The sequence below is a fragment of the Sceloporus occidentalis genome, unplaced genomic scaffold, assembly GCF_023333645.1.
Source record: "Sceloporus occidentalis isolate IW3139 unplaced genomic scaffold, rSceOcc1.0.p SCAF_7, whole genome shotgun sequence".
NCBI lineage: Eukaryota > Metazoa > Chordata > Lepidosauria > Squamata > Phrynosomatidae > Sceloporus > Sceloporus occidentalis.
Window position 1 is genome coordinate 67,544,432 of NW_028316987.1, and position 109,582 is coordinate 67,654,013.

At 39.4% G+C, this 109,582-nt stretch overlaps 2 protein-coding genes across 4 annotated transcripts; one reads left to right on the forward strand and one right to left on the reverse strand.

Annotated features, from left to right (window-relative positions):
- The first annotated feature begins 11,687 nt into the window (after positions 1-11,687).
- Positions 11,688-49,997, forward strand: SGCE (sarcoglycan epsilon). Of its 3 annotated transcripts, none has more exons than XM_089533210.1 (12): positions 11,688-11,779; positions 23,665-23,787; positions 25,352-25,509; positions 29,718-29,790; positions 34,517-34,715; positions 35,065-35,227; positions 38,730-38,941; positions 39,817-39,843; positions 41,552-41,740; positions 48,228-48,271; positions 48,881-48,915; positions 49,184-49,997. In XM_089533210.1, the coding sequence occupies exons 1-12, from the start codon at positions 11,707-11,709 to the stop codon at positions 49,232-49,234; spliced, it is 1,347 nt and encodes a 448-aa protein (XP_089389336.1). In that variant the 5' UTR covers positions 11,688-11,706; the 3' UTR covers positions 49,235-49,997. The 3 variants fall into 3 exon arrangements, with proteins under 3 accessions (XP_089389336.1, XP_089389334.1, XP_089389333.1); XM_089533208.1 differs by lacking the exon at positions 11,688-11,779 and adding an exon at positions 21,135-21,653; XM_089533207.1 differs by lacking the exons at positions 11,688-11,779; positions 39,817-39,843.
- An 877-nt stretch (positions 49,998-50,874) lies between these two features.
- On the reverse strand, positions 50,875-95,512 carry CASD1 (CAS1 domain sialic acid O acetyltransferase 1). The gene is made up of 18 exons (XM_089533206.1): positions 94,960-95,512; positions 83,961-84,057; positions 82,163-82,283; positions 80,465-80,515; positions 78,508-78,570; positions 76,402-76,446; positions 75,290-75,413; positions 74,479-74,693; positions 72,144-72,569; positions 71,250-71,339; positions 69,597-69,716; positions 67,368-67,524; positions 65,780-65,859; positions 60,122-60,223; positions 59,521-59,661; positions 58,303-58,380; positions 54,680-54,772; positions 50,875-54,174 (listed from the first exon to the last, which is right to left on the reverse strand). Exons 1-18 carry the CDS (start codon positions 95,093-95,095, stop codon positions 53,911-53,913), a joined length of 2,403 nt encoding a protein of 800 aa, XP_089389332.1. The 5' UTR covers positions 95,096-95,512; the 3' UTR covers positions 50,875-53,910.
- Positions 95,513-109,582: the final 14,070 nt, after the last annotated feature.

A 109,582-nucleotide genomic window follows, 5' to 3' on the forward strand; every position in this document is an offset into this window, starting at 1 on the left:
CTTATAGGGAGGGGATATCGGTTTCACTTTCTCCTGCATTTGAGTGTTTAAAACATTAAATTCTTTGTGTTGGGCTGATGAAGAAATGCACACATTTTGATAAATCCCTCAAAACTGAACTTAAATAGAAACCCTCCTCTTTAGCATGAGCCAAATTCTTAAGTACAGCCAGTCCCAGCATCTGGGGAGTGAGATTTTACAGCTGCCTGTCTATAAAAGACGAAGAGCCTTTTGGAAAAGTAGATGTGGCAATTCTAGTTCGGCAGTGCAATTATGATTAAATGCCAACTAAAAAGCACAAAATGCATCTTGCAAGCTTTTGAAGCTCCACTGGATTCATCATTAGGCAAAGGAGAGTGGACTCTGTCTACACCGATATTCATCCAAACCATATTAATATTCATCCAGACCATAATAATGGCAAAATCTTAAGACAAAATGGAGGGCCTGTGACTCTAACACCATTTTTGTTGCTGTTCTTTTCTTACTTGATTTTTAACACCTTTGCCTGATGAAAAAGCCAGTGTTTGATCTTCCACCATCAACTTGTTTACTCAGACATCTTCCTTATTATTCTCCTGAATGTTTCACATTATCAGTTGTGTGTGTGTTGTGTTCTTTCACATCATTTCTGACTTATGGCAACCCTAAGGCGAACCAATCATGGAGTTTTCTTGGCAAGATTTGTTCAGAAGAGGTTTGCCATTTCCTTCCCTTGAGGCTGAGAGAGTGTGACTCACAGTTTCATGGCCAAGCTGTGAATTGAACCCTGGCCTTCATAGTTGTAGTCCAATGCTCAAACTATTATGCCACACTGGTTCACTACCAAGTACTTCTTGTTTTTAATAAATTATTTTAATGGAATTTATTGTTTTCATTGTTTGTTTTTAGTTTTTAGCTTCTGGTTTTATTGTGTCTGTTTTCACCATAAAATTATTTGAAGTTTTTTTAAAATGAAAAACAGCATAAAAATGAAATGAAATAAAAATAAAATGCCACTCATTCCTTAAATAACATTTCCCTGTTACAAAGAGAGTAATTAGTGCCCAAGCATGTTCAATAGGGGTGCAAACTGGTGTTGATTCTGTTTGGGCTTTTCTCTGAAGTAAATATATTCAGGAATTAGCAGTATAGACTTGCAGGATCAATAAGGAAGATGATATCAAAGAGAACATAAGGGAGGATGCTCTGGCACACCAAGTCAGACGCTAGCGAGATGTTGCTTAAAGCAAACTGTAGCACTCTCTTCACATCCATCATGTAGAAGAAATTCCTTATGATAGCTCATGAATGTAAATGAAGGGCAATCACAGGCTGGATTGCAAATATGGCACCATGTCCTTTCTCACTCAGAACTGCAGAAATATGTGAGCTACATGAAATATACAAGGTTTTTCAATGCATAGTTTTAGCTGAAATGAAGAGTTGAAGACTGATATGTTTTTTCTTGTCAAGTGTGAAGCAGGCAGCTCCCGTATTTAGGTCTTTCCTGAGGTCAAACAAAAGGAATAATCAATCATTTGGATTTTTAGCACAACCTTCAACTCGGTCTTGGAGTAAAATCACCACAAATCCTTTTCCAGTAAGGTTCTAAGGGCGGGAATAGTGGTGTAAAAATATTTCATTTGTTATAACCATAATGTACACACACAGCCTTGGCTCCTTTCCCATCAACAGGGCCATCAGTTTTGCTAGCAAAAAAGTCCATTTTTACAACAGGAAAGATAAGATTTTTCTCTGCAGACCTCTGCATAAAACCCCCCACTAAAGCTCCAGATACCTAAACCTGGGGTAGGAGTAATGCAGCCCTCCAGATGTCATTGAACTAAAATTTCCTTGGCTATATATGGGGTGCCTGTTATATGGGGTGGGTATTGTAGTTTTAATACATGTAATTTTATATTGTTTTTATCTGATATATATACACACATACACACATACATACATATATATAGGCAGGCTAGGGTTTCTGGAAGTTGTAGTCAAACCACATCTAGAGGTTTTATGAAGGATACTGATTTAATTACTACAGGCTAATATGATCAATTTATTATTTTTCTGAGGAATATAAAGCTCGTTTCAAAACACAGTAAAAGGGCTTATCCCCCCCCCATCATATCTCTCTATATATATGAACAAAGCATCCAGCAGAAGCTTGGTGATGCTTGGCATTCACTGCAGAACATTTTATTGCTAATGCTTTGGTGTATAAGGCTGAGATGTTCTTTTTCCTCCTTTGCTTTTTCTGCATTTCCCATCCATCCTGTTCTAAATCAAAATGTAAGCTCCTCTGGTTGGAGGACTCTCTCGGATTACAGTGCATTGCTGTTTTAGGGATTCTAAAATCCCTAAAATACTTTTACATACTCTTGTACAGTAAACACAACAGCCGGCTTTCTGTAGCATAATGCACATCGCCGTTAATGATTCAGTTCCTATCTATTGCCTAGAGAGGGCTCCAGAACAGCAGCTTTTGAGGCTAATCACATCACACTGTAATTTTGGGCTGTAAAGAACGCATAAGCAAAATCCTGGAAAGGAGCCTTTGTGACAAATCAGTTATGCTACCTGTTTGAGAGATTGGGATAAATGATTTGCAAGTTTGGAAGGAAGGTGTGAGGATCCCAAAATGTCATCTGAGACAGAAGCAAAGCTTGACGCTATTGTTGTTGTGTGCTTTCAAGGTGTTTCTGACCCTAAGGCAACCCTATAATGAGATTTTCTTGGTCAGATTTGTTCATAAAGTGTTTGCCTTGCCCTTCTTCTGAGGCTGAGAAAGTGTGACTTGTCCAAGGTAATGCAACGGCCAAGGGAGGATTCGAATGCTGGTCTCCAGTCATAGTCCAATGCTCAAACCACTACTTTTGTTGCTGTTGTGTGCCTTCAGACTGTTGGTTTGAAGACAACCCTACACAGGGTTTTCTTGGCAAGTTTCTTCAGAGGGGGTTTGCCACTGCCATCTTCTGAAGCTGAGAGAGTGTGACTTTTCCAAGGTCGTCCAGTGAGTTTCCATGGTCAAGAGAGGATTCAAACACTCATCTGCAGAGTCATAGTTCAACATTCAAACCACTACACCACTACTTTGGCCACTAGTTTGTAATACCGGCTGGAATCCTGTTGGCCAACCCCAGCTAGAGTAGACGTATTTAATCAATTTTTGAATGTTAAATCAAAAGATAAGTAAATACCATTGATCCAACGGGTCTACTCTAATTAGGACTAGCAACAGGTAACTGATTCTTATTTTGTTTCATCTATAACACTGTCAGTCCCAATGTCATCCAAGCAATCTGATATCATCTGGCCAGTTTAATTATATGGTGAAATGCATTTTAATGTGCTTTGATTTGTAACCTGCTTTATAGGCTTTTTCTTTTTTAAATCTGCTTTGTGGACTATGATAAATTCTTGTCTGACTAAATAACAAAATTAAGTTACAGAATCATCATAACTTAGCAAGAGATCATTTAATTGTTTAGTGTAGCTGTAACTCATTTGCTTTTATAGTTAGTTGGGAGGTGCACTTATGATCGAGCCATTTTGTATAATTCCCCTTCTACATATGAAGAGCTAGAACAGGAAAATGTGTGTCTGTAAATAAATTGTGTGTGTGTGTATCATCACTACCACCACCACTACAAAGAGGTGGACTTTGGATGCTGTCAGAAATTGCTGCATACTGTATGCTTTGTTGTTAACTGCTGTTGACTTCAACTTATTGAGATTCTATGAATGGAAGACCTTCAAGTCACTCTGTCATCAACAGCCCTGCTCAGGTCTTGCAGACTCTGGGCCATTGCTTCTTTGATTGAGTCTATTCATCTGGAATGTGGACTTCCTCCTTTCCTATTGCCAGTGATGTTACTGTGGTTGGTGTGGAGGGCGGGACGGGTAGTGGGGGGGGCAGCCTGCCCCCTGTCCCACTACTTTGGCCCCAGATTCCTGCCCACCGACTAGCTAGACCACTGCTGAGTGGTGGTGCTGAGGCCTCAAGACAGCTTGTTCAGGGTATTGTGTGGCTCCTGGGTGAGTTAGAATGGTAGATAACATCCTTTCTCACTTACCTAGCAGCTTTGATAGTCCAATTGGATGTACACCTCTTTCTGGGTAACACCCCTGCCAGTCTATCTACCAAGCATTATTGCCTTTGCTAGTGAATCATGACTTCTCATGATATGGTCAAAGTAGAACAGTCTCATTTTGGGTATCTTGGGAGAAGTCAGGCTTGTTTTTCTATAGGACCCATTTCAGAGAATCATAGAGTTGGAAGAGGTCACCAGGGCCATCCAGTCCAACCCCCTGCCATGCAGGAAATCACAATCAAAGCAGATGGCCATCCAGTCTCTGTTTAAAGACCTCCAAACAAGGAGACTCCACCAGTCTCTGAGGGAGTGTGTTCCACTGTTGAACAACTCTGTCAAGAAGTTCCTCCTTGTGTTGAGGTGGGATCGTTTTTCCTGTAACTTGCATCTATTGTTCCATGTTCTACTCTGGAACAGCAGAAAACAAGCTTGCTCCATCCTCAGTGTGACAACCTTTCAAATACTTAAAACAGGGCTATCATATCACCTCTTAACCATCTCTTTTCCAAGCTAAACATACCTAGCTTCCTAAGTCTTTCCTCATAAGGCATGGTTCCAGATCCATCACCATTTTGGTAGCTCTCCTCTGGACACGCTTCAACTTGTTAAAATCTTTTTTGAATTGTGATGCCCAGAACTGGACACAGTATTCCAGGTGATTTATTGGTCTTTTCAGCAGTCCACAATAAGAATGCTTCTCCAGCACCCTATTTCAAATGAATTGATTATCTTCCTATCAGTTTTCTTCACTGTCCTGCTTCTATGACCATGCATAAAAATTGGAAATGCAATGGCATGGAAGATCTTTAGTATTTAATGAGGTGCACTGCAGGAGATGGTCTAGTTCTTTCACAGCTGCCCTTCAAAGTCCTAGTCTTCTTCTGCTTGTTCTATTTCTGTGACTACATATGCATAGAACAGGATTATTGTACGGCATTGCTTTCTTCTGTTACTTCTAGAGTAGACATAAGAGAGGTAGTACTGGGAACACTTTGTTGGTATGCCCTTTCTGTTCAATTACTTACTTTTGTGTAAAATGCAAAGTTTTGTGGGGTGGGAAAACCCTTTTAGGATTATTTGCAGTCTTTTGATTTTTTTTTTATAAATATTTTATTGTTTACAAAAGGTAAAACACAATTAAATCACCATTCTACTTTAAAAACATGAGCTAAAATACAGATTTACAGAACAGAGGTCTCATTCAAAACTCCAAACCAAAATCTCCTGTGGTGCTGTGGTGGAACATGAGCATGAGAACTGGAATTAACATATTCTATAAGAGGTAACCACTTTTCCTTGAAATGGTTGCAGTTCCTTGTCTCAGAAGTTTTCCTGGCATCGTCTGCAAGCTTCTCCATTAACCATCCTTCCCAGAACTTCGTCCACCATTGATCCATGGGCAGATTACCTGTTTTCCAGTTTCTGGCAATGATTAATCTAGCTATAGCAACTGAAAAAGATATAATTTCTTTATGATGGAGAAATTTATTGTCAAATTGAAATATTGACAAGAGAAGCAATTCCGGGGTGGGTCAAACCTTTTGCTTAATGATGTCTGACATCAGTTGAACAATATGTGTCCAGAATTGTTGGACAATTGAGTACTCCAACCACATGTGTAGGTATGTACCTCTTGCCGCACAACCCCTCCAGCACAAAAAAGATGTCTTCCTTGTCATTCGTGCTAGCTGGACAGGGGTCAGGTACCATCTGTATACCACTTTCAATGTGTTTTCCCGTAGGGCAGATGACTTAGACTTATAAGGACATGACCATATATGATGCTATTCTGCATCTGAAATATCTGACTGTATATCCAACTCCCACCCTGTTTTATAAAAAGTACCCCTCCCATAGGAGTTTTCAACCATCCAGTTATACCATGCAGTCTTCTGATTTTGACTCAGTGACCAGTTCTTTCAGCAGCTTGTTCTTTTGAGATAGAACAGGATTGTATTTTAAAAGCTGCCTTGTGTCATTTTTCAAGTTTTAAAAATATTTCTGTGCATAGCTCTTTAAGCAGGTCAAGGCATGTTGTTATGTCATTTTATTATTAATGTCATAGACTTTAGGTTTTTGTTTTTTTTAAAAAACACACACTTCTCTGTTTATATTTATTTTAAAAGTTATCTCCAGGCTACTTGCATATGTTTCAGATCACAAGCCAATGGTTTGTAGCCAGTGGAAGCTGGTTCTGTCAGTAAAGCTGTGAATCTGTGCCAGTTTTTAGCCACTGTGGACTAGCATTTCCAAGTTAGGACCATGCCAGGTCTAACGCCAGATGGGCTGAAACCTAAATAACTCCCATGTCCAAAATGGGTGCAACACCTTGGCTAGCTTAGAAGCTATCCATGGTATATGTAGAACTCTCCTCCATCACCACATTTCAAATGAGTTGATTTTCTACCTACCAATTTCCTTCACTGTCCAGCTTTCTCAGTCATACATAGACTTATCCTCCATAATAACAACTGCAATCTCTTTAAAAAGTCCTCTTCCTGTTTTACAAATGCCATATATTTTTACCAAGATTATTTTATTCCATTGCCAGTATAATCTATATATCAACATTTTTGTTTATGAAACACTATAGAAATTGGTCATAAATACTTGAGCTAGTTCATGCTATGACCACTGTGTCAGTATCACGAAGACATATGCAGTTTGGCTGCCAAAGTGCTGTTTCAGCAACTAAAATTGCCCGTGAAGTAGATTTTCAAGAATGTTTAGAACAGTTTTTCATCACTTCCATTTTTGGATATGTACTGCACTCTTGTTCTGATCATGTGACATATTTTCCAAAAGAGATGCCAAGCTCAGGCTGGTTATACTTCCCATAATTCAAATATTTGTGCTGCACAAAAGCAGGAGCTACTGAGAAACAAAAATATATACTGCAAAGCACAACAAAACCCAATCCTGTTTTTAATAAAAATCAAACTTTGAAGATGTTACTTACCTGTTGTTTTCAGTGATAGAAATCTGTCAAGCATAGGGCTGAGAGAGAGAGAGATCTAAAGAAAAGCTCAGTTTTATTTTATCCAGACCAGGCCAAAACTGCCACACAAATTACACATCACCCCCATCATCAAAAAGAATCACTGTTATTTATGAAGCACTGCATAAGGCGCAGCACTAAAAGAACCGCCCTATGATTCATTCCTTAAATTGGGTGGTTTTGAAGGTCAGTATTTGGCAACAGACAGCACACACACACAAAGAGTTCTTAAGTATGTTATGAAAGCTGTATTGTTTACTCAGAAGAGTGAAATGTAATATAAGAATACCAGTTGTTCCCTCTTATATTTTCTGGAAAGCACAGGATTTTCAGTGGCCGGCACGCGTATGCATAGTGTTTGAGCACTACCACATTGCCAAATGATGAGGAAAGTTGTATTGCATTTTCAGTTCTCTGAATATGGCCTGGTACAGATTGGCGCCATGTGCTGGCCTAGGGCTAATATTAGCACTCAGGAGAGTGGAGCAACTGCACACTCCCAAGCCCTACCACGCTGTCCAGGCACCATCATGACTCATCCCCTTCCACACGGAGGCATACGCATGGTGCAGCATCCAAATGGTGCCACACCACATGTATGTCATCGGTGCGCATGAGGGCTCCCATGGCGCCCCACGCGCACCCTAAAAAGAACCCGCCGGGAGTAGGTGCTTTTTAAGGCTCCCGGAGGGCATTCTGTTTGATTGTTGCGGCCTCCGTCAGGGGGAAGAAAGGGGTGGCATTTGGCCACCCCTTTCTCCCCGTCTGTCAAGCCCCTATGTTATGTGAATAACATAACATATTCTTGTAATATCTCTGGATATGTTATGTGCCTTCTAGTCATTTCCACTTATGGCGACCCTAAGGCAACTCTATCACAGGGTCACAGGGTTTTCTGGGGTTGAGAGTGTGTAACTCACCCAAGGTACATTTCCAAGACTGAATGAGGAATTGAACGCTGATTTCCAAAGTCTTAGTCCAATGCTGAAACCACTATCCCATGCTGGCTTCCACCTGATTGCAAAAAGAGGTAAAAATGCTCTTATTGTTTTGAAGGAGATATTGAATTAACATGGTAGGTTAGCTAATGGCTTTCTACATTCACCCCCTACCACCACACTGATGCCACTGTTTTTGTGGAGCAACTTTCAGAAGCAGCTTTTATATTATAAAGTGATATTAAAAGTTTTGTAATATGCAGGGGATTGTGTTTGCACCCATAAACTTGAACAATTGCTTTCAGTGATGGAGTTATTTCCAGCGGAAGTATTTTATCAAAGAGATGGCATGAAATGGTTTACATGATGACTACTTTTCTAATTAACCACTGTTTTTTCCTAGTTCAAAGGCTAGGTTGCACATTTTACTTCAAAAGGACAGAATTTGGGTGTAAATATCCATGCATATTTTCTTTTCCTTTAAAACTGTGTTAATCACGAAAATAAACATTAGAAGATATTAGTAGAAAACAAACAAGGTTACAAAGGGAAAACTGCAGCACGTTCTTTACTATTGGTGCAAATTAGAAACCTTTGCATACATTTTTCTTTTTCTAACACACCTCAGCAAAAAGATACTCTAGTCATTCCCCCCCCCCCCCCGCTTTTTTTTTTCCTTGATGGAATCAAAACAGCATAAATCAAACCATCACTCAACCTCACGTACTGTATCAGTATCATTCACTTTCCTATTGCCAGTTGGATTTTCAGGGTCCATAAGGAAGACTTCTTCTCTGAGTCACCCCAACCTGTAAATTAAACTTTGAATTTTCTTGCTTCCAGCTTCTACAGAAATTGGCAACACTTCACTTTTCTAAAAATGATAATCCTGAAGTTTTCTAATATTTCCTAGTTTCCTTTTTACATATATAATTGTATGTACAAGGTACGTACACATAAGATGTAATATCATTGTTGTCTGTGTGCATGCATGCATACATATATTTTGCCTGCTACGTGATTAAAAAAATAATGTATTTCAAGATATTGCAAAAGTTTAACTTAACATCTCTGAATAAAAATCCAGTAGGTAAGCAATTAGTTTTGCATGTGTAATTTCCATTTAAGAATCCAGATTTTGTCATGCTGGCAGCTTTTGGAGGCGGGTGGGCAGGCAGGGACTGCATCTTTTTTGTCTCTTGTTTTAATGATTCATTACCCAATTTAATGTAGAGAGACCTTGTAGCACCTTTGAGATTAAGTTTATCACACGGGGGGAATCCCATGCAAAAATGAGATTTAAAAGCTGGAAAAAATCCTCAAAAGCAGGCTGATTTTCACACACGTTGTTGTTAAAGTGGTGTTAACCTGAACGGAAAGTAGACAAAAGCCACTCCTTTTTACTTTCGGGTTTTTCTGAAAGTAAAAAGGAGTGGCTTTTGTCTACATTCTGTTTGGGTTAACACCACTTTAACAACAACATCGTGTGAAAATCAACCTGCTTTTGCATTTGTTTGTTTTTTTCAAATCTAAACTCCAGTTTCTTGCACAGGATTTCTCGTGTGATAAACTCCAAACTGAAAGAAAGAAATGGGCGGCATGAGCTTTCATAGATTTCAGTCTACTTCCTCAGATGTATTTGGTGGAGTGGAAGCCAGGAACAGACATGCTGTATATATGCCATTGGTATGTGGGGATGTATTTGAATTGACATTCTCATATTCAAATGGCATATATAGGTCTGTGCTTTGCTTCCATTCCACCAAATGCACCTGAAGAAATAGACTGATTTCTACATGCTACCAACTTCTTTCTTTCAGTGAAAGGTGCTACAAGATCTCTCTACATACTGATTCTACAGACTAACATGGCTATATCTTTGAATTCTACCCAACTTAATGTCTTATTTACCTACTATCCATAAAACATGCAGGGGTAGTTGTGTTGGCCATTTATAAAGTCAAACAAAAATCCACCAAACAGTGATACCTTTATTGGCCAACCTAAATGAACTGGCTTCTTCATCAGGCAAGATGCTGTTACATACCAAACAAGAAAAAAATTGGAGATGTTAGTAAGATGCCTGCATTTTGTTGTTTCTATCCTTAGTTAGGATGGTATGGGGAGGGTATTTTTAACAGACTGGCCCTTCCTCTTATGGCCATGGGCAATTGGACAAAGTCCAGGAAATTTAAAGTCCATTTGCCTATTAATCTTTGCTTAAATTAAATGCAAATGGACTTGAAATTTCCTGGACTTTGCCCAGTTGCCCCATGGCAGAAGGAGAAGCCATCCTGCTAAAGATACCCTCCCCATACCATCCTAAGGACAGAAACAACAAAATGCAGGCATCTTACTAACATCTCCAGTTTGCTCCGTTTGTTATGTAACATCTTGCCTGATGAAGAAGCCAGTGGAGCTTTGAAAGACTTGCAACAAGTATGTTGTGAATTTTGGTTGGCCTATAAAGGGATCACTGTTTGGTGGATTTTTGTTTTTATTTACCTACTGTAAACCTCATGGAGAGCCAGGTAGATGTTGTAGTGGTTTGAGGGCTGGACCGTGGTCCAAAACATACTGCAGAAATCATAAAGAGTTGGAAGGTCCATCCAATAAAAAAACAACAACCCTTTCCCCACATTTCTTTTGAACGCCCTCCATTTTGTGGTGCCTTGCCCTCCTCCTTTGAGGTTTATTTATTTTTAAATATTTAACATTTATATATATATATATATATATATATATATATATATATATATATAACAAATAAACATGATAAATGTTTATTTATAAATACTGATGTTTATTTATTTATAAATATTTATAATTAATACAAATTAATAAATGATTAATAACAAATGATCAATAAATAAACAAGCCAACAGATAACGGATAAATTACAAATATTTATTTATAAATATTTATAAATCTATTTATAAATTTTGAGGTTTGTTTATTTATAAATATTTATAAGCAATATAAATCGATAAACAATATACAATAAATAGATAAATAAATGTAAATATTTATATTTATAAATGCATTTATAAATTTTGAGGTTTATTTATTTATAAATATTTATAAGCAATATACAATAATAAATAAATATTTATAAATTTATTTATTTTAAAATTCTGAGGTTTATTTATAAATATTTATAATTAATATAAATTAATTAAAAATTAACACACACACATATATATTTAATAAGTTTATTTATTCATGTATTTCGAAGTTTATTTATTTATTTCCTCCCCCAGTGTCTCAGACCCTGTAATTGGGTATAAATACTATAAATAAATACTATAAATAAACAAATAAATACAGTAAAATGGTAAACATGTAAACTCCCTCCCAATTAGGCCATAACAAACCTAAAAGGGGGGGGGAGAACAACGGAGCCTTGTGCTCCTTTCCATTATAAACCCCCCTCAGGAAAGGCGAGGCCTAGTCGCCCAAAGAGAGTCGGCCTTCCTTCCTTCCCTCCTTCTTCCATGGCCTCCTCCCTCAGCGCTGCCTTGGAGACAGCCACCGCCTTGGTCTCCATCACGAGGAGGAGGAGGAGGAGGAGGGAAGGCGGGAAAGAGGGCGAGGAGGAGGATGGCTGTGGGGAATTGGGGATGGTTATTATTATGTCAGCGGAGGAGGAGCGAGGGCCAGAGCAGCAGCAGCAGCAGCAGCCATAGCCATGCCGGCCTGTGTCCAGGGCAGCCTGAGTGGCCGCAGCAGCGGAGCCGCCCTGGCCTCCCTCCTCCTCACAGGTGGGTCCCTGTCCTTCTCTGTCCCTCAGGGACCGGCCCCAGTCAGAGGGAGACCCCTCGCCGCCCAGATCATGGGGGCCTCCATCTCCAGTGATGAAGAATGGGAGGGAACTAGGGACAGCAGGGAGAGGCTGGTCTGGGAGGGAAGGAAGCAAGGATGATGATGATGATGATGATGATGATGATGGTAGTGAAAAATGGGATGGTGGTGGTCTGTGAGGGAAGGAAGAATGATAACAATAATAATAATAATAATGATATTCATATTGAAAAATGGGATGGTGGTAGAAGGGAGGGAGTCACTGGTCTGTCTGTGAGGGAAGCAAGAATGGTGATGATAATGGTGATAATAATAATAATAATGCTGAAAAGTGGGAGGGAGGGAAGGGAGCAGCTGGTCTGTGGGTGAATCAAGAATGATAATAATAATAATAAGGATTGTAATAATAATAATAATAATAACAATGAAAAATGGGAGGGAGGGAGCCTCTGCTCTGAATGATAATAATAATAATAATGATAATAACTGTAAAAGCAACAGTATCAACAATGAAAATTGTTTTGGTTGTGGTGGGAGGGAGGAGAAGGGAGCAGCTGGTCTGTGAGGGAATAATAATGATATAATAATAATAATAACAACAGCAATGAAAACGGGATGGTGGTGGCTGGTCTGTGAGGGAAGCAAGAATGGTGATACAGTAATGGTGATGATGATGATGTTAATGATAATAGTAATTATATTAACAACAACAGTAGCAATGAAAAATGGGATGCTGGTGGTGGGAGGGAGGGAGGGAAGCGGCTGGTTTGTGAGGGAAGCAATAATAATAACAATAATGATAGTAATCATAATAGTAACCTTAATGACAACAATAAACAACGAGAAATGGGATGGTGGTAGTAGGAGGGAAGGGAGCAGGTGGTCTGTGAGGGAAGCAAGAATGATAATAATGATAGTAATAATAGCAATAATAATCATAACAACAGTAACAATGAAAATTAGGATAGAGGGGAGGGAGCAGCTGGTCTTTAAGGGAAGCAATAATAATAATTATACAGTTTCTATATGCTATGTATATAGATTTGGTATAGAGGAATGCATCTTTGACTCAGTATAGTGGAAGAAAGGAAAGTAACATTACTGGCATCCATCTGCTGTATTTCAGGTATGATCTAAAGATGCTGAAGCTGAGAATTAAGGAGAATGCATTTGCATGTTGCAAAAGAAACTATTTTCCCCTCCAATAACAGTATTAAGTTGTGTGTCTTCAGTCACTCTTAAAAGACTGTAGATGATTGACTGATTGATTGATTTGCTTCGGTTATATGTCTCCTTTCTGCAAAGATGGGACCCAAGACAGCTTCCAAAAATAGTGAATTTAAAATGTTAACAATAAAAATTTTAAAACAATTACAAGTCCCACATTATACAACACAACATAAACCATAATCCTCTGTTGAAATTCAGCATTGCTCATATGTCAGTCTACAGCCCAGCATTTCCCCCTCCCCATCCATGATTATTTTGGTACAAGTTGGGGAATATGGCCAGATTGAAGAGTGGTTCTCCTTACCAAAAAAAGGAGAACACATCTAAACTCATCTCTTTGATAACTGGAGCATAGGAAATAGTCTTCAGAACAATGAAGTTAAATAATGCACAGAACAATTCCAGAGTGTAGTATACAGTAGAAGGAAATGAATTTTCCCAGTGGATGCAGAAACTGGAAACCCACTGAATTATCCCAGGTACAGGAGGATAGAAATCTGTTCTTTGCCTTATCCCAAAGACGAAGAAGATTTGCAGCTTCCTGTATTGCTTTGAGTATATTTATTGTCAAGTAGACAGCTTGCCTTCAAAATGGTGGGGAGAATGTTAAAAATATGCAGGGCCAAGGACTCAAATCAAAAAAAAAGGGGGGGGGAGTACGAAATGAGGTTATATATCTTAGGCCCCATACAGACAGGTCAAAATAAAGCTGCTTCGGGTCACTTTGGAGGTATGCTGTTTAAATGATGCTTGTGTCCTAAGAGTCCGCAGACCATGCTAAAGCCATGGTCCAATCCTAAAGACTGGAGTGCAGCTTTGGTGCAGCTTCTGGCCTCTTAGGAAGCATGCATCATTTAAACAGCATACCTCCAAAGTGACTCGAAGCAGCTTTATTTTGGCCTGTCTGTATGGGGCCTTAGTTACTGAATGTTCCTTCAGGTTGTAGCACGATGGGTTGGAAACCACATGGTGATGTTTACCGGGATCACTGGTGGTAGAGGGGACAAGTCTTTCAATTTGCTTATCTCTTTTAGTGATCTGGGTCCAGCCAAGACTGATATTTCTAGAGCAGGGATGGGAATTATGTTACCCTCCAGATGTTGTCAGGTTGCAGCTCCCAATGTTCCTCACTATTGGCTCTGCTGATGAGGGCTGCTGGGAACTGTTTAAATATTTGAAAGGATGTCATATTGAAGATGGAGCACGCTTGTTTAGGGCAATTCAAGTTTCCTAAGGCTTCAGCCTTTATTAAGGAAAGAAAAATATGTGAATATCATAAATATTAAAGCCTAGCCTGTTAGGGTCTAGGTTTAAATCAGCAGAGTACCAGAAAACGTGTCCCTGTCTAACTTGCTTCTCTGAGACTGACTCAAAAACTACATAAGTAGCTTGAAGTTCAAACAAAAGTTTACTAAAGGCTTTAATCTATATATACATAAAGGCTATATCCTAATCTAGCTAGTGAATAGTTTGGGTAAAAAAAAAATCTATCCAAATAAAGTTGAGAGAGGACAAAGATGGAAAACCAGCAGTTCAGTTGAAAATCTTTGAGATTGTTAGTCCCAAAGGGGGAGTGACCGAAATCACAAGGTTAGTTTGAATGAGAGAGAGAGAGAGAGAGAGAGAGAGAGGGAGGAGAGTTTGCATTCAGGAAATCCCTGTCTATCTAAGGAGGGGGAAAAGAGATGCAAAAATCTTCCAACAGTTTTCTGCTTCTCCAGAGACTAGGACTTGAAGCAATGGGTTCAAACTACAGGAAAAGAGATTTCCACCTTAATAGTTCCAATTTCCTTCCAGAGTTTCCTCTGATCAGAAAAGGTGTTTGGAGAGAGGTTGAGATAGCAAACTTAGGGCCAGAACAGATGGACTAGAAACGTCTCCCAGCCTGATGACCGCTGTGAACATGCGGTGCAGCCTCGAGGCACCTCCTCGCTTGACCCCAAATACAAGTGGAAAAGGTTCGCTCTTTCTGGGGCCTGTTTTGGGCCACCTTAGGTGGCTTCAGGGTGCTCCAGGGGCATGCATCATGTAAACTCCATGCCTCTGGAGTGGCTGGAAGCTGCCCCCATCTTCCCCTTGGTTTTGGGCCTTAATAGTAGAATAATGTCCGGAGGGGGAGGTTCAACAATATGTTTTTAATAGTTAAAGGTCTTCTAGCCATGAATTAGAAATTAAATCAAAAATGGGACTGCTTCTTATCAGTGTGAACATAACATATACTGAACATCAAAAGCATTTGCATTAAAATAAAAATACCCACAATTTATAGGCATAAAAATCCAAAGTGACTGAGGATATTGTTTAATTTTGTGGGCTTCTTGCTGAACATCAAATCATATTGCAACACTACACTCCAAATGGAAAACCTGCCTTCCTAAAGATGAGAGTAAATGCTCTTTGGAACAGAATGATTAGGAATTTTTGAAATACAAATATAATTTGGTAGTCTTAAGAATTTAAATATGACTAATTTTAATATATGTAGAAAACACGTTTTGAAAAGCACTCTTGTTAATGTCATGTATAAACTTTGTGAGGCATGTTATGTAGAAAGTACATTCTATAGGCACTTTAGTAAGTGAAATCTGAACTCAAAGCAGTTGGAAAGAACAAATCACCAGAACATCTAACATAGCAATAGAACTGCTACAATCCACAGAGACAGAGTCAAGATTAGTTTTAAGTAAAATCTGGCCACAAATTCAGAGAAGAAAGCAGTGGTCCACAGACTGGTAGCGATCAATGTATATTCCTATCCTTAAAAAAGGAGATGCAAAAGACTGCAGCAAGTAGAGAACAATCACACTAATTTCCCACGCAAGCAAAATCATGCTCAAAATTCTGCAGCAAAGACTCCTACTGTATATGAAGTGTGAAATCACTGAGGTGCAATCTGGATTCAGTAAAAGAAGAGGCACTAGGATCATATTGCAAACATATGTTGGATAGGGGCACACACAAGGGAGTTCCAGAAGAAAATCTGCATCTGCTTTGTTGACTACAGCAAAGTCTTTGACTGCATAGTTCATGAAAAACTATGGTTTGCACTTAGAAGAATGGGAGTGCCACAACATCTGATTGCCCTGATGCGTAGCTTGTACTTAGTACAAGAGGCTACCGTCAGAATAGAATATGAAGAAACAGAATGGTTCCTAATCAAAAAAGGGATCAGGCAAGGCTGCATATTATCACTCTATTCAGTTTATATGCAGAAAACATCTTATGCAGTGCAGACTTGGACTCAGAGGCAGGAGTAGTGAAGAGAGAGGGAAGGAACATTAACATCTAAGATATGCATATAACACAATGCTACCAGCAGAAACAAAGACCTGGAGTAATTACTGAAGAAGGTCAAGGAGGAAAGTGCCAATGTTGGATTAATGCTGAACATTAAAATAATAATAATAATAATAATAATAATAATAATAATAATAATAATAATACTGTTGAAAGCCTGTGCCGGAAGAAGCCTTGGCGTGCCAGGAAGAAATAATGGGGCATGCGCCTCACCCCACGCCGGGTGCACTAGCCCCATTACATCTAATGGGGCTCGAGCAGGCGTGTTTTTCCCTTACGTGGGGGAGTCCGGAACGGATCCCCCACGTAAGGGAAGGGCACATTAATAATAATAATAACAACAACCATGGAAGATGTAGAAGAATTCATCATAGACAATGAGAAAATTGAAATAGTCAAAGAGTTCCCACATCTTGGTTCAAATATTGGTCAGAACAGAGACTGCAGCCAAGAAACCAGAAGACTAGGACTGGGAAGGATTGCTATGAAAGATCCGGACAAGATCACAAAATATAAAAACATAACTCTGAACACTAAAGTAAGGTTCATCCAAGCCATTGTATTCCCCATCACCTTGTACGGATGTGAGAGCAAGACTGTAAAAAAAGCCAATAGGAAGAAAATCAAGTAATTGGAGATGCGGTGCTGAAGAAGAGTACTGAGAATACCATGGATAGCCAAGAAGACAAATAAATGGGTTCTAATACAGATCAAGCTTGAACTCTCCCTGAAACCATGATGACTAAACTGAAGCTGTTGTACTTTAGCCAGATCATGAAGAAAAAATTAATACAGCAATTAGAAAAGGCAATGATGCTAGGAAAGATGGAAGGCAGCAGACTGCATGCTAAGTGGATAGACTCAATCAGGGAGGACATGGGCCTGAGCAAAGAGGCTGAGGACAGGGAGTCTTGGAGATATGTAATCCACAGGGTCACCATGAGTCAATTTGAAGGCAGTTAACAACAACAACAATAATAAGATTATCAGATATATTTGTTTCTCTTCTCTTTCATTAAGCTACAATGTTTGCTGTCCTGCTTCAGCACAGTTTGTATTTTTTAAAGAATCTGTGGTTAATATAGATGCATACAAATGCACAATTGTCCATATACAAAACCACCCCCAGTCCATTTCTTTCTGATCAGTAAACATGACAAAATTTAAAGCAAGTTTCCAACAATCATCCTCTTTCAACAAAATGGTTAAGCTTGAAACTACTTGTTATAGTTCATTTAACTGTGCTTGAAACACTCAAAATATTTTCAGACATTTTCAGACACACTTCTTGTGTTCATTCCCTTCTCTATTGCCTTTTGCATCTTATTTAAATAATTAGTTCACATCCAAATGGGGAAACTAGATTAAGTAATGAGAAAATATTTGATTTAATACTTGAAAGAAGTATAGATGGAGCATGTGAGCAATCCAGAAAATCCGAGTTAATTGAACATGTACCCTGCAACTGTCCCAATTTGTCAGGGAAGCTCCCGATTAATCCTCTGTCATCCCACTTTTTCAGCTGCTTTTAAAATGACCCAGTTATTCTCTCCCCTTCACACTTCCCTCATTTGTCTTCAGCTTCTTTCAGTTGCTGCAGACTGAGTTCAGAACCTTGTTGTTCCCTGTAAACTCGGCAAGGCAACCTGCTGCAGCTTCTCCTAGCTTTTGTGTTCTTCCTCAGTAATACCTTTTTCCACCTTGACCACAGTCCGAGGTTACTTTCTCACAGATGTCTTGGTTTTCACCTGTAAGATGTTGGAAGGTATGGTTAAGTGCCCTGCATTTTGTCTGTTCACTCCTTTTGCCACTGGGTTTTGCATCTTTTCAATACTTAGTTCACATCTGAACTGGAAAACTGGATTGAGTAGTCAGAAAATATTAGACTTAGTGCTGGAGAGATAGACCATGTGGCGGTAATTCCCAGTCCAGAAAATCATAGTTATTTGGACCAAGGTGGTTATATCTGAACCAAGCCAACAGATCACTGCCCCCCCCCCCCCCGCTTGACAAAACCTTGCAGAAATATTAAAAGAAAAACTGTAAATTACAAGTATATCGAACTAAAATACTGGCGACTGAATCCTTCTTGTTCTACAACATGTTCTTATCTCCATACCAAGTTTTTAATTAAACTCCTGCCTCAGTGGACTGCTCTTGTTTAGAAATTCTGTCCTTGTTCTTCCTATAACATTTTCAACCAGGGGGAAAATGACAAAAATTGATGATAACACTCCTGACATATAGATATCTGTGAGTTTGATGATTAAATATCTTAATTTTGGAGTATTAGTAAATGTGTACTGTAGTCAATGCCATTCTTTCTTTTGCTTGTTCTTCTGATTGGTGGCCTTTTTTCCCCATGAGGGATTGTTGGCATAGTATTAATTCATTCATACTGCATCTGTTTTATCTTGGAAAGCTTTTTTGTTGTGCTCTGCTGATGGCATAAATGGAACAGTTAAATGGAAGACTAAGCAAGTCATCAGTTATAGCAGCAGCATAAAGGCTGCTGAGAAGACTGGTGAGTTTAGGATATACAGGTAAATGTTTGGGAATAATCAGCCTCCCTTTGCAGCACTATACCCAATGTATTGGATTTGTTCTTGTTATTTTAACAGTAACATCACAAGGAAAAAAAGTGACAGTTATATAATATTCTTATTAAGATTATCCTCGTCCTAATTTTTTGTTTGGTACTAAATTTTGTGTTATCCTTTGTGGATTACTTTGCTCACAATATGTGTAAACCATTGTGATTCCTTGTTACTGGTGTCTATTTAAACTCATTAGCAATCTGTCGAGTGCAATGATAACTTGTATATAATGATAAACATTGTTTTTGTTGCTCAGCTGTAGAAAGTGGCATAATTTATTTTTTAAATGTTATAATCATTTTGGGGAAAGAAGTAGCAAAATGTTTTGATGCAAAATAATGTTGGGTTGCTTTGTTTTTCCTTCTTTTTACTTATTTACATTTCATCTGTCTTGCTCATATTCAATAAGGCTGCAAACCAAGATAAAATAGTAAAGGCGGAAGGGGGGGGGATAGAGGAAGACAATTAAAATAAAAGAATCACTCAGGACAGTTATAGACTGCAGGAAGAGAGTACAATCGTTCTAAATATTGAGTATAGTTTCTTACAAGGCTCATAACAGAAGAAAGTATTTACTGAGGAAGGTAGATATTACTTTATGGTTGCCCTGTGGGGAATACTCCAAGGGGAGTTCAAGAATGGATATGTTGGTTGTATTTATTATAGGATATGCTGTTCTTTGGATCAATCTTTGACTACTCTTTTTTGGATGAATGAGCACTTAATTTTTTACATACCCCACTACCATATGATATGATGAGAGGAGTATGTATATTTTAACATGGTCTGATAAACCTGCATATTGACCATGTCAGTTTGGCTGGGACCATATGACCAAACATTTGAGGTTTCACCATCTCTGAATGAGAGAAGAGAAGGGTTACCATAGTAGGAAACAAGAAATAGCTGGCTTCATTCCACTTGTGGCATTCCAGAGTTCTTTACCTGTAGGAGTAGGGTGGCCACTTACATATCACCAAAGAAGATATCAAAGAAGAATGAGAGATCTCAAGGGAAACCTTTCCTCTGGTTCTGCATCCTGATGGTTGTGATTTCCTTGGTCAAGCCTATCCACATACATATTCCTCTTTTCCTACTGCCTATCACTTTACCAAATACTGTCATTTTTTCTGATGAATCACATCTCAAGATATGGCCAAAGTGTGACTTCCTCAGTTTGGTCATTTTGGCTTCTAAAGAGAGTTCAGCCAACGTTTACTCTAGGACCCATTTATTTATAACTGTATTTGCAGAACTCTCTTTCATCATCATATTTCAAATGAACTGTCCTCAGACTGCTTTTCAGATATGGCCTCCCTAAACTTGACAACTGATAAAGATCACAAGCCTAAGAACTGTAGTGGAGCAGCATTTATGTGTGCTTATGTGGTAGCAGTACTGTCGTTATATACAAGGAAACACTGGAGCTGGAGTGAGACCTGGACTAATCAATGAAATTCTGTGGAATAATTCCTGCTACCTGCTATCTGTGCACAAATGCATGCGAGATACGCACATTCAATTGACCAGCATGTTTGAAGGCTGAAATGTCTCCTAATGTGCTCAAATCTTGATCATACATATGAAGTAGTTTTTAATGTAATCACTTGGCATGATCACAAGAAAGCTCTACTGGCTTTTAGATGACAACTTTTGCATTTTGAAATTAAATTAGCTTTGATGAGGATGGCAGGGTAGCCTGCGGTGTCCTAAATTTTCAGCATGGCCCAGATAATAAGAAATATGCTTTCCTATCAGTGCCACACTGTGGAAATGGCAAGTAAATCTGTGTTGTTTTGACTAATATGGAAAATTGCATAAGGCCCCACAATTCCACTTAAAAGTGTGACTATTGTGTGCAATGAATAATGTATTTTTCTAAATTTAGACATCACATATTTCTATCTTGAGCCCAATCAGTATATGCATTGACACAGTGAAGGGATAATTGAAGAAATTCAGTTGCATATTTCTTAAGACACAAGAAACAGAAAATGCACATTATTTCCCAGCTATGAAAGATTCATTGAAATCGATAACCTAATTGTACTAGTACTTCTTAATGATAATTATCACTTGACAGCAGCTTTTGTTAGTGAACTTTTAGAAGTTAACAGATACTTTGCTTGTCCTTATCTTCCTTTAAGACAAGGATGGTATTACTTAAAAATATATGAAGACCCTCTAATATCTCAGCATTTTAAAAAAGTTTTCAGACTATTGCTCCTGGACTACAGGTCACAGACTAACACTTCTTACAATCAGTTCTGGCCATACAGTGTTTTTGGAATTGTGATCCAAAAAAGAATGTTAAAGATTAAAGCACACTCAGTCTTGATGCAGACTCAGGTTGTACTATGTACATTAAAGATTGCTGTGACATGGATAAAGTGCCTGCTTTCAAAACCAGTATCTCATATCACATTAGTAAAGGGATTTATACAGAATAATATATAGATAGCTGGTTTGACGCCCCACTGAGCTGTGAAACCCACTGGATGACCAAATCACATACTCTCAGCCTCAGAGGATGGCAATAGCAAAACCCCTCTGAAGATACATGACAAGGAAACTTCGTGATAAGGTCTCGTTAGGGTCACCATAAGTCAGAAATGACTTAAAGGCACACAACAACAACAACAACAACATTATTTCTTTACCTGAATGGAGGCGTTCTGAAAATGGATCCTATGTCTTGCTCTCTGATCAGGTATAGAAAAATATTATTTTTTAATTTTTATTTATTTAGAGTATTTATACCCCGCTCTTCAGCCACAAAGGCTCTCAAAGCAGCTTAGAATTATTATTTTTAATTAGATGGTTCCCTGTCCTCAGGCTTACAATCTAAAAAGACACAATGCAAAAGGAGAAGGGAATGTTGGGGAAGGGGATCAGGTCCAGCAGTTCTTCTCTCCCTCTGAGGCCTGGATGAAGGCAGATGGACTGGAGGGAGGGCTCTGCTTCTTAATCTAAAAATTAATTTAAAGATTAAAATTAATCTGTTCCAACCAGGGGTAGGGGAATGTGTTACCCCTCCCCAGTGTCACTGGATTGGAAGCACTGGCTATGTTGGCTACTTCTGATTAAAATTGTATTCCAGCAATATCTGGAGCATCATACAGTTCCCCACTCTCTTTTCTAAACCATGCTAAACCATAGCAGAAGAATAGATATGCCTTGTACAGCCAGCCCTCCATATCCATGGATTTTTTATCCATAGATTCAAGCGTCCATGGCTTGAAAATATTTTTAAAATGTATGAATTCCAAAAATCAAACCATAATATTGTCACTTTATGTAAGGGACACAATTTGACACAATTGTATTTAATGGGACTTAAGTATCCATTGATTTTGGTATGATGGGTGGTCCTGGAACTAAACTCCAATGGATACCAAGGGTCCACTGTACAAGAGATTATCCCACTCAACTATTAAGGTGCACTCTTGTGTATTAATAATGTTAGCATCCAGAGGCAAGCAGGGAAGACAGTGAGCTGCACATCTCCACTTGATATGCCCATCTTTTAAGTCATTTCTTGGGAGGGGACATGTGCTCCAGTATCCCACTGTTTCAAAACAGATAAATGCTGCTGTCAGATTTGACATCCACAGGGATTAATGCCCACAGCACTCCACTGTGTGCTGGTTTGCCAATCCAGCCAAGAGAAGCCCTTGCTTTGATAGTCACAAAAATTTCACCCTTACTTGCAATTACATCTTGCTTCTGTAACACTGAGAGAAAATATTCCCTTATAGATGGAAGAATTGCAAAATCAGGGAATTTCAGAAACCAAGAAATGTATTTATTGCCACAGATTATAGTAATTTAAATGTTCTTTCATCCAGAAAAAAGTCTCCCTTTGTCATGCTTTTCTGTGTTATTAAATTTTAACAAATTAAGGCTGCATTCCTAAGCATATGTGACTTGGAAGTAAATCCTACTGAAATTATTAGGATTTGCTCCTGAGTAAGCATTGTTACGACAGTCTGTAAGGTGATACGAACCATATCTTCTTTTTATCAAAATATGTAAACTCCCCATTCAGCCGCTCATAGAGTGGCATATTTAATTAATGCAATCCAAACTGATAAAGCAGTATCATTGCTCCTTCTATCATTGTTAATAAGATAGTACATTATTCTATTTTATAGTACTTGCCATATATACACAGAGAAGCTTTTAGCATATATAAAAAGAAGAAATCACTTGTGTGTGTCTGTGTGTGTATATACATACACTATTTATACTCATGTATAAGTCTAGAAATTTTAGTCAAAAAATTAACCCAAAAACCCTGAGTCAACTTATCCACAAGTTAATGTAAGCACTGTACTTTAACTCTTATAAAAAGGGAACCATCCCTTGGTGAGAGGCAAAAGTGTAATCTGTCCTGAAAGCACTGGACACCCCCCCCCCCTTTCTCATCTATCCAGCTTTGTTCTTTGGCATCACTTTCCTTTCCTTTCCTTCATCCTATAGAGTCTTTGTCACAAGCTCCTAAATTTCACCCTCGGCTTATACATGGGTCATATAAAAACCCATCATTTTAGCCCTCAATTTATACAAAAGGCCGCTTATAGTTCAGTATATATGGTATGTGCTTAAAGTCACCTTTTGGACTTGATATGCGAAATATTGTTTTCTGGTTTCCTTTTCACATTGCTTTAAATGAATCTGACTTGTTTCATTTTATGCCTCTTCTCTCTACTGCCTTTCAGTTTACACAATCCTTTCAAAGGTGCAGTCTGATAGGAATGTGTACCCTTCTGCTGGCGTTCTGTTCGTTCATGTTTTGGAGAGGGAATATTTTAAAGGGGAATTTCCTCCTTATCCAAAGCCTGGTAAGAAATACTTAAAGTTGGAAAAATATGTGAACAACATATATAATCCAGATTCATTTTGCAGTGTAAATAGGCATGGAAGAATTCTTGTGCTCGTGTAGCAGAGTGATATGCATGGTAATCCTGTATATATTTACCCCAGAGTAAATCCCACTGAATTCCTTTGCATGCTTACTTCTATTAAATCCATTGGACATACCCTACCCGGGATATAATTCTAACTGAAGAATAAATCCTAATTTATTCTTTAATACAGCAACAGTGTTTTTTTAGTTCAAATGTCCTTTCTCTTTCTCCACTTTATGTGCATTATGTCTAAATGCAGAAGTGACTCTGCAATGGTAAAACTTTGATGTTGTGTGCTATCAAATAATTTCCATATTATGGTAACCTTTAGGTGAATCTATCATGAAATTTTCTTGGCAAGATTTTTCAGAGGCTGAGAAAGTAGTACTTGCCTAAGGTCACACAATAGGTGACTTTAGGTACCCGGTAGGTACTTAGGCATGAGCTTTGGTAGATATAAATATACTTCTTCAAATGCAGTACTGAGGTGATACAGGTCTTTCAGATCTTTGCCCACCCTTTGAAAATTTAGGCCATGGGACATGATTTGCATCTTTTTGTATTCTGTTACACTCTATCCCACAACTGTATAAATATGCTTTATAACTGAGACCTGAACTACTCTGCATCTGAAAAAGTGGGTGTATATTCATGAAAGTTCATGCTAAAATAAAAACCAGCTAGTCTTAAAGGTGTTGCTACATTTCTTTCCCTCCCTCACTTCCTCCTTTTTATGCTGATAGACACTAATACGGTTACTTCTTTGAAAACTAGGAATAAATGATACCAAATCCAGTAAGTTTTACTTCTGAATAAATGGCACAGACTTGTGCATTACTCCTCACTGGAATTTGTGGAGAAGTTTGCAGTATTAAGTTTCAGGACTCTTTTACTGATGGCTGTTGTTCATTAAGGAGACTTGATAATCACATCATGCTGTTGACTGAAATTATCCAGAAAGCATGCTTTTACTTACTGTGCATAAATTCAGAATTATGGTCATAATACATTACTGATGAATTGATACATTGCAGTTTGATTTTTTTCATTGGCACTGCATCAAGATTAGGGATGGAAGGAATATTCAAAAATATTTTAAAATGGTTGAAAAGCATGTTTCTCATGAAACTGTGATTAGAAAAAACCTGGATTGTCAAAAATCTTCAGATTTATTCTGTGCAAAATTCCCTCTTTGGGTGGAGGGGGGGATGCAGCATTTTTAATACAGCAAGCAGCATTTTCAGAACAGGTGCTTTCTACATAGAAAATGCTGCTTTCTATACAAAAATACTACATGCAAATTTTGTGCAGAATAAATCATAAACTGTAGATAATCTGAAAACGGCACAGGCTTTTTTTCCTGTTGGGAAGAACATTGCAAAAATTACTTGCTGCTTTCTTAAAGAACAAAATTAGTGAATAAGTATATCTCTAATCAAGATAATGTTCTTTTGATGTGGTAAAACTGTATTTTATATTGGATGTCCTGTTTATGTAGGTGAGGTAAACAATGATCCTATAACATTTAACACAAACCTAATGGGTTACCCTGATAGACCTGGTTGGCTACGATACATTCAAAGAACACCATATAGTGACGGAGTTCTGTATGGATCACCGACTGTAGAAAATGTGGGCAAACCAACCATCATTGAGGTAGGATCTCTTCAAAATATTTATTTGGAAACTGCAGCAGACTTCTTGATACAAACATGACATTGTTGGTCACTTTGTGCTGTGTACCACCTACTGTATGATATTCTTGAGAATAAGAAAAACACAACTGGTTGTTGAAAGAAATAAGTCAAACAACCATACACAACACTTTCATGTCTTCTTCCTGTCAGGTTTGTATATTTATGAATTAAACAGATACAGTCGGCCCTCCACATTTGCAGCTTTGACTTTGTAGATTTGATTATTCACAGATTTGATTAATATGTTCTCTCTAGGATTATCTAGATTTTTCAGCTCAAGTCTGTGGTTAACATCTACGAGAAGTCGCATTGGAGGACTTAGAGAGGAACTAGAGAGAACATTTCTCTACACATTTGTAGGTCCTACAGCCAAACTATGTGGTCAACATCTGTCAGAGGACCTACAGATTCTTAGGCGGGATACAAACCGCCATATAGTATGTATAAGATACGTACTAGGGTTAGGAAGGGGCGGTGCTTCTGCACCCCCCTAACCCTAGTACGTATCCTATACGTACAAGATGGCGGCGCCCCTTCTACATGGGCGCCGCCATCTTTACGTACTGGACGCATAGCGTCCAGACGTGTCGCGGCGCCTATGACGTCGCGAGTCCGCGCCAGGCGCCTCGCGACATCATAGAGGCGCCGCAAGAAGAAGCTCCGAAATGGAGCTTCTTTTTTGCTCCGCGCGGGAGCCACGCGGTTTGACTGCTGCAGCTCCCGCACGGAGCAAACGGCGGCGGCGGGGAAGCGCCGCAAAGCGGTGGTTTGTATCCCGCCTCTGAGAGGTATTCTCTCAGGTAAAAAAATTGTGGGCTTTTTTTTGCAGTTTTCCCACTTTTCACAAAGGTCCTGCACCCCTAACCCAAGCAAATGTGGAGGGCCGACTCTACATATGAAATCTAATGCCACAATAAATCAGTTTATTTAAAAGGGCCTCACCAAGGGAGATGCCAGGACTTTAGGACCTTAAAGGTAAAGGTTTCCCCTTGACATGACTGTCTAGTCATGACTGACTGTGGGGGGAGGGGGGGTGGTGCTCATCTCTATTACTAAACCAAGGAAGCCAGTGTTGTCAAAGACAACTCTGTGATCATGTGGCCAGCATGACTGCACAGAATGCTGTTACCTTTCCACTGAAGTGATACCCATTTATCTACTTAAATTTGCATGCTTTCAAACTGCTAGGTTGGCAGAAGTTGGGACTAGTGATGGGAGTTCACTCTGTCACGCAGTGCTTGGGCCTCAAACTGCCAACCTTCCGACCTTATGATTGTCAGAATTGGCTTCTTATCCACTAAACCACTGCATCCCATCATTTAGGACCTTACAGTGACATAATCTCATTCCTTAATCTTATTCCTATTTGTCCAGATAAATTTGATTACAATTCCCATTATCCTCAGGGAACATAGCCACAGCTCTTTCCACCATATTTTAGACAGTTTACTCTGAGTTTGATTATTTAGTCCCATATAAATTAGTCTTGACAAATCTGTCACAATGATTTCTATAAAGCTAAAACATGATTAAATTTGAGTTGCATCAAGTTTTAGTCATTCTTACTGAAATGTATGAGACTTTAGTGGTTATACTCCAAGTAAGACTAGCTCTAGAACAAATCAGTTACATTTAATAAACACACATTTTAAAAGAAGTTGTAACAAAGAAAACAACGACATTATGAAGCCTAAGCTTTCATAAGGAATAACCTACTTCTCAGATGTTTGAGGTGGGCAGTGAAGCAGTCATAGGCCTGGAACAGAAGGGCCTTTGTGGCGCCCTCATCATGTGTGAGGTCTGCCTGGTGTTTGTGCGTGCATCCTATTAAAAGTAATGACTAGCAGGTACATTCTTATGTGTGTCAGACTGAAAACAAAGGTGGTGTACATTTAGAAGTCCCTTTCATTTACACCTTGTAGTGTGTCTTCAAGTTATTTTGGAGCTATGGCAACCCAAAAATGAACATATTGAAGGGTGTTCTTGGCAAGATTTGTTCTGAAGGGGTTTGTCTTTGCTTTTCTCTGGGAGTGAAAGAGTTTGCCCAATGTTAACCAAAGGGTTTCCATAGATGAGTGAGGATTCAGACCCTGGTCTTCAGAGTCATAGTCCAACATTCAAGCCACTGCACCATGCTGGATCACTAATTTATGCTTGCAGTTCTTACAAGCAAGTATCTGAGACACTTGAAGTGGAATTTTGTGCATGTCTCCTCAGACGTTGGTCCCATAGATTACAGTGGGGCTTTCTCCCAGTTAAGTGGATCTAGGATTTCAGGTTCATGCAGTTTCTATATATTGGAGACTGGGGGGGGGGGGATCAAAAGTTTCACGGAAATAAAAAATGGATTCCTAAAGACAAGCATAAACTTTCATTGAGGAACATGAGAGACACTGCAGACTGAGTCAGCCAGAAAAATCATCATCAGCAGAACATGTTATAAACCATCCTGGGCATAAAATGCTCTTTGAAAACACTGAAATTCTGGACCATGCCAACAACTATCAGGTCAGAATGCACAGGGAAGCCATTGAAATCCACAAACACCTGGACAACTTCAACAGGAAAGAAGAAACCCTTAAAGTGAACAAAATTTGGCTATCAATCCTGAAAAATGGCAAAAGCAGGAGTCAGCTAATGCAAATGGAAAACCACCCAGGTTCAGGGGTTTTCCCAGCAGACAATGATCACTAATTAAGCATACACTAATCCTCTTTGCATATCCTCCCACCCTGAGGCCTTGCCATCAAAAATAGAACAATACATAGATTAACATGGAAATTACTCCTCCCTATCCAGGATCACACGGTATACATATCTATATACCCCACTCTCTTCCATGCCAGTCATATCTTTTAGACTGTAAACCTGAGGACAGGAACTGTCTTTATACATAGATGTGAGAGCCTTTTCAGCTAAAAAGATTAGTGCAAATGGTGCTGCCAACTTTTCAGCTAAAAAGATTAGTGCAAATGGTGCTGCCACAGATAGATGTTGCATGTTTGTCTGTCAGAGCTGTAGCTGTAAGACTATGAAACCTAAACACCTGAAATTTGCTATGGGTACTAAGCCATGTTTGGTGTTTGTTTGTGTCTGGGTAACAAGTTTTTTCCAAATGTATTAATTAAGTTAATTTGATTTAAATGTGTCCGTGTGTTGAAGCTTGCAGTACTATCTTCATTCCACAGGTGGCTGGTGATCCTAACCAGTGCACAGGTTTGCATTCAGTTTAGTTTGAAAACAGTGGAGAATTGTCTAAGGCACACAGTCATAGGTCTGAATGTTCCCCTTTTCTGTGGGGAAGCCTCCTTTGTAGTCTCAGAGTTGGCAGACTCATCCTTCAGGCTTTACAGGGCTGTACCATAGCACAAAAACAGAGACTATAGCCAGGATATCAAAAGAAGATTAAGAATGGGGAGTGTGGCTATAAAAGAACTAGAAGAGATCCTAAAATGCAAAGATGTACAACGGAGCACAAAAGTTAGAATCATACAAGCATTTGTATTCTCTATTACCATGTATGGATGTGAGAGCTGGACAGTTAAGAAAGAAGAGAGCAGGAAAATCAATTCATTCAAGATGTGGTGCTGGAGAAGAGTACCATGGACAGCCAAAAAGGCAAACAAATGGGTCCTACAGCAAAGCAAGCCAGAAATCTCCCTGGAAGCCAAAATGACAAAACTTACACTGTCATATTTAGGACACATCATGAGAAGAGAAGACTCATTAGAAAAAAATGCTTGGAAAGGTGGCAGGAAGTAGATAGAGAGGAAGACCACATGCTAGGTAGATGGACTCTATTAAGGAGGACACGAGTATTAATTTACAGGAACTAAGCAGATCAGTGGAGGGCAGGGAGTCTGGAGATGTCTCATCCACAGGGTCACCATGGGTTGAGATTGATTGGAAGGCAGTTAACAACAAAATAACAACAAACCATAGCAGATAGTATATCTTGTATTGTTAATAGCTATGCCTTCACTCAGGCAGGGTGGACAGAACATGAAAGATGCTCAACCACCACTCTTGCTTTTCATCCTCTAAAGCTACTTCTTTTTAACAATTTCAAATAACTGGATGTAAGATTGTTATTAAGTGTATTTTTTCATGCTCACCTGATGATCTTTGTCAGAAACTCGGTAACAAGTTCTTGTTTTACTTTATTAGATCACTGCATACAACAGGCGTACCTTTGAGACTGCACGACATAATTTGGTTATTAATATAGTACCAGCAGAAGGTATGTTTACAGAACTTGCTCAGCGTTGTAGATTATACAAATGATAAATAATATCATAGATTTAGATTACTACAGCATAATTAAATTCAAAAAGCATGTTGTGATGGAAAAAGAGCATGTAGAGCTGTCTTGTTAATTTCCTTTCATTTGGCTGTTTGTAAGTCACTACTGTTTAAAAGGACTTGGTCTTCATAAAAATTATTTGGAAATGTTAGGATTTGTAACAGCAGCTTACATATAGAAAATGTATCCTGCCTGTTAATATAAACTGTAGGAGTGCCAAACACTGGGTTATGAGCTCCAGGGTAAATGATTTATGTGTGTGTGTGTGTGTGTGTGTGTGTGTATTTTATAATATATATAATTTTATATATATATATTATGATGATGATGATTTACCCACCTCTTCCCATGGATTGAGGTGAGGAACAACAAGAACAACAACAGATTAACAAATATACAACATTAATTAAAAACAATATTAGTTAAAAACACACATCAGTTTAAAAGGACAGATAAGACACATACATATTAAGTAATCCACAATTAATCATTTAAAACTCTAATTTTCAGAGTCATTTGGATATGCCTCCTGGAAGAGAGTGGTTTTAATGCTGTTTTAAATTAGGAGAGCATCTTCAGCTGCTAAATTTCTTTAGGTAGTCCATTCCACAGTCTTTCTTAGGTATTATGGACAGTAGTAATTTTTCATAGGTCTGGCAACTCCTTATTATTTACATTTGTCCAGCGCCATTTCCGCAACCTTCAGTCTGTTAACTCTGACCATCCCAGTAAGACTTTGAATTCATCTCTCTCTTCTCTTGATCTTGGAGACTCTGCTGATTCAGCAATGTCTTTATTTAATTCAACTCTTTCTTCAACTCTCAACAGCTTTGCTCCTGTATCTGTATGCATGTCTTCCCCTAAGACTAGGCCTCAGCCCTGGCTCACTCCCACTATCAGGTTCCTCCGGTCCTGCTCTTGAGCAGCCGAACGTCTTTGGAAAAAGTCTAGAGAACCGGCCGATTTCATTCGTTATAAATTCATCCTTTTTTCTTTTTCACGCACTCTGTCTATGGCAAAACAGAACTATTTTAAATCACTGATCTGCGCTAATGAGAGGCGTCCTCAGCGTTTGTTCTCCTGCTTCAATACACTACTAAAACCTTCCTCTCCCCCTGTCTTCTCATCATTTTCCCCCACTGACTTCACTAACTTCTTCATCACAAAAGTCACTACTATTCGATCTGAAATAATTCCTCCCGACTTGCCCCCTACCACTAACCTCCTGGTACCTTCTACTAATAAACTCTCTGGGTTTCCCCCTGTTTCTCTGGATGAACTCTCTACGCTGCTAAATTCTTCCAAACCTACTACCTGCTCTCTTGATCCTATTCCCTCCCGTCTCCTAATCTCTATAGCTCCTTCTCTTCTGCCCTCGCTCCTCTATATCTTTAATCTCTCTCTCTCTATGGGTTCCTTCTCTTCTGACTTCAAACATGCTCTCGTTTCCCCAATTCTGAAGAAAGCCTCTCTCGACCCCTCTTCTTTGTCTAGCTATCGTCCAATTTCTCTTCTTCCTTTTCATTCTAAGGTCCTAGAACGGGTCGTTTATTCTCGCTGTATTAAGTTTCTTGAAGCCAACTCCATCCTGGATCCTTTCCAGTCTGGCTTCCGCCCACAGCACTCTACAGAGACAGCCCTCACCAAGATCTCAAACGATCTCTTGCGGGCCAAGACAGACGGCTTCTACTCTATTCTCATTCTTCTTGATTTGTCTGCGGCCTTTGACACTGTTGATCACTGTCTCCTGATTGATTTACTCTCTGACCTTGGTTTCTCCGACTCTGCTCTCGACTGGTTTAAATCTTACTTGTCAGACAGATCTTTTCCAGTGGTCACGGGTGGTCAGACTTCATCCTCTGTTCCCCTATCTGTTGGAGTTCCCTAGGGCTCTGTCTTGGGTCCCCTTCTGTTCTCTCTATATACACTGTCCCTAGGTAAACTCATCAGTTCTCTTGGTTTCTCCTATCATCTGTACGCTGACAACACTCAGCTGTATCTCTCCACCCGTGACATTTCGACGGGGCTTGAACAGCAAGTTTCTTCTTGTCTGACTGCCATCTCTCAGTGGATGTGGCTTCGGCGCTTGAAGCTCAACATGTCTAAGACTGAGCTTCTTGTCTTTCCACCTAAACCCACCCTTCACTATTCCTTTTCTGTTTCTGTCGACGACACTTCTATTCAACCAGTTCATCAAGCCCACAGTCTTGGCTTTATTTTTGACTCTTCTCTGTCATTTATTCCCCAGATCCAGGCCACTACCAAGGCCTGTAGATTCTTTCTCCACAACATTGCCAAGATCCGTCCATTCCTCTCAGCCTCTACTGCCAAGACTCTAGTCCATGCCCTAGTGGTTTCGCAACTAGATTATTGTAACCTCCTTCTGACAGGGCTTCCTCTTTCACACCTCCAACCTTTAATCTCTGTCCAGTATTCAGCTGCCCGTATTGTCACATCCACTCGCCGCTTTGACCATGTTTCACCTCTTTTATCCTCCCTTCATTGGCTCCCCTTCCGCATCCGGTACAAGCTTTTATTATTGACTTTCAAAGCCCTCCATGGATTGGCCCCTCCTTACTTATCTGACCTTCTTTCTCCTTACATTCCTACTCACACCCTCCGCTCTTGTAGTCAAGGTCTCCTGTCACAGTGTAGGACTACCACTGCCCCCTCCCGAATTCGTCCCTTCCCGCTTGCTGCCCCTTACTCCTGGAACCTTCTTCCCCCACATGCACACCTCATCACTTCTCTACCCAGTTTCAAAACTGAATTAAAGACTATATTGTTTAGAGAAGCATTCCCAGAGGTGAGCCCCTCTCTGACCCAGGAAGCCTCCTTTTAACCATCCATCAAGAAGCCAAGCCCTTCCTCCAGTCCATCTGCCTTGGTCCAGGCCTCGGAGGTGGAGAAGATCTGCTGGACCTGATCCTATTCCCCACCACCACTCCCTTCTCCTTTTGTGTGGTGTCTTTTAGATTGTAAGCCTGAGGGCAGGGAACCGTCTGACTAAAAAATTTATGTACAGCGCTGTGTAAATTTACAGCGCTTTATAAATAAAGGTTGATAATAATAATAATAATTTGCTTTAAAAGAGTATTTAATCTTGGAATCATCTAGTATCTCTGTTCACATATTACTTGCTAACCATGGTTTGGGCATTCATTCCTGCTATTGGATTTATACACTGCAGTTCCCTCTTCCATTTCTTGGATTGATGCTGAAAATTGAGCAAATGGTGGCATGCCTCCAATTCAGAATGTTGGAAATGGAATTTCTAATAGTAGTTTGGAAACAAACTGTAGTCTGTGGGCCCGAACAGACAGGCCAAAATAAAGCTGCTTCGGGTCACTTTGGAGGTATGCTGTTTAAATGACACTCACATCTTAAGATGCCAGAAGCTGCGCCAAAACTTTGTTCCAGTCCTTAGGACTGGAGCATGGTTTTGGTGCGGCTCCCAGCCTCTTAGAATGCATGCATCATTTAAACAGCATAACTCCAAAGTGACCTGAAGCAGCTTTATTTTGGCCTGTCTGTTCAGCCCTGTGTAAACCAGGAAGCAAGAACAGAAACTGGAGTTCACAAGGTAGGGAAAAGCCTTGTGAGTCTGAAACTGAGGCACAAAAACTCAAACCTTAAGTGTAAACCCAAGTCTGTGGCTTAATGCAGATGTAGTGTTCTCCATCTTGTAACCATGGTTAAGAGACTGAATGTCTATCCCAAACATGGGTGGGAGTTAGATTTTAAGCTATATATTAATTATAATTGTCTGCTGTCAGTAATGGACTGGATGAGGGCAAACTAGTTGAAACTTAATCCAGACAAGACAGAGGTGCTCCTGGTCAGTTGTAAGGCAGATCAGGGAATAGGGACTTTGCTTGTGCTGGATGGGGTCATATTCACCCTGTAATCTCAGCCTCACAGCTTGGGTGTGCTCCTGTACTCAACTCTGAGCTTGGATGCCCAGTTTTCAGCAGTGGCCAGGAGTGCATTCGCTTAGTTGAAACTTGTGTGTCAGTTGTGTCCATTTCTTGAGATGTCAGATCTGGCTATGGTGACACATGCCTTGATTACAGCCTCTTTGGGCTACTGTAACACACTCTACATGGGGCTGCCTTTGGAAGCTGTTCAGAAACTCCAGCAGGTGCAAAATGACGCAGCTAGAATGCTGACTGGGTCCAGTTACAGGGAGCATATAATTCCCTTGTTGAAACAGCTTCACTGGCAACTGGTTAATTTCCCAGCACCATTCAAAGTGCTGGTTATGATTCATGACCTATAAAGCCCTATATGGCTTAGTTCCAGACCCTTTGAGAGGCCATATCTCCCCATATGAACCTTTTAGAGTCCTAAGATTTTCAGGAGAAGGCTTTCTCTTGGACCCACCAAAATCACAGGCACGAGAGAGAGCCTTCTCAGTGGCTGCTCCCACCCTCTGAAATGTCCTTCCACAGGAGGCGAGGCTGGCCCCCTTCCTGTTAGCTTTTTATCAGCAAGCCAAGACATTTTTAGTTAAGCAGACATTTGATATATAATTCATATCAGGGTGATTTTTATGAAGTAGGTGAATTTTCATTATAAATAAATAATTTCCAATTTCTTATTCTGGCTATTTTGGAAATTTAACAAGAATCTAAGACACAATTAATTTTTCTCTGTAATCCAGATTTTCCTATGCGATATCAAGCAGAATTCTTCATTAAAAACATGAATGTTGAAGAAATGCTGGCAAGTGAGGTTCTTGGAGATTTCCTTGGGGCTGTGAAAAATGTTTGGCAACCAGAGCACCTGAGTGCCATAAACATCACCTCAGCTTTGGATAGGGGAGGCAGAGTCCCACTTCCTATTAATGATATGAAAGAAGGGTAAGTAAGTAATGGTGTTAGCAGAATATTTACACCTTTTAAAAATTAGCTCTGATTGAGATTTTTTTTAAAAAAATTAAGCTTTGCTGTCCTAAAATATGTTTTTGTGAAATTTTCAGACGGCAACATGAAACTTGTTTTGTATTTTGCTTCCAGCTTTCATGTGCTTATATTTAACAAGGTGTCATTATAGACAATAATTTTTCTCACGTATTTAAGAATGAATTTTGTATTAGAAAGCAGAGTTTGAAACAATGAAGAAGTGAACACAGGATATAATCTTCAGCTCCAGGCCATTGATCAAAGATTTGTGAACAACCATCCTAAAACTGTCAATGTTTCTTTGCAGAGTCTATGTTATGGTTGGTGCGGATGTTACTTTTTCTTCTTGCTTACGGGAAGTTGAAAACCCACAAAATCAGCTAAGATGTAGTCAAGAAATGGAACCTGCCATAACCTGTGATAAAAAGTTTCGTACTCAGTTTCACATAGACTGGTGTAAAATCTCTTTGGTGAGTTACTTGTTAACTTCACTGTGGAACACTCATAACTATACTGTGTTTAAAATAATATTATAGAGGGTAGATGCTACTGACACATTAATAATATACAGTGCGTCCTCGCCTTACGCGGGGATCCGTTCCGGATCCCGCCGCGTAAGGCGAATTCCGCCTATGCTCGAGCCCCATTGTTTCCAATGGGGCTTGTGCACGGCGGCCGCAGCGGCGCGCGGGGCGCAACGGCCGCGCGCGCCCATTCAATTGAATGGGACGCACTGCCCCTTCCGCCCCACGTATGCTCAAGCCGCGTATGGCGCGCCTGCGTATGGCGCGGGCGCGCTGTATTAGGAACACAGGAAATCTCATACTGAGTAAGACCCTCAGACCACATAGCTCGTTGGTGTCAATTGCTTTCCTCAATTTCAGGCAGAATTCCCCCCCCCCCCCCGGCCGCCATTTGAAAATCTTAGGTGTTCTCTGGTGGTTCCCATGCAAGTTACTGGGCCTGATTCTGCTTAGCTCCTGAAATCAGATGAAATCAAGACAGTAAAACCTGGATTGCCTTGGAAGGTGGTGGAATCTCCTTCAATTCAGATCTTTAAATAGAGGTTGGATAGTCAAGTGCTTTAGCTGCATATTCCTTCATGGCAGAAAGATGGACTTAATGGCTCTGAGGGTCCCTTCCAACTCTTTGACTGTGATTCTAAGAGAGTTCAGGATGGTGTGTGAACCTGTTATATGAGCACCAATGGTTAGGTACAATGGACTAAGCTTTTTTCATTTGTAGTGCTGATTCTCTGAAATAGCCTCCATATGGGAACCTAGTTGTTCCTGATACTGTATGCTTTTTCAGTGTCTGGTACAAACCTGTTTCTTGGAAGAGTTCACTGGGCAGGGCTCAGTTGAACTGGATTTTTTTGATGTTTTGGTTATTAGTTACTGTTCTTTTGATGTTTTGGTTATTAGTTACTCTGTGTTTCTAGCCACTCTGAGTTCCTCTGCTGCAAGTCCTATTTAGGAGAAAAGCAGAAAATAAATCAAATGAATAAATAAATTTCTAAAACAAATGAATATTTTGCCCTCGGTACACAGAACTTAGAAACATTAGAGGAAAGCATTTGAAGACAAAGATGGATGATGGATAGATGGACAGATAGACAAAGATAATGTGCATTTCAATGTAAGTGGAAAGAGTTTTGCACTGTTAACAGAATGTCCCAACTTCACATATACACTGACAGGATCTGAGCTGATAGTGACTGACAAGGAAAGACTGACTAGGAAAGAGATCTTGGAATTTTGATGGGTAGCTTAATGAAAATGCCAACACAGCATGCTGTAGCTTGAAGAAGGCAAATTCCATGGTGAGACTAGAAATTAAAATAAAATTGCTAATATCATTACCCATGTATGATCTATGGGCCAGTTTCACTCGGAATACTGTGTACCACATCTCAAGAAAAATATTGTGAAGCTTGAAAAGTTGTAGAAAGGGGTAAATAAAATGAGTAAGGGTACAGAGTAACCCCTCTTGCCATTTCAAAATGGCAAGTAAAGAAGATATAATACAGATGTATGAAATGATGCATGTCATGGAGAAAATACACACAGAGAGAAGTTGTATCCCTTTCTCATAATACTTCATGTTCTGTATAGGGTTTCCTATGGACATTTGATTAGCCACTATGAGAACCATGTAATAGAGCATGTGCTTAGAATACAAAAGATCCCAGGTTGAATTCCTGACATCTAATAGAATTGGAAAATACTTCTGATAAAGATCTCATGCAATCTCTAAGTTACTTAAGAATTAGCATTAAGAAATAAGACTTGGTAGTTCTTTGAAGCCCTGGAATTTGCTCTGTAAGCCTTGTTCAAGCTTCTGTTTTCCTTAAGGCAACACAATCCTTAATCTTAGATAATAACCAGTAAAGCATTGCTAAACAAATCCTTAGTTGTGATTATGTTTCATCTGTCTAACTTTCCATGCAGGGAATTCTGAATAGTGTTTATCATTTTATGCAATTCCCGTTGCCTGGGAACTAGAATGCTCATGGATTTTAAAGAGCTAATATGGAGATTGAAACCCAAGGTTAATAATTATAAAGTAAGTTATAGAATTCTTGGGGATTTCCTCTCTTCTAGTTCTGCCCCCGGCCAGCTATAGTCCATATACAGCGGGCTTTTGGTTTCCACTGGAGTTTGGTTCCAGGACCCCTATGGATACCAAAATCCATGGATGCCCAGGTCCCATTATGGTGTCCCTTATATAAAATGGCAAAATCAATTGCTTTTTGGATGTTTTTTTGGAGGGAATATTTTTAAGTCATGGATGGTTGAATCCGTGGATGAAGAATTGGTGGATATGAAGGGCCAATTGTATATGTAGCTGAAGCTTAAAGGGAAAAAATCATGTGTGATAACGGATGCTCTATATTCAGATCCTCATCCCAATTCAGCAGCCAGGATTTTCAGCCTCTAGCCTTCCTCAGATTGTCAGAAATAATGCTGATCAGCTCTCCTTGCTGAATAGGTGATTTGGCATTACTGCCTGCTTTTTTAAGAGATATGGATCCCTTTCTCTAGTATTCTGAAAAAGTATCGGGGGCATCCTCAGTCAAGATCTCAAGCATCCATACAGTATCTTCACTACTATCAAACACAGCAGAGCCCTGTAGCAGATGTTGTGATGAGCTGAGGAAAACCCTTGACAGATGTCAGTCTTCAAAATCTGCATTTTATACTCTTAAGTATTTTTTGGCCCATCCCAATGGTTCATCATATGGAGTTAAAAGCAGATTATGGTGCAGGAGCTTAACGTTAAAACCATGTCCAGTTTTCTCATGTGGTTTGTGACTCTTTGGTGATTACAATGAAGTAGATTGGATACATTAGACTGTTCCAAAATGAAAACAAAAGTAATGAACCAAGTGAGTTTCCATTGTATTTCTATGTTACACTAAACTGTAGTTTCAGGCTACGTGCATGAACAGAAAGGTATGAACTGTGGGGATTGTGCAATACCCATCTTCTTTTCTCATTCCTTTGTGGCCAGGATGAGGAATCAGCCAGAATTCAGTTTTCTTTCAGCAGATTAATGGCTTGTTTTTCCACGTTCAAATCAAGACCTGTGGCTTAAAGTAAGCTCTAGTTTGTTAAACAGGGAAGGCAGGAAGAGTTTTTTTTATAAATGATTTGCTTAGCAGTTGACTGGAGCTTATTTTAAACAACAGTTCCCTTTTCTTTTTGCTCGTGGTTTAGCATTATGAACAGGCACTGTACTTTAAATAAAAAGACCAAAAGTATTGTTTTTCTTTAATTTTGGTCTTTTTCCCCCCTGCAGATGAATTTTATGGTGCAAAGCATACTTAAAAATAAATTGTGATTTTGGTTGCCTAGTGTTTAAGCTTTGTTGGAATGAATGGAGGTTGTCAGTTGCACTGTTTTCTGGGCTTTGATTCCCCCCTCCTTTTTTTAAAAAAAAGTTAAATTACTTCTTGTCTTTTGGTATCAGGTTGATATAACACAGCACGTTTTTACCTATCAAGAAGTGATTCGTGGTGAAGGCATATTACCAGATGCTGGCGAATACAAGCCCCCTTTGGAAAGTCTGAAAAGTCGGGATTATTATTCTGATTTCCTCATTACATTGGCAGTACCCTCTGCAATAGCACTGGTGCTTTTTCTAATACTTGCTTATATTATGTGCTGCCGAAGGGAAGGAGTGTGAGTACTGTACTTTGAATGCTTTGCAAATGATTGTATAATTTTGCAAGTTCACAGGCACTTGAGAAATTCAGTAGTTGAGCTTAATTCAGTTCATAAAACAGGTTTAATAATTTCTAAAACATGCAATAAAATTACTCCAATTAGTCAACTTTGGTACTAGAAATATTTCTTGATTTATTATGAAACTGCAAAACTGAGGAACCTGGCCACAAAACTACTTAAATGCCATTAATTTGAAGCTAATTCCAGGGAACAACATCTCTTAACAATTAAAATAAAACTGATCAATATTGTGAACTGAATTTAGGGTTATAAAAGCTAAAAGCATAAAATGAAAGCAGCAAGCAACACAATTTCTTCCATTTTACATACACATATTCTAGGAACCTTTCAGCCCAACATCTGTCCTTTTAACCTGCATATTCACTTCTCTGTGTATGCGTCTTCCATCTCTGTCATCTCTTTATGTGCTTTCACCCATGCTTTCTCATAAACGTTATGGTAAATGCTCCTAAGTTGCATAAATGGTCATGATCCAAATAAGCTGTATACATGGAGAAAACAGAATCCCTTACAAGCAGCTGAAGTCTTGTGTGATATACCAGAGTTGCTCACGATGCTAAAGAGGCAATCCTCTGTTAAAATATAGTCTGCCTCTTTGGTTATTAGAGCTGCTGTGGCAAATCTTCAAAGGCAGCTTCAGGGTGCACAGAGTTGTTGGCTGCATGTCTTCACACACAGCTTCTTGGAATCGTGACCATTTGTAGCAGGGTCAGCATTTCCACATCATGTACTATTTCCATCAGCAGTTAGATTTAATGTTCCAAATATCAATGCTATTATTTAATTCATAACTTTTGTTTTATTTTTAGGGAAAAGAGAAACATGCAAACACCAGAGTAAGTGTCTTCTTTCCTGTTATTTTCTTCCATCAGTTAATTTTCATTTCCCAGTAGCTTGTCATGCTTCATACATGTATACCATCTTCATTCTCCTTAACTTGTTCTTCATCTTTGTGATGGCTGCTTTGAAAAAAAATGTAGCAAGTAGGATAAAATAAAAAGGGTTTAAAAGTTCATAATAAAACAGGTCAGAAACCAAATATTAATAGTCATTTCAGGCTTGTGATTTACTGCCGATAATTATATAAGGTAAAGGGAAAAAATAGTGAAAAGTTTTAAGTGTAACCTAAGCCAAAGATAAAGCAGGGGTGGGGGACCTTTGGCCCTCCAATTATTTTGGTCTTCAACTTCCAGAAGCCCTAGCCACCATAGGCAATAACAGGCATTGTGGGAGTTCTAGTCCAAAGCATCTAATAGGCCAGAAATGGTTTACCCCTGCTATAAAGCTTACCAAATTAAAAATAATATTTCCATTTGATTTCATGGAGTTTCATCTACATACCAAGAATACTGCAGGCTCATACAGTCATTTAAATTTAACCCTCCAAATGCTTTGGACTTCATTTCCCCAGAAGTCCAGCGAACATATCCAAAGATCAGGGATTCTGAGAGCTGAAATCCAAAACATCTGGTGAATCAAGAGAGTCTTCTCTAGAGCACATGTAACTTATGCAAGGCCAATGTGTTACATGGTCATTATCAAGCCGTTGCCTAGGACTGCAGCCAGGGAAACAGATGATGCTATATGAATGATTGTATATAATTTGTCTGTTTTTTCCCTCTTCTAAATAAGTACTATGGTCTGGTCCATGGACCAGTGTTGGTCCATGAGCCTTTGCTGGCGGTCCTTGGTGAGTTTCCAGGAAAGAAAAAAATTGTAGCCATTGGAGAAAAATAGTGATAATAATTGTGGATCCCCCACGTCAGGGTAGCTTGAAATGCATTGTTCTAAATAACAGTTGTAAGGGTGGGCATGCTGTTGCTTTGGGTCTTTGTGAAAATTGCCCTCTTTCTCCAAAGTCGCTTGTTGGCCAAGAGAGAAACTCCTGTTGGTGTCAATGCGGGATTCCTTACTGGAGCTAGTTGCTGTAGAGGTAGGGGTACATCTACATTGTAGAAATAATGCAGATTGAACCACTTTAACTCCCATAGCCCCATCATACAGAATCCTGGGATTTGTAGTTTTGTGGGGCACCAGCACTCTTTGGCAGAGAAGGCTAAAGAACTTGTAAAATTACAAATCCCAGGATACCATAGGATGGAGTTACAGCACTCAAAGTGGTATCAAACCTTATTTCTACCATGTAGGTGTACCATAGGAGAGGTTTTTTTTTATTGAGGGAAAGGGTTTACTGCTCTCCCCTTTATATTCTGTTTCCATACAGATGCCCCCACCTGAAGGGGGAAAAAGTAGACATGCGTAATGCAAACACACATTGAACGTTTGGACTTCAGTGAAGAGTGGATGCTGCCAATGGGCTTTATAAGACCTGGCACTTCTCTAAAAAGAATTATGGTTTTTTTTTTCCCTTTCCAGATAAAGTTGAATCTGGAATTTGTTTATAAATGAATCTTCTGCTTTGAAACTGGTTTGTCATAATCTGCCAAATTACTTGAAATTCTGTGCAATTTGTGTGCTGTTTGTTTTTACAAGACAAGCAACTCCAGTAAATATGGGGGGAAATGTTGTTTCCTTTTTATATAGTATCCAGCTCGTCCACCACAGTGCAATTCAGAAATCCACAAAAGAACTTCGGGAAATGTCTAAAAACAGAGAGATAGCATGGCCTCTCTCAACGCTTCCAGTATTTCACCCAGTCACTGGTGAGATTGTACCACCGGTTCACCCAGACAGCTATGACCACACTAGTATGCCACTGATGCAGACACAGCAGTAAGTATAATTAAAGATGTCTGTAACTCAAATATTTTAATTATATTTTGTTGTGGACCTGCTGACTTCTTTCATTGTGCAGATAGCACTGTGGACTTCATGCTGTAAGACAATTTTTGATGCTGTGTTTAAAACAGCAAGTTTCATGTTACACAATCCAGTAATGCACTTTTGTAAGATGTCAGTTATAAATTAAGCTCATTAAGAAATTTTAAAAGAAAACTAAAGCTGTGAAGAGCTCTAGGTCACATTTTATATTAAAAACACAATTAATTGAAAACTATAACTCCACATAGGATCAGCTACAAAATGGTGTGGAGTAACTTTTAAGACAAATGCTTCTGTTCCTGGTTTAGACAGCCTTATTTAGGCTTGACATTTGCTATAAATAGTTATTATGAGACAACAAAAATGTATTGAATACTGATGATGTAGTGTAAAATACAGTTCAGTTTCCTGAAAGTCAGAGCAGCTTCCAAGAAAGAGATCCCTCTATCTAGGGTTGAACCCAAAAATTCTCTTCCCTTCAGAGGCTTCAGAGGTTTTGTAAATAATCCATATCATCAAACCGTGACTACCAGTGCTGTGTTTCAAGCCTTGGAACATCAAGGCAGAAGCCTCATAATTTCCTCATAATGGATTATATTATTGATTGTGCCACACAACCATTGTGTTTGAATGGCAAAATTGTACAACTGAATGCACATTCACATGTAACTTTGTACAGAATGTGATGTTCTACATTAGACAAGAATGCCTAGCTGCTTCTATAGGGGAACTTAATGTGGGAGATTAACAGGATTCTGAGCAGTATCTCCAACTCACTGGCTTCTCTTGAACTGTTGCTTGCCATCTAGGATCTCAGAAAGTTTCTTCTTCCTCCTGCTGCTCCTTTGGGTACTGAGAAACAGAAGAAACAGGTTTTGTCTGGGCTTTGGCTCTGCAGGAGTGTTAGGCAATGGAGATTATCAGACAGGGGATGGGAGTGAAACCCGTCCTTATCCCATCTGTGACAGAGATCACACGAAAGACATTCATACATTCACGCTGATCCTGTCATTAGACTGTCAGTGAAGTGGAACTGCATTAACACATTCTTCCATTAATACAAAATGAAGGCCAAGGACAGGACAATTCCACTTCACTGATGGGACAATGGCAGGATCAGCGCGATGCCATGTGGAAGTCTTCCGCGTGATTGCAGTTAATCACAGTTTAATGATGAGACATTGACAAGATAAGCGCGACATCATATGAAAATCTTCTCACAATCGCACTATAAGAACAGGAAGAGGATGGGACAAGGATGTTCCATACCGTCTGATAATCTCCAATGTTATGGCTGTGTGTACTTGGATCTCGATTGAAGCCATATAGAAGGACCTTTTGGCAGGAACAACCCTTTGTATGAAAGAAAAAGAGTCATGAACCAACAGTTGGTTGAAATATAGATAATATTTGCTAATAATGATCTTCAAAAAATTCATATGCAGAGGGATCTTGTATAACCTCTGAGACTAACTGAAAGAGAGACGTTGTAGACGTAGGGGGAAGAGTCTACTTCCCCCATGCATCTGAGGAAATAGGCTCAAGTCTATGAAAGCTCATGCTACCAACTTCTCTCTTTCAGTTAGTCTGAAAGGGGCTACAAGATCCTTTTGCATATTGATTTTGCAGACTAACACAGCTATGTCTTTGAATTCAAAATGTTCATTAGCCATAATGGATAAAATCTTTTATGTTAAATAATTCAATGGATCAAATGTTTGAATGAATGAATCTTCATTAAAAAGAGGACATGTCCCTTGGCACTAGCTAGGGTGTCATGGCTACATATTGCTGCATGGGATATTGAAACAGATAAGCTGGATCCACCATTTGGCGCAATTCAAGATGTCTGCTAGCAGAATAAGATGGTTTAAAATTGCCTCCTGCAACTGAAGCTTTTAGAAACTTGCTGCTCTTTAAAGCTATAAAATACCTCACACACTCTAGAACTGTTTAGAAATGTTCACAGCAGTTATGGCCGGTTAATACTGAATTTAACACCAACTATTTGGGGATTTTTAAAATAATAATAATAATTTATTTTGACTTGGCACAACCATCACTACTCCCAGAATCTCACCTTCCTCAACCTCTAAATCTTCATTAAGTTCTTCCTTTGCTTCAGCAATCACTTTAGTCTCAGGCCCTGTGGAGGTGCTAAGTGGAATTAGCACATCAAGCCCTCAGATCAGACAGCTCCTCCACCTAATTTAGATTCTCCAATTTGAGGGTCAGAAAAGAAAACAAGGCTGGCAATGAAAAGGTAGCTGAGTCTTCCAATGGGGAGGTGAGAGGAACAGCAGATGTTTACCATTCCTAATGACTCCTGGGACATGGGAGACAAGGGAGTGCTAGCATATTTGATAGTCCTGATGAAAAATCTGTACTTAGGGCAAGAAGCCAATGTTAGAACAGAATATGGAGAAACAGAATGGTTGTTTGGCAAGAAGGTCAGGCAAGGTTGCATTTATCAACCTACTTGTTCAACTTGTATGCAGAAAACATCTTATGAAGAGCAGGTTTAGAAGGTGGAGGAGGAGTGAAAATAGGAGGGAACAACAACCATCTAAGATATGTGCCTGACACCATATTACTAGTGGAAAACATCATAGACTTGGAAAAATTGCTAAGGAAGCTAAAAGAAGAAACTGAAAAAAAAAGGCTTACTGTTGAACATAAAGAAAACAAAAATAATGGCCATGGAGGATCTGCATAAATTCAACCTAGATGATGAGGTAATCAACATACAGTAGTTAAAGAGTTCCCATACCTTAGATCAAATATTGTTCAGAATGGAGACTGCAGTCAAGAAATCAGAAGACTAGGAATGGGAGGAGCAGATATGAAAGAACTAGACAAGATCCTAATGTGTGAAAATATACAACTGAACACTAAAGTGAGGATTGTCCAATCCATTGTATTCCCCTTCACCATGTACGGATGCGAAAGCTGGACAGTGAAGAAAGCCAATAAGAAAAAAATTAACACATTTCTGATGTAGTGTTGGATTAGAGTGCTTAGGATCCCTTGGATGGCCAAAAAGACAAAAATGGATCCTGTAACAGATCAAATCTGAAATCCTCCTAGAAGCCAAAATGGCCAAATTGAGGCTGTAGTACTTTAGCCACATCATGAGAAGGCATGGCTCATTAGAAAAAACAGTAATGTTAAAAAATGTAGCAGGTAGTAAAAAGAAAGGAAGATTGCATGCCAGATGGCTAGACTAAATTAGGGAAGTCATGGGCCTGAATCTACAAGACCTGAGCAGAGCAATAGAGGATAGGGAGTCTTCGAGATGTCTAATCCACAGGATCGACATGAGTCGCAGTCAACTCGGGGGCAGTTAACAACAAATGGCTCCTGGAGGGACAGTAAGGAAAACACTGGTGTCTATTAGAATCTTTATGTGCTGCATAGGCTATTTATGAGAATTATGAGATTAATGTGGGGTAGGGGAACTGGAAAACATAGATGGGAGTGGGTGAGAATGTGAAGACAAAAATGGTTTCAAAACTAGCAGGAGCAAAGAGCTGCCCTTGGATCAGGGTACAGAAAATGGGCGAAGGAACCAAGGGTCTACTCAAGTTTAATTTTTGGTCCTATAATTTTTGCCTTGCTTGGGCAATGATGGGCATTAGCACATGCTTGAATGTTTCCTTTGCCACAAAGAGAGAACTTGGGGTTACCCACACTGTTTAACAGTGAAATGTGCTGCTTTGGAATCTTTGGAGCTTTTAAAGCAGAAGATGGATGGTAATCTGTCAGGATGTCTTTGATTCCGTATTTCTGCATGGCAGAATAAAGTTAGATGGGATGGCCCTTGGGATCTCTTCCAACTCTGTGAGTCTATGACGATGCACACAAGAGAGATGAGGTATCAACTGGCAGTAAGCAAAGGAGTACACTTGTCTCTCCATATTCGCTAGGGTTAGGGGCATAAGACCCCCGTGAATATGGAAAAAAGGCAAATAACAAAAAACACTTTACCTGAGAGGACACCTCTCTAGGAATCTCTAGGTCCTCCAGTCCAACAGACACTGACCACAGAACTGCACTGGAGGAGCTACAAATGCCTAGTAGAGTGTTCTCTCTAGGAATATCTAGGTCTTTCAGTGCAATTTTTAGTTTGACCACAGAGTTGCACTGGAGGACTTAGATATTCCTAGAGAGAACATATTAATCAAATCCATGAATAATCAAACCCACAAATATCAAAGCCGCAAATATGGAGGGATGAATGTATTTGTTAAAGACCATGTAAATACCCTAAATGCACCAGATCCTGCCTAATCTTAATCTTAATAATAATAATAATAATTATTATTATTATTTCTATACCGCCTGGTGGCAAAGCCAATCTGGGCGGTGAACAACATAAAAATTTACAGAATAAAATATACATAAATATTTATACTCCCTTCCCCCCCCTTAAAAAAAATATTAAACACTTAAATGTATTAAAATGGGACTATAACAATGTATAATTATACTATCCTAAACTAAACCCCAAAACCCTCAGTAATCCTCACCATCAGGGGATGGGGCCACGAGAGGAATAAGGGAAATCGGGGAGCCCGGGAGCCTGGGCCGGGGAAAAATTTAATCTGGAAAGGCCTGCCGGAAGATCTTGGATGCTCTGCAGAACCAGCCCTGGTCAGTAATTGGATAGGAGACCGGCAACTAATACAGGTGCTGTAGGGTATATTTCAGAGGAAAGAACTGGCAAAATCACCTCTGAATATTGCTTGCCAAAAAAAACAAACCCTATAAAATTCATGGGGTCACCATAAGTTGAAAGCACATACAGAGAGTATTCATGTATTGGCTATGGGCAGCTGCATTCTTGATAGAAATTTATGAAAAATGTGATCCAGTGGTGGGAGAGAACTATAATGTTGCTTGCCAAATATTTTATAAACTGTTCCTAATAGTGACAAAAATGTTCCTAAGAATTAATCTAGTTTCATTCTTGCATGTTGAGTCATATGCCCATGGTGATCATGGTAGATTAAGAACAGCTTGGGCCAAACTGAATTTGATATACAATTTGCTGAAGAAATATTGTATTAACAGTTGCTTTGTAGGCAAATGAAAGAACACAATACTTCTATAATTCTAAGTGCCCCCTGGTGGAAACATTTAGTTGCCAGCATACCAGACTTAGAAATAATTTGTTAATTATAACTTGAGTGGCCATTTGTTGATATTAATTATATATCTTTGTAGAGCATTGGAAGGGGAAATGTGTGTATATATGTGTGTGTATGGATATATACATAAATCCATTTATTTTTATTTCTTCTGAACTGTTGCCCTGGCCAAGACCTTACCAGCATACAGCAGATCCTTCTTATCCACAATGTTTCCATTCTGGACTACCCTGCAGATGGCAAAAACTGTGAGACCTCAAGTCCCATTCTCCCAGGGACATGTGCATGTGCGGCCATTGAAATCAATGGAGCTTGCCGTACACAGATGCTCAGTACGAAGTGGCAGGCATATTAGTGTTATTTGTATTGGATTGATTCCAGAGGAAGCGAAAATGCTTCTGGAACATTCTAAAAGGTTCTGAATGATGCACTGCATGGGCACAGGATAATCAATTTGTGTGAATTGGAGAGACCACAAAGAACTGGATGTATCCTTTTCTCTGCAACTGGAAAAAAGAAAAAACAATCTCCATTAGGGCAATACCAGCCCTAATGCCAGGTACCTTTTAGAACACTAATACAGTTTGCCTTCCATACTTATAATACACTGCAAACTATTGAGTTTTTCAAAACATTTAATCAGGCAAGATGGTAAAAAAAGGAATAGAATCATAGAATCATAGAGTTGGAAGAGACCGCAAGGGCCATCCAGTCCAACCCCCGGCCATGCAGGAAATCCAGATCAAAGCATCCCCAACGGATGGCCATCCAGCCTCCATTTGAAGACCTCCAAGGAGGAAGACTCCACTACACTTCTAGGAAGTGTGAAGGATGGATAGCCAAGGAATCTGTGTGTGTGTGTGTGTCACAAAGACCACAAAAATAAATTTATAATTCCCAAATGGGTTATAAATCAGTTTTGTGTGTTTCTTGCCAATAGTGTGCCTACTCAGTACATAATAAATTCTGATTTTAAAATCCATAGCCACCTCCCTGTTCTACAAACCTTTGGGACTTATCAGTTATCCATCATCTCTGGAATTTTATCATATTCCAGGAGTAAAATTAGGAAAACACAAGAGACATCTTTTTAAAAGGCTGTGTGGATTTCTAGATTTCTATATGGCAACAAGTTGTCATAAAGAAGAAACACAGTAGTTTAATGTTGCCATTCAACCTTTTTAGAATACTGAATTATTTCAGAAAAGAAGTGTTGGTTCTTATTGTTTAGATTTTGTAATAGCATTCATTAATTCATGTAAGGAGATTTTACTTCTTATTTTTTATAGGAACCTGCCACATCAGACTCAGATTCCACAGCAGCAAACAGAAGGTGACTTTTATTATTTTTAAAAAATCAGAATCATATTGTCTGTATGTGCACTTCTTCAAAGAGCCAATCTACAAATATTTTCATTTGCAGCTATCTCAAAGACAGCCATTAAAATAAAAATGGCAAGCACAAGGTGTTGAAATACAATAAAACCAACAAAGTCTTATAACATCTTAAAGACTAATGCATTACACAGCATAGGCTTTTAGGAATTAGAATCCACTTCATGCATTGAATGGAGTTGTGTAAAACTGTCAACTTTGAATAACCAGTTCATGCTTCTTGTGAAATCTTCTCCCCCCAAATTTTATGCTACAATAAAGCTGCTTCCCTCCTCCCCATCTTTTTTCAACTATTGGTTTTGATGCAATAGACTAAGAGAGCCTATCAATCTGTTATTCAAATTCTCTTTTCTATTCTGCTATTTTGGAGTAATTCTATTCCAAATTATTATTCAAATAGAACAAACTTTTACAATTGAGGGAGAAGTTATATGCACTTTGATGGACTTAAAATTCTTAAGCAGTTTGGAGATTTGCACCTGAATCCATTTTAAAGGGCACTGTATTCAAAACTATTGTTTTTTATTACTGCTTTCGGGGACTGAAGGAGAATTTCGAATGACAACATTCCAGAGATTGGAGGCAAGTATTACGTTAATGCTGCTTGGTTAAGAACATTTACTAATGGTAAATTATTAAATTAATCTAATCTACATATAAATAAATTTGGGCTCTATTCATCCAGAAAATTAGGCAGTCTAAGGTTTGCACATCAGTTGTCAACGATGTCTGAGTTCTAATGTAAGGATTTAAGGATGGAAAAATCCTGTCCTAGATTCTCCATCTATAATATAATAGTATATTTAGTTGGCTTCTGATCTTTTTAACATGTCTGAATTGTCATTTACAGGTAAATGGTATCCCTGAGGAAAGAAAACTTACGGAAGCAATCAATTTGTAAATAAAGCTGCCAAGATCATATTTTATTTCCTTATCTGTTCCAATGAGGCATGAGTTTCACTGATAAACGTGTGCATGCATGCAGTATTAAATATTCCAGTGTGCTATGATGCAATTCCATATTATTAAATGTACTGTATCATTTTGTACTCCTGACATTTTCAACAAATTTGTAAAAACTTAACTTTTATATTTGTTATATTAAAATATTTAAAATAAACAAATATTAAACTATTACTTCTTTCTTACAGATTTTTAAATAGTATCCCATTATGTATAGAGAAATGGTACAAAAGTGATAAATGGTAAATCCAAAATAATAGTTGAGTAACTCTTAGAACAAAAAATCCTGCTGTAGATGCATTCCTCTTTATACATATGAACCACCTAGAGCCCTAAGATCTTCAGGAGAAGGCTTTCTCTCGGTCCCACCACCATCCCAGGCTCGCCTGGTGAGAACACAAGAGAGAGCCTTCTCAGGGGCTGCTCCTTCCCTCTGGAACTCCCTTCCACAGGAGACTAGGCTGGACCCCACACTGCTGGCCTTTCGCAGGCAGGCAAAGACATTTTTGTTTAAACAGGCCTTTTGAGATCTGGCAGGCTTGGTTTTATTGGGAGATGAGAGGGTTGGACTTGGGCTGTTTAATTTTAACTCTGTATGTTTTAAAATTTTATATTTGTAATTTTTATATTTTTATGATTTTAACTGTACAATTTTAACTGTTATGTTTATATATGTTCACCGCCTTGGGTCCCATTTTGGGAAAAAGGCAGGATAAAAATAAAATATAAATAAATAAATAAATACTTTCAGGGCTCATCTAACACCTTTTACTGCTGCCCTTCACACCACTAAATGCACAGGACCTTCAGCCCATTAAGTTCTACTAGTTTAGATGGAATATCCTACAAATGCCCATTCTCCTCTAGCATCAGCTGTGCAATAGGTTAACAAAGCTGTTGAAACTTACTGGGTTTTCTGGTTTTAATGTCGATTCATTTAAAAACACTTGGCTTTTTTTTAAAATTCCGCTTCAAACATTACATTAAAAAAAAATCCCTCAGTCTGTCAACATTTATATTTTATTGTGCAAAACCACAAATGAGAATAAGCATTACTTTTGACCACTAAGATGCCCATATAAATTCCTGTTCATTTATAAAAGGTAAGAAAGAATGACACTTTTTTTTAAAAAAAGATGGCAACTGAAATTAACAATTTTTGTGAGTTTTTATAAGCTGCTTATTCTTCAGGTGAAATTGTTAAAACGGTTAAAAATATTCCCTCATACTTTACAACAGGCTAAGATACTACTTATTTCAGTAGATGGTAGTAAATGGAACAAATAAGCACCCAAGTGTCATCAAAATTTGTTCAGCTGAAGTAAGCAATTCTAGGATCTGCAGATACTTTCTAAATTCGACAGGGCAAAAGTGAACTAGTTATGGAGATCTTTTTTTACAATCATGTAGGCAGATATCAGAATACATGTGCTATCTTCTGCATAACCCTTCTGCTTAAACTTTTTCAGTATTCTCACAGGATGTAGAGTACATGTCCTTACACAAAACATAAATTATAGGATATTTTTTAAAAATGTAAACTCTTTTGCTCAAATGATACACCTTTCAGTACAAAAATAAAGCACCCACAGCACATTTATTTAAATTACTTCATATTTTCCACATAATTTTAAAAGAAAATATACTTTATCCCACATACAGTAATAGCAAACAAGTGCAATATTTCAAACATAAAAAATAATCCTTAACCAAATCTGTACAACAGATAAATAAAATATCTACAATTCTTGTTTTATAAACACAACAAAACCCACACCCTTCTCAAAAGTACTCACACTGTAATGTTATGGATGTCATTTGAACGTGTGGCCTATGACTTTCCAACCATTACTATAGTGCTCAGCTAAACAGAAATGAAATATAGAAATCAAATGCTTCTATTAGTGGCAAAGGGCAACTTTTGATACCAGTGAAAACAAACAGGCAAATGAAAAAACAGGATTTACACATTGTTGTTTGTTAACAGAGTAAGAAGGTTCAACTTAAGCTTTAAATGAAAGCAAATGTGGTCTATCATTCTTCAGTGAAATCTCCCCTGCCCAATTATACTTGGCTATGACCCTGCATGACAAGATTCTCTGCATGACAAGAAACAGGCTTCCTATAAATTGAAAACCATATTGTCCATCATTACATGTATACACATATGCATAGAAAACAATACTGTCTATTCATTATTCAAGTGCTCAAATCATTGGAAACATAATCATTACAGGAACATGTTTCTTAAAGCCAAGACCCACAGGAGCAAGTACACAGGTATTCACCAAAGATATATATTAATAAGAGGTTCCTTTGCAAGAGGAACGGAAATCTTTTGACCATCCAGATATTTACGACCATAGGCACCCATGCGAGCTGGGACTTCTGAGAGTTGGAAATAGAAACAAATAATGCTCTTTAAAAATTTGCAATGGGCACCAGGAGAAGAAAAGCATCCCTTGTACACAAACTATTTTCCCACTAATAAACTTTGCACCTGTTCTCAAATGACATTATGAAATTGGTACTGTTGAAAAAGTAGTCTGACAGTTGTTGGGTGCCAGCTTCTTAAACTTCTAAAAAGAAAACTGCATGAAATTTGATCATGCATACACTATTTGGGATTAAGACCCATACATTTCAAATAGATTACAGAATGCTCCATAGTTTGAACACTTATTACAATGTGCCCTGATCCTACTCCAAAAAGTTAGCATAGTGAATTCACTGGGATAAAGAATCAGTGAAATACGTTCAATCTGAAGAATTTAAATTACGTTCTCTTCTTTAATCTAAATTGCAACATTTTTTCACATCTGCAGCTTAGTTATAAAAGAATAGTCTGAGAATGTAAGTAATCCTAAATACTTACATAGAAGCATAATGTATCATTTTAGAATTTAAAGCAAATTTAAAAAGAAAAAGACCAATCGAAAAAGAAACAAACCTCCTACCAAATGAAAAGAAGGTAATGATTATACACTCCATATAAGTTTTAGGTACCTGACCTCTTCAGTGTAGTATGTGTGATATAAGATTCTTATAAGAGCCAGTGTGGCATAGTGATCTGTATGTTGTACTATGACTTTGGAGACCAGGATTCAAATCCCTGCTTGGCCATGAAAACCCACTGGGTGACCTTTGGCAAGTCACACTCTCTCACCATCAGAAATCCGTCACAGGTTCGCCTTAGGGCTGCCATAAGTGAAAAACAACTTGAAGGCACACAACAACAACAGGGGCAAAGCCTATATAGAGTTATTGCCAATGGGAAACAGTTTAGTTGTATTCTAGCTACTTCACTCCTCATGTGTGACTACAATGATACATAGGAAATAGAAGGGAGAAATTATAGGAGAATGGCTGAAGACCCTTAGTTTTCAATGAACATATGACACTAATATTGTAAGCTATAACCGACAAGATCCAGGATGTACTTCCTTGTTAAACACCAGCAGAATCAGAACCTTCTTTCCCTCACCCTCATGGGGCAACCCACCATGGTACCCAAAGCCTGCTCCGTAGGTCTTTCCAGCTCTCCAGAGCAGACTTTTAGGGAACATGGGAGCTAAGGGTGGATCACTGATTCTAGCAGAAACAGCAGCACCCAACAGAAGTACACAGTTGGGATCTGGCCAAAGAGATATTTGGATATGCTGAAAATAGTAATGAAATAAACCACATGATTTTAGAAAAATCAAAATAAGGCTATGCAAACATGTCAGTTATGAAACACAGAAAAATTACTGAAAATGATCTTCACTGAAATGCTATGCTATTCATTGTAAACATGGATGTTAAGAGCTGAAATCCAATTGAGTTCCAACTAGAGTAGATCCACTGATTCAATGGGGATTGGGTAAATCAGTACTCATGGAAGTTCCATTTATTTAATGTGTCTACTGTAGTTGGGACTAACAACTGGAATTAGGCCTATGCTTCTGATAAAGTGATTCTTTCCCCTCAGTACTTGAAGGGTTTCCTAGACATGTATTAGTTACAGTAACTAATACAGAGTTATCAGTAAAACATGCTACTAACTTTCAGAAATTCTCCAGTTATAGGAAAAATCTGATCGCACATCAATGCTGAACTATTTAAAAACAAGGTTGTAGACATTAAGCCAATTTGTATGGGTAGAGTGCTGGCAGTAAATGAACTTCTGTAAGCATGCTATATGAGGACAGGAATTAAATTCCTTCAAGGGGGTGAATTATTTTTTGCAACAAAAAATTGCTTTAAATATACAAACAGTATGCTAGTAATTTTTAACAATGGATAATGCCTCCAGATAAAATGTCTCTCTTCAGCTAAACTTGCTTGATTTTTATCTTTATTTTTAGAAAGATATGTAAACAGAAATAACACTCCAGTAGAAAAGACGTATTTTCTTCACATGCGGTTTCTGTTTTCTTTAGTGGGTGGATATCCCCATGCTAAGTAGTGAAATTTCTACAATGATAGTCTTCATATGACATCTTTCCTGTATAGTCCACAGTCATAAAAGTTGTGAGGGTTTTGTGTAGTTCCAGTTGATTTTACTTAAGTTATTTTTTGGCGCAGTCGAACACAAAGGAAGCCCAAAGTGATGCTTTGGGGATTTGTGAGAAATTACCTTGATTGTTCTTGAACTGATGATAAAAAGAGAAGTCCAGAAAAAAATAAACCTACACACAGCAACCTTTTCAGTAGAACTGCATTATCTTTTGGGATAACAATCTGTGCAAGATCATTTGTGATCTGAGAAATTTCATGTGCCACACATACAAATATAAAAGTGCTGACAATAATGTTGAGCATGGGATTTCCTGGGATAAGGACCAAGATCCCCTTGGTATCTGCTGCCAGCCAGATGTGGTACTGGCAGATGAAAAGCTGGAAAAGAAAATAAAGAAGAATTAGGGTGGGGAAATAGGTCTATTGTGACCAATTTTAATCTATGAGCCCTCTCTTAAAATTATGTTATCCGTAAAACATGGCATAGCAGTGTGAAAGGGCATTGCTTATCATGAACCACAAAGGACTTCACTTCATTAACTCAATGGGTGCAACATACATACATGCTTCTTATAACCTATGGGTTATCATCATATTTAGCTGGATGGATGGATGGATGTAGAGGATTCCTTATTTTATCACCAAAAAAGCCCTGGAGTGATATTACATTGCACACTTTGGGGGGTTAAGGAAAACTAGTGGTAGCTTCCAGCTATCCTTACACTGACACTATCAAGTAAGCTTAAGGAGCATAATCATGTAATGGTGATTTAGAATGTACAAGATACCCTGTAGTACATAATGGTAGATCCCAAATCAGCCATAGTTTTATTGTATATTTTCTAAGTTTTATGTTTTAAACTTAAAAAAAAATGTTACTTGCCTCAAGGGAAATTCTGCCAAACCAGGCAAAAAATGAACTGTATACAGAACGAGCATAACCAGGTATATTCCTGATAAGAACGAAAGCTAAAATCTGAAAGACAAAATCAAATTGAATGTTTTAAAAACGAATGTCTATAATGTATTCAATTTATTTTATAGGTATCCCTGAATGCCAAACCTAGTGATTTTCAAACTGTGTGGCAAAAAACCCTAGGTTCTGTGATAAATAATGAGGAATTCTGCAACATGACTATTATAACAGGACAAACAATTTACCTATAAGAGCTATGAATGTAACCAACATCCACAGACAGGCAATACACTTGTACTAGCCAAAATTCCATAGAAGTGTAAAAGCTTTCAAGTTATCTAGAACACTTCATAAGGCTAGCTGTGATAAAAGAAAATTAAGAGTGGTGGGCATGGGTAGAAATGAAGACATTCAAAGAAAACTAACATCCCATGAAGATTTCAAAGTGAATTAATCACAAGTAAGTGTGAAGGTATCAGATTACATCTAGCAAAATATACTGAGATAGCGAAGAAGTGCCTAAAAACAGAAGGGGGAGGCTGCATTTCAGAGATCTGTCTATTGCCTTAAAGCTCCTGGAGCAGCACAGACATAAAAGCTTATCCCATGGAATTTTAATTCGGCTTACCTCTATCCGGTTTAAACCTTAATTCGGGCAGCATCCCTATATTATCAGATGATTTTTGCAGCCTAATTTGCTGCCAAAATACAGCCCGGGTCCATTCCTGCTTTCAGGAGTGCACTGCTGGCCATTTTCTCAAGCCAGAAAACTCCCAGATCTGAAAAGAGCCAGGAAGAGTGGCTTCGGAAGCTAGGGTGGACCTCAGATGTATTCAGGGCGGCAAATTAAGCAGGAAAAAAAGTCTGATAAGATCAGGATGCCACCCAAATTAAGATTTAATCCAGATAGAGATAAACCGAATTAAAACACCATGGGATAAGCTGCATAGAGTCAGTCCTTGGTATCCGCTGTGGTTTGGTTTCGGGATACTCTGTAGATACCAAAATCTGTGGATGCTCAAGTCCCAGTAAATACAATGGCATAGTAAAATGGTGTCCCTTATATACAATGGCAAAATCAGGGTTTGCTTTTTGGAATTTATATACATGTTTTTTAATATTTTCAAACTGGATGATTGAATCTATGGATAATAAAGAATCCATGGATAAGGAGAGCCTACTGTACAAAGAATAAAAACATTTTGTCTGCTTGTGGATTTTTTTTCTCATGACCCAGCATGGCTACCTTTGTTTATATCTGCTGTTAAGACCCAACAAAGATCCTAGTCACATATAGGTGTTCTTTAAAAAATCCCAAGTTCTGCCTATTACTGAAGAAAGCTTACAGCAGTTGAATGAGTATTGGTGATCACCGTGATGTGCAGAAGAGCAATCCACAAATCTACTAAAGCTGGTGCAAAAGGAATAACCCACAGTATTTGTGGGTTGCTCCTCAGTACCATCCAGAAACCTCAGAGACAACACTTGGTTAGTGCCTTATATCTGCTGTCACCCTTCTGCACATCTGTGAGGAGATTTTAAGAGTCCACTGCTTGATTTAAGGTAATTGCAGTTTGATGTTATGGATGAATTGGGTCAAACTATGATTAGCTTAAATCTGAGGTTCACAACCTCTTTGGTCTAAAGGGCACCATCCAGTGTTCAGGGAACTGTGCATATGATTGTATGCCAAGACTAACTCATTTTTTTTCCCTTAACATCTCAGTGCATGACCACACTTTCATCCTCCTTCCCAGCACATAAGGACGAGGACAACGTTTACTTCTTCTCATTCACTGCCAACATCTAGGGAGAACTGTGTGTGCGTATGAGTGGGTGTGTAGCTGAGCTGAAAGTTTCCATCCACCCACACTTAATCTTCACCAGGATAGCTGTTTCACTGCTGCTACCAGCAGGCAGAAAAACAGCAGTCTCAGTCAGAATCACTGGGGATGGGTTAGTGAAAAGCTTCTCACAACCTCCTGTGATTGTGCTGCTCTTGCTGTTTCTCAGCTGCCTTCTCCTCTCCCTCTCCTCAGGTGTCTCCATGGACATCGATATTTCTCTTCTGCAAAGAGCAGCAGGAAAATATCAAGTTTGGTAAGAACTGCTGCAGGGAAGAAAAAAAGGCTTTCTCATTCCCCAAAGATTTCTGCTCTTTCCAACACACACACACACACACCTACCTTCCCCAACACAGCTCAGCATGCTGCATGCTGAGATCTGCAGATTGCCAATTGATTTTGATAGACTTCCACCTCTCTTTCTTGATTCACTAAAATCATTGTTCCAGCTTTGCTAATAGCAATTTCAGAGCAATGCCACCCAGATGATCAGTAAAATATTTGAGAAAAGGGAGAGGGAAAAGCTGAAAGTCAGTAGCTGCCAAAGCTCACAGGCAGCCTGTAGGTAGTGCACCCCAGGATTCAGCTAGCCAAAATAAAACCAGTTTCAACAAATCACACATCTAAATTTGTACATAATAAACTGCAGTTAAACTTGCAGTTAAATTTGGATGCTTCCAATCTCCTCACAGCTATACAGAAGAAGGAAGAAGTGAAAGTGAACAATTATTTTTTGATTTTATCTTCTATTTATCATTTAAATTATTTTTGTTTCTTTGTTGCAAGAGACAATGAAAACTTTGTATTTTGAGATAACATAAAAATGTCTTTAATGAACAAACAAACAAACAAACAAATGCTCCCAAGGCAATTTGATCTCATAGATATGGAACCAAAATGGAACTCAAGGTTAGAGGAAGTAGCTGCAGTTGTCTTGCTGCAAATGATCACACGTTTATGGGAGAAAGGGGGTGAAGTGCTTTATCCTATAAGAAATTCTGGTCACTAAAACTAGCTTTTCTTCATCTTAGTAAATGGGTGTCACCTACCTCTGTGTAAAAAAACCAAAGTACGGTATGTTGTAATGATAAAACACCCCACCCCAGCATGACAATGCTAGCCTCATCAAGTGAGTTTGGCTTGAAGGAAGGCTATCATGGAGACAGAATGTCCCAGGAAAGTGGATGAGCAAGCTGCAGGTTCCAACACGACAGGATCCAGCCCTATAGGCATGTGTGAACTCCAGTGCAAGACAATCATACTGCCTACCCCTCAGGCGTATGCAATGAGCATACTTACTGTAGGACAGGGGAAACCACAACTGTAGTATATAATAATGGCCCCATACAGACAGGCAAAAATAAAGCTGCTTCGGGTCACTTTGGAGGTATGCTGTTTCAATTATGCATGTGTCCTAAGAGTCTGGAAGCTGCGCTCTAGTCCTTAGGACTGGATCTTGGTTTTGGCACGGCTTCTGGATTCTTAGTACGCATGCATCATTGGAACAGCATGCCTCCAAAGTGACCTGAAGCAGCTTTATTTTGGCCTATCTGTATGGGGCCAATGTGTACTATTGCTGGTCCATTAAAACTCACACATTGCTGCAAATTTTTAACTCTGTTCTATCATAATTTATGAAGGCTAGATTTGTTAGTTGTTTTCTGAGCTTTAGCAGTTACATCTTATTTACTGTCACTGTGTGGAAAGTTGAAAAGAAACCATAAGAAAGAAAGGAAACATAATTACCTGTACAACTGAAACAGACGGATGCATTTCATTGCATTCAGCTTTGTTTTTACAGCTACTTGCCCAAATAGAGTAGGTCTAAAACACATAAAAAGCAGAATTAAGCGAAATGAGATAATTATTTTACAAGGTTAGAAATGAAATCATTCTATTGAATGGGTCATAATAAAAATGCCGTCCTTATAATTTATAATTAGGCTACAAACCTGTTCAAAATTGTTTGAGAATAAACCTCTTGAGATGGGATGTATTTCTGATTACAGGCAGAGGGTCATTTTTCTTCATTCAAATAGGTGAGACAATTTGATTCAGAGTCTTTGTAAGCATGCCTTTAGTACAATTGGCAAAAGAACTCTGAACTAAATTTCTAAAGGTGAACAGCCTGGCTTCTTGTAGACTGGTAAACACTGTTCACTACTTGTTTTCATGGCAATTACCTCATCCTAACTAGTAATAAAGTAGTTAATAAATGCAATACAGGCATATCTCACTTAACAAAGCCACTGATGAAGAAGCTCCTTTTTAGAGAGTCTCCCCCCTCCATCTGTCCAGACCCCCTTTTCCTCCTCTGTGTAGCTGGAAAGATTTTAACAGCATTAGCATTTAGAGGATGCTGAAGAAGGGTTGGAGAAACACAGACTTTTGGTGTTGATTTGCAGTAATGTATGTGTAATAAATATTCAATAAAGCTTGAGCTGGGAAAGAATGAGATTTTACTCTAGCAGGTCCTACTATAACTGTGGTGGCTACCTGCAACAGTCAAGGCAAATACTGTAGTAAATAAGTAAATAAAGTAAATAAGCCTCCCTCATCAGCTAATCCCAACTTGTTAAAAAAGTACAGATCTATACGTTTGACCACCAAAATGAAAATCTTAACAAAAGTGCAGGCCAGAGAAATAAAAAGTCATTTCTGAATACATTTTGGAAGAAGCTCTCAAGTAGTCTGTTGAAAGTTCAAAATGTTATTATTTATGCAAGCCTTACTAACCTGGTTGTTTCATTTCATGTGTGAATAAATAAAATAAAATGACTAAAATGTTTGCAGAAACATTGTGACCTGCCATTCTTTTTCATAGTGTAAAAATTTATCCCTATTCTTTCCACATTATGTCTGCCTCTGGTACCAAATTTTCTGGGAAAATGTCATGTTCAGGAACACATCTGCTTCATTAATTGAGGCATACCTGTAGTTGAATAGTGTCCTGGGTAAACTTACCAAGAAAGAGACTACTGAAATAAATAATAAAGTATTTGAAACTTTGCTGGGAAAGAGAGGCTCTCCCTTTCCTTCTGAGAGGGTTTGCCGCTTCTGAAATGTTAGATAAATAAAAGCAAACAACATTCCATAAAAAACAACCTGCAAGAGAAAGGAAAAATTGCTCAATTTCAACATTTAGCAACCATGTATGTACTTGACAATACAATTCACATAAGGTATAAATGTTCTTGTTCACCTACAACATTCCAAATTTAAGAGATTTCTGTCTCTTAAGGAGAGATTAAGAACTTTCTGTTTCATATGGCACAATAGGAAATAAAGTGAATCTCTCTGTGTTAGATATGCAATAAGCAAAACGCACACTGTATCAGTGTAACTGTGTGTTACTCTCAACTGGAGAAGACAGGCCAAGATTTTACAGTCTCACTAGTACAACTTACTATGCTCCTTTTTCATCAGCATATTTTTGTTTTCATTACAAATCAGTTACAAAAAACATTTTTTTTTCTGTTTTCATTACAAACTGGAATCAATTTGCTTTCATTTACATAGTGCTGAGAACCACAGGAAAGAAAATTAAAAGAAAATATTAACGTACATAACGATCCAATTTCCATCTAAACCACCATTCATAGATGCTCCCATTTAACTCAAAACATTTAGACAATGGCCAAACAGAAAAAATCTTCTCAAATGTACCCTGAAAAAAATGAACAGAAAAATAATGTTAACATCTTGATTACATCAATTGACCATCTAAGACAAGAATTCAATTTCTTACAGCAGACAATTTCAATGTTCTAAATAGTTCCTAAGATTATTATGCAGAACTTAACTACTCTGTCATACATTTGAAGCAAAAATCCCAAACATAGGAACCAGTGCACAGGGAAGATTTTCCTCCATACAAATCATAGCTTGCAAAGGCAGAAGAAAATGCCTACTCTTTCATGAGAATCCTTCTGGCCTGCCCTCAAAAGCTGATGGACCCCAAAATGTTCCAGGAAGCACTAGTGGGTTTTATGGTTGGGATCAACAACGATTCTGTTGATGCCCTGGTTGATACCTGGGATAACGATCTTACCAGGGCTACAGACAGCATCGCTCCTGAGCATCCTTTCCAGCCTGCCTCAAATAAGAAACCTTGGTACACAAAACATCTTCAACAAATGAAGCAGGCTGCGCAACGACTAGAGCGCCGCTGGCGGAGACATCAGTGTTTATCCGACAAGACATGCCATAAGAACCTATTAGATTCTTATGGAGTGGCCACAGTGCAGCAAAGAATTCTTTCTATGCTGGACGTATTGCGTTTGCAGAGTCTCATCCAGCAGAGCTGTTCAGGGTGGTTAAAGAGCTAACCCAACTATCTCCCACCCTGAACCCATTATTAGAACCATCTAAGGCCTGCTGTGATGCTTTTAACAACTTTTTTGCAGATAAAATCTCTCGGATAAGGGCTGAGCTGGATACCAGCATTACAACAGAAGCAATAAGAGAGGTATCCAGAGACTCCGTGGACCTTATTAAATTGGATCATTTTGAGTTTGTAAATACTGATGAAGTGGACAAGCTCCTTGGAAGCTTGATCCTTGCCCATCTTGGTTGACTGCCCAGGGTGGGGATGCTATGATTGCTTTATTAAAATCTATAATCAATGCATCCTTCAGGGAGGGTAAATTGCCATCAAAGGTAAAATTAGCAGTGCTTAACCCCTCCTGAAAGAAACCTCCCTTGAGCCCCTGGCGAGAAACAATTATAGACCAGTCACCCTATTACCATTTTTGGGCAACGTGATTGAGAGGGAAGTCGCCTTCCAACTCCATGCCGTCTTGGATGAAACTGATTACCTGGATCCATTTCAAACTGGCTTCAGTACGGGATACGGAGTTGAGACGGCCATGGTTGCCTTAGTCGATGATCTCCACCTGGGCATCAACAGGGATAGTGTGACCCTGTTGGTGCTCTTGGACATCTCAGCGGCTTTCGATACCATAGACCATGGTATCCTTCTGGAACGCCTGAGGGAATTGGGTATTGGGGGCACTGCGCTCCAGTGGCACCATTCCTACCTCTTGGGCAGATTCCAGATGTTGAGGCTAGGGGACTGCTACTCCTCTAAGAGGGAGCTGACATCTGGCGTCCCACAAGGCACCATTATGTCCCCTATGCTATTTAACATTTACATGAAACCGCTGGGAAAAATCATCCGGAGACATGGGGCGTGGGGCTATCAGTACATATGTTTCTCTATGTCTCTGACTGTTGCAGTGACTAAGGATGGCATCTCTCCTCTGAATGCCTGCCTTGAGTCAGTAATGGGCTGGATGAGGGAAAACAAACTCAGGCTGAATCCAGAGAAAACAGAGGTACTTGCAATAGGCTCCTCTGGTCCGGGGAAGGAAATTTATTAACCTGTCCTTGATGGGGTCACATTTCCCCTGAAGGACGAAGTTCGCAGTTTGGGAGTACTTCTGGATCCGTCTCTACAGTTGTCATCTCAAGTAGATGCGACGGCCAGAAGTGCTTGATACCAGCTTCGGCTGATACGCCAACTTTTGGTCCCTATCTGGACCAAAAGGACCTTGAAGCTGTGGTACTTGCTCTGGTAATCTCTCGTCTAGACTTCTGTAATGCACTCTACATGGGGCTACCCTTGTACCAAGTTCAGAAGCTTCAATTAGTTCAAAATATGGCAGCCAGATTGGTCACCAGTTCGTCAAGGTTTGACCATATAACACCAATTTTAAAAAATCTTCACTGGCTCCCAATTTGTTTCCAGGCGCAATACAAGGTGTTGGTTATTACCTTTAAAGCACTATATGGCTTGGGCCCAAGTTACTTATGGGACCGCATCTCCCTATACAATTTGCCCCTCACTGTCAGAACAATGGGGAAGAATTTGTTGGCATTAACAACTAAATTTGTCACAACTTCTCATTCTCATCTTTTATTACAGCTGCTCCAAGACTGTGGAATAGTCTCCCAGAGAAGACCCGTCTCATTACCTCCCTAGAATCCTTTAAAAGAGCAATAAAAATGGAACTCTTCTGGCAAGTATATCTACCCGATTCCCTGTAAGATATAGATCCATCTCCCTGAATAGGATGAGCACACCCTGTTCGATTGTTGCTTTGTAATTTATAGTTTTTAATTGTGAATTGTATGTTTTTTATTGACTTGTATCGTAATCGTATTATATTTTATACTGGGTTGTGATCCCACCTCAATCCACCTGGGAGAGGTGGGAAAATAGAAATAAATTGTATTATTTATTATTCTCATCTCAGCCTTGCTCCTTTCTTCTGCTGCTGTGTACAAGGGTGAACAGATCAGGTCCATAATATGCCCTTCTTTGAGGCAAACACAACAGAAGAGATTGTCCATCATAAGATGGGTGTTTGTTCTCATAAGTGGAGCACTTTTGAAAATGGAATTTTGGGCCCTTAGCCTCCAGAGGTATGTGAGAAAATGCTTATCATTTACTGTATGTGATTGGCATCACATAATGAAGTAGCATCAAAACCAAAAAATAACAGGAAATAACAAGAGTTCCACTCCTGAAACATGAGTTAGCAGAGAATGCTCTTCAAATGCTTCTGTTATGGCAAAGAAAAACAAGCAGGAATAGCAGAAACTGTACCCTGTGCATGGGTGTGTACATTAGGGCTTTGAATCTCAACTCTCTCAATTCTTGTATATTCTGAGTAAGGCTCTGAGCCAGGGCAGAAGCCATATGTGGTACACAGAGACCAGGAAGAAAACATGTGGATTATCTATATAAACATGCTTTCTGTGTTCATGATCAGAGAATTATTAAGGCTTTTAGATGGTAAGCTTGAGGGCAGGGAACCGTCTAATTAAAAATAATAATTGTAAACCGCTCTGATAGCCTTTAGGGCTGAAGGGCGGGATATAAATACCATAAATAAATAATAAATAATAAGAAAGCTAAAAGATCTAAAGTTGACATAAAGTATTGTTTAGAGGTTTTATGCTTTGTTGCTGAGCCTTCCCCCACTTCACATTACCTCTCTGAACACATGCTTTTTTATCATAGTGAGACTGCTTAATTTGCCTTTTAAAATCATCTCAATAGTGCGAGCCAAACAAAGGTGTCTGAAGCATATTATAAAATTGCTTTAATCTGAAAGGTTTTGATTAGCTTCAGTTAATGACAATTTTTAACTGTGCCAGAAAAAAATGCTGGTATTCCTGCAAATATTCAAATGGAGAAAATGTACTCTGCAATTTAATCCCTGGTAAATCAGAGAACCAACATCTCCATGTGCTTTGTACAGCTAGTTGTGAAAACTATTATGTTATTCGTGAACTATTTAATGCTAAGCCTAAGGCGATATATGCCGTATATCTTGTGATGGAGACTATAAATGAACCATGTTAGTCTGAACAGTGGGTGGTGTGTGTGTATTCATTCCCATATCCAGTTGTGAGGTGTGTTTTTAAATTATAGCTGTACAATAAAACACATAATCAAATGGATAACATACACAAGATCTTCTAGCCTGAGCATAGTGATAATCTTATCAATTGGCTTTTTAAAACATAACATCTCAAGGCAACTGATGAATCTTATTTCAATGTATTGTACCAAGTTGCTGGACATGAACTTTATTACAGTTTAGAAACATGACTTTCAGGCTATAACTCCCAGGCTGGATAGGGAAATTTGGAAGCTATAGTCCCGCGCCCCCCCCCCCAAAAAAAAACTTTTCTTACCACTGTTGTATTAGACTAGGACCACAAAGCTTCTGTTCTTCTATTATTATTATTATTATTATTATTATTATTATTAACCTTTATTTATATAGCGCTGTAAATTTACACAGCGCTGTACATACAATCTTTTAGTTAGACGGTTCCCTGCCCTCAGGCTTACAATCTAAGAAGACAGGACACAAAAGGAGAAGGGAGTGGTGGTGGGGAATGGGATCAGGTCCAGCAGTTCTTCTCCACCTCCAAGGCCTGGACCAAGGCAGATGGACTGGAGGAAGGGCTTGGCTTATTAATGAATGCTTAAAAGGAGGCTTCCTAGGTCAGAGAGGGGCTCACCTCTGGGAATGCTTCTCTAAACAATATAGTCTTTAACTCAGTTTTGAAACTGGGTAGAGAAGTGATGAGGTGTGCATGTGGGGGAAGAAGGTTCCAGGAGTAAGGGGCAGCAAGCGAGAAGGGACGAATTCGGGACGGGGCAGTGGTAGTCCTACACTGTGACAGGAGACATTGACTACCAGAGCGGAGGGTGCGAGTAGGAATGTAAGGAGAAAGAAGGTCAGATAAGTAAGGAGGGGACAATCCATGGAGGGTTTTGAAAGTCAATAACAAAAGCTTGTACCGGATGCGGAAGGGGAAGGGGAGCCAATGAAGGGAGGATAAAAGAGGAGAAACATGGTCAAAGCGGTGAGCGGATGTGACAATACGGGCAGCTGAATATTGGACAGAGATTAAAGGATGGAGGTGTGAAAGAGGAAGCCCTTTCAGAAGGAGGTTACAATAATCTAGTCGCGAAACCACTAGGGCATGGACCAGACTAAAAGGCTTCAAAATGTTTCTCTACAAAGAGACACATCTACATTTTCCTGAACATGAAATTCAAACTTTTTGAAGCTTTTGTGTTTTTAATTTCTTCCTGATCAAATACCAAAATGCACAAATAATCTGCTTTTGAATGATTAAAAATGTCTTTTAATGCCAACAACAAAATATCACAGAAGGAAATAGTTGTTCTAATTACTCCGTATCATACTGCTAAAAAGTCCAGCCACTTTTAAAACAGTCATTCTGTCCTTCACTAAAAAGGTTTTGGTACCAGGAATTTAGATAGCAAGTCTACCAAGGATAAAGATATAGTTAAACAAACCAAAAAAGAAAAACACCTCTTTCCAAAGCAAAACTACCAGTTTTGGATACAGGCATAGCCTGATGTGCTTTCTTGAAGTAGATGCTCCACCCTCAGGCCTCTGGATGAACCCATGCATTCCAACACCCATTTCTAGGGACACAGTTAATGTATTTACCACAGAACTAAAAGTCTGTCAGTTGTTTTTAACAAATAACAGCCTATTCCTTATAGAAACACATGATGTTTACCATGACTGTCCCAAGGAACTGCAAGTGCTTTCCCTTACAATGCATGTAAAAATATTTGATTTTTAAATAGCAAAATAAAGTTGGATTATTTGAATTCTGTCACTCTGTTTCTCTACCGCAATGTAACAAAAAGTGCAATACAAACCTGAGAATAGGCAAGAAAATATATACAGATGAACAGGAAAACTAATTTCAGCAGTAAACCAAAGTGCCAGAAACAACTGCCTGTGGAAAAAAGCAATAATAAAGTTGAGGTTTTGCTGCTATTTTGATAAGCAATACACTGATATTGTGCTGTACAAGAGGCAAGCTGATCTATTTAAAATCTTAATTGAACTAAAACATGGAGTGCATTTGGTGAGCATTCCCAACTCAAGAAAACACTATCACTTGTTTCCACATTTTGCAATAGGGAAAAATATTCACAAAGGGATGGTTGTCTGGGGAAAGAGAAAAATGGTAAGCATGAAAACTCTCATCCAGATATACAACCAACTAGTCTAAGAAGTTGTAACATAAGCGTTCATAGACTTAGAGCCAAAACAGACCAGCTTGAAACCCAAGCAGCTTGGAGGAGTGGTATATGCACAATGCACACCCCGATGCCACCTCGCAGCTGCCAGGCTGCCCACACATGGGCCAGCTTCACAGCACTCCACAGTGCATGCCATTTGACCGCTGGATCAAGGCTGTGGCAACCACATGTCATGGTCCCGATCTGGCGTATTTCTGGCCCCAAAAGAAGCAGCAAAATGCAGCTCCTTGGGGGGGTGGGGGGTGGAGAAAAGCTGTCCTTTCCACTGTGGCAGTGCCTTTTCGGCGTTCCTGCAGCATGCAGCATAAATGCTATGCCGCTACAGGGCTACAATGCTGCTGCTGTCTGGTCAGGCTGGCGGCGTGATGCCAGCTTGGGGTCGGTGTCAGGGCAGGCATAATCTAAGCCCCATGCCCTTCCCAAGCTGGCATATTATGCCAGTCAGTTTTGCCCCTAAGTCTATGAAAGCTTATGCTACAGTTTCTTTTACTCAGTTAGTCCCAAAGGCATTATAAGATCCCTTCGCACACTGACATTCCAGACTAACATGGCTATGTCTCTGAAATCAACCAGTCATAACAGAATGGGAATGAACTTTAGATAAACATCCACTGAAGATAAGGCCATAATTACTGTTGTATAGCATCTGCAACACAATTATTTCAATGGCACATTTATGTGCAGTGCCCAGATGCTACTTCAACTAGGCTGAAGTAAAAGTCTTACTTGGCAGCACTGCAGGGAAAGAACTAGCAACTGGGAAGTATTTCTTCCTCCTCCCAATCCACCCAGAGCAACACCTTTATTTATCCTAACTGAAGTCATATAGCCAAATCCAATAGGTCTCATCTTTTCTAGTGATCCCCATTTTGCAGTGAAGTAAAAATCAATTCACTAAAAACTGCACTGGTATCTAATATGGGAACAAAATGGCTGAGAAAATGTGCAAAATTAAAGACAATATCCCTGCATGCAATAGTCGCTTTCCCTCTACAAAAATGGCTATTTTAAGTTTCTTAAGTCATGATTTGCATAGATAAGTATCATTATCGTTATCATCATCATCATCATTTGACTGCGGATGTGATTAACTACTGAGTATCTCACATATCATCACAGTGGTTCATCACAGCGATAATGGGAAGCATAAAATTTAATTTAATATAACTTTTTCTTGCAATTAGAAGTAAATTCTTACCGTTGGCTTTCTTCTGGACTATCTGAGGCCATAGAGCTAAAGTAATATATATGATCATAAACCAGACAGAGACCAGAGGTACAAAGTAATAGAATTGGTAAGACCTGTCCATCACAATGCACAACACCACAACCAGGAAGTTCAGTCGAAATAAAACCTGTTAAGTATCAGACAAAAAGAGAAATATTTTTTCATTAACCTTGAGGAACATGTTTTTTTTACATGCACAGTTTAGTGTAAGCAGTTTTCTATGAGCTTATAACTTCATCTGAACTGACAAATTACCCAACAGCATTTTTATTCTGAATTGTTTTTACAAGGCTAACAATTTTATGGATCAAGTTGTTTGCTTTCTGAAACTTGAAATCAGTTTAGAGACATCAATCTTATATATTCTGGGTTCCTTTTTAACAACTTCCCTTTATTTATAGAATAAAAATGTACTACAAAACAATCTAAAAGCACAAAACATTATGGCGGTATACACACGTGCCCATCCAATTTGGAATGCTGCTCAGCAATTCAAATTGTGCCCCAATCCAATCCACATTGATCCTGATTTGACCCAAGACACACTTTGCATCTGGCTGATGATTCAGAAATCCAGATCACCACTTGTCCCATTCGTTTGTATTGGGAAATAGAAATGGCTGTAATCTTTATGTTTCTTCACACATTGAAATGAAACTGCAGACGTCAGCTTCATGTGTTTTATGTTAGGCACTTTAAATATTGCATCTTTTCAAGTTCTGTTTCTTTCATTTAAAATGTTATTTTTTTAAAAAGAAAATGGATGACCAATCAATCTTGCCAATCCATGCAACCTGATTGAAGCATTAATCCATAATGACTATTATTATTATTATTATTATTATTATTAACCTTTATTTATGAAGCACTGTAAATTTACACAGCGCTGTACATACAATACCTTATTTATTAATGACTAAATTTCTGAATGAACAGCCAGACTACTAAGGGGGAAAGGTGCAGAACACCAGGGCGGGAGAGAGAGAATGGTCAAAAACAGTCTGAGGTCTAGTGAAAGTGATTCCGTTCAAGCAAGAGCGAGCGAAAGTTCCTAGAAGCAGCTAGTGCGGCGGAAAAAAGGAACTGGGGAAAAGAGCAGGAAGGCAGGGGCCTTATAACAGGTGGGCGGAGTTACCGCCAAAAAGTTTCTATATGTTGCAAAGTAAACTTTGCCCAGTGATTCCAGAAGGTTCCGAACAGCACTGCGCAGGCGCAGTGAAACCCATTTGTATGATTCGCAGAGACCACGAAGAAGAATTATAATTACAAGAGCCTGCCTAATCCTAAACACATGAATAATGCACCACTGATAGTAAAGATGAAGGAGGGGAACTGCCTTCGGTCTCTTGTCAGGACAAAGATATGATATACATAAAATTAAATAAAGTGGTTTTTAAACGTGGTTTCTGACACAGAGACACACACAGTTATAGTCACTCCCTAATTGACCGCACCTCCCTCCAAATAAAAAACAGGTGGTTATTATATCTAAGAAGAATGAGAACTATTTCACATATATACACATACTTGCAGCCCCAGTATGATTACACTTAATTAAACCTAAGAAAAATGACAAAATCCCTCTTTAGCTATCTCGCACAAATAGACACTTAGCAACACCTTCAGTACATAAATTTTTTACAAATGCTCACACACACATATACAAAAAGCAAACAAACATGCTGAGCAAAATCTTATGGCTTCTCATGCTCTCTCTGGTCTCTACATAGCCCTGAACAGATCCTAGGCTAAGTAAGAGAAAAGGGGAAAGTAAATGGGGAGTAGATACAGTTATACTGAGTAAAAACAGGGGAAATAGGGAGTTAGCAATCAGTCCTGATTATAAGTTAATTTATTACAGTGCAGTACTACATTTTTAACAGCTCTACTTCATGTCATACTCCTTTTGAGGAGAAATGATTTCCCTTTTTGACATGTTAATTCTTTGGAATATCCTCCTTTGCCACCGTCAAAATTTGAACTTACAGAATGAAGTTGTTTCCTGATCTGACCAGTCCCCTCAATAACATATATTGTAGTCATGAATTTGAACTTTCACCAATAGATTAACAACTTCCATAACAGCATCAATCTGATGGTTTTATGTCTATTGGGCTATTTTATATTGTAACTTCTCAAGTTTTCATTTTTTGTACCCGTTTTAATAAAAAAAATTTTTTTAGTTAATTTACTTCTTACCTGACACACTCTGTAAATGCCAAAATCTCCTTTAATCCAGAAGTATGAGAAATGCCCATAGCCTGTTTGGAAAAGATATGCAGCAACCAACACACGGATGTGCATGTAGACTGGCAGAAACTATGAATAAAAATGTAAATTACTTTTTTAAAATCAAGTAATCAAGATTTAAGTAATCAAAGACTCAAATTCAATTTAGGGAGAAATCTCATTCCCATATGTTTCATTTCTATAAATCAACCTTATGTACAAGTCGAGGGCAGGTTTGGGCGACAAAATTATGGATTTGGATATGATCCACACAGGATAAAAATTAGGGATATGTAACAAAGGATCTAAATGATGAAGCAAAGAAAACAATGCCAAAGAATTTTCAAAATTCCAGTAGGTATAACTTTGTGCTCAAAAATAGTGGGGAGTCAGTGCTTCGAGGACTTATTACACCCTTGCCTTTCATCAGGAATTGGCTCCATATCTGTTAAATTACAGTACTTACAGTGACCTGTGGATAAGTAAACTCAAGTTTTTTGGGGTCAATTGTTTGACTAAACTTTCTAGATTTATAAATGAATATATACAGTATCACATTATTAAGATTTTAAAACTCACTAGGGTTCCTAAATGTCTCTCATTCATAGGGTCATCAAAAATCAACGTCAGCTTAATGGCAAATGAACAACAATAGCAGCAAAAATTCACACCTCTCTTTACTTTGCTCCACTCACAACTAACTGACCAAGCAACTGTCCCACAGCTAAGCAAGGAGATTTACTTTTACATAGTTATGTTCATGTAGCTTAATGTGACACTGTAGGCTAAGGCAAAATGGCTTTATAACAGGAATAGAATAGATATATCTAGCTCTTAAAATTATGGCATTAATTGTTATAAAAAACAAGATATTCCCAATCCAGGCTGGGATGGCAAGCAAATAAGGGAGGGGAGTAACAATTACCTCCCAAAATCGAATTCAGCTGATTAATAGAAGCATCAACATCTGTTTGAAATAATACTGTCAGCCCTCTGTATCCATGGATTCAGGCATCCATGGCTTGAAAATAGTCTCTCTCTCTCTCTCTCTCCCCCCCCCCACATATATATATATATATATATATATATATATATATATATAATTCTCAAAAAAAGCAAACCTTAATTTTGTCATTTTATATAGAGGACATCATTTTACGATGCCACATTATATAATGGAACTTGAGCAGCCCAGATTTTGGTATCCATGGGGAGCCTGGAGCCAAACCATGCCATGGTCCCATGCCTGCTCTCCCAACTGGACCCATTCTAGTTTGAGAACCAGAAAAGTAAGGCTTAGTAAGCCTTGATTTTCTAGAAAAGACAATAATGCTTGGTAAGGCAGAATGCTGTAGGAAAAGCAGAAGACTGCATTACAGATATATAGATTCAATCAAGGAAGCCATGGACCTGAGTCTGCAGGGCTGTTCCTGATAGGGTGATTTGAAGGTTGCTCATTCATAGGGTTGCCATAAGTCGCAGAAAACAGTCATTAAATAGATGAAAGAAAGCCAACATCACCTCTAAGAAGTTGTTATTTCTGGGGGGAAATATATCTTTCAAAATAAACCTTAACCCCTGGATGTTAATGAGGAAACTATTAACTTTGTGAAACATACTTACAGTGCTTGCTCCAGAGATATGATAAATCAAAATGACAAGCTGCATCCACCCTTTCCACTCATCTGTCTGCTCCCTATTTAACACCTTGGTCTGTGCAAAATAAAATGCGAACGTAGGTATTACTAGATATACAAACCGTCATCTACAAGACAATAAAATAAATAGGTCTGAAATTACTATATTCTCATAGCAATAGGAATTATCATGAGTAATTTTTAAATATTTAGAACCACCAGATACAGGCTGCTCTAGGGCTTGGATTAGTTACTTTTCTGGAGTAAAACACCAGCCAAGATGGGAATTAAAGTCCAAAAAAGTAACTTTTCTAAATGCTAACCTGCAAAGAGGAATATACAGTGAGACATGTGTACTTTCTACCTGACAACAGCATGGTATACTATTTGTCAGGCTGTTTTTTAAACTTAGGGAAAGGTAGTTCCAGATAGAAAATTATGAGCTACCTTTGGGTATGGGAAGAGAGAAGCCTATGTCCATCTCTGGTTTTGGATCGCTCTCTGGCTCAGGACCACAGAATGAGTAAATGCTGTCAGTCAAGACAACATCTACAACAACTCACCTATCTTCAAAGCACTGTGTTTTTTTAGTTGTGCTGCTTTTGTTCGTTTACAGGGTAATCTTCAGCATGCTTACTCTGAAGCAAGTCCCATTGGCTTCAATGGGGCTTCTTCCCAAGTAAGTGTGTATAAAGCTCAACCCTAGTCTTCTCTTTGGTCATTTTGCATAAGGCATGTTACAGTATCTCTAAACGACAGCAAAAACAAAAACAAAATACAGGCCACTGAAAAGATTTGTTTTTAATGTTTGTACTATTCACATTCTGTTTAACTATGACCTTTAATTAAGCAACAAATGCAAAAAAGAAAACCAGCTTACCTCTTTAGTATTTTCAGTATAAAATATCCCTAACACCAGAATGTAAATGATTGGTATGAAGAAGGATGAATGTGTGTAAAACTTGTTTTCTTTCATGAACAAATTTGCTCTGTCACACATGTAGAAGTAACTCATAATCAAACCAAGTTTGCATAAGCACTGCAAAAGTGTCTCTAGGGTAGAAACTGCTGGGCTATTACTGGCAGTTTTTTTCTCCTCTCCACTTTCCATATCAGTGCATGGCTTGTTCTTCCGGTGATGGTTACGACGAATCAGGACCAGAATTAAATATCCAATTGCAGATGAAGCAAAAAAGCAGAAGGCTAGCTTTTGAATCAAAGTGAGGGCAGGCCGAGGTTGGCAGCATGAACCATCAATTGGCTTTATAATGTTGTTGCAGTGGATGTTTATGAGAATCATTGCACTCTGAAGAAAAATATAAATCTGGTTAGTGAGATTTTGTATTTGAACATAACACTCACTCTGATTTAAGTAAACGAATGAGAATCTTAATTCTGATTACTTCTTCATTCAACAAAATATTCTCAGTTAAAATATTTTTAAAATAACTTAAAAATAGGTATCAAGAGACATCTCAATTTTGCTCATTTTACAGCTCGACTAAAGAAGAAATTTGAAAAATTATGACTAGATCTCCTGTTTCTTGCTTTCTACTTCTTTTTCTTCTTTTCTAAAAAGAAATAATAATCAAACCATTCAATTACTGATCTCCTAATATCTCAATTTAGAAGAGTGAAAATTTATTTTGCCTCTTGATGTCTATGTTTTGGTCTTTTGAAACATAATTCTGACCTCCTGGCACCAAACCAGATGAACGATTACAAGGCGTATGATCAAATGTTGCACAATTTAATCAGTTTTTTAAAATACTGTGGCAATTCCAATCACTGATCTCTTAACCTTTCATTTACTTTGGTACTTAGTATTTGGGATATAAGCAATACTGACAGCATCTATTCTTCAATGTGAACAATAGCAAGCTACATATTCATTCTAGGTTTCATCTGTCCTCCCTCCCCATCCATCAATTCTTTTCAGAGTCACGCACAGTATAACAATTCTGAAATTTCACTCCCACTTCACAATCATGAGGGATAGGGGCAGAGGACCCTCATAAAAGAAACAAACAAAAAAAAATGCAAACATGTTAGCCTTACCCAGGCATGAATAATACAGAGTTCTCTCCCATCATGAGCACCACCTGTAACTGTATAGGCAACTTTGACACATCTCCCCCACATTTCCAAATTCCTTCCACTTTCAGTCTCAGTGTTAACAGCCTGATCACCATTAAGGAACCATTTTGTCCCCACTCCTCACTCTCCCTGAGCCAGGAAAAAGCAACATCCTCCCCTGCTCACTTTGCCAGACTTAGCATTCCCCACGTTTCCAAACTCCTTCCACATTCAATCTGATGTCAGAAATCTGATCAACATGAAGGATCCACCTTCTTCCACTTTCAATCTGGAGTTTCAAAATGTAGGGGATGCTAAGTCTGGTAACGTGGACAGAGGAGGGTGTTGCTTTTGCCTGGCTGGGAGGGAGAGCAGGGAGAAGATGGATTCTTCATAGTGATCATACTGCTACTGTCAGACTAAAAGTGGAAGGACTTTGGAAATGTGTTGACTGGCTGGGAGAGAGGGTGAGGTGGAAGGGTGAAGAAGCTGATCTTAATAAGCAGGAACTACAAAGTTTGAATAGTCAAAACCACGAATTTGAAACCCGTGAATGTGAAGGGATGACTGTACTTCATAATTCTGCAAAGCTGATTCGTAACACAAATTCAGGGTTTACAGTGTCCTCCCTACAGCTGTTCAAAAATATTCCACATATTAGTGTACAATTAGCCCTGCATGATAATTTTTTCCTAATAGTAGAGATGTGCCAAGGAAAATGACAAGCAGAAGCTTGAATACAGCTAATTCAATGAGTTAAGGGATGAGCTGACAATTCAAAGAGGGATTTCAGTTCAGATTACTGACTGCTGTGCAATACTTGCTCTTTTGCACTTGGATAATGTTCAAAAGGATCACATGAAGAGTTTGAGATCTATTTCATCAGAAAAACCATTAAACTGAATAATCTATGAATATGTAATTCAGATTTTCTTGAATTGCAATGAAGTGCAAGATAGTTTTATCAAGCAAAATATTTTTCTAAGTGTAGCCTGAAAATAATTTTGCAGATTTGAAGGTAAGCTTGAAGATAACATCTAACAAAAAGAAACAAAGTTCACAGAACTGGTCATGTTATGTTTTACATTTCCAGTTCATAATTATTAATTCTGTAGACTACATTCAAAAAGACTACTCACTGTTTCTCTGCTTGATTCAGGAAGATGTAAGCCATCTGAGGACTGAAATATGGTTTCTTCGGCTATCAGTCTTGAGGCACTAAAAACTTTTACTTTAGCTTTTGAATTTTTGGAGCTGCTGTTCAAAATACTAATCGCTGCTTCATTGTAGGCATCTATTTTCTCATTAGTGATCATTTTCCTGCTTTCACTCAACATATCTTCATAAACTGGATCTGCATTGAAAAGATTACTCTTCTTTTTAAAAAGCAAAACAGTAACTAAAGAGTCAATGTCTAGTGTAATGATCTCATCTATAAAGTGATCCACTGGAACAAACCTAACATGACCATTTCCAGTTAAAGAATGCTAATGCCACAAAGTTACTTACAAGGTGGACAGGCAAGCTATCCATCCCATCCAGCAGATCTAATAATGAATGAAACAGTCCTAGCCATGTAGTCTCTCTCTCTTCACCTGGCATTTTATATTTTCTCATGAGCAGATCCACTGACAACAGAAAGGCTGCAGTCTGATTTCCAGACAGGTAATGTGTGGTAGCCAATCTCCTCCCAAAGGAAGTGAATCATGTTTTGTGCAATATTTGTTTGATTATCACTGGAAAGAGAATTCCTCTCCAGCTAAGGAATGCAAAAGGTGGGAAACGGAGTGCAAGACAAACTTCCACAGCTGTTCCTGGAATTTATTCAAGGACAAAAAGCTGGTACAGAATTCAGTTTCAAATTGGAGCTGCAAGCATGACTTATATGCTCAACTGATTAATTTATCCACCATGTTCCATAGCAAAGCATTGCCTTGTACATTATTTTACCTTGTAAGACCCAGTAGACATTGCTTGACTTTGCCAGATTTTCCAGAAGAGGTGCAATGGATGTGATATTGATTTTATACTGTGTGAGTGCTTCATTGCTGCCATTGTGAATTTTGATAGACCACTATCAAAAGAATGTCAAAAGGGAAACATCAGCACTTAAGACTCATAGTCAATATAGTCAGAATGATTAATTGTTTATATACAAATCATAATTGCTGTTTCAGAAACATGAAGAACTACTTATTGAAAAATAATTAATATATGCTTAAAATAAATAAAATTAATAAAATAAAAAGAACAGTTGAAGCAGATAAATGTTTGAGGATACTGAACTCAATAAAAACTGAAAATACTAGTGTAAGATACTGCTCAACAGTACAACTGACTGACTAGTGTTTCTGACTATTTAAAATATTATCAGTATTGACATATAATACTATCACTGTACCTAAACATTATCTACTCCCCCTTTGTTAGCTTTCTTGAAATGTCAAATGATAAATGTATCACATGGCAATGTCTCTATAAATCGTCCTTGTAAATTTTAATTCTATCAGGAAATAACTATATTGCATGCCAAAGGCATCTACACCCATTAATCCAATCCTATTCTAGGATGAGCAGTAATGCAGAAAATGACAGGAAAAGTTATGTGGGGGAAAGTTCAGATTGGTCAGTTACAAGACAGAAACAGGGAACATTATTGATTTATATTTAAGTATGGCCTCAAACAGACAACCCAAAGGGGCTGCTGTTGGGCCAATCTGGGAGCAGAGGCGTGCACATGATGCACGCCCCTGGATCATTCTGAAGTTACATGGAGACCACGCTGCTTTTCATGCCCATTCAGGACCATGGCAGCAGGCACCCTCATGACTGGTTGCCACAGCTCTCTGGCGATCAGGGTGAGCCGTCTGCTTCACCCCTATATTAACTATATTTACATCCTGTCTAATAACACTAGTTGTCTGTGAGGCTTAAAATAAAGAAGTTAAGGGAAACTGGCAGTAGAAACAGAGAATGATACAGAATTTGAAAGACCTGAAATAGAAGACTACTGTCCATACTGTCACGTTTTTATTACAGTGGCTAGAACAAAAACAACTTACCGTAGCAGCTCCTGCTACAATTATGTCCGGCTTTGGAGAAGGACCCTATGATACAAAGAAAAGGCTGTCATAAAGAATATAAACAATTAGATTTGTTCTGTAATAAATACTCACAAATTTGTCTACATTTTTCTAAGGCATTAAATTAACTACATTTAAGGAAAACCTCCTGAAGACCATGCTTCAATTTACATATAAAATGTGTCATTGTTGCTTTCTAACAAGTTGAAGCTATGAGGTGTCTTTTCAAAATAGCTGTATTTATTTATTATAAGACTGGACTTTGCCCAGATAAAATTAGCTACTGCTCACTCATCAACTGGCTAACACACACATTTTCTTTAAATCAGGGATGGGCAAAATGTTGTCCATTGGCTGCATATGGTCCTTGGGACCCCTAGGTGTGGTATTTTGGATCCCACAGAAGACCTTTCCAGCCACCAGACCCACCTCCCTCAATTGTTTAAAAGGGGGTTTTGTCCAAAACTGCCTTAAAAATGCAGCATTTCTTACCCTAATCCTGCAAAGCTTCAAAAACAAACAAACAAACAAACACCAAAAAGATAAAAGAATTGGCTGAATATCAACCAAAAAGGCAGTTAGAAGTGACATTTGGGTATGCTAAAATTTGCTGATACAGCTCACTGAATAGATGCTGGGAGATTAAATAGTCCCCACCCCTGTGCCCATTCCTGCTCTAGACTCTTGTCCCAGATGTATATATATTTTTAAGAATATTTAATTTCACAGGGTGATGAATAGATTTCAACACACTTCCCACATTATGTGGTAGAAGCACTGCTGTACAAAGGTAATTATGGAACTATTTTCTATTTGAGCAAAATCTAGAATTGAATGAAATTAAATGAAACCCATCATTACAATTGCAGGGAACATGGGTCAATGCTCCTTCAGTTATTTAATTTCAAGCATACAATGTACCAAACATCTGCAATTTTCACTATGCAAAGCACCTGGCAAATGATAAATCCCTTTAAAAAAGATTCTGTTTGTTCACTCCTATTAAGTACAACATTGCCCTAAAAGATACAGTAATAAACTTAAATTCAGTTGCTAATCCCAGTTAGAGACAACCCAAACCAGTGGAACATGTGTAAGGATTAACTCACCAAGTTTCTACTGATGTAGTGAGTCTATTTAAGTAAGGGATTACTTACTAATTGGAAGTACAATTGGACCCAGACTAGAGGATTAGACAAATGTTGCCATATGAAATGCTCATGTTCGAGATTCCAATTAGTTAGTTGTAGTGTTTTCCAAGATGTCCTACTGCATTACATTTCATTTCATTCTCACACTTTCACACATAAATATAGCTCCTGCATTTCCTTTATTATAAGAATGGGCAAATGTGGATGGTTTGATGCCCAATATTGTGCTCCCAGGACCCACTGGGCTACATTCACTCCAGAACCTTAAAAATGACAAAATCAAAGCCACAAGTGACTAGATTCCACTCTCTGTTTGTTTTAAATCCCTCCCTTTCCAAGCAAGGCCATTTTTTTTCAGTGGAAGAGACCACTAAATGCAATCCTCCTTGTTTTATTTCATTTTCATTGCCAATGAAAGTGACGGTAGGTAGTCCATGTGAAGTCCAACTCTGCTTTATTTCCCACTCTTGCTTGAATTATGTGGCCACTGGACATGCTCAGTCCTCACTGGGCTCTTTTGCAGAATTTGGTCCCAATTAGAGACATAGTGGCTCAGTGGTTAAGATACTGACTGACAACTGCATGGTCATCAGTTCCAGACCCAAGAACCACATGACAGAGTGAGCTCCTCTCACTAGAAAGGCAGGAAATAACTAACTAAATAGTGTCTTATTTGTCATTAGCTCTGTTTTGGCTACCATCCTCTTCACAGTTTGAATTCACATCAGATGGAGCCAATGTGTATTTTAAAAATAAATAAGTGTACAAACCAGAGTTATAGTGCAGCTATTTTTAAAAAGCCAAACATACATAGCAAGGGCTGAAATGCAGTTGATTTATACTACACTATAATTAGCCTCAGGGTTTGAAAATTCCTCAAAACTTTCCTAGTGCCTTATTATGTTATTATTGAGACATTATCTGTACAACTCACTTCAATCCAAGACTTGATACACTGCTTCATAGAGCCATTGACTTCTGGATACCACAGAAAATCCTTAAGGGAAGGACAGGTTTATTAGCCAGTAATCACAAAACTGATCTCATAAACAGCAACTTTTTTTTTTTGTCTTCTACTTATTCCACATTGCACTGGATCATGGAGCTGAACTTAATTCACTTAGTTGTTAAAGTGAAGAACCAATGAATGTATTCCTGGCCTGTTCTGGATAGTAATTGTTCATATTTATTTATTTATAAGCAGGGTTCTCAGATAGGCTCAGAAAAAGAAAAGCATACTTTAAGTTTCTGTAACAATAAAACGGCCATAGAATAAAACCAGCTTAAAGCAAAAAATAAAGCCTGATCCCTGCCTGGACACGTAGTAGGGTTGCCCAGGGGCGGAGTGACTGCACACCCCGCAACCCTACTATGTGGCGGCGACGTAACAATGGCGACGCCCCGTGTACACCACCATTTCTTGGCAGTCTGTCCCACGTCAAAACTAAAAGCTCTAAGAAAAAGAAAAAATCTTTGCCTGACAAAATGACAAAAGTAGGACATCATGACAAAAGTTGAACCTCTTTTATGTAGCAAACTGCTACGACTCATTTGCTGGGGGCGTGTGAAGGAAAGCCTCTAAAAATCTTAAGGTTTCTATATATGTGGTGGGATGGTATTTTAAGTACATTGGCTGCAAGCCAAGAAAGGCCTTAAAGGTCAAAAGTAGCACCTTGAAATGTGTCTAAATATGGTCTGGAAGTCAGTGAAAGATGTGTTGTGTGGTCATCTCAACCAATCCTATTAGTAATCTCAAACCCATAGCTGAAGAATTTGGGTTTTATTTGTACATGGGGTGGTCTTTCAAAAAAGACAGATGGGACAACATAGGATGCATAGTAGTCCAAACAGGAGGTTAACAGGACATGGATGAATAAAATAAAAAAAAAGAAGGCTATCCCTATCCACGTAGAACTGATATATAAATCTGAGCTAGTAAGACGTGCAATGGGCTGTGGAGGCCATTTGTATCTCCACTGACAATGATGGATCAATGAGCATCCCCCAGTTATCAACCTAGATGGAAGTGCAAACCCTCAGGCCTTCGGTACCTGCCCATTTCTGTGCTTGAATTATGCATCTCCTACACAGGAAAGGGTGAACAGGTTCAATGGGAAGCAGTATAATTAAACAGCTAAGAAACAGAAGTTAACTCAAGACTTACAAGTAAGTATATATCTTCACTATCATCCAGAGACAAGAATACAGCCAAAAACAAAAACAAAAACAAAACCAATCTGTAGGAATGGATATAGCCATTATACTTCATGATTGCATAAACCCCAGGGCCTAAATCCTAAATCCCTGTATGGATGAACTGTGGAATAATAATACTGAATAATAATTCAGTATTTGCATAAACCACTTGGGTTCAATGAGTCTACTCAAGTACCGTATATACTCAACTATAAGTCGACATTATGTATAAGTCAAGGGGAAGTTTTGGGGCCAAAATTAGGGATTGTGATATGACTCATGGATGTGATGATGGTATCCCTTCCTCCCTTTCTGCAGCCAAGCTGTCCCTTCGGAGAACACCAAGAGGACAGCTGGGCTGAGGAAGGAGAGGGAAGCAAACGTTTGCCTCCCAAGCCTTTCCTCAGCCCGGCTGTCCCTTCGGAGGACATCTGGGCTGATGAAGGAGGGGGAAGCAAACATTTGCCTCCCAAGCCTTTCCTCAGCCCAGCTGTCCCTTCAGGAGACAGCCACGTTGAGGAAGATGCTTGAGGGGCAAGTCTATTACCGTATTGTCCCATATATAAGTTGACCCAGGTTCTTTGAGTCACTTTTTGGGGATAAATGTCTCAACTTATACTTGGGTATATATGATACATCAATTTCATCAACTACATTTCTTCATTATCGTTTAGAAGCAAACTTGAAATACTTACCACTTTAAGTGAAGAAGATGAAGATTTGTCTTCAAAGTGAATGTTTCCATGCTTTAAAATGAAAACAACAACTATGAATAATATTACTCTGCAGAAATCCATTAACTATGTGATTTGGCTGTGTGTGGGTTGTACTTTAAAGAGCAAAGGTTCAGGGTGCACACAGGTTTTCTAACTCTCTCCTGTTGTACCTTAGTATGGGTGAAAGTTGCCCTTCTCAGTTGCTGTCTGCAACAGAATGTACAATTGCTATTGGTACCCATGCCAGCTACTTCTCCAACAATAACCACAGCAGGAACATTTTTCATCAAGGTGCAATGAAGAAATAATGGGTTTAAGAAAATCTTTCCCACTGATTGTGTTCCCAGAAGTAACTGAGGCCCCCTGTGGTTGATATTTAAAGTCAGGAATGTTTCAGGGAAATACACTTGTTATTTCAATGTTTTTACATAAGTACTGTTTTGGTCAAGTAGCAGACATGGTTGCTAGATCCTTCTACTAAAGGGTTAGTCCATGTCAAGGAACTTCTACTGTCCCTCTATTCAACAATACAAGAGTACACTATAAAAGCCTTCTTCCCCACATACCAGAACTAGAGTCCACAATAAAAGTGTTCTCACCAGCTGAAATTAATGATGTAGTAACCTTTGAGGTTACTTTTGGTTACTGGCTTTATCTTCCTTCTCCATACGGAGATATTTTCATTTATCAGTTCCAATAGTCTAGCACTGATGAAAAGCTTAAATGATGGGGAGTGTGAGCATCCCACAGCCAAAAACCAACAAAAGACCAGCATAAGATGGCCAACTATTCCCTCAATGCTTCTACGATAGAACATGATTGGCCATTTAAAGGTTATTTGTGGGTTCTGGGACCTGTTTTAGGACTGAAGTGTCTATTTTATTTTAGCAGGAAGTGTCCTGAAGGTGACTGGGTGCTTTCATTTAAAAAAAAACTATTCTGGGGTCAAAAACAAGTAACGGGAATACAATAACCTTTAAAAAGCAAATTGTACTCCCCAAGGCTTCAGTAGATAGGACTAGTCATTTTACACAACTATTTTTTCTGGAGGAGGGTATTGTATTAAAAATGATTAATGTGAACCACTGAAGTCTGGAAGAAGGTAAAAATAGCTCCCAGATCTACCAAAGGTATTTTAAGCTGTAAGTTCTTTTTTCTAAAATTGACTTCCTGATTATTTCTCTTTCTGACACAACCACATTCTTTAGCTTGGTTCAGCTATCACCTTCTTGGTCCAATGAACAACAGTGTGCTCATGCACTGCTGCCTCCCTTTCCCCTCACCTCTCATTTATCCAGCTTAACCGTCGTACTATACAGATATCTAAACCAGCAAGTGTGGTTTAGACATTCCTTATAAACCAGGACTACAATTAACAAGCAAATTATGGTTTACAGTGTTAGTTTGGAGGGAATGCTCAAATCATCTAGTTTGAAAATCATGAAAAACTGTGGTTTAAATGCACCAGGAAGTCTCATAGGGAGGGAAGCATGTTGGGGCGTACAATGCATTCCCAATTAAGGAATGCTGTTCTCGGCTAGGAACACAGCATCTGAAGGAGGCTAATAAATTTTACATAGAAATGCCCTTGCAACCATACTCTTACAAACTCTGTAGCTTCTCTGTAATAACATGTATTAAAAAGTAACACTGAGGGCTAAATATTGAAAAGCATACCTTGTTTCCCTCTTCTTTAATTTGGGGGTTTATGAGCTTTACAAATGAGTAAAACAGCTGACGAATCCTAGAATCACCTATAAATGTAATATGCTGGCCTCTGAGACAGTCTTTTGCTTCACTGTAAAAGAAAATGGAAAAGAAATAAAAAACCCACCAAACATGAAAAGTATCAGAGAGCAAATGTCATTGGTCTCTCTCTCTCTCTCTCTCTCACACACACACACACACACACACACACGTATAATATACAGCAGTCTTAGTTAATTCAAAGTACATATACAATTCACTCCACTGAAGATTGAAGAATTAATTCTTCACAAAATGCCACAATCCCAAATTGATTTACTCTGAAGGTCCAGTTAATGCAATGCTGTATTTAGAATTAAGACGCTAACAGTGTTCATATGTTATTACCGTCTATACAAGTATTCAAGTCTTCATGAGAATCTCTGTACCTGTGTTCATTACTGATTTTTACCAAGGTAAAAGAAACCTTATAAATTCAGAAGGCAGATCAAATTTACATCTGTACCTCAGAAGAATGAATATGTATGTTTGTAAGAATGGCTGAACAGAGCTGCTGAACCTACAGCTTTTTTGTTCCTAAGGAGATGCCTTAGAAAAATTTGAGGCTAATGTGTGTGTACATAAGGTTGTGCTTGACTACCTTAACAGCAACACAAGCCCAGAAATTACTGCATGAACACTTCTATGCACCATTACATGTGAAAAACTATACCAGAGTATGCACCAGCAATCTGTATACAGTGTACGAATGCTGAATGTGAAAAACTCTATAGCTACTAATAAAGTCTGTGATTTAAACTGTTGGAGGTGGGATGATGTGGACAGTCTTACTTCCTCCTATTCCCTTAATGGCACCAAGGTGTACAAGAAAGCTCACTGATAGAGATAGAAAAGCTCCCAGAATTCCTCAGACAACGGGCATATTCACTAAAATTTTGAAACAGTAGTACAAAAAAAAGTATTTGTTTTTCCAATGTGTCTTAATGCAGCACTGCCTTTTTTGTGTATTAAGGATGTGGGAGGAATATCTAGTGAATCAAGTTGACAGAACTGGGCTGAATACTTTTACAAGGTTGACTTAAACATCAGTTGACAACGAGAGCTGTTCTTATTCTTCATATTAAGCAAAATCGTGACAGGGATCTTGTACTGGGAGACAGTAGATAAAATTCCTCCCAAGTGGAACTATGTTTTGTCTCCGCAGCCTTAAAATCCATCTTTATCATACTTGCACCACTATGGCTATTTAATGGTCAATGGAGAGTGGGCTAGTAGAGGAGCAAATAGCTGGTCAAAACAGTGACAGTGTTATCCTTCATGACCTCCAAGGGACTGCTTGAAAGTGTTGGAGGATGGCTTCATCACCATGCATCCAATTACAAGCACGTAGCTGGATCTTCTTTCAACCCCACCCCCATTCTCCACTAACCAATAAATAGCTGTGGAAGGGAGAAAGTATGAAAAGGTAGGTTTTGAGGCATTTTCAGTCATAGTGAGGTAGTAAATTCATCCCTCACAATGACCCCTTTCACACACACACACAAAAGAAAAAGAAAAAAAAAGAGAGATACACAGGCATAAATTGTTAGCCTATATTAGTGTTTACTTCAATTGTGCTAGTAACTGACAGCTATAAACAGAGATTGAAGCACCATGCATTAACAGCACAAACACAGTGTTATTATGTTCGCTCTGAATTTCCCAGTAAATGTCTAATGATATAAAGATCTCATAAGATAAAGCCTTACAGCTAAGTGTTTTACCTTACCTCTGTTTATATTTATGCATCATACAGCTGTGAGGCTGCCATATTTTCTCCCCAAGAAATCTTCCACTAGACAGAAGGTATTCACAACCATCACCACCTTTAAAAGGGAGGAGGAAGAAAAAAGAGGTGAGAGATTATACAACAGTCCTAAAACAGGGACTGTAGCATCATTCATTAACTTTTAGTCAACCCTTTTATTCACAAGTCTCACTGAAAAAATAATTTGCTATACACCTCTAAGTGTCCATTATTCATACACCAGTACGTATTCTTCTGTATAGTAGTAAAAACAGCATTTTAAAGAAGACACTCATTTCAGTTGTTTTACTTTACTTCCAAATCCACAAACTATTTCTAGTTTTTTTCACTTGGGTAGTCAATTAATCCTGTTGTTTTTGTTGTTCACCAAAAAGGGAAGAATTAGAAACTAAGAAATTTATAATCTATATATCCTGGATTTGTAAAATCTGTGTGAAAACATCTAAAGGAAAGGAACAAAAAATCTGGCACCTTAAATACTAACATTTATTATAGCACAACTGTGGTATAATAGTCCAATCTATGGTAAATCCAGTTTGATGTAGTGGTTTGAGTGAATTTTTCACACAGCTAAAAATACCAGCTTACCTTTCCCAGTTTGAATCTTCTTCCGGGATGCAGCTGGGTACTATTGCTTGCATTTTGCCACTGATGCCTAAATCCCGACTCCCAGCCATGCTCAGCTGGCCAATTTGCAAAGCTGGAAACCTCCAAACTTTGCAAATTGGACAGCTGAGCGTAGTTGTGAGTTGGGATTTAAACGGGTTTTAGGAGGGAGGCGGCATCAGTGACAAAATGCGAGCAATAATACTCGGCTGCATCCTGGAAGAAGATTCAAACCCAGGATTTTTAGCTGTGTGACAAACTCCTATGGTTCTGGTTTGATTCTCAGCTTGGTCATGAGACCCACTGAGTGACCTTGGGAAAGTCACGCTCTCTCAGCCTCAGATGATGGCAATGACAACTCTCTTCTAAAGAAACTTGCAAAGAAAACCCCATTATAGGGTTCCCTTAGGGTAGCCATAAGCCAGAAACGACTGTAAATCCATTTAACCAAGATTTACATAAACTTTGATTTGCCAGTCAGCATTTGTTTCAATTGTTTTATTTTAGCTGGGGCTAGGAATTAGTTTTAGGAGCAAATGTATTAATCTTTTAGGTGCCACAAGATATATATTTTTTGCTATAACAAAAATAACAAAGTTACTCTGCTAGAACCTGTTACATCTGGGGGAGGAAACCACTAGCCAAGCTTATATTTAAAGAAATTTAAAATTCTTGTTTCAGGAAGTTTGACAGTCCTTATTCTAGATTACTGGATGAAATCTGCTTTCATTTATAGTCAAATCAGCAAAATTCCAGTCTGCTATGACAAGAATTACCATGATTTTTCTAAATTTAGAAGGCTTGCTGTTGGGTCTTTTAAGTGCCACAAGATTTCCTACCAGCACTGCTTCCCATTAGGCCTTTAATGCCATACACACACACACACACACACACACTTACCTCATAACTATATTACAAATATTTATAATTTTTTCAGTTTAAAAACAAACTGGGTAAGAGTTTTTCCATTTCACAATGATAAACCCTACTGTATTTAATCAAAACATGCTCATTACAGTCAAAAAAGGAATTTGCTTTGCAGTTTGATAACTAGGGCAGACTGGTTTGACAACAAATATAAAATTGCCATGACATCAAAGTTCACACTTTCATTTAGGTGCAACAAAGCCAGGAAGACATTGCTCAGGGAATGCTAACAGAAGCAGACAGCTGTATTACTTTTGCTCTGCCCTGTGGCATGAAGTGTGAAAGAAAGCTAACTCTACAAAATTAACAAAGGGCATTTGCCTAGCAACCATGTGAAACACAAGCTCTTGCAACAGTTTTGATATGCTTGCCCTGCTCTTGCCCAGCTTCTAATTTAACTGAAAATTAATAGTGTGGGTAAGAGAATACGTCCTGAGTAGGATTCATTTGAAGAACAGCTGTTATCTAGTGAAGAGGCTTGATCATGATGGGATGGGTAGAGCACTGACAGAGAGATGGATTGTTATGGTCCAGAAGCAAATGGGAACACATGAAGGGCATTGGTATCTATCTATATGGAACATATTTCCACACTGAAAAGAGATGGCCAGCCACTGCTTACCCAAGACTCTATGAACACACAGAACTCCCAAGGATATACCCTAAGATTTATGATGAGGACTAAAACAGATGTAAACCAACTCAAGCCCAGGGGGGACACAGTCACAACGTGGGCACAAAATTAAGCCATTTCCAAGCCATTTCCATCATTCCTACAATTAGAGGGATCTGGATTCAACATAGCTTCACTTGGCCTATGGTTGGCCCCTACTTTTTTTTATTAGTTAGGATTACTTTCTAAGGAAATTATCGCACTACACTCTTAAAGCATTGCTATTCCACTTTAACTGCTCTGGCTGCCTCCTGTTGCATTCTGGGGTTTGTAGTCCAGTGAGGCCTAAGAGATTTCTGGCTGAATAGGCTAAATGCCCCTTCCTAAATGGCAAGAGGAGGCAGCCAGAGCAGTTAAAGTGGAATAGCAACGCTTTAGGAATGTAGTGCGACAATCTCCTAAATTAATCATGCTTTATTCTCTCTGAAATATGTCCAACAAATAGGTTGAAATTAATTTAAACTCCACTGATTTTAATGGGAGTAAATGTTTAAATATTTGAAGGGGTGTTATATTGAGGATGGAGCAAGCTTTTCGGCTGCTCCAGGGAACAGGACCCGGAACAATGGATGCAAGCTCCAGGAAAAGAGATTCCACCTCAACATTGGCAGGAACTTCCTGACAGTAAGGGCTGTTCAACAGTGGAACATACTCTCTCAAAGACTGGGGGAGTCTCCTTCTTTGGAGGTATTTAAGCAGAGGCTGGGTGGCCAACTGTTGGCGATACTTTGATTGTGAGTTCCTGCATGACAGAGGGGTTGGACTGGATGGCCCTTGTGGTTCCTTCCAACTCTATGATTCTATTATTCCATAACTGTCTGGCTCTAATAGTTATTCTGTAAACTACCTTGAGTCCTATTCTTCAGAAAAGACTGGCTATAGAGAAATTGATTGATTGATGTACATTGACTCTGCAGGGCTAAGAAAGAAACATGTTATGTATTTTTAAAAGTTGCATAATTCTATACAATAATAAAATGTGAGGGGAAAAAATAAGGATTAAAAAATCCTGAGGTAGTGTCCTACTGTCAAAACTTTACCCTTAAGTTTTATTTGCTATGAGAAAGTATTTGTATTTATAAATATGTGTTCTGCATTTAACTGCTATGTTAATAATGTATACTGTGGTTAGATAAAGAAGCCAAGAACAATTACAGATAATAAAAAAGCTATTTACTTCTAAGAACATAAAAAAACAGAACCTTACTGAAGAACTTCAAAGATAAGAGTGATTAAAAAATGGTGAATGAATGCTGGCCTATGGCGATCAAACAATGTTGTTATTCTAATTAATCTTGATTTGGGTGCATAATGTGTTGTTTCAGCATGCATTGATTCTTCCTCAACTGCTATCTCAAAGTAGCTACTTCGTCAGGACACAAAGGTCCAAAACACACTGCAGAAATAATTCAGTTTGAGGCCGCTTTAATTGCCCTGGCTCAGTGCTAGGGAATCCTAGGAATTGTAGTTTATTGTGGCACCAGAGCTCTCTGACAGAGAAGGCAAAATGTCTCACAAAACTACAGTTCCCAGAATATCTTAACATTGAGCCAGGGCAGTTAAAACAGTCTCAAACTGGATTGGACCAAAGTAGAGGGAGACATGTTTTTGCATGTGTCATTTAGACAAATGCAGGGACACTATCTGATCTGTTAAGTGTTTTCACTGAAGAATGGAGTAATACCACTTTAAATAAATGAATCTACCGTTTGATACGGGGATAAAGCAAATAAGAGAATGTTTGCTTTAAAAAAAATTAGCTACATCTTTTGATGTGAAATTGTTTTCATCAGGAAAACACCTAAGACTGCAAATTCTGATCACACACACAAGGAAGTATTGTATCATTCAGTCTCAGGACCATGGATCTGCAATTGTTGCACATTTTCAAAAAAGGAACAAGCCCTTTCCATCCAGTTACCAGCCTGATTCTCTGACCTGCAACAGCATACACCTCAGTTAAATAACTACTGTAAACTGGTTTAAGCCCAACATTTGCTTGTAAAACTAAAATACTATTGTAGATAGCACAGAAGAAATGTGGAGCTAATGCTATATCTCTGTACAAATTTAGTACTGTGGGAGTTACCTCTGAATAGACATGGACAGGACTAACCTCTGAGATCTGAAAAAGTTCAGTCAGAAAATGGAAGCTTTCTAGAGCCAAAAATAACTGATTTTGTGAATCAGGTTTGGATGTACAATCTTTCTGGATGTTTCTCTATACAAATGGAAAAGCCTCAAAACCCTGAGAAATAACAATACTACTGTACTACATGAGCTTCACTTTGTTAATGGTTGTCCTATCAGGCCAGCTTCCCCTCAGGAACCTCCCTCTGTAAATAAATTCAGTTATCTAGGGCTGTATCTTAAACTGCAGAAATAATGCAGTTTGACACCGCTTTAACTGCCATGGCTCCATGCAATGGGATCCTGGGGTTTGTAGTTTGTTGTGGCACCAGATCTCTTTGAAAAGAAAGGTAAATACTGTATCCCTCAAAGCTGCAAATCCCAGAACTGCATAGCATTGAGCCATGGCATTTAAAGTGGTATCAAACTGCATTATTTCTGCAGTGTAGATTCAGCCCAGATTTCCTTTAAACCGATATCAAAAGAGTCATCAACAATGCTGTCCAATATTTATTGGTTCATTGAATTTCCCACTTTCTTTCCAAGGAATTGAACTCAAGGTGACACCAAAGTAACCAGTGGAAAAGATTTTCATTATGTAGACATCCACACTCTGCTCTATGTACATAAAATCTTTGGTGGGTGGAGGATTTTTAACTATCCCAACTTGTTAAGGAGAAATGTGATATCAATGTAATTTTAAAAAGCATATTATGAAAAAAATCACAGCATGTATTAATAAATATAAAGCAGAAAGGACATTATTACTACATGACAGTAGTTTTAAAATATGATTAATTTCATCTTAATAGAATAAAATATGAAAACAACTTTAACTGAAAATACAGTAAGTTGTTGCTCTTCTCAGATGCTTAATTTCTTGGAGTTAGATAGAAAAAAACAAATGGCTGTTTTCACCAATTGAAAAAAATGTAACCTTAAATTCCATTACTGATTAACAACTGGGAATCTAATTTAGTTGTACACTGGGCCCTTGGTCTCTGCTGGAGTTTGGTTCCAGGACACACACACACACGGATACCAAAATCGATGGATGCTCAAGTCCCATTAAATACAATGGCATAGTAAAATTGTGACCCTTATATAAAATGGCAAAATCAAGCTTTGGTTTTTAAAATTAAAATATTTTTTTTAATATTTTCAAGCCATGGACGCTTGAATCCAAGGATAAAGAATCTGTGGCTAAGGAGGGCTAACTGTACCATTGTCATTTTTTAAAAAAGCAGCTTGGGAGGGGACAGAGGCCAAGTTGCAGATTATGAGCGAAGAAGGTGGTGAATAAGGGAAATTTAGACGTTGTGTGTACACTCAGGATACACACCATTCACCTGGTCCCAATGCAATCTGAGCAGTTGATGTATGGCCACATTTGCAGCAAGACTGCCGTTTTAGGCTGTTAAATCCGGTTTAAAAGGTTTATTCTAGTTCCCTTGGCTGTTTGAACAGCTGGATCAAATCTGATTTGGTCTGATCCCGTTGTCCAGACAGCAAACATGGTGCTATCTCCCTTACCTTGCACTGAACAAGATTGATCACATGATGGGGTGCCCTGTTCTGACCTTAGGAGAAGTGATGGCAGGCTCTTACAGGGACCTGCTTGGCCAGTGAGGCTGCAGCAGAGGCAGCTCTGAGAAGGACAGGCCAGCAGGGCTAATGCGATGTCAGCCCAGCTGGCACATGTGCACAACAATGTGGCATTGTGCTGTATTTGGCTCAGTGCATGTGGTCGGCATTGTCATCAGTCTGGGGCCAGTCTGGGCATAATGCTCTGTACTGGCCCCGAATTCAGCAGCCAGTGTAGATGTGTTATAAACTTTTCCCCTTCCTTCTATTTTTCTGCTGCACAGAATGCAATCTAGAGGGGAGAGAATTTATTTATGGTCCTTAGCCCCATGGAAGTGCTTCATTCAAGATTTCTCTAGTTCCCTAGCTATTTTTCTTTTCTTTTTATTAAATGAGTTTCAATTCAAGCATTTGTACACACAAGTTATTTATCTTTTAAACAGCATTTAGTAGTAATGACTTTTAAGGCAGAAGCATATTTTTTCTGTAACCATACATAATACGCCATCACGTCTATTCCAGTTCAGAAGACATGTTCACAGCATATCGCAAGGCATTTCAAGCTCTCAAACACCCACACAATGAAGTAAAAAAGGAGATCAATAAAACCAGACCGGTACCCAGAAATAATATGCCTCAGGACAGACTCAGAGGAGAAAATGTCAGGAAACCTCTGGTCACTTGCAGCTAAAACCCACTCCACTGTATTGCCAGTAATCTACAGCAATCATGGACAATTATTCTTGGTATCAAGCCTTGAGTACCACAGTCCCTGAATCTTACTCACTAGCAATAGCAGGTTACTCAACAAAGACATAAAAAGTAGACTCTCCACAAGCCCAGATATGAATTGTAGCCATGAAGGGCAGTCATGAAACAATTAGACAAGATCCTGACATGTAAAGCTATACGGAAGAGCCCTAAAGTCTGAATTGTCCAAGCCACTGTATTCCCCATTACTATGTATGGGTGTGAGACCTGGACAGTGAAGAAAGCTAACAGAAAGAAAATAAACTCATTTGAGATGTTGTGCTGGAGAAGAGTGCTGAGGATACCATGGACAGCCAGAAAAACAAACAAATCAGTCCTTGAACAGATCAGGGCTGGACTCTCCCTGGAAGCAAAGACGATGAAACTGAGGTTGTCATACTTTGGTTATATCATGAGAAAGTATGGCTCACTAGAAAGGATGATGGGAAGGGTGAAAGGCAACAGAAAGAGAGGAAGATGACAGGCTAGATGGATAGATTCAGTTAAGAGGACACAGTTATGAATTTGCAGGACATAACCAGAACAATGGAGGATAGGGGGTCTTGGAGATGTCTCATCCACAGGGTCCCCATAAGTTGGGGCCGACTCGGGAGCAATTAACAACAACAACACTCAGGTAGCAGTACTTCATCAGTCATAATGGCAAGAGTTCATTCATGTGTCATTTTCCCAACCTAATCTATACTATCATCTCCCAGCACTGACTTTCTCCACCTTATAGGTCAGTCTCTACCAAGGGAACATCCAGACAAGATGCAGGAAGAACAATACTCAGAAACCAGAGCCAAGGGCATTAAGCTCTTACTGAACTTAAATTGGTCAATCCTAGAAAAAGAAGGCATTTCAAAAGGCATTTCAGTGTGAAACTTCCAAACTGCCATTTATCAGGGAGTTAAATTCTTCTGGATTGAATTGAGATAATGCGTTCTTATCCCACTACAGGTGTTAATCACAACTGCTGCTGTGAATGATCACTGTGTTTATTTCACAGCTTAACATAAATTTAAGCTTTAATGTGATTGTTGCAGACTATACTTTTTGCATTTCATTTTTCATACCCTTCACCCCACTTTACAGCCACATGTATATATTCTTGCCAAAATTGAGGGTAACCATGTATCTGATGAAGTAGACACTCTGGTCTGTGACAGATTTTTCTATAATAAATCTGTTATTCGTTAAAGTGTCACAGGCCTTTCTATTTCTGTAAGGATGATAGGTAGACTGAGGAAAGTATAACTCCTAGTCCTCGAAATTTAGATGCACTGTGATCCAGTAAAAACCCCAATGGCATGAAATTGTAAGACAAACATTCCTTCCAGAGTAGTACAAAACATTCCACTTAATGGTGAAGTGGGAATAATTTTGTGTGGAGCTCCAAGGATCACAGATAAGGAAAATATCGTTAGAATGGCATCACTGTAGGCATTCTCTATGAGATTTAACATTTGAGTACATTCATATGTCTCTACAGTCACATTACATAATGCATAGCCTGCAGTAACACCTATATATCCACATAACAGATGTGAAAAATTATGGGTTACAATCAGGATACAGCACAATGTTGCTCCTTACTGTTCTTGCATTCCCAGTTTTGCACTCCACAAAAGCACCAGAAAGTTCCTAAGATCTCAAAGGCCACTTGTTCAGTCCCACTTGACCACACAATCCTGGTTACATCTTTTTAAAGTAGTATGCTTTGTCAGGACTAGACAGACAGATTTGGATGTGAGTAAATCAGATGCAAAATTCTGTATTCAAATATTAGGCATTTACTGGGAGGCTCTCATAAAATCATTTCATAACTGAGCCATGTCCTCAAAAAGGAAGAGCAGGATTCAAATAATTCAAATGTTGCAAATAAAAGGAAGTGGGTGAAGATTGAAATCTGATTCCAATCTAGATATACTACTGGGGCAGATGTTACAGCCACCATGGATATTACATTAACAATGGCAGTGTAAATATTTGGGGGGGGGGGTCACCACTGGCCAGAACCAACCTGATATATTCACTTGTGTGTTGAACTAAAATACTGTGAGACCAGGATTGAAATCCCCGCTCAGCCATGGAAACCCACCCATTGAGTGACCTTGGGCAAGTCACAGTCTTTCAACCTCAGAGGATGGCAAAGGCAAACTCCTTCAGGATTTGCAAAGCTGTAAATCAGAAATGGCTTGAGGGCACAACACAACAGCACTGCCCAACAAAGGTGCCTGTGATTTTTGCCTTTTTGGCAGGTCTCTCACCATAGTATGGATTTTGCAGCAATATGGATTTTGGAATTCATTTTACAGCCAACACAGCTACAAGCCAACATTTTACATGCGGCGTAGTAAGAAAGACATCCAGATCTTTTCCATCTCTTTTAAGATCTCACAGCTGGGATGCTTAGGCACAGGTTCACCTTGCCATCCCCAGGATCTGCCTGGCATATCAGCCGCCAGCCTGCTGCCAGGAATTACTCCTCTTCCTCCCACGCACTTGCCTTGTTTACATGGCACACTCCTAATTAGCTCTCACACACATTGGAGCAGGAATTTGTTTCAACAGCAGCTCCAAACCTGGGCAATAAAACAAGCCACAGGTGTGGTCTGAGGGCCAAAACACACTGCAGAAATAATCCAGAAATTAACTGCCCTGGCTCAATGCTAGGGAATTCTGGGAACTGTAGTTTTGTGAGATAAAAAGCAGTCTCAAACGGGATTGTTTCTGCAGTGTGTTTTGGCTCTGAGTTCATTGGAACTGTCTCTGGGGGGTGGATAATGGAGTTTATCACACAGGAGGGATTTCTCTTAATTTCGAATGAAAAGAAAGTGGAACCAGGACGCATTCATGTGAATTCACTAGTTTGGCAAATTTGTGAATTTGAATTGCGTTTGAACTGACTCCCCATTGCCTGAAAATAGCTTGCCATTGCTCGAAATTGTGTGTGATCACCTCACATGCAATAACATGAAACCCCATGATTGTGTTCGGACTGCCATTGGATTATACTTCCAATTTCCCTTGTCTGATAACGTCCAATGAATCCATTAGTATCACAGGTGAAGAGAGCCAGTGTGGTGTGGAAGTCAGTGGTTTGAGCATTGGACTATGACTCTGAAAATCAGGGTTTAACTCCCCACTCGAACACAAAAACCCACTGGGTGACACTCTCTCTGCCTCAGAGGATGTCAATGGCCACCATGGGTACTACATTTACAATGCCAGCAACAATGGCAGTATAAATATGTGGGGTCACCAAGGCCCTGAAAGAACCTGGTATAGTCATTTGTGTGTATGACTAGGACACTGTGAGACCAGGAGTCACACCCCTGTTTAGCCATGGCCTTGGGCAAGTCACACTCTCTCAGCCAAGAAAACTGTATGATAAGTTCACCTTAGGGTTGTCATAAGTTGGAAATGCCTTGGAGGCACATAACAACACACATACACACACATATAGATGAATGAGAGCCAGTGTGGCGCAGTGGTTTGAGTGTTGCACTACGATGCTGGAGACCAGGATTCAATTCCCAGCTCAGCCATGAAACCCAGTGGGTGAACTTGGGCAAGAAGTCACACTCTCTCAGCCTCAGGGAAGGCAATGGCAAACCTCCTCTGAACAACTCTTGCCAAGAAAACCCCAGGATACAGTAGGTTCACCTTAGCGTCACAATAAGTTGGAAATGACTTCAAGACACACAACAACAACAACAACAACAACAACAAGAGAAATGGAGATTCCACACAGGAGCATTAAAAACCCACTGGGTGACCTTTGGCAAGTGACACTCTCTCAGAGGATGGCCAGGGCAAAAAGCCTCTCTGAAGAAACCTGGCAAGAAAACCCCATGATAGGGTTAAAATAAGATTAAAAAAGACTTTGAGGTACACAGCAGCAGCAGCAGCAGCATCTTTCAATCGCCCTCTTTGGGGTCTGAGAAACCCCCTTCCCCAATGGGGAGGCACCCCTCTTGTCACTTACCCTCAGACCCCAAACCCTATGCCCCCCAAAGGTCTTGCTCCCACTACCAAAATCCCTCCCCCAAACCCTTGTGTCCCCATCCCCAAAACCCTTTCCCCCAAACCCTTGAGTCCCCTAAAGCCTTGTTCCCATCCTCAAAACCCTTTTCCCCAAACCCTTATGTCCCCCAAACCCTTGTGTCCCCAAGCCCTTATGTCTCTGAAACCCTTGTGCCCCCATTCCCCAAAGCCCGGTCCCCCAAAGCCTGGTCCCCCCGGGGGCCGTTGGGCTGCCATCCGTGAGGCTCCTCCGCTGACCTGGGTGGCGGGAGCTGAGGGCGTGGGAGGCGGCGAGGAGGAGGGCTGCGGCCAGGGCCAGGGCCTTGGCGCTCCTCACGCTGAAGTAGTGGTTGATCTCCCGCTTGATGCCCGAGGAGTAGGCCAGGGCCGCCATCTTGGCTCCTCCATGACAACAGCAGAGGGCCAGGCGGCGGGAGCAGCTGCAGGAGCCCCAGGCGGAGGAGGAGGCGGCGGAGGAGGAGGCGGCGGCGGAGGGGCAGCGCGGAGGAGAAGGAGGAGGAGAAGGGGGCCCGGCGGAGAGGAGCCCGAGGCGGCGGCGGCGGCGGCGACGCCACCAGCGCCACGGAGGGAAGGACGGGGACGAGTCTCCCTCCGCCGCCTCCTCCTCCTCGTCAGGGCGCCTCCGTTGCCCCTCAGGCGGCGAAGAGGAGGAGGAAGAAGAAGAAGGGGATAGCGATGATAATAATGATGATAATGATAATAATAATGGCAGCGGCTGCCCCCGAGAACCGCCCTCCTCCTCCCGCTCCTTCTCCTTCTCCTCCTCCTCCTGGCCGCCTCTCTCTCGGTGCTGCTGCTGGTGCTGCTGAGGCGAAGGCGGCCCCACTACCGCCCCCCGCGGCTCCCCTCGGCCTGGCCCTGCCTCCTCCGCCGCCTCCGCCTCCGCCATCAGGGGCTTTCGCCTCCTCGCAAGAAACACCCGGGAATTGGCCGGTTGTGGGGAGAGGAGGAGGAAGGGGAACCTGAGGGAGAAGGAGGCCTTTTCGTCTCCCTCTCTCCCACTTCCTTCTTCCCTCCTGGTTTTATAGGGACAAAACTTGCTGTGAGGTTTATGTTTAACTCCCTGGCTCTCCGCCAAACAGCTTGAAAGGGAGCAGAGCTCTATAGGGCCCCTCTCTTCTTGGCCCCAGCGCAGCAGGGCTTCATAGTGGCTTTCCATGGCCGAGCTGGGTTCCAGAGTCACCTCCACTACTATAGATGTCCTCCTTTTCCAGGACGTGCCTTTCCCTTGAGGCTGAGGGAGTGTGGCCTGCCCAATGGTTACCCAAGTGGGTTTCCATGGCTGAGCTGCTTGTTGTGAAGGGGCCAGGGTGACTCAGGTGTCCTCCATTTCCAGGACGTGGCCTTTCCTTCAGGCTGAGAGAGTGTGACTGGCCCAAAAGGTCGCCCCCAGTGGGTTTCCATGGGAATTCAAGCCTGGTCTCCAGAGTCAGCTTTCGCCACGACTTTCACCAGGGTGACTCAGGTGTCCTCCTTTTCCAGGACACGTCCTTCCCTTGAGGCTGAGAGAGTGTGACCTGCCCAATGGTTATCCAAGTGGGTTTCCATGGCCAAGCTGGGAAATGAAACCTGGTCTCCAGACTCGGCTTTCACCACTCCTTGTGGTGAAGGCACCAGGGTGACCAAACATCCTCATTTCCCAGGACATGTCCTACATATCAGCCTTCTCTCCAGGAGGAACTCCACAATCAACTCCATTTTGAGCATGACTAAGGAGCGTGAATTTCCTGAGCTGGGAATCGAACCCTGTTCTCCAGAGTCAACTTTCACCATTACTTCTGGCGAAGCAGCCAGGATGATCAGACGTCCTCCTTTTCCAGGACATGACGTACATTTCAGTCTTCTGTCCAGGAGGAATTTCAAAATGTCCTCCATTTTGAGCATGGCAGAAGCATGAATTTATATTTCTATGAATGTTTTTGGCTTTTATGTTGGTAGTGTCCTCGTTTTTTCTTTAAAGTCCTACATTTTGTAGTGCTTTGTCCTTTGTGGTTACCCTGGAAGGGGCAGCAAATAGTGTGGGGTTTGTGTGTGTGGAAATCACAGAATCATAGAGTTGAAAGAGACCTCAAGGCCATCCGGTTCAACCCCCCTGCCATGCAGGAATACACAACCAAAGCACTCTCCACAGATAGCCTTGCAGCTTGTTTAAAAACCTCCAAAGAATGAGACTCCATCACTCTTAAGGCAGCGTATTCCACTGTCAAACAGCTTTGTTGTTTGCCTCTAAGTCAGTGTAGTGGAAAACAGAGTTTGAATCTCCAGTTGAGCATAAAAACTCACTGAGTGATCCTGAACAGGCCACACTATCAGCCTCAGAGGATGGCAGTGGCAACCCGCCTCTGAAGAAACTAGCCAAGAAAAACCCTGTGATGAGGTTCCCCTTAGGTTTGCCATAAGTCAGAAACAACTTCAAGGCACACAATAACAACTGCCTCCAAGTCAGTTTTGACTTGTCCTAGGGTTTTCTTGGCAGGTTTCTTCAGAGAGGGTTTGGTATTGCCATCCTCTGAAGCTGAGAGAGTGTGACTTGCCAAAGGTCTCCCAGTGGGATTACATGGCTGAGCTGGGATTCAAACCATGGTCTCCAGAGTCATAATCCAGTGTTCAAACAACTACACCCCACTGGGTCTCATTGTTCAGTGTTATACTCCAAGTGAAAATTGGAGGCTATTGTTGTTACCTTCAAGTCATATCTGACTTAGGTTGATAGGGTTTTCCTGGAAGTTTCCTCAGAGGGGGGTTGCCACTACCAGCCTCTGAGGCTGAGAGACTGTCACTTGCCCAAAGTCACTCAGTGACCTTTCTGCTCAAGCAGGGAATCTCCAGAGTCATAGTCCAATTGTGACATTTCCTTTTTACCTAATGCACCTGAGGAAGTAGATTTAAGAAATAGATGGAGGAAGCAGACTGTCGCCAAAACCATTTGAGGAAGTAGACAAGTCTACAAAAGCTCATGCTACCAACTTCTTTCTTTCAGCGAGTCTTAAAGGTGCTCCAAGATCTCTTTCCATAATGGTCAGGAAGATTGTATCAATTATCAAACAAACATTTGCAGTTCCTTGGTGAAAGTTAATTAAGGCTTATTATATCCATTAAAATGCCATTAAAGTATCAACATGGCTGGTGTTTACTTGTAGCTTTTGGTTTCTTCTAGATTTTTTTAGGTGTTACAAGATCTGTCTACATACCTTTTCTACCTAAGGTAGTATCCCAATGCCACCTTAACTAGGACATTGTGTTGCCTACATTTTACCCTAACCTGTAGTCTGCTGTAGAGAAATCACTATTTGTTTGGATGTTCATGGGGGCATTGTCCTTTTATATCCAATGGATATCTTCATTTCGCATATCTAAAAGACTCTTTATTTGCCATGGAGGTACCAGGAGAGGTCAGAAGGTGTCTTCCCAAAGGTTCTCCAAATGGATTGTAGAGGTTATTCGCTTGGCTTATAAAATGGTGAAGTGCCCAAGCCCAACAAACCTTCGGGCTCACTCTAGTAGAGCAATTGCCTCTTCACTGAATCTCCTTTGCTGATTTATCTAAAGCCATTTTGTCCCAACTTTCTACTTTTATTCAGCATTACCACTTGGATTGTAAATCTTGAGTGGATGCTAGCTTTGGTTATGCTGTCCTTCTGTTCTCCAGTGACCTGATCCTCCTTCCATGGGTAAGCCCTAGAGTCATCCATTTGTATGAGGCACAGAAATCACAATGAAGAACAGGTTGCTTACCTGGAACTGTGGTTCTTTGAATGGTCATCTGTGTCCTCACACAACCCACCCTTCCTGCCCTCTTTCAGGTCCGTGTTATTTATGGCAGATGTGGAAACGGAGAAGGTGGTAGCTTTGCAGGCTGGAGCATGCGCAGTAGGTGGTGGCAGAGTATTCTTGCCAAGCTACTTCACTCTAGAAAGTTCTGCTGGCGATCTCTGTGCAGGTGCAGAGTCCATTTGTGTGCAGGCACAGATGACCACTCGGGTAAGCAACTTGCTGTTACCCTTATAAACCAGAAAAGGGAAAAAAACCTGTTGGCAGCTCTTGCTATCATTTGCACAGGGATAAGGTAATACAGTCTTCCTTCCCGATTCATGGGGGATCCGTTCTGGACCCCCGTAAATCCAGAAAAATGCTGATATTCAAGTCGCCATTGATTTCAATGGTGGCACGCTCCCAGGTGCGCTGCTGCATGTGTGCCTCAGGCACGCATACCATTTTGTCCCTCCCCACTTGCTGTCCGCAAATGGGCGAAACCGCAGGCTCCAAGTCCATGAATCGGAAGGGACAACAGTACTATGATTCCATGATTCTGTTATGGCACTTCAGACAACATGGAATAACTCTTCAAGGTAAACCTTGCTCGATGTGGTAGGTTGTTTTTTCATTTTATATAAAAAGAATGCATTCTGGAAAACAATTGACTAGCTTGCGTACAAGAGAAGGAAGTAATACGATGCTGTCAAACCACTATGGTGTTGAAATTGAGATTCAGCAAACAAGCAAACATTGCTGCTTAGCTAAACTTTAACATCCTGATCAAGTCACATGGAAGATACAACCATGGAAGCTTTTGGTGTGCTTGTCTCGTGTTAATTTATTGAACTTTAAAATAGCAGGCAATGCTTTAGTCTCTGTGAAATCTGTCAAAAGCTGTTGTTGTTTAGACAAACATTGCCATTGTCACAGGTAATCTTATTCTTTTATGAACACAGAAATGATACCATTCATGACCAAAAGTGTGGCCACACAGCAGCTTACTATAGGAATATAGTAGCAGCATTTTTGTAGGAGCCAGTGTTGTATGATACTGAAGCCAAGGTTGAACTAACAGGATGGTCTGCTTCTCAGAGACAATGGCATTATCTGCCACTCCCAGCACCCCTCCTCAGGTTTAATTTCCTTCTGAACTTAACTACTTTGTTAACTTTATTTGAGGAGTGACAGGTTGTTTTTCCCAACATCATATACCCCTGTTCTAAAGCAGATAATTGGTAATGTTACCTTTCTTGAATGGGGAGTTAAAACCCATGAGCTTTATTAAACACCCACTTTGGTTAGAGTCTGCAGTCACTGCAACTGATTTATTAATGGGGATCAAAAATGTTACCAGCATATTTGGAATCCTCTTGTGGTCTGTTATGGTGAGTGTCTGCACTTCATGTTTTACTACTATTTGAGAAAGGGTATCATATCTTTGCTAACTTTTCCTGCCCCAAGCAGCTCTGTTTATTGAAGAAAATTCAAATAAACGTGATTCATATGTGTATCACAGTAGCTACCTTGGTATTATTGCCCATAACGCCTTTATGTAAACAGCCTTTAAAATAGCGATTCTCAGTGTTTAATCACCCAGTTCTTTGGAATACCTGACCATTGGACACGTTGGCTGGGGATTCTGAGACTTGGTCCAACAGATTTGACTGACAAGATTGAGAATCACTTATCTAAATTGTCACACTAAATATACATAAACCAAATAGGATAGTTTTGTCTGCTACAGTGCTAATATTATCAGTTTTTATGCTGTGATATAGCAGTAGTAAGAAGTAGTAGCTGTCACACTCAAGATCTTGGCAGAAATTTGTGTGCTTCTGTTAACAAATATACCAGTATATATGTAGAGAGATGCTTTATGCTTACAGGAACTGTAAAGTTGCAGAACAAGAGCTAGATTATTAAATATTCCCTCTTGTATACAAGATTCAAATTTTAATACTTATACTGCCTTTCTTTAAGATACTAGTGCTCTTCTTGTTTTCTTTCTGTGCCTGGAGAAGTTGCAGTTCACTGAAAAACCCACAGATGTCTCACTTAAATCAATGAAATTGATCAATGTACACCCATACATTGAGAAGCTAGACAGGCCATTCCTTTGTACAGATCACCATCAGCATATCCCATGATTTCCTCTCTGGGATTCAGTTGTTGAAAATCAGCACCTTCTTAGTCTTTGCCAATATTGTACTTTTAAAAAACTCAACACGTTGGTCCATTTTATTATATAAATCAGAGGTGGAAATCATATGACTGTCTGGGAGTTCTTGGAATGTAGTTCCAGTTAGTCCTAGCCAGCATAACAGATGGCGAGGGATGACTCAAGTTACCATCCAACATCATCTGGAAGGCTGCATGTTCTCCAGTCCTTGTTTTCTATGTGCTGCAAGAGTTAAATTCACCAAACTTCATGGAGGCTGATGAAAATTGGCAGGGGGTGGGCACAATATTGGCATTGATAACAATTCAAACTAAATATATATTTATTGGCACTGATGAAATGAAAAAATATTGGCATTGATGAAATTGGCAGGAGGCAGACACAATAAATAAGAACCATAACTGCTGCTTCATGGTTTCTGTGACGTATAAACGAGGGGGTTGTGGCTGCCTAGAGACTCAGTTGAAAGCTAGAGATAAGTAGCTTTTGGTAAGAACCTTTCCCACTTTCTCTCTCACTCCAGTGACTTTGCTACTTGTCTCTATCAATTTAAATGCTGTCGGCCTCGTTGTTACAGCCTCAACTACTTCGGTAAGACTTTCCATATCTACTGAGACTGTCACAATGACTTCCTCCACTCTTGTATCTCAACTTGTTTCTGATACTTCAAAGACACACAGGTTTCTGAGAGATCCTCAGTGGAAGATTATTAATCAGATTTTTTCTCTCTCTGTCTGCCCCTCTCCACTGACTTTCTGTCTGGATCCCAATGCTGCAGGCACAACATCACTTTCTGTGTCAAAGGACATTATTAGATCATGCAGTGAACAAATCTGTAGGATGGCCAAATCCCTTGGTTTGGATGCTTTATCATAACCTCCACCTGTGTCTGATCCAGTATCTCAGTATGTCAGATCCGACATAGTTCAACTGCCAATGCTTCCCCCCTTACCAGCATTTTCTGATCTCATCCTAAAATTATGGGCTATATATTCTTCTGTCTCATCAGAAGAAAAAATCATATAGCATTCAATATGAGGAAGCAACTTTACTTTTCCAGCATCCCCCACCTAACTCAGTCATTGTGATGCATTCTCCCAGCAGGTCTTCTAAACAATCTTAATAATAATAATAATAATAATAATAATAATAATAATACTTTATTTATATCATGCTGTAGATTTACACATCGCTGTACATACAATCAATAAAATTGATAACAATGAAACCTGCCAAAGGCGTACATTCTACAGGATAATAACAAAATACAGTGGACCCTTGTTATACACTGGGGTTTGGTTCCAAGATCCCCCGTGGATAACAAAATCCGTGAATGCTCAAATCCCATTAAATATAATGACATAGCAAAATGATGTCCCTTATTAAAAAATGGAAAATCAAGGTTTGATATTTGAAATTTATACTTTTTTTGAACATTTTCAAACCATGGATATTGAATCCGTGTATAAAAAAATCAGTGTATAAGAAGGGCCACTTATATGTATAAAGCAATAGATAATAACACAAGATAGAATTAGATAAAATAAGCAGGCAACAAGTTAAAAACATCAAATATCAAGTCAAATATGAGATAACAATCAGATAAAGAATCACACAATGCCTGGGAACACTTCCCTGAACAATATAGTCTTCAATTTAGTTTTGAAATTGGTTAAAGAAGTGAAGACCTGTACTTTTGGGGGAAGAAGATTCCAGGAATGAGGGGCAGTAAGTGAGAAGGGACGAATCTGGGATGGGGCAGAGGAAATCCTAGGCTAGGACAGCAGACCTTGACTACCAGAATAGAGGGCATGAGTGAGAAGGTGAGGAGGAAGAAGATCTGATAAATAAAGAGGGGCCAGTCTATGCAGGGCTTTAAAAGTCAACAACAGGAGCTTATACTGAACATGGAAGGGGAAGAGGACCCAGTGAAGGGATGATAATAGAGGAGAAACATGATCAAAGTGGCGAGCGGATGTAATAATGCATGCAGCTGAATGCTGGACAGAAATTAAAGGATGGAGGTGAGAGAGAGGAATCCCTGCCAGAAGGAGGTTACAATAATCTAGTCGTGAGACCACCAGGGCATGGACCAGAGTCGTGGCAGTAGAAGCCGAGAGAAATGGACAGAGTTTAGCAATATTGTAGAGAAAAAATCTACAGGCCTTGGCTGTGCCCTGGATCTGGGGGATACATGACAGAGAAGAATAAAAAATGAAACCAAGACTGTGGGCTTCCTAGACCAGTTGAATAGAGATGTCAACAGAAACAGAAAAGGAGTATTGAAGGGTGGACTTAGGTGGAAAGACAAGAAGCTCCGTCTTGGACATGTTGAGCTTTGAGCGCTGATGCCGCATCCACTGAGAGATAGCTGTAAGACAAGATGAAACTTGCTGTTCAAACCCTGGAGAAAGGTCAGGGGTGGAAAGATACAGCTGAGTGTCATCGGTATACAGATGATAGGAAAAACCAAAAGAGCTGATAAGTTTTCCTAGGGACAATGTGTAAAGAGAGAACAGTAGGGGATCCAAAACAGAGCCCTGGGGAACGCCAACAGATAAGGAAATAGAGGATGAAGTCTTACCATCCATGACCACTGCAAAGGATCTATCGGGCAAATAAGATTTAAACCAATCAGGAACAGAGTCTGAGAACCTGAGGTCAGAAAGTATAATTTTCACAAGGATCATCCAATAAGAGGTCTTTCAAATAGTCTCAGTACTGATCTGGTTCTGCTAAAAAGTCATCAAGCTCATCCAGGCACTGTCTTTGCCTCTGTAAGTTGTCGCAGTGCCACATCTGTTAGATTCAATAACTGCACCTGTCATGAGTACTGAAGAAGTGAAGGAGAAGAGGGTCCATGTCCATTCTGGACCTGAGGGGAGTCAACTGGTACATCCACACAAGAAAACTGGATGGACACCATCCTCTGTTGTGCAAAGGAATCAGGTTTACAGTGATATATCTAAAGGATGTGCATTTCCACATTTCAGTCTGAGACTGTGATACCTGTGTTTTGGAGTGGGCCAAGCCATTTTCCAGCCTCAAGTGCTACTCTTCAGACTATCAAATGGTCCCAACGTATTCACCAAATGTCTCGTTCCTGCAGTAGCCCTTCTTTATATCAGATGATTGATAATGTTTCCTTGCACTTTTGACTGACGCCCGGTGACTGAGTTCCATTAGAAACTACTGGCAGATCTTCACTACACACTTTACTTACTGACAGATATGGGGTTTTGGATTGCTTACCAATTTGCAAAGTTATTGCCCTGTGATTCAGTAGGAGCAAATAGGATGTTTGGATGAGGGGAGACAGCAGGATTTGCATGCAGGAAAATCTATCTATCTATCTAAGGAGGGGAAGAAAGAATGCAAAATCATCCAACAAATCTTCCAACAATTTGCAATGCTTATTTCTGTCAATAAATTGTGCACTTTGTGCAAAAATGATTTGGTTGCACTGCCATACATCGTACATGGAAGCTCCTTACATTCATAGACTTTACATTTCTTTTCTTTCGGTGTAATATATGTTTATTGTCACTTGAGCACATGCATAATGATGTTGCAAGGACAAAATAATTTTTATGGTAAATGATTGCTAGATTAAATCTTTTTTTTTTTTTTTTTGAGGTTAGATAAACTGCTTATTTCAAAAATCTTTGTTTTTTTGTGGGTTTTTCGGGCTATGTGGCCATGTTCTAGCAGAGTTTCTTTCTGACGTTTCGCCAGCATCTGTGGCCACATAGCCCACAAAAAACTATGGATGCCGGTCATGAAAGCCTTCCACTTTACATCAAAAATATTTCTCTCTAAGCTGAAATACTTTGTCAAGGCTGCCACCTTTTGGAAAAAAGAAGAATAGAAAAGATTGATTTTAACACATTCAAACTACTACTGTATTGAGGAATGGAAGGGTTTTCAAAGATGTGAGTACCCCCAATCTGAATGGCTGTATTTGTTAGGAAAACATTTTCATAAAATGATAGGATCCTCATACCTTGACTATTACAAAGTGGAGGCAGACGCTTTTGTGGATTGCTCTCCATTTAATCAGATGCATGGAAACCTATGACGTAATTGCAGGGGAGACACTTTAAATAGTGAGGATGAAGTTGAATCCAGTATCTGAGAGCACATAACATCACTATGTTGCCTCCAAGCTGAGGGGGTATAGATAAATTAGTTTAATAGTGGACTGACATGGGTTTGGCCCCACTCTGTTGTATCACTTTATTCCCAAGACCAATAGCATTCAGGAATCCTGTGATTAGTAGTCTGTCTGCAGTTCTCTTCATGAACTAGTAATGCAGGAAATCAGTATATGTGTCCTCTGACTTTATTACCCTGTAGTGTCACTGTATTGGCTCTACATGAGTTAGGGCAATAGTTAGGGAACCCTTTCTTCAAAGCTATGGAGTCCTGTGAGACTAGAAAATAATTATTTGTGAGTACTCCACCAAGGAGAGAGAAAGATAAGTAAGGTAATATTATATCTCTGCATTGTCTTTGGGCCCGAACAGACAGGCCAAAATAAAGCTGCTTCAGGTCACTTTGGAGATATGCATTTTAAATGCTGCATGCATCCTAAGAAGCTGGATGCCGCAACAAAGCCACGCTCCAGTCTTAGGGATTGGAGCGCAGCTTTGACGCAGCTTCTGGCCTCTAAAGATGTGTGTGTCATTTAAATAGCATATCTCCAAAGTGACCCAAAGCAGCTTTATTTTGGCCTGTCTGTTCAGGCCCTTTGTCACCTTTATAATATTCTTAGTGATGGCAGAACATCTCCAAAGACTCAGAATGGAAATCCTTTCCAAAGTCATTAACAGCCATACCAATGGCAAAGTGAATCATCTCTCTTGAATTTCAGAAGTGTTTTACTCCAGGGGTGGGGAACATGTGGCTTTCCAGCTGTAGGACAGCATCTCTAACTAGTATAGCTGATGATGAGAGAAAATAGGAGTTGTAGTCCAGGAGCACACATTCCATAACTCTGTTTGAACTCAACATTTCCTTTCTAAGACAAGAGATGGAAGTCTCTTAATGTAGTCATAGAAATTCAGAACAGTGTATTTTAAATAGTGATATAGGAATCCACTCTGTCAAGATTTTTCCCCAAATGGATTCACACAATGCCTGAAATTAAACATGCAAACAGAGACAATTTGCAGTTTATTAAAATATAAACAAATGCAAAATGTATTTGTCAACATGTGCACATTTTTTTGGGGGAAAGGACAGTATACATCTGTGAAATGTGTACAAATATGCTTTAGACAATGGGTGTGGGTGTCTATTAATGTTCAGTGAAAACATACATGCCAAAATATAGCTATTTATTTATTTGTTTATTTATTTATTTATTTAAAAATATTCACATCAGACTGGCACAGAGTGGAAATGAAGGTGGGAAAAAGTGAAAGAACATGGAAGTAGAATTGAAATATTTGTCCCTAATTTTAAACTTTCTGTCCTTCCTTTTCCTTTTCCTTCCTTGCCTCATAATTTGAATCCAGTCCAAAGAAGCAATTGCTGTAGCATGGAACAAACAAATAAATGAAACATACTGACACATTAAACACCACAAAGGAACACAGAACAGGAATAGGATGGCCCTTGTGGTCTCTTCCAACTCTATGATTCTATGATTCAAACACATTTCATGGGAAATAGCTATTGAAGACATCATAGAGAACAAGTGGGATCTTGCCACAAAATACTGCAGTGTGGAGTGTTTCTCCTTGGCTTTCCAAGCTATTCCATCCCATTTCTCTTATCTCCCATTTACCATTGCCATCTCAACAGTCAGCATTCTGTGCCTGCTTAAAAAAAATATAAAGATTTTTTGGCAAATCCTGAAGTTTCCCCAGCTGGTTTGTACACTCTTGCATGCATGGGTGTTGTTGCTTTAGCTAATAAGCAAGGACACTTCTGTCTTGATTGTTAGAAACAGATGGAATGATTAAAAGAGTTGGTAATGTATTAAATACTCTCCTTTATACTGTTGTGCTAAAAGACACACTGTTAGCATCTCTCATAGAGTTGTTCCTATCTTTTTCAGGATTTCTTTGCTTTTAACCTCTATGGACTTTATCACACAGGGAAAATAGGGGGATTTAAACATTGATTAGCCTGTGAAAATCGTGCAATCGCTATTAACATTTTCAGACACATCGTGATTAAATTGCCATTATCCCAGGAATAAACAGGCAATAGACAGGCAATAAACAGCAACAAATGATTCACAGGATTTTCCGTTAATTTAATCACGACTTCGTGTGAAAATGCTAATCACAACTGCACGATTTTCATGGGATAATAAATGTTTAAGCCCCTGATTTTCCCTGTGTGAAAAAGTCCTATGTGACAGTCAAAGATTCAGTGACTGATGCTGTAATCAGAGGCAGTGGCATCATTGGGGGATTCAGTAGTGCGGCCCACACTGGGTGATATCCCAGAAGACGGGTGACACCCAATCGGGCCATCCTTCCACTGGTACCATTTCCGCCCTGTCCTCTGATAGCGCTGCTGCCACACACCGGCTGAAATGGGTCTGGGAACACCAGTGATCAGGGATGGCAAACATTAGGCCCCGAGGCCCCAGTTCATGCCTCCTTGGACCCCAGACCAGACCTCTGGGCCAGTGTTACTCAAAGCGGTAGTCCTTTGATAGATGTCACTCCGTGAGCCATTGGCTGCTGAACCCTGGCCAGTTTCCTGGTAAAAGAAATCATTGTAGCCAATGGGCATAAATATGGTACAGGGCCCTGGCACAGTGGAAGAAAATAATTTCTGATTCCCCACATCAAGGAGCCTGAGAAGCACCATTCTAGGCTTCCTCAGAGACTTATATCCATAACTTCTTGACAGCATAATTTGGTGGTTTCCTAGCTTTTGTACAGTTTTTCTCCCTACTCTAAAAGGTTGAAGTGCCTCTTCTAAGGGCTGATTATTGGTACTAAGAGCTTAAATAAAAAATACTGGTATTTTCTCCCTTTCTTTTTCCTTTGGCCTTGGCACAGTCCTGGAATGCTACCCTGTGGACTTTTGTGAAACTGAACTTGGCCACTGAACTGAAAGAAGTGCCCCACTTTGGTCTGCATGATAAGCATTTGCTAACCATGCAACCAGCAAAGGAATGGGTTCAGAACAGGTCTTTCTCCAGCATTTTTACAAGCTGAGTAAGAAGTTACAGTAATTTAAAATGTTAAGTTAAAGCTTATTTCTTGGCTTTGAATGTACTTTGTAATTTCTGTCCATTGGGTTGGTAGGTTAAGCTACATTTTTCATAATGAGGGATGTGGTGAAAACTGAATGGTAATTTCTTAATGATGTACCTCTGAAAATCACACCCAATATTCCATTGTATTTCACATTGTGGAAAATACAAATAGCATGTGTCTTTCAGCAAGCTGGCTTGCAGTCACAGTCCTAAATCCTATTGCTGGTTTCAACTAGGCCTATTCAGTCAATAGGATTTACCTACATGTTAAAGCATTATTTGACATTTGATTCAATATCTACTCAAATCAAGACTAGCCAATAGGATTCAATCTTCTATCTGATCTCAGTGCACAAAAGTAGAGGTAACCACCTCAAAGCCAGCTGAACACAGATGTAAAGAACAAGATGGTGTTCCTTCCCATTCCAGGGGCAACCACTGATGGGACTGACTACTAATTGAAACTTTCTTCAACACTGGCAATGGGAAAGGATATTCCACTGAAGCTGAAGTTATCAGACCAGTTTAGAGGTACAGTACAGACTACATGGCACACAGCAGATTGTGCTGGAAAAAGTATTAATTGGTGTATATATCACAGTTGTTTCATGCAAAAAATTTCCAAGGTGTAAAACAAGTTTATTTCCATACAAACCTTCTTGGACTTTAAATAGCCTCACATCTCCAATCTCGAAACAGAGACAATGGCAGAAGCTAACCAGCTAAATATGGAATCCTAGTGGGTTGGATCAAGCCTCATAAGGTAGAGTATCCTCATCCCTGGTAGATTTCAAAGATATAGTTGTGTTAGTCTGTAAAATCAGTATGTAAAGACATCTTGTAGCACTTTGAGGCTAAATGAAAGAAAGTTGGCAGCATGAGCTTTTGTAGACTTGAGTCTACAAACTTAAGTTGCTTAAGCTTTATAGACTTAAGTCTACAAACTTAAACTGCCAACTTCTTTATTTCAGTTAGTCTCAAAGGTGCAACAAGATCTCTTTACTCTTTACATCCCCGGCCCTAACATGACCATTTAATAGGGACAATGTAGACTTAACATATTCTGGAATCAAATGAATCAGAAACGCCAAAGTAGAAGCATGGGTGTAGTGAGTTGCCCTGGAAGCTACACTGAATCGTGTAACCTTTTCATATTCTAATAAGAATGAGGAGAGTTGGAGAGTAAACAGGTGCACAAATATCCATTGATGCACTTAAGCAAGGAACTTTACTCATTCAGTGGTTTCTTTTGGAACACTGGACATGCTTTATTTCAAATTTTCACAATTTATTTAAACATCTCACATATACAAAATAGGTACATTTTTTTTGAGAAACGATGATTCCTTTTCTGCCCATTGTAGAAAATGAGAATGAGATTTAAAAAGCATGGACAACTGATGTTGAAGAAGAGGAGGAAGATGGGGTGGGGCATGGCGCGGGAAGGGCAGAGGGGAAGAAATTATCCACATGCTTAGTCTGGTGGTGAAATGGGACAGCCTGAATTTATTTTGAGACAGATTCCAAACAAACAATACAACTTAATACAGATAAATGGTTTTGTTTCTGTTTCTAGCACCATAAAGTTCAAGTATTGGCAATATACTCTATCATAATGAATCAGCACCTTTCTGTTATGCATGGGATCAGAAAGCACCTCAGATCATGTATAAGAATGTGGATCACACAGCACTTGCCTT

Coding starts and splice junctions, on each gene's coding strand:
- SGCE (XM_089533210.1), top strand. CDS start 11,707: ATGCCGGCCTGTGTCCAGGGCAGCCTGAGTGGCCGCAGCAGCGGAGCC. Junction 38,942..39,816: donor TGCTGCCGAAGGGAAGGAGT/GTGAGTACTGTA, acceptor TTTTATTTTTAG/GGAAAAGAGAAACATGCAAA. Junction 48,272..48,880: donor TCCACAGCAGCAAACAGAAG/GTGACTTTTATT, acceptor CGGGGACTGAAG/GAGAATTTCGAATGACAACA.
- CASD1 (XM_089533206.1), bottom strand. CDS start 95,095: ATGGCGGCCCTGGCCTACTCCTCGGGCATCAAGCGGGAGATCAACCAC. Junction 76,447..78,507: donor GTATCAAGTCTTGGATTGAA/GTGAGTTGTACA, acceptor TTTGTATCATAG/GGTCCTTCTCCAAAGCCGGA. Junction 54,175..54,679: donor TTGGCAGAATTTCCCTTGAG/GCAAGTAACATT, acceptor TTTCTTTTCCAG/CTTTTCATCTGCCAGTACCA.